Genomic DNA, 144,179 nt, shown 5'->3' on the forward strand with positions numbered 1-144,179 from the left:
TACCCAGTTTTACCTCACCTGGGTCGAGTGTGGCAAATGTAGATAAATGTCTTGCCAAAGGATATTAGTGCCGCAGCAGGACTCGAACTGCGGATCTTGTCCACGACAATAGACCATTAAGATATTGACAAGGTTACAGCAACATGTGCTAGCAACATCTGATACTAGATAGCATCTCTTCCAGACAGGCATGAACACTGCAGACAGTTCTCTCATTTCCTTACCGTTATCCACAAGAATATAGAGGTAAGAACTGTATATTTTGTCCTTAAATTACTTAACTTGTACTTTTTTTTAATGGGTTATTGTAATGGAACTGGTGTGTGAAAGTTTTTAAAGTTTAGATTTGTCACTAAAAATATAGTGACGCCTAGTTACGATCTGTATTGTACATTGTACATGTACCTTTATCATAATCAATGTTTGTGGTTTTAAAGATCGGGTGACATCCAAATATAGTTTGATTCCTGTTGATGTGCAGCCTAGAAAAATGCTCCAAATCTCATTCATCTTGTGACATCATCTGTAAATCATTAGTGAGCTAACAAGAGACAGTGGTACATGTACATCTGTATGTATAATTGCTAAACCAGAGCTGATCACCTGTTTTCAATATACCATAAAATACCAACATATGAGTTGCTATGTCAGAAGTGGTGTAGCATTACCAGGAAAAGAAAAGTAACATGGAGGTATTTGTGTGCATGTGCTGAGTTGGAGAAAGTTACATAACAATTTCTCTTGTTAGCTCACTAATGATTAACAGATAGAAGAATGAAATCTGGAGCATTTATTTAGGGTGGAGCTTAGCAGGTCTGAGCAAATTATTGTAAAATATTTAAAAATCTATGAAATATATTTATAACAAATTATGAGTTGTATGCAGCCCTGCACATAAACATAAACCAACTTATATTTGGATGTCACCTGACCCCATAAGGTTTGCCTCAGTACTGATGTTTAAATTAGACTCCTGATATACATGGGTGTACATATACATGTACAGGTCTATGGCTATGCACAGTGGTAAACCAGTAACAATGAATGGAATCCTTGTACATATTACAATTTTGAACAGATTAAAACAAGTCTGTCATTAATTAGTACTTAAAGATTTGTGTAATGTACAATAAAAGCATCCTTAGTGATGGTGCCCATATAGACTACTGAACTATTTCTTAAACAACACATGGATAAATAATAACATATTATGTAATGCACATGCAAATATGCATTCAAGATGTACTTCTAAAATAATTTTAAAAAATGATTGTTTTTAGTGTCCAAGCTCAGATATATGTATTAACATTGTTCTGTCCAGTACAAACCGCTAATTTCCTATTTTCTTCTCCAATTACAGGATCAATGTGAGCGATTATGTGGCCATATATTTTGATGCACCTTCATCTAGCAGCAGGACTACAAATGGGGTGGTTTTCATGGCTCTTGTAAGTATTACCCATGTTAGATCTCGGATTATTAAGAAAATATTTAACAGGATCAACTTTCTTTATTTGAGAAATACTTAGACAAAAAGATTTTTCTAAAATGTATATGAGCAGGTGTTGTGGTACTGAACAAAGTTAACAGGGTGAATAAAATAAAATAACGGACTGTGAGATATTTCAAGGAAGTGAAATGGATTCTGAAAGCTATTTTTTTCTGTGTTTTAATGAAAGTTTGTATTTGCTATATTCTTATTTTGCTACTAGGTAAAAGCTGTGATTGATGATAATGTCAAAGTCAAATTCATGCGCCGGAACAGCAATGGTCTGTATGAATTTACAGAGGACTGTGAAGCCCATCAGCCTAAAAAGATGTAATACAGAAGATGACTCTACTAACCATGACCCCAGCCGACATAGCTTCCCTAGCTTATAATTTTTAAGAATGAGAACTGGACATGTTGGCAGATAAATTTCTTTGAAATAAGAAGTTGAACACAATTGTGTTCTAGGACAAAAACCTGTAAATGCTTACCATGCTATTGGTTTCAAATATATGAATGTCTGGGTAAATGTTATAACACAAACCAAACAAGTTCGTGGAAGCCACTGTGCAGAAATTTAATTCTTTGCACTAAGAATAAATGATGACAAAGACGCAAGTGAAGGGTAATGATACATTGCTATGAATTAACATAAATGGTTTCTATGTGAACAATTATTTTAAGTACTTTACTTTCAGTTCAACATTTTATCAAAACTTCAAAAGTAAGTTTAAATTTTGCCTTGTATATTGCCTTTGTAGTTGACAATATAGTGTGTTAACATGTGTGAAGTCTCCGAAACACTACTTTGAACTGATCCTATACATGTATATGTTCCCTGAATGTTTCAACTTTGATATGAGAAAAGTGGTTTCCCTTGAAATTACATACTGGACAATATATTTCAGCCCAGATCAGCACAGATTTGAAATCCTCATGGATTCTATTAAGTGACTTTGCAATGTTTGCGTACTGAACAAAAAGCTCATTGTATTAAGTAAAGATAATTTGTAACATACATGTACCGTACTGTATATTAACAAGTATTTTTACTCTGTAAACAAATGTTTTAGGTGTTATATTAGTAATTTAACATATCATTAACAGTTTAAGTTGAATTTTTCTTAATATGTTACCTAAGTAATGGACAAAATTTTATGTTAACATAATTGAAGCCTCCAAAACAGGCAAGATTGTTAACCTGAAGCCTCCGAAACACACACATATGAAATTTTCAACTTCCTCATTTGAAATGCGATTTCTTTGGAATTTGCATTGTAGTTAGCCCTCACTGAATGGTATTTGTAGAATAATTTTTATTTTGCTCCCCCTCTTGGAAGATAGGTAAATTTGAAAAATTAAATGTCAAATTCATATTTTGTCTTGAATTTGACAAACGCATTGAATTTTTTTAAAGACCAAATAAGTTTGACCAAAAAAGCTTTATAAGCCTTCAAGTACATTAGAATAGCAAATGAAAAATCGCAATTGAATTATGTTTGGAGAACAAATGTTGTCATTTAAGTTGATAGAATTAAAATGTTGTTTTTGTTCAAATTTATCATATTTGTCACAGTTTTTCATTATTTGTCCAGGTTTCTCATGTAGTTTAAGCTCCAGAACCCCAAAAATCCATAATTTAGACATTTATTGTAATAATTTTAGTAAAAATGATTATGAAAACATATTTTGAAATTTTGACCCTGTTTGAGAAAAGTTACACCCTTTACCGTGAAAATGACCATATATAACATGTAGTCCAAGTGGTACCATAATAGTAATGACCCATCAGTTCTGATGCCAAGAAGATTTAAAAACAGAGCAAACTAGAAATATCACTGAAGGTGATTAATACCCCTAATCCAGTATATCCAACTCATGTGATCATAAAGAATGTAACTTGGGTTAAAAATTATTTGTGTATATGTGTTGTGTGTGTGTGTGTGTAAAAAAAACCATAGTTCTTTTTGAGTTAAGTAATTCGCTCAACAAGATTTTTACAAAAAGTTTGTGGTTACCATGACAATGCTTTGTCCGGTGCAAACGCAAAGGGCATTTTGCACAACTACACATATAGATCATCGTACACACCAAATTTGATCATAATAGCTTAAATGCTTCATGTTAATGCAAAAATATGTGTTTACCAGGACAACGCTTTATCCGAGTACAGTTTCCATGGAAATGCTTTGTCCGAAAAACAAAAAGAGTATGTCTTGCACATCTATACCCCAGTGCCGTCATGAACACTAAATGTGATTTCAATTGCTTCAATATTGTGGAAGTAGTTCGCTCAGCAAGAGTTTTGCAAAAATATCTGGTTACCATGGCAACGCTAGGTGGCGCACAGTCACAAAGGGTGTTTTTTATAACCACACTCATAGATCGTTATAGATACCAAATTTGACATTAATTGCTTAAATTCTGTGGAAGTAATTTGCACTATAAGGTTTGGTAAAATTGTGGTTACCATGGCAACGCTTTGTCCGACAAACACAAAAAAAACATGTCTCGCACATCTACCCCTCAATGTCATCACATACACCAAGTTTCATTTCTTTTTTGCTTCAAAACTATAGAAGTAGGACCACGGTTGCTTTATTTTTTGGGTTTTCCTGTGATTATGTAATGAATAAATGATGATGTCATAATGACGTCATTTTCACCACCTTTCCAGCATCAATTTTCTTGGAGCATAGCCTTTTTTAAGAAGGTACATCGTGAAGATAATTTGGTGAAAAAATCATGCTTTTGTCCACCGTGTCACGATTTTTTCACTAAGCTACCCCACTACTGGGCTTTGTGTCGACTTAGCCAACGATGGAGCAGAGGGTGGGGTACTCGGATCAGCTGAGTGCAAGCGGCCCCTCGATCTTAGGTTTGGCTTTGACATGTTGAGAATGATTACGTAATATAACAATAGAAAAATGGGATGGGCCGGCACTCACAAATTTTTGGTCAAGCTCGTAGCGACAGCGTTCGACGGGTAAACACAGCAGGAAAATGATGAAGTGGGACTATCCTAGTAGACACAGAATGAATCCTAGAAACATGAAGATATCCCGATACAAACGTCTACATTTCCGATAAGATATGAGGCACGATTTCCGGTGAGTTGAAGGAGCTGGTCACAAGCTACATTATAGTGATACACGAAATGACTTGAAAAGCGTTAAAAAGGCGTAGAAAAGCAGATAAATTGTGTACTTAGTTCATATATATATATAGCCGTTCGTGGCTTTGTTTTACTATACTTACTGTTATTGCGGAGTGCTTTCATGAGCATAGTCACAGTCGAGGTCATTAAGGTGTTTAATTTATTGTTTTTGGTTGAAAACGAAAGGTGGTTATCACGTTATTTTGGTTAGTTGGTTGATTTAGCTCAAGCTTCGAAATCGCACAACGTTGGTATTGAAATGAAATTAAGGTAATTGGTTGAATTCAATAGGTTCAAGTTCGTGTTCGCGTTTAAAACGCGTAGTGAAACGAAAGTAACCCATTAGAATTTAGGGTGAAATTACTATGTCAGTTTATATGCGTACATTACGCGATAAAAATATATACGCTCAGTGGCGGCGGGCGGTGCCCGTGTGGCGGAAATTGGCATTTTTGCCTCTTCGCATATATATATGTGTATGTGTATATATGTTAATATATACATATAAAGGTTATTATGTGTATTACACACTGCTGCAGAATACCCCATGGGAAGGTTGTGTTTTGGAGAATATGATTTGGATTATTTTAATTGGCCATTGTATCTTGCAGAGCTCAATATTTATTGGTTTCCGGTAAGGGCCCCGATGATAACAGGTATCCTGTTTATTTATAACATGTACCCGCCTGTAAAGTAGGCATCTTTTCGCCTGTTTAATGCAGTGGAACCGTGTGTCTTCTTTGTATGCAGAGGGGTGTTATACGTATAGCCCACTTTGTGGTACTCACAGTTAAATTCCATATGAGAAGGTAAACTCTGTTCGCCCTCTTTAATGAGGAAACAGTGTCGCCTTTTTACGGGCTGTGGGGGGTTGTACACAAGTTCTCGTCTGTTGACGGCCCTGATGCAGAGAGTACTTTGGATTGGACATGCCGGCTCCATCCAGTTTTTCAGAGCTCAATATTTATTGTTTTCCGGTAAGGGCCCCGATGATAACAGGTATCCTGTTTATTTATTTATAACATGTACCCGCCTGTAAAGTAGGCATCTGTTCGCCTGTTTAATGCAGTGGAACCGTGTGTCTTCTTTGTATGCAGAGGGGTGTTATACGTATAGCCCACTTTGTGGTACTCACAGTTAAATTCCATATGAGAAGGTAAACTCTGTTCGCCCTCTTTAATGAGGAAACAGTGTCGCCTTTTTACGGGCTGTGGGGGGTTGTACACAAGTTCTCGTCTGTTGACGGCCCTGATGCAGAGAGTACTATGGATTGGACATGCCGGCTCCATCCAGTTTTTCATGTGCAGATACTTGTATAAATTGATCAAAAGATTCGAAAATGATACCCGGGTCCTTCCCTGGGGCAGATTGGAGCAGTGTAACGTTTAAGTAAACGTATTTTATATTCAGTTGGGAAAGTTTGTGTCGTAGTTGTTATTATTGTCATGATGTTGATATTCAGGGTAACAAGATTCCATCCTCTATTAAATCTCAAGTACCCGCAAAAACGCATCCCGTTTCATTTGTTACTGTGAATGTAAGAAATTTTATCGAACGAAGGGCGATATAAATGGTTTACATTCATCAGTGACATCACGAGTTCGCGGCGGCTTCTCTTCTGTGATGACCCTTAGCGGCATCTTGATAGAAAACAATAACATGCCGACACCCTTTGAGTCAGCCGCGCGGCTTCTTTCATGTACGCGTATCTATAAAAGGAATGTGCGCAATGTATGTTTCGAATTTATATATGGAATTATTTTAGCCGGGATATATTGGTTCTCACGGTGTTGGCGTGAGAATCCTCATTCACCTTGCAGATTTTGTAGAGGATGGTCATAGACATTATTCGGTGGCAAATTAATTTACCCTCCACCAACCCCAACTTCATTTTCCTCCTTACGTTTTTCAAGTGTATTCGATAGTATGTTTTACTAAATATTATGTGGTCAGGAAGCGTGTCAAGTGATTAACATAACGGATTAATCATGTTTGTTTTTTCCCCTCAGTCAAGTAATCTTGATGTCGAAGCAATGCTTGGCAGGTTGGGGCTTTCCTGCATAACAATTAAAGGAGATTTTATATATAACAACGTTGTTGATATAGCCGAGTAACAATTTTGGTCTCAGCTCGTTATACCATATTTTGTCGTTGTTGTTAATTCGATTATATATATTGGCATTATTGTTTTGCAAGCAATACGAATTTGTAATAATGGTTTTGTTGGTCTAGGAGATAAGTTATGATTGACATGATATGTGTTTTGTCTCACAGATATAAATGCAATAATGCATGGAAATTGTTTTACATGCTTTAGGTCAAGCAATCGAATATATACGATACAGGGTAATCTCGATTAAAGGAGATTTCATATGTAACAATGTTGTTAATATAGCAGAATAACATTCCTGGTCCCAGCTCGTTATATTATATTTTGTTGTTACCTGTATTAGGTCCATGATTATATACAACGGCATTTCTGCTGTAGCATGGTAAATTTAACGGGACCAATTAAGAACCTCGTTATACCGATTTATCGCTGTATACAGTGGGTTTAACATTATTTAGTGAGTGTGTTCACGAATTAAAGGAGAATTGTATTCCCAAAGGACATGCAGGGTAATGCTATATCAAATTGAAAGTTTACTCGGATTTGGAGCAAATTGCTTGGTCGCACGAATATCTGCGGTTTTATAACGAATGGCTCCGCAGTCGTGGGCCGTGAGGGAATTTTGTCCCGGTCATGTTTCTCAGATCAGTGGTCTGAAGATCGGGTTTGTTTCGCCCTCACCTCATCCGAAAGGGGGTCACGGAGTGGCCTCGGGGGGGGGGGGGGATCTAAACACGCGAATTGTTGGAATTTGCGTTGTGACATGCGGAAATTGGCATTTTTGCCTCTTCGCATATATATATGTGTATGTGTATATATGTTAATATATACATATAAAGGTTATTATGTGTATTACACACTGCTGCAGAATACCCCATGGGAAGGTTGTGTTTTGGAGAATATGATTTGGATTATTTTAATTGGCCATTGTATCTTGCAGAGCTCAATATTTATTGGTTTCCGGTAAGGGCCCCGATGATAACAGGTATCCTGTTTATTTATAACATGTACCCGCCTGTAAAGTAGGCATCTTTTCGCCTGTTTAATGCAGTGGAACCGTGTGTCTTCTTTGTATGCAGAGGGGTGTTATACGTATAGCCCACTTTGTGGTACTCACAGTTAAATTCCATATGAGAAGGTAAACTCTGTTCGCCCTCTTTAATGAGGAAACAGTGTCGCCTTTTTACGGGCTGTGGGGGGTTGTACACAAGTTCTCGTCTGTTGACGGCCCTGATGCAGAGAGTACTTTGGATTGGACATGCCGGCTCCATCCAGTTTTTCAGAGCTCAATATTTATTGTTTTCCGGTAAGGGCCCCGATGATAACAGGTATCCTGTTTATTTATTTATAACATGTACCCGCCTGTAAAGTAGGCATCTGTTCGCCTGTTTAATGCAGTGGAACCGTGTGTCTTCTTTGTATGCAGAGGGGTGTTATATACGTACAGCCCACTTTGTGGTACTCACAGTTAAATTCCATATGAGAAGGTAAACTCTGTTCGCCCTCTTTAATGAGGAAACAGTGTCGCCTTTTTACGGGCTGTGGGGGGTTGTACACAAGTTCTCGTCTGTTGACGGCCCTGATGCAGAGAGTACTATGGATTGGACATGCCGGCTCCATCCAGTTTTTCATGTGCAGATACTTGTATAAATTGATCAAAAGATTCGAAAATGATACCCGGGTCCTTCCCTGGGGCAGATTGGAGCAGTGTAACGTTTAAGTAAACGTATTTTATATTCAGTTGGGAAAGTTTGTGTCGTAGTTGTTATTATTGTCATGATGTTGATATTCAGGGTAACAAGATTCCATCCTCTATTAAATCTCAAGTACCCGCAAAAACGCATCCCGTTTCATTTGTTACTGTGAATGTAAATTGAAATCTGTGTTCCCACTGAATATTTTACGTATGTTGTACACTCTTAAAATGTTGGGTAAATTTAGTTGGGTAATTGTTGGTTGGTTAAAAAAATTCGTTATTCTGGGCTATTATTACCCATTTAAGCATTTAAGTGTTTTAACCAATATTGGGCAATTATTTTTACTTAATTATTGGGCGGATATTTACCAACAGTATTGGTAAATGAGGGTTGGGAACCAGTTGCCCCGTAGTTGTGTAATTTTGCCACATTTCCTTTGCGAGTTGGGTAAATTTTGTTGGGCAACTGATGGTTGGGTAGAAATTCGCCTAGAAATTTACCAACATTATTTTGCAAATTAGGATCGAGTAATTTTTGCCTGTAGTTGTGTAATTTTGGCACATTCCCACTGCGAGTTGGGTAAATTTCGTTGGGCAACTGATGGTTGGTCGAGAAATCGTTTCCAAAGTTGGGTAATTTTTATCCCAATCTATTTCAGGGCATTATATTTACCCAATTATTATACATTTAGCAACAACATCGTTCCAAGGAGTTGAGAGCAATTTACCAAGTAGTTGGGTAATTGTTAGATGCTGAGGAATATTACTCATCACCACTTACCCAATTTGACTTTGCTCAAATTTTGTTTGCTCATATTTGGGTAATAATTGACCACCGCCTCTTACCCAATTTTACTTTGCTCAAATTTTTGTTTGCTCATATATTGGGTAATAAATGACCACCGCCTCTTACCCAATTTTACTTTGCTCAAATTTTTGTTTGCTCATATATTGGGTAATATTTGACCACCGCCTCTTACCCAATTTTTCTTTGCTCAAATTTTTGTTTGCTCATAATTATGCTGAGTAATAATTACCCATCACCACTTACCCAATTTTACTTTGCTCAAATTTTTGTTTGCTCATATATTGGGTAATAAATGACCACCGCCTCTTACCCAATTTTACTTTGCCCAAATTTTTGTTTGCTCTTATGCTGAGTAATAATTACCCATCACCACTTACCCGATTTTACTTTGCTCAAATTTTTGTTTGCTCATATATTGGGTAATAAATGACCACCGCCTCTTACCCAATTTTACTTTGCCCAAATTTTTGTTTGCTCATATGCTGAGTAATAATTACCCATCACCACTTACCCGATTTTACTTTGCTCAAATTTTTGTTTGCTCATAATTGGGTAATAATTGACCACCGCCCCTTACCCAATTTATTTTGCCCATATTTGTGTTTGCTCATATGCTGAGTAATAATTACCCATCACCACTTACCGAATTTTACTTTGCTCAATTTTTGTTTGCTCATACATTGGGTACTATTTGACCAACGCCTGTTACCCAATTTCACTTTGCGCCTTTTTTTGTTTGCTTATATAGGGTAGTAATTGACCACCGCCTTTTACCAAATATATTTAGCTCAATTTTCTTTAGCTCACAATATGCTGTGTAAATATTGCTATGAAAAATTGAAATTATCTCTCCTGTAATTGTAACCATTTACTTCTATTTTAAAATTATAATAACAGAGTGTTGAAGCGACGATGAATTTGTGCGAGTTTGATGCTGAAAGAGTCCAAGATTTATCTTTTGTGAAAACTGAGCCATCTTAACCATGTAGGCCTATAGAGTTACATAATCTACGTTAATAATATTAATGGAACGTACACGCTATCATCGTCAATTATGCGCATGCGTAAATGGCAGTGGAAACCTTCGATGGGGACTAGACTTACGTTTAACCAGACTTGGGTAAAGTTTGCCTGGTATTGGTCTTGGGGTAGCGCGCACATGGCCTGGTCGCTCGCGATCAGCATGCCATGCGCAGTACTATTTCTATTTACTCGGTATAGCCGGCGCGGCCGTCCCGGCCCGGGAGCTCGAGCTATATGATACACCAACGTAACTAGCAGCCTGTACGTACGTACGTATACGCATCATATCGGAGTCTTGCATGCTAGAGCCTGAGGGTCTAAAAATGGAGCTCGACAACTGCTGCGGAGATAGTTCAAGTGAAGATGGGTTCATAGACCCTCTCACCAAAATCGTTCAAAGGTGGGGATGTCCGTCAGTGTTAAAGATACTAGAAGGTACGTTCACATCTTATTGAGATTAGAAGTTTAGAACATGATCAACAGGTACTTGCTGTAGACTTGTTCCCATATCCATAACACATGGGCAACATGTAGACTAGTTCTATATGCCTCAGCAATGGTTAATGAATACGCTTCAATTCAATTGGTCTATTAAACTTTGCCTCAAATTTGCTCTTTTAATGCATGTGTTACTAATCCAAACTAATATTTGATTGATATAGATATCAAATTCAAATTGTACTGTTTCCATGAATTTTAGATCACAAATGAATATTTAAAAATATTTTGTTCAAGATTTTACAAAACCCAAAGGCCAAAACCCGGATTTCTGTGCTGTTTCCTGCTACAATACATACATAACACAATACCCTCCATTTTCTATGGATCATGGGCTGTATGGGGTCCAATCACAGAACTCTTAAATACGTATTTAAGAGTTCTGTGGGTCCAATACATTGGACCACATACTTGTAGGTGTGTACCCAGATAGTATTACAGTACGTGGGACTGGTGTAATTTTGAACAATTATCTCTGTTATCTGAAATTGGTATTACTATTACTAGATCTAGTCTAGGTCTAGATCTAGATCTAGGCCTACTTATATTTAATAATCAACACTGAACTGAATGATTCATCAGAAAATTGAAGTTGTCAAATAATGTACAATTTTATGAACATTATTTTGTGGAAGATCATCTTTCATTTTCCTGTAGATCTAGAAGTCTAGATTTCAAAAAGTGAGACAATTTTTCTTGCCCATTGCCATGTTAAGGATTTTGCCCTTTCATTTTCTACAGGACTTTGAAATCCAAACACTCTAAAAAAATGTTGGGCAAGTGCCCAATTTTTACCCAACATGAGGGCACTTATGTGTCCGACTAACTATTGGGTAAATTAAAGATTTTGCATGATTTACCCAGTGTTGGATGAAAAGAAAATACCCAACTTTTAACCAACAAAATTTACCCCAATAGGAAATTCACCCAATTCTCACCATAATGTGTAGTATATTCGACACTAGTTGGGCAAATTATTTCATCAGTAACTACATGGTTGGTAGAAAATAACCCAATTATTGGACAAAAATGACCAACTTTAATTTGCCCAAAAATATTACCCAATTATTTCATCGGTAACTACATGGTTGGTAGAAAATAACCCAATTGTTGGACAAAATTTGCCCAACATCAGTTTTACCAAGTAACACCTACCCAACTTATTTCTGACCTTTTATTAGGTAACTTCATACAGTAAATGGTTGGGAGAAATTATTTGACAAAAACGCGCCAAACTTTGATTTGCCCAGTAACATCTGCCTAACTTTGTTTTACAGAGCATAGACTCTACATCCTCTTGGTTTTAAATGGGGCTATTAATTATGTGCTATTGCGATATTCCTTGTCACAACTAAAAGGCAGTTGACCCACATTTTAGCCCATATTAATAGCCTAATTCAAAACCAAGAGGCTGTGGTGGTTTTCGAAATTGCAGTGACCTCGCTGTAGTACACGAATGGGCACAATTTTTAACATGGGTACATTTTTTCTCATTTAAACAAATCTTTTTCTGAAAATAATTTTTAAATATGGAAAAATTACAGATGCTTAAGCCACCAAATTATGCCCACAAAATTGTACACTATTTTACTACATGTCCAGATTTCAATGAAATCATTAGAACCGATGGACGGATTACCATCCAAACTTGGGACATGTACATGTATCTTGCAAGTTGCAAAGCCAACGAACCGATTCGATTTTGGGATGGAGGTGCACATGGAGGAAGGACATTCGTTAGTACAGGATTAACTGTCCTATTTTGCTTCATATCAGTGAAATGTTCCAGCACATGCATTTTTTTTAATGTTTCACACCACTGAACAATAAGCTGTACAAAAGAATTATTAAACACCACAAATTATCTTTTCTAGGATAAACAATTGTCAGTTGCCTCTATTCAAGGTAACACACTATAATTTATATATGGTTGTATGGTACTGTAAGTGGCCTGTGAAAGGCTTGAGTGCTAGACTTTTTGAGAAACCCTGGTCAGATATAGCTAGGTTATTTGTCATACTAAAGCTGAGAAACATGGCTACTAATGCAGACAATATCATGGCAGCCGCAAAAGGTTGAAAAAAACAATTACCGGTATGGCAGTTTAAAGTTGAAGTAATAGGCATGACAGTGCACATGGAGAAGACACATATGATTATCAATGAATTAGTAATGTTAATTAACCAATCAGCATACATTGACCTCTATGCTAACTCTCAAATCATTCTGATTCATTTGGTAAGTTGAATGACTTTCTTTGAAATCAAATTCATTGCTGATGCAACTAATCTTTATACTTTAAATAGGCCCCTACATTGTTAAAAATTAGGCACAATTTGACTAAACTAAGGTGATTACTAGTATGACTTTAGAAAAGGTTTCCATTCTTAATTTGATTGTGTGGATGTTAATAACATCACCTGAAAATAAATAGCAATTAGTTGATACAATTCGCTAGTATGATCTAAAAGTAAGTTTTCTATACGAAGACCAAATTTTCGAGAAAATCGCATTTGAAAATTCAGATTTTCATAGACCCTTGTGGAATAAGAAAACATTGATTATGCGATTTATTCAAAATGGAAGATATTTTAGCTGGAACATGAGCAAATGTTTACAGCTTATCATTATCTAAAACATATACTTTTGTTTAATTTGCGCAACCATACGTGTGTTTGTGGTATTATATGAAAACAATCAGTTTATGCTGCACTAAGCCTTATTTATCAATCTCTCCCTCTTCTTCTCCAGAAAATGAAGTTGATGTGGAAACCCTTCCCCTTCTAAGTGAAAGTATAATCACATCCTTCATACCCAAGATTGGACCTCGATTGAAGTTTCTCGCTGGGTGGCGTGCAGAGGTAGGCCCTAGATGTGGCACAATATCTCACTATGGATAGTTACAGATGCTTTCAGTGTCTTGATTTAATTAGGGGGGATATTTCTTGCCTATTCCATCATTTAAAATACACACATACAACAACCAGGGGAAAAAATGTAAGTATAACATGCATGCAAGGGGCATGTAGACTAACATTTCGTACATTATCGGGATATAGAAAACATCTCATTTCAAAGCACGCTGCACGGATAAAGACGTCAAGCACAACTACAAAAGCAGTTCCAGATCACCAAAGTGAAACCTGTTATGAAGGATCTGTTCTAGGAAAGAATAACAACACTGAAGGGAATTTGGAACAACTGCACCAGGAAAAGGCATTGTTTGTTGGAGAAAGCAGTGAGCAGGAAGATGTCTCTTTTGAAACGCAAACAGAGAGACTACCTGATATTGCAGCAAAGTTTGTAGCAGAACTCAGGGCAAGGACTAATGTGCCTGCTTCACACACCAACAAGGTCATTCAAACCGCACAAGATTTGGTTATTTCTGTGTTACAAACTGTGCAACAGGATGTGATGGATATCTTAAGTGAGCCACAATATGCAGCTAACAGTGAGCTGAGATCTGATATACAAGATGTATTCGAGAATTCAAAGAATCCATTTTCAGAGCTCATGTCAGATACTCAACAGAAAAAATATTTCTCTGAGAAAGGTGATTTCATTCAGCCTTGTGAGGTGTTGTTGGGAACTTGCTTAAAACCAAAAATTGATCAAAAGACAGGTGATCCACTGCAAAGCACACAAAAAGAAACCTTTCAATATATACCACTAGCTGACACTATTAAACAGTACTTAGAGCGACCAGGAGTAATGAACGCCATACTGTCTCAAAAAGGATCAAAAGATAATGATGTTTTGTATTCATTCAAAGATGGTCACTATTATAAAAGGCAGGAAGCTACTGCTAGACAAGACTGTGAATTCTTAGTGCCTCTGTTGTTGTACAATGATGAGTTTGAGACAGCCAATCCGCTTGGGTCAAAACGCGGCAAACACAAGGTAAGTGCCTTTTATACAAGTGCGTTATCCCTTCCCAGGAAATACCAGGCTAGGCTGGAAAATATCATGCTCACAGCTATGATCACATCTCCGCTTTTGAGTAAATATGGCATCTCAGAAGTTTTGAAGGTAATCAAGGATGATCTGCAGCAGATGTGGACTGATGGACTCACTATCAAGTGCAAAGAGTTTGAGGGTAGGGTCAAACCCTACTTATTCCAAGTTGTAGGGGACAATCTTGGCATTCATGCCATGCTGGGATGTACAACCTGTTTCCGTGCCAACTATTACTGTAGATTCTGTAGAGGCCATCGCTCGTTGCTTCAGAAACAGCCAAAAGAGGATGCCCAATATCTCCGTGATGAAATAAACTATGATACAGATCTTCAAAAGCCTTTGTCAGAATCTGGCTTGAAGCATGCAACAGTTTTGAATGAATTGCCTTACTACCATTCCACCCAAAACTTATGTCCAGATGTAATGCATGATTTTACAGAGGGAGTCTTGCCCCTGGAAATGCACCTTGTTTTGAGTAAACTTGTTCAGAAGGGTTTCATAACACTGGATGAGGTGAACAGTAGAATATCCTCATTCAATTTTGGCTTTGTGGACCGCAAAAACAGACCAAGCCCAATCAGGCAGGCATCACTGAAGAATCCATATTCTGCCAGTGGACAGACATCAGCACAGATGACGTGCCTTGCATACAACATCCCTCTCATGTTAGGAGACAAGATTGATGAGATGTGTGATGAGTGGGAACTCTTACTGTCAATCATTGACATCTTCAAAATCGTTATGAGTCCCAGTATCAGTAAGTCTGCCATCTATGTCCTGAAGGCAATGATTGATGATCACCACAGGCTCTTCATGCAGCTCTTCCCTGAAGCTAGTCTAACTCCGAAGCAGCACTTTCTTGTGCATTACCCACGTGCACTGAAACACCTTGGGCCACTGACCCAGTATTCAGCATTGCGTTTTGAAGCAATGCACAGACCTTTCAAGCAGATTGCCAGTGTATCTTGCAACTACCAAAACATTGTCAAAACATTGGCTAACAGATACCAAATGGCACGGTGCTACAGGTCAGTATCAAATCAGTCACTGGATAGCCAAGATATCAATGTGTCACAGCAAGCTGCAGCAATGCTTGGTGATCTACTTGATGATGAGGCACTTTGCAAAAAAATTAACTGTGGAAGGGGAACCGAAGTTACAGTTGCTGGGAAAGTGGACATTCATGGATATGAGTTCCGGGCAGGTGTTGATGTACTTCTATATTGGACTGATGATGATGGACCCACGTTTGGACGTGTTCAGCATATTGTAGTGGTGCAAGAAAAGTTGTATCTGCTCCTTCGGCTGTATCAGACCTTGTACTTCAACAGACATGTTGAAGCATTTGCAGTACAGGTGGGCAGAGAGGAAGCACAAGCTGCTGTTGAATGGTGTGACCTGTTTGATCACAGGCCAGTCAATGCTGTCCAGTCCTATAGTGGAAGAGGGCGCTGCTTGTATATTGTGGTGCACCATTCATTCATCTAGGAACAAGAAGGTACGTGTAGGCAACCCGTTGCAAGCAAGTGATATATTTTTACAACTAGACATTACAGGTGCACTTGCAAATTTTGTCTTAGAGAACAGAACCAAAACAAAGCAAAAGAAAGAAACTGTTATTCCAATTACAATTATATCTATGAATCAGTTCTTAGTGTATCATTCTACACATTTTGATTGAAAAAATAGCTAAGAAGCTAACCTTGATCGATCTGTACTGACTTGCTAACAAATTTTGATTATTCCAATGAAAATTTTACAGTAAATATCTGGTTTGAATTTTTTAACTCGTTATTAACTTCATTGTTTCTGTATCTGAAAATGTGTCTGTTATATTTGCATTCATTCATATTATGTTGTAATTTCTTAAATGTACCATGACTCATGCCAAGTTTTTCTAGCATATGTACTTCATTGAGGCCCCGGAAATGTGCTATTTTTTACCAATGCATGTTCCTGCCTAAAGTGAAAGTTCCTAACTGGATATTATTATATTATAGATGTACTGAAGAAGCTTCGGCTCATGAGTGACCACTTTTCAATTATGGGTTTGCTTTAAATAGGACAAGGGTACAGAAACAGTGAGAATGATTTTCCCCTTCAAGGAATAAACTTGATACTAAAGTCTAACCTGGGGCTGTTTGTGTCATTAATAATGTAAAAAATAATCAGTCATTTACATGTACATTGAAAGTTCAATTATTTTTCATTTATTTATTGTAGTATCATGCTGCAAATCAACAAAGCATGGAACAAGCATCAACGTCGACAAGAAGCCCATCAGTGTTCTCCTTAGATGACTGCTCAGATCTCTCTTGTGTAACAGGAAGTGAGTGGAGTCCCAGACAAAGCCCTTCCCAGCCCAGTTTGGATACGCCACTTTACGACTCCCCAGAATCCAAGAGTCCTGATCAACATCCTCCCCTGAAACGGGTCAAGAAAGTGCATTTCGTAAGTTTATGTATATAGTGGGCTGATACAATTGAAGAGTGGGCATGTCGAGTCACCATCATTCATCAGTTTTTATGCCTCCAACACATAAGGGTGCCGGAGGCATTATGTCTTGGAGTTATCTGTCTGTCAGTATTTCTGACAAGCAGCAGGGCTCAAAGGTGAAAGGTCAGTTCAAAGGTTATTCAAGTTTTTACTAAAAATACCATTTTATTTCTACATCTGCAGAATGGCTAGTGATATGATTTGGTAGGTACATTTTGGTATGAATGAATAAAGGAATGTTATGGAAAATGTTTGGTTGGGGTTATGGGTTTTAAGCTAGTCTAAGGTCAGTTTCAAGGTTTCATTGAAATTTTTTATCAGAACAAAGTTTGCAAGGAATGCCCAGTGAGTGATTTATGATGGGCTTATTGTAGGAGGTCGGACAGCCAGAGATATACCCACCGACTGCATGCTGTCACATTTCACTTGTTTATTCTGAATTTACTGATCTTTAAAAAAAAAATCCTTTATCTGTTGCAGAACATTGCTTGTATATTGAGAGAGACCACCATGGGAAGAGCAGCATTAAGGAACATCAATGCTACAAATCTCTGCAGCAAAAGGGACCGGCATACTGTTGTGGATATGTTGACTCAGTACCTGATACGGGAGTATGGTACCAAGCCAAGCTCATTTGTGAAGGCATCAATGGCCCATGCCATTGTGACAAGCTTTCCTTTCTTAAAAGATCCAGAATCTCCACTTGGCTATGTAAGTCCTGTCCATGAATTGCTTTCCTTAATATATGTGACCTCAGGTATGGCTCAGATCACCACTTTTTTCTGGACTGATTTATGGATTGATTCTTACCACAGCGGGCATTTATTACTTGGAGGTGCCTTAATTCTTAGGTTGTCCATCCATACCTCCATCTGTCCCTACCCCATAGACCCCATTTACAAGAAAGTGAAATTTTATGAGAAGTTTCTGTTTGAGCCAGAAGCAATAAGCTACTTTAAGGTCTAAATCAAATAAATTATGTGTTTATGCAATAACTTTTGGAATACTGGATCATATTATTTTGTGTAACTTGCTATGAAGCTTCCTCAATTTTGTTATTCTTGTATTTATTATATTGGAGATGCTCAATCAATTGCATGTTGTATCACATTATCACAAGCATTATAAGAGCATCTTTGGCAATAGTAAATTTGACAGTAGACAGGCCTGAAAAGCTTACAAATAATGAAAAGCTAATATGGCATCAATCACTAAATCGTGCAATATTTTTGTTTATTTTTACCACTTGTTTATAAGTTATATTATCCAGTAATGACACATCTCTTAATATTTAGACTTTTGTCTGCATGCCATTGAGTAATGGATATTCACAGAATTATCCATCATTCACTTTGTTTTTGCAATGACTTGATGACATTGCTGGAATATAACAGTGTGCAGTTAGAAATAGGTACTTAAGAGGACAAACCTTGTTATTGCAAACACTGACATATGTAACAAAATATGTAAATGTACAGTTTACACTGGAATTTTATTGTGCTTTTATTTGATTATTATTAATGTTTAACAAATGTTGTTGAGCATTACTGTTTTTGAAGTTGAATTATGAAGGAATTTTAATTTATTTGAGCAGGAGGCCTGGTACTGCGTGGGGGCCAAGGGACGGCCAGCAACAGGCTACCTGGAGGAGCATCTGAGGTATGTCAGAAAAAAGGAGAAGTCCCTGAGGGTACCAGTAGCTGAAGACGAGGCAGAGTCTCAAAAGCAAGGTATTCTGGCTACTTTTTCATATAGTTAAAGTTATGAGTTATTCAGATCCGTCTGATGAAGTCATGCTGTGCCATAACAAACTGGTGGGGCATGAGCAATGCCAACTAAAACCCCCCTTCCAATACAATCATCAAAAACTTGTTGATACATGCTAATTGTTGATTGTTCTGTTGCATTATATCCAGGAGATACTGATCTTGAGTCTGTGAACGATGATAACATCACGACAATGGAAGAATGGCTGCGTAACAACAAGGAGCCAGAGGACATGGTGAAGGACTACATGAAACAAACAGCAACAAAAAGACATGACTGGATCAAGAGAAGTGACTGTTGTGTGAAGAACATTCTTACCACATATCCCAGACTTCTCGATGCTGGAATGGTATGTGGACCTTGATTTTTCTTCTGCATGTGACAAGAAAGGACATTAAATTAAACTAGAGTCGCATGTTTTGAGAAGTAACTTTTTTGTTTTTTGGTTGCATGGGCAGGTTTACTTTAGCAGTCTCCTTAAAGGGATCGTTTAACAATCTGAGATACACGGTCCTACAGAAATCGTGCATCCCTATTGAACCGATAATTGTTAGTGTGTACCATTCAAATCCTTGCAAAATGGTAAAGAGAAGATGCAAATGAAAGATATCCTACCTTTCATCTGGCTTCTATAACTATCCTAACAATTACAGATTGAAGGAGATTTTGCAGAATTGTTCCCAGAGAAAGCAAACGCACTGTACCAGAAGTGGCCCACATTCTGTAACAAAGTAGTGGACTTCACCGAGAAAACTGGCAACTGGAGAAGTGCAAGAGCCGAATTCGAAAACATTCATGACCCTGGGAAACTCAGTCTTGGTATGTGGTGTCAGAATACACATTTGACAGTATTAGTGAAAATGACTTGAGAGAAAGTCAAAAGAATTTATTTCAATTACACTATATGATGTTTATTTTTGTGGCCAGGACCAAACATTGAGTCTAATATCCCCCCTGTAAGGAATTGAACTGAAATAAATAAAAGTGCTCTGAAACATATAATACATGTACAACATATGATAAAAACATGATTCCATGACAAAGGTTTAGCATACTTTTACTTGCTTGTTTTGTTTGTTTGCTTTTTGGGGTGGGGATGGTGGTTTAAAGCTCATTGGGAAGGCTATGCTGAAGTTTGTGCAATTTTGATTTCTTTACTAAGAAAGCTGAGCTCCAAATTACTGACTGACATTTACGTTGAGTGATTTTACCCATATTTGTAGAAAATAATTGTTGTATTCGACCGTTTTTTTTAAATTTGCTGTATATAACTGTACATTTTGTAAGATGTTCCATAATTGACCTGTTTGCTGTTGCACCTTTTCTTCATATGTAATTGGGACTTAATTACTTAACTCTTTCATTGTTTCCCTCTTTTTAGAGGAAAAGAGCAATCTTGGATTCTACATGCTCCCAGTCTTGTTCCGAGGAAGGAAAGATTCCAAGAGAGGAACGTACACCACTGCAGAAACATTGTCGTCCTTCATTGACGTTCAACCAGTAAGTATATGTGCTGGGGAGGTGGTAAAGTAATGACATGTAAGGCATATATTTTGGTTTGCGTTTAAAATCTTGCCATAGTAATCATATTTCATTACAAACAAATTCAATAGTTAATTTGTTAAGAGTTTCAAACCTAGGACAACTGATGAAATTGAGGTTGAAATGCAATACCTATGTTCTTACCAGATAAGGCATTGCCATAACATTTTATTTGTGTAAAACTTGAAAAGCAACCATTTTCAAGTTCCTAGTAATGGGCACGCTGGTCCCCAAGGAGGCCCTGCAGGGGCAACACTAGGCGCTTTAATCTTAATAAGTCAGTTCGTCATTATCTGTGGTACAACTACAAATGGCCTCAGATTTGTCATCACATCGCATTTCACTCATGAATGCAAGCAAGTCCTTTAACCTGCAAATGACATGTGAAAAATGCATGCTTATATTAACAGGCTGTATATGCCTTCCAGCTTAGTTGATGTAATGCTCTGAACGTGACCAGTTTGGGTACAGTTGACCTTTGCCGCAGGGATATTTAAGAATACCCAGTAATGTTTTGATGGGACAGGGATGAACATGCATAAACAAATTTGGGTGTCCTGTAGGTGATTGTGGATTCATAAGCAGAAGCATTCGACAAGCATCAAATATATATATATATCAATCCATATAATTACAAATGATTTCTTCTTGATTTCTCTTTGGACTACAGGAGGTTCTCGACATCCAGACTTATGTTGATAACATTGATGAAGCAGTCAGGTCACAGCCATTTGTTGTTGTGCGTGGGAACATTCTCACACCAATACAGACGTACGTCGTAGTAGAGAGGAGGATACTTCCTGCCGCAACACTGCTTAAAGCAGTCGACTTGTGCTTTAAGGCACTTTATGTGATGGATATCGAATATCAGCCGCAAAGCTGTTCTGTTTGGAAATTTCTCCAGATTGTGGTGTTCCAGTTTACCGATGGGGAGCATCTTACACCAAAGCTGCGGGAGGTCCGAGCCTTCATGAACATGCCATAAGCCATCATGATGTGTTCACGCCAAGGATGATTACTGGTGATATATTTCCTACAGATGAAACTGACACATCATCGTTTAGCACATTTTGGCTACTTGAACCAGTTTATTTTGGGAGAAAAAAAACTGGAAAAAAGTATTATTTTGGACAAAATAACCTTAAAGACAAACTGTTATGAGTTGGATTCAGCACATTATTTTACATAATTTATACATGTTTGTGTAAGACTGAAGATTTGAGGGTGGGGTGAGGATCGCTGAATAATATAAAAAAAAGAGTGAATTTATACACAGCAGAAGTCTTTGTGTACATTTTAAAAATGATAAAGGCCTAATTGTTTTATCCCAATCATTGCTTAACATCCCCACCTTGAAAGTTTAAGAAAACAAATGAATATATGCCAAGTATAAATACAAAACATATTATTGGCTATAAATCTTTTGCACTGGCGTATACAAATGCTTATCGTGTTTGGTTTTAATCCCAAGAGTACTGTTTCATAACTCGTACATCAAAATGATATATTTCTTCATAAAACATGAGCTATGATATTTTCTGCGTTTAAAACAGCAAGTGGGGTATATGATTGTAAATTACATATACCATTAATTTTCATGTAATGTGTATCGTCCATTGACCCTACGCTGAACTCTCTGCTGAATGGACTGCATGCATTAATTTACATCGCGCAAAGCAGAAGTAGAGAAGTCAACATTTTCATCTACATTTTGCAAAATTGTATTGATATTATTGATAATATCAATAAAATCAATCAAACTGAGTATAGCAGGTAGGGTCAATTGATTTTTGTTGTCTTTAATCTAATCAAAAAGTTATAGTAGGCAGTGTGTATCCTTGTTATTTGATCAGTACCTGTTCACCATCACAGATAGCCAAACTTTCATGTGGTACTTCTGCACATGTCAAATAATCTAGAGGGATTTGAATTTATTTCCTCTTTTGTTTTCACTTCAAAAAAATGTGTGCATGTGTAACACTCTAAGGCAGAGTATTGGTGTGTCAGGATAAATGAACACTATGCCACACCCACAAAATATATATGATGCACATATTCATGTATGAAATCAGAGTACATGGGATACATACAGTGTACATCAAAGTTGTCATGCTGCACCAAAAGGGGCTATATTTGCATTTACTTTTTTTAAAAGATTGTATTTTTTTCACCAAAAATTGTAATGTTGTAGTTGATGTTAACAAGTTTTGTTTTTACGTTTCTGATGAAAACAACAACATGTGTTTACTGTGTATGTTATTTGTGTTTCAGTTAAGCAATTATTACCCTTTAGATGAGAAAAAGAGTTGAGCAAATAGATGTTATGGAAAAAATGTTGAGCAATGATTATCCAACAGACGAATTAAAGAGTTGGGCAAATGGATATTGTGGAGAAATAGTTGAGCAATTATTACCCAATAGATGGTTGTTTTGATAGTTGGGCAAATGGATATTGTGGAGAAATAGTTGAGCAATTATTACCCAATAGATGGGTGTTTTGATAGTTGGGCAAATGGATATTGTGGAGAAATAGTTGAGCAATTATTACCCAATAGATGGGTGTTTTGAGAGTTGGGCAAATGGATATTGCGGAGAAATTGTTGAGCAATTATTATCCAATAGATGGTTGTTTTGAGAGTTGGGCAAATGGATATTGCGGAGAAATTGTTGAGCAATTATTACCCAATAGATGGGTGTTTTGAGAGTTGGGCAACTGGATATTGCGAAGAAATTGTTGAGCAATTATTACCCAATAGATGGGTGTTTTGAGAGTTGGGCAAATGGATATTGTGGAGAAATAGTTGAGCAATTATTACCCAATAGATGGGTGTTTTGATAGTTGGGCAAATGGATATTGTGGAGAAATAGTTGAGCAATTATTACCCAATAGATGGGTGTTTTGATAGTTGGGCAAATGGATATTGTGGAGAAATTGTTGAGCAATTATTACTCAATAGATGGGTGTTTTGAGAGTTGGGCAAATGGATGTTGCAGAGAAATTGTTGAGCAATTATTACCCAATAGATGGGTGTTTTGATAGTTGGGCAAACTGGGAGTTGGGTAAAAACTGGTTGGGCATTTAATTAACCAACATTAAACTTACTCAAAAGTTGGGCAAATAGAAGGTTGGGCAATATCTAACTGGGTAAAATTGGTTGGGCAAGAAATTACCCAACTGAAAATATAACCAACTGTTAGGCAATTGTAGAGTTGGGTAAAATATGATGGGTCACCAACTGATGGGCAATTTAATTTGCCCAACCACATAGCAAACTGATTACCCAACATCAGTTGGGCAGATTTTAACCAATAGTTGTGTGGACCGTATGTTGCTCAGTGTTGGTTAAAAGTTGGGCATTTTTTTGCCCAACTATTTTAAGTGTGTACGGAACTTTAATTTTGCCATATTTGCACTATGGTGTGCTATAGCTTGGGGCAACTCGTTCAAATCTCAAATGGATAAATTACTACTGGTACAGAAAAGAGTAATACGAATTGTTTGTAATACACACTATCTTGCGCATACAGATGTTCTTTTTTATAATAGTAGTGTTCTGAAAGTTGAAGATATTTATCATTTACAACTAGGAGCTCTAATGTATGAATTGAATGCAGGTCTACTGCCAGTAGCCTTGGCTAGAATATTTAAGAAAAATAACCAAGTTCATAGTTATTCCACACGTCAGGCGCAAGCATATCACTTGCCTCTTGTTAGAACGCAATTTGCCCTTACTACTGTGGGGTCCACTGGACCTAGGTTTTGGAATTCCCTTGAACCAAGAATAGCGCAATCAGTCAGTATTTATGTATTTAAGCGCAAACTGAAGTTACTATATTTGAGTCGATATCGTCTAGATTTATAGTTGTGATCAATATTTAAGAAAATTAATTACTATATAGGTCAGCATAATTCTACTCCCATCTCTCACATCTATTCATCTGTCTGTCTTGTTTTTGTCTGTGTTTCAGTCCTGTTGCTCGTTGTATTTTCCTGTTTCTTTTGTTTATAGCCATTATTTAGTAGTCAGTAGATTTTATTTTATTATACTTATTTATGTTTATATTTTATCAGTTGTTTAGTTAGTTTAGTTTGTCAGCACTTAAATGTATACATTATTCTTATCTGACGAGTTTGTTCTTTTATTCATAAGCTACTCATGAGGGACCTTAAATCCACAAGCCTTGCTTTCAACCAAGGTCACCTCATCTTTCTTTTGTAACGCCATATTCTGTAAACTTGTTATATTCATGTCATATTTGTAAAGTCTGTTATGAAAGAAGATAAATAAAACTTGAAACTTGAAACTTGAAGTGCGTATAATCCATGTACATGCAGCTGTATTACACACGACACCTCATCCTACCTAAGGCCTAAACTAAAGTCAAACTTTATCAATGGCAATGCCATAGTATTTAACCTGTTTTCCCTTCAAATCTCTACAAAAAAATCATTTCTTCACCTTCTTTCATATAGAATATGTAGGAAGGGCCATGAAACCTTCATGTAGCCTTACCTTCAAGTAACCTCCAGCTCCCCTTCTCAACTTGGCAGCTGTCCTAATGCATGATACACATTGGTCGAGCATTGAAGAACGGCCGACACTGCTGGCAGCCGCTGCCGAGCCTGGCCAGGCTGACGTGATGTGACCTCGTACTTAGGTAAATATGCAAGAACGTGTGTGTATTTTTCATGTGGAAATTCTTAAATACCAAATTGTTTTTTGCTATCAGTCTACCATGGTAAGACATGGCTGTCAACCCTCCCACATTTGGTTGGAGTCTCGCCACGGCACTGATTCTCCTGCCGTTCCAACAACGTCATGGTTGGAGACTCTCGCCACCATGCCTTTCCTCCCGCTCTCCCTCCGAGTTTAAAAAAGCCAAGCGTCCCGCTTTGTGTTAAAACCACACTTCAAACATGAACATTTTGTAGCATACTACAAATAAAGCTAAAATTGAAAAGGCTTCTTCTTTTTTGGTGCTTGTCACAAACTTTTGGAGTTATTAATATTAGTAAGCGTTGATGACCTTCTTTTTATGCTCATCAGAAAACTTTTCCCGCCAAGCCTCCTGCCAAAGATATGCGATAAGTTCACAATTGTGTCAAAGACAAAGCTTGAATAGTAATTTTTTTTAAAGTGGGTTACTGTACTAATCTACATTTAAATTTTTATTTTCTCTTAATTTATGTTGTCAGAAACTATATTAAATCTGTTGATCTATTTTTATGTTATGTTTCCTTTGAACTCTCTGATATCAAAGTTATTGAAGGTATGACTCATTACTTGACCAACACTTGCATGTATTCATATGTAATTTTCAATATTTGCTGAAAATACTTTTCCTTTCTTTCATTCAGTGTTGAAGCTGTCTGGTCATTCCCTCAGAGCAATCACAGATTCTACATCCCACCATGGCTCTGTGGAGTGTTCACCAACCCTAGTGCGCAAGCAGATTTATCTTCATGCCACTAGGTACGATGTACTGTTATGTAATATAGGCATTTGGTCATCAATAAATAATAATTGGTTCCTCTTGGTTGAAGTTTTCTATCTTTAAAAAAATGATTTGATGGTTTTATGATCACACAAAATTATAATCAGGACCTTTCTTAGTCCGGTGCTCTGCAGGGATAATGTGGCACCGGTGCTGGGTTGAGCAAACTATACTAGGACCAAGCACTAGACTTGTAATAATTTCATACATGTTAACTCTCATTATTCACTTACAATATTTTTCCTTTCTTCCATTCAGTGTTTAAGCTGTCTGGTCATTCCCTCAGAGTGATCACAGATTCTACATCCCACCATGGCTCTGTGGAGTGTTCACCAACCCTAGTGCCCAAGCAGATTTGTCTTCATGCAACTAGGTAAGATATGTACTGTTAAGTAGAGTAGGCATTTTTTCATCACCATGAAGTCATCAAAGGCAATGTTCCTTGGTGATGTCAAATCATTCTGAGAAACAACATGTACCATTTGTTTTTAAATTTCTCTCACAGTGCCTGGTGACACTAGTCTTTTTCAATCCAGTGTCTAATTATCAAGATAAATGAGAGTCTTGTTTTATTAAACATGTAAGAAGTACTCATCAGGAGCTTTAGATCTTAATATTCCTAAAGTAATTTTTTGTTCACTCTGATGAATGTGGAAACAATGATTTCCAGATCTTAATACTTTGCTTTTGCTGAACTTGACCTCATTGTACACTGAAACACCCCCAATTTTTCACGAAAAGGGTATTTTTTGGTTAAATCCTCATTGTATTTTTCAACATTACAATTCGCATTTAAATTCTTCTTCAAATATCTGCCTCTTTTTCCTTCTTAGAATTAGACAAAGAAAAATCAAATTATCTACCAAAAATTCTGTGATAGAATTATTTATTTAAAAATTAGAAAAGGTAGATTTTTTTTTCTCGCTTGCTCTTTTTTTTTTTTTTTTTTTTTTAAATCATGCACCATATCCAAAACTTTAACTCCGTTATTCCCCCTCCTATTGTTTTGGCTCATTACGCCACTGCTGAAAAACACAATGTCTTGAAGGTAATTATCATGCATGTAGACCAAATTTGACCCAATTATCATTTATGCCTAACTGAGCTGTGAGATCCATTTCAGGTATTTTTTGAAGTTCTTTCCATAATCTGGCTCTTGATCATATAATACTTTGGTAATGTCTGTTATAGAGTAGTGTATGTAAGTTATGCTGTCTAATGTTAGAGTATTATAACCATATGAATGTGAAATATAAATCATGTTAAATTTCTCTTTTTTTTTCTTTATTTGCTGTAATATAATTGAATTTCAATTCATTAATTGTTTTTCTATTTTATTGCAGAATGGCGCTCCCTTAAAGATGTCAGCATTGGCTACCAGTGTTCTTCAGTTTGGATGGTGATTTCATAGTGAAGGAGTCAGGAAGCCCGAAAGTAGTGTAAAACTAGCACTCTGGTTACAATATGGTACACACGATAGGGTTAACTTGTACTTAATACATTAATTCCTGGTGTTCCAGAGAATTGTGCTTTCAATGCTTAGACAATTTAAAGTATTTGTTTTAGAAGTTGTGAATAAGTGAAAAGTTCAGATAATTGGCAATAGACCTGTTTCCTTACATATTCAAATTTGTATGCATACTTTTTTAATTACATTTGATGTTGCATAGTACAACATTACATGTATCATTGCAAACATTACCTGCATATTTTGTGCCTATTTTCGACCTGGTTAGTCTATATCATACATGCATCTTCATCATTATTATGCAAGTTATGAACTCCATGTAGATTTTCACATTTCACTTGTTTCCAATAATGTTCATTCATGTTCACATTTGAACAATTGCGTGTTATTGGCGCATGATTGAACCAAAGATGACAGTAAACGTAAAGTAATGGCTTTCAAAACAGATTGTTTTATTATTCATTCAAAGCTTTATATTTATTGAAGAAGTATTAGATGTACAATGAAAAGTATGTGAGACATGGATATAAGTATTTATTTGAGTCTTTCGTTTTTGTATACATGTTAAGTTAAGTATACAAGTACATTTAACACACAAATATACAGTGTTATTGCATTGAAGAAAAAAAAGAAGCATTCCTGTTTTGTATGCAAGTTACATAATGGAAGTATCTTGCCTGTTGTATCTGAAGTGAAGTGGCAATTATAATATGCAGATTGAGAATCGTTTTTAAAATGAAATTGCTGTTTTGTGTTATTCATTGGTCGAGTGGTAAATGTTTTGCAGTAAATGATGAAATGATATTCAGAGATATCTATATATAATATAAAGGGTTAATGCTATTGCAATAAATGGTGGCCTACAGTTAGGTATCTATAGCTACCTATATATTTCTTGCATGGTCATTCATTGTTGGGATATTTTTCCTTGACTTCTTCCTACCCGAAGTATTATTATAACCATTATAATGAATAATAATAATAATAACAATCATTATTATAAGTACTATTACTTTTTAATTATCATTATTACCATTATTAATCTCAGCAGCAGCATCATTATAATCATGAAGTATATCTATTATTTTGATATATTACCCAGGGGTGACTATTGGGGGTGGGGGGATCTTCATTTATTTTAAATTGGATGAAGAGTGGCGAATTACGCATAATCCCCCCCCCCCCCTCTTCTGCGGGGAAATACCCTGCTATTCCCCTACAAATAATATTTTATTATTATTAGGATTGTTATTAATATCATTATTACTATTATTATTACATCTACGACTGCTACTACTTTATATACAACTACTACTATTTTAAAGTGGTATTGGTGGAGTACACCTCCTGCTCCTACGATGGACACGGGCTATAGCTAGGCATATATGGGCTCGCGGTGCACTGCTGGTGCAGACGACAATGTACGGGCAATGTACATGTTTGACGCCACGTTATTCCGTCTTATTTACAGTAAAGCTAAGAGGTCGATAATCAGTGTAATTTAGTTTTATTTCCGTAAAATACATTTGTTATTAATGTTGGAGAAATTTGGGGGTTAATTCAAACATTGCAACAATTACAATCTATGCCACGAAATCATGTTGAAAGCCGTTTTTACCAATCAACGCCAACACAAACTAGCGTGTGTGGGACTGTGCTATTGAGCATGACGTCATCACCCGCGATGTAATGTGGGGACGACTCGGTAGATCGGTGCTCGTATTGAAGGTATGAAAATGCATTATGTTGGATCATTACCAGACACATCCGGCCGAATTGGTTTATGAAATTGATATTTCACAGAAATTTTTTTTAATAGTTATTCAATAACATATTCGAATATCGTAATTGTCCACATATTAAAAATGTGTAATTTTAAGCATTATTTCGGATTCTTTTTTTTTTTTTTCATACAAAGTTTCTTGTCCTTTTGCTCCCATTTTTTCTTCGTTATTACAAAAAAAAATGTAATGTCTAGTTTAAATGATTATTCCTCTTTTCAAAAATGTAAAGATCTTTAAGATTCATTGTCATATGCCAAAGTTATGGCAGGTTTGCTGCGACACTTTCCCAGCGGTTTCACGTAAACAACGTGTTTATTCAATAGAAAAGCAAGGTCAAATCAAAACGAAATCGGGAGTTAATTGCACCCGAGCGCACCGCCAGATTATCTTTATTATTATAAACATTGGATCTTCTGTTCAGAGAAAAAAAGGGGTAACTATGTATTTTGTTTTCACGAAATTAAGATTTATTTCAAAATGGATCTAACATGGATCTTTAACTAATTTTTCTCGCGGCAGCCCGGTTGAAAAAAATCTGGCTCCTACAAAACACGTGATGGCACAATGGATGATCATTGGCCTTTAAGGGACTCTGTCGATACAGTGCACAGAAAATGGAGTTTTGGTAATTCAGTTATTGATTTAATCGTAAAGCCCTGTTCCTTAAAGAACTCCGTCGCTGCCTCCTTCCCCCAGGCCGTTCCAAGTCCTAGACTTCCAGGGGTATTACACGACACAGGTAGACAATGAAACAGACTGAAGGTATACAACTCAGAACCTCCTTGACTATCAATGTTGTTTGCTTGCTTCGAGCTTGCATTGATCTCAAGAACAGACATAAGTGCCTCTGGTTTCATTACCTCTTTGACTTCCTTCAAAACCAAATCCGGACGCGCTAAGTCGTGGATGACATTATGGAAGAACACGTAGTCGAAGGTATTGGCCCAGTCCTTAGGCAAGGTCGTTGCATCGATGCAGTGGAACTCAACGTTCGTCAGGTTCTTGACGTTGGCCAAGTCACGAGCTGATTTGACGCTATCCTCTCCGATTTCGATGCCGACGAAGCGACTGCGAGGGTAGTGCTCGGCTAAATTTAGAATACCTGCTCCGTGGCCGCACCCTACATCCAACATACTGATGCCCTTGTCTGGAGGAAACGATAAAGGAAAATAGTAAACATTTGAGCTGTTTTCTTCTGAATTGGGCTTGTTTGTAAGCACTCTAGTACATATCATCTTCTTCCTATTGCTAAAAGGACTGTTCATTTTTAAAATGCAACGTCATCAACAAAATTACTTTCACTACATGAATTTGGAAATATGAGATACGCCTAAGTCAGGATTAATCATTTCATTTTCATTTCATTTATTTCATTCTCCATAAAAACATCAAAACATACAAACATGGTATACAGATAAAAGATCGATTACAAGAAAAATACAAAGGGAAGGAGCAAACAAAATTTTATGTGAATGTGGGGTAAACAAAAAGGGCAATCAGCCTTATCAACGTCAACCCCTTAAAAAGTATACATTGTACTGTTGAGAAAAGAAAAAAGGAAAAGGAAGCCGAGAGAATCTAAACACCAATACAAAAGAAGAAAACAACAAAAGGAAGAAGGGAAGGGGAGGGGGAATACATTAAAAAGTGCATTAACTGAAACGTAACGTCATTTATTTTGAGATTGAATACAATAATAAAAGATGGGATTTATACATTCGTTTAAAAATATTCAGTGATGTAGAGTTTTTTAATATTAAATGGGATATTTTTCCACAAAACTGGCCCTTTGGAAAAAACTGTATTTTTTTAAACATTTGTACGGATTTTAGGAAAATGAAAATTACCAGCATTACGGGTTTCATAAGAATTAATGCATTTCATAATTGAAAGTAAATTTATATGACATGGACCTTGGCAATAATCCCTTAAAACACATAAACATAAATATAGCAATATTAACATTATTTATATCATAAACATTTAGAAGCTTTAATTGTTAAAAAAAAGTGGCAAAGTGTGGGCATTGAACGGGGCATCGTAAAGTAATCAAACAGCCTTCTTTTGTAATTTAAATAATTTCGTCATAAAATAATCAGAACCATTTGACCATGTAATATTACAATAATTAATGTGTGGAATTATCAAAGCATAATATAACATAATCAAAATATATCGTGGGAAGTGTCTTAATCGATAAATAATACCAACTCCCTTAGCAATTCTATTACATATGACACCAATGTGCTCATGCCATGTCAATTTATCATCGATGTAAACACCGAGAAATTTAGTGAAAGAAACACAATTTATAGCTTGTCCATTAAAATGAATAATCAAATTATCATCTTCAACTTTTCTCTTTGTAAATAACATGAATTGAGTCATATCAATATTTATAACCAATTTATTATTTAACAACCAATCATTCTATTTATGTAATTCGACAGTAAATGTATCTAATAACATGTTCAGATTACTTCCAGACATGAACACACTGGTGTCATCTGCAAAAAGAATAAATTGTAAGAGTTTAGAACAAGTAATGATATCGTTCATATAAACCAAGAAAAGTAAAGGAAAAAAATGGACCCTTGGGGCATTCCGCATCGAATTAGCTTATTTGAAGATTTATGATTATTGATAATTACAAACTGAGACCGGTCTAACAAATAACTCTTAAATAATAATAATACATTTCCACGAATTCCATAATCTTCCAATTTGCTCAACAAAATATAATGATCTAATGTATCGAAGGCTTTGCTCCAATCGAGAAACAATCCAACCATGTATTCTTTAGAATCGATACAAGCTTTGAGAATAAATTCAAGAAGCGCCATCGATGCGGAGTGTCCCGAGCGGAAACCATATTGATTATCAGACAGAATATTACATGAAAATAGAAAATCATTCAAACGTTTGTATAAGCACTTCTCAAAAATCTTTGAAAATAAAGGTAAAACAGATATTGGGCGGTAATTTTTGGCATAACTAACATCACCTGCTTTAAAAACTGGGATTACTTTTGCTAGTTCTAATTGAGTAGGGAATACACCATATGAAATACAAGAATTAAATATAGATTGCACTTCCCTAAACCCAGCCATCTAAACCCCCTACCCCTCCCCCCCCCACACACACACACACACACACACACACACACACACACCCACACACATACTCAGACAAAATAGTGTTTATTTATTGGAGTTTATGATACTCAATATAAAATTCATCTTTGGATAGTATATTAAACATTTTCGTTCTGATGCCATTAGGGACAATGGCTATAGGAAATATAGGGAATTGGTTATTACTCCCAACCCCCCAACCCCTGCCTCCCTCCCCCAAAAGCGTAGGTGTGACTGTATCGAATATTTTGTCCCCAATATTTCAGTAAAAAAAATTAAAATTCGTATGCGGCACTCCGTGGAAATATAGACATGCCACCAAATTGAATATTCTAACAAATTGACTGTACTCTATTCGAGTAACAAAATCGTTCTTTGTGGAGAGCTTTCATTAAAGTATTTAGAGGCAAACAATGATTTCCAGTATTACCTAGTTTTGTGTGAAGCGAAGGAATCGATGGGATGAACTCTTGACGAAACTCATTCTCGTACCACAGTCGTGAGAAGTCATCTTCAAACTCAGTGAAAGACTTGGCCTTGGAAAATGGAAGACCTAATAATTGAATAATTCAAATTAACAGTCTTAGTATAGGACTACTTCATTTCTATTTGAAGACAACGTGTATTTTGAGAAGTAAAAACTAAAATCCAAATCCTTTAATTTGTGGATTTGTCGACGAAGGTAAGACGCACGGGGCGCCATTCCACTGTGCTAACATGTTGTTGCATTTCAGAAGATTGCATGCCACAGTAAACGACGAACAAACTTGATGGCCCGAATTCACAAAGGAGGTTTGTCGACAAACCGAGGTTTATGTACGTCATATGACGCGTTTTGACGCGTTTTTTACAAACCTGGTTTGTAAAAAGACAAAAGGAGGTTTGTCGAAACAAAAGGAGGTTTGTCGACAAACGTAGGTTTGTCGACAAACCTCTTTTGTGAATTCGGGCCGATGAGTCGCGCCAACAGTTTTACACATACCAAATGCAAAACGCGACAAACCAAATTGTTTGCTAAAAGGCGTAATTTCAACTGCCAATGTATCTCGGCACATGAGTGCACTATAATGACTTATAAATGCAGTATCTCGGTGCAGACGCAATTGCTTGACGCAGCTTGATGGTACGTCTCGCGCATTGATTCAGATTGTTCCGAAAATCGGTGTGGAATGAACACCAGCTTAAAAAAATTACTATTATTGATAATGATTTCTGTCATTGGTTTGATTTCTCATGAACAGCCTACCATATTTAAAGCTCAATCGCATGCATGCAATCTGCATTGTACTACGTTTCTCTTGGGAAATTTGCAGTGAAAAGAAGCCTGGCGTGTACCCGGCAACCTGGCATGAATGAGCCAGTGTTCTGTCAACAACGATTTTTTTTCCCCCGGACAAAAGCCAAAATATTGCTGTCTGTGCTTCACTGTGTCTGACCAGATCAGCCGGAAAGTTAAGGGTGTTATCAGTGTAAATAAAATGATGCAAGACGTTTCGTTTTCAGCCCTAAGAGCTCCCGCATATGCTTTAATTCTGACAAATTTTTCACGAGGTTTTTGAGTCCAACAGTTGACGAGAACTTGTCGGTATCGCAGTTCTTCTGACAGAGTTGTATATGCAAGGTCTCTTGGGGGATTTTGGTCTCGTGGTTTCTTGGCCGTCGGTCTCCAGCACAACCAACGACCATGGTCGCAATGACCCATTTTTTCTTCTTCAAAAAAGTCTTTATTCATTTTTTCTCAAAGCATAAAACAATAAGGGAGTTTACAGATACAATCTGCGCATGGGCAGATAAAGGTCATTTGTACCAAAAGGTTCGTTCGTTCGTGTCTCCTTAGATCAAGATAGTAATGTAAAGTTCCTTAACTTAGAAGTAAATTAAATTAAATTAAGTTCTTCCATCGCTCGATTGCTGCAATGGCCGTTTCATTAACAAGGGACAGGTCTTCATCTGTGCAACCCGTTCCGCCGCACTGCAAGAGGTGGTCCATCGTCTGAGTCTCTCCGCAGTCGCAGAGAGTATCTCCTTCATGGGCATAGCCCCATCTTGCCATATTGACCTTACACCGTCCCATTCTCGTCCGCATTCGATTTAGGCATTGCCACTCCGGCCACTTCAGGTTAAGACCTTTGATGAGTACGGGCTTGACTGATGGTGGAGGATTCTGTTCAGGTGGTGGGACAGAATCGAGGAAGCTGTGTCGGGATATAAGTCGTTTGTGGGGTTGTAAGTATCCGTGTAGCATGTGTCTGTCATCTGTCGCCTGCTTCATCCGTTCCTTTAGGCAGGTGTTAGTGCGCCTTTGGTTAGGAGATCCAATGCCAGCGAGGTGATATATCTCCTCAACTTTTGTTGGTTTCAGACATCCTGTTATCTTTCGATATGTGTTATTGAGTGTGGTGTCAAGCTTCTTCACATGGGCTGATCTGCTCCAAACTGGGCAAGCATATTCTGCGGATGACATGCATAGAGCAACAGCTGCACTTTGTACAGTTTTGGGGTCAGCGCCATAGTGTGAAGATACTAGCTTCCCGATGATGGCATTTCGAGATTCTACTTTGCCTATTGTCTTCTCGATATGTTTCTTGAAGGATAAAGTGCGGTCAAGTTTTACACCTAAATACACTGGATGCTCGCAGTGGTTAAGTTGCACATTGTTCCACTTTAGCTTCAGTTCTCTCTTTGCCTCCCTGTTCTTCAAGTGGAAAACACACACCTGAGTCTTGGATGGGTTTGCCCGTAGGTAGTTTGCTCTGTAGTACTCCGAAAGGCTTGCGAGCGCTGTGTTGAGATGGAGTTCAACAGCTTCGAAGGTACTATGCTGGGCTGTGATGCAGGTGTCATCTGCATAGATGAAGTTTCGAGTGTTCTCTGTTGAAGGGATGTCAGCAGTGTATATGTTGTAGAGTGTTGGCGCCAGGACGCCACCCTGGGGGAGACCGTTTTTCTGTTTCCGCCATCTGCTCTTCTGCCCATCCAGTTCGACAAAGAAGCGTCTGTTCTGCATCATCTTCTGAATGAATCTGGTGAGTTTGAGGTCATTTGTGATGTCATGAAGTTTTGTCTGTAGCCTTCGGTGATTGACAGTGTCATAAGCCGCAGATAAATCCAAAAGGTAAAACCCACAGAGATGAATACTGGATATGCGCTCATGAAAGTTATGTAACATTATTCATTTATGCACCAACGGTACATTCTATGATACGCAGGTCGAAGTATTCTTTTCAAGAGGGCAAACAAAAGGTATTCATGAAGCACATCTAGGACTTTGGTAGTTATTATTCTAATATGCTAAAAGTGGAACTTCTCCATGTGTAAAAGATCTGTGGATATTTGGGGTCATTTGTACCATGTGCTATCGGTAAACTCCCTTATATAGGCAAACCTATCTTGTTGCTCATAGATTGTTTGTTCAACTTTGAATGTGTTTTTTAACAGATATATGGCGCCATACAAATGCTGTGAATCATTATCATCATCATTAACTTCATATTGATATTTCAATTTCTTTTGAAAACATGAAAATGATAAAGATCCCTTCAGACATCTAGTTGACAATAACTAATATGATGTATACATGTATACAGGGGCGTACGCAGGATTTTTTCAAGGGGGGGGGGTTTAAAATATTTTGCTCCCGAAAATTTGAAAATCGCGCCGGCCGAAAAGTCGCTCAGTTGGGGGGGGGGGGGGGGGGGTAAGCGGACACTTTTTTAATTTGACATTTTTCTTCGTTGAGGGGGGGGGGGTAAGGTCACCTTATTTAGGTTAGCCGTGGGTATAATTTATTATTTTTTTTTTTTTAATAATAAAAAATAGCAATTCAAGGAATTTATTCCTGCCAGGTATCCATTTACATCACCTGGGTTGAATGTGGCAAATGTAGATCAATGTCTTTCCAAAGGACATTAGTGCCGCGGCGGGGTTCGAACCGCGGACCTTGTGATGGTGACGTATCCACTCAACCACGAAACCTCCATGATGAACTTACCTAATGGACCTTCCTTCTTGACCACCTCCCGCATATCGTTGAAGACCTCACTGAGGAAGGGCACCGCCTTGGTAGCTAGGACGAGATGGTTCTGAGGGGTGCCTTTTTTGAAGACATCGAGGAGTTGAGCTGGGATGTGGTAACGTTCCGTTACGGGGTCGAGATGGACGATGCGTGCTCCTGCCACCGCTCCTAGCCATTCACGGACGTACCTTTAAAGTCATCAAGATCGGGCGGTGAGAGTTGAATAAGGTAAATGGAGGGGAAAATAAGAGGTAGGGAGGGAATTAAGACGGCGAAGAGGGTAAGGAGAAAAGAGTGGGGGAAGAGGGAGATGGGAGAACGTGTGAGAGGACCGAGAGAGAGAGAGAGGGAGAGAGAGAGAGAGAGGGAGAGAGAGAGAGAGAGAGAGAGAGAGAGAGGGGGATGGTGGTGGACATGGGACGAATGTAAAAAAAACGTATTTAAAATTAGAACGGCGCCCCTGGAAATAACGACAAATGGGAGCGGGACCTATTCTTGCATGAACTTGATGAACGAAACTTCTATATGGAGCTAGAAATGAAAATGTGTTTCTGATGGATAGTTCCCCGAGGTGGTATGTGTTTGTTGAACGTTCCTATAATCGAAGAGCAATACATTAACGAAAGTATCATCTTGGTAATCATATTTCATTACAATATTCTATGATTGATTGATTGATAATTGATCCGTTGACTTCTATGTCATCTTTTCAAACATATGAATTAATGTAGGATTTGTGATTGATTCATTTACATTTGATACATTTTTCCAATACAGCTTATGATTGCAGACACCAATGTACACTGATGAATGGGGAATGTTTGATTTGGGTCACAAGCGAACCCTATTAACATCTTGACATTGATGAACCTACCTTTCTTTAAAACCTCCTGCATCTGCCAATTCTTGTGATGTCATCGGTGTGTGATGGTGCTCGACGAGGATGTCGAAAAGACCTGTTTTGACCCCGAAGGCGATGGAGAGCGACGTCAATCCACCCTCTACGATTCCGGAGAGGCGATTGGAAAACTGTCCCGCAGTCTCCTCTTCTCCGAACTTTGCCATTTTTTCAAAAGAATTCCTTCATAAACAGATACACATAAATATCATGGTAAAAGCAGGCCTACAGAGAAAGATTAAAATCCAAGAATTTATGCAGAGATCTAGGAGGGCGATCATGATAGAAGGTTCCATACTCGGTACTTCACCATCTATTCGGCCAAAAGTAGGTGTCGTGGTCGAGTGGATATGTCACCGGACTGTGGATCACAAGGTCAAGTCCCGCCGCGGCACTAATGTCCTTTGGCAAGACATTGATCTACGTTTGCCACTCTCCACCCAGGTGTTGGGTACCCGGTAGGATGCGAAAGTTAATGTGGTTGGATTAGCCACATGGGGACTGGCTGGAATGCTCCCCATGGAGTGGAAAATGTGCATACATTTTGTTGCGGTTAAGCCTGAATCCGATGACCGGGGTAATAATATGTGCTGCGCCTAGAAACAAAGTATTAGGCGCATTATTAATGTGAGCTATTATTATTATTACTTTGACAAAGGAAAAGCCTCGAGGTTTCTGCATCTTCAAACAATCGCCATCTTTAAAGCAGAATTGAATGCACTTGGACCGTCTTGTGATGGTCACGGTTAAGGAAAAAGAAGAAAACAGCTATGATATGCATTATGCTACGTGTATAAACCACTATTATTATAATATCCTTCCCATTTGGCAGCTCCAACTGAATCATTAAGTGCCAACCAAAACGCCTGGTAATGTAGCAAAATAATGACCAGGCGATTACTTCTACTTCATCCTACATCAATTTTGAACGCGCCTAATTCGGTCCGTTTGAAATATGAAGCGACCGCGATTCGAACTTAAGTTCACATGTAAAAAAAAAGAAAGATGCTAGGTTTTTCTAGTTTTTTACCGACCCAGTGTGTTAAATTCTATCCTGGGGGTGGGGGGGGGGGGGGGGTACTCACATGATAATCAAACGGGGATGTGACGCTCTTACGGGTCGCTTTTTCATAGCAAAAATACCTAAATATGGGTCTCGTTTTTTTACAAAAATATCACTGAAGATGAGTCCGTTTTTCCAAATTTTCGGGTGTTTGAACGGATCCACCCGGAAGTTGTTGATTGGCCTTTATTTCGGAAAAAATCGTTAAAATGAACCCTTATAAATAAGTGGGGGTTTCGAGGCTAAGTGAGCTGCACATCCCCGTCCAATAATGAGTATGCCATTTTAGGCAACATTACCCCCCCCCCCCCCCTCTTCTCTCTCTCTCGCTCTCTTTATCTCTCTCTCTCTCTCTCTCTTTATGTCTCTCTCCCTCTGTCATGATTCACTTCTTCTGGCATTTCTCAATTACTGTCATGTGACAGCTGTACGTCTCTTGTCGATCATCAATGTGCAGTTTGGTGTCATAAGAGCGATTTATTCTTCTAGCTGAAAGATATCTGGGCCACGTTAATTGCATAAAATGACAGCGGTGCATGGCGCGTTTGTCGTCGATCACCAAAACAGGCAGTATCATGACTTATGAATCATACTATGCACTGCATACAGTCATGTACAGTATATCTACAAAGGATTTTTGAAACAGATTAGCAATTTTGTGGCCACGTTATTATCAATGGCGTACGTACAGAGTTCCGATCCAACCCGGAAAACTATGTACTAAATCATTTCAATGTGTTATATATGGTTTAGAGTGGCAGTGCGCCCTCTTGTGTTATGTACTGACTTGACAACCAGAATGAAGATTACTAGAATAAAGCACTAACCAGTTGAAGTTGTAAACTCTAAACAGACTTTATTGCCTATTATGTAGAGACAAACCAAAGCTTAAAACATGGTGTCAGAAGTGTAGTGACCATGGACTCGTTCCTGAAATCGGCGTACAGCCAGGAAGAATAATTTACAGAGTCGAACTGTTCACGTTCCGAGCAAGTTTGCAGCAACCGAGTACACGCAAGTCGTCGTACAGTGGACAGATTAGCGAATGGTTCGTAGCATAGCATCCATAAACGCGACGTCGTTGAGCAGCGGTGAATATGACTGATGAACATTGTCGCAATAGACTTGACTCGTCAGTTGATGTAATGTGAACTATCAATAATAATAACGATGTTTAGTTATTTGGTTGTTTTACGTGTGCATTGTTTGGAATGAAATGGTGTGGATTTATGGAAAGAGTGCATTAATATCAGAATTAATACTCGATAAGTCCAATCAGTCTGGTTCATTCAGTGGGTTTAGCAGTATATAGTTTACTCCGTATTAGAATTTGCTGACTTGTTACTGTAAGTATAATTGTATAGGCGGTAGAGATAACCATGTCTAACACTGAGGCAGTACAAGATCCTCCCCAGAGGGGAAGTGAAGAGTCAGAAGGAGTAAATGAAACTGGGACTAACCAGGGTCAGGTCTTGAGTGATAACAATACTGATAATGATAGTGTTAGGACCAGAAATAGGCCGGGCAGTACAAGTAGAACAAATGTGCCACTCCCAAGACCTCTTTCGGTAAAAGGGGATATGAAGAAAAACTGGGGTATTTTCACCCAGATGTGGGACAGTTATGAGGTCATAACTGGGTTAGAACACGAAAGTAATAAAATTCGTGTGGCACATTTCATAACGGCACTAGGAACTGATGCATTGGAGATTCAACAAGGCCTCCCTTTCAGAAATGAGGAGGAAAGAAAGAGTTATAAATGCATAAGAAAACTCTGGTCTGAATATTGTGTCGGGCAAACAAACATTACTTTTGAAAGATATCAGTTCAATAAGTGTGTTCAGAATACTGATGAGTCAGTTGAGAATTATTATGTGAGGTTAAGGTCTCTTGCAAGTACTTGTGAGTTTGGTACTCTAACTGATGACCTCATCAGAGATCGAATCGTTCTAGGGATTAGAGACGATAATACAAGAAAACGTCTTTTGCAAGAGCCAAATCTTACTCTGTCTAGTTGTTTGGATATCTGCAGAGCTATGGAGTCGTCCAAAGCTCAGAGCAAAGCCATGCAGGAACCAGTATCTGCCTATGCAGTGTCCCATAAACCAAAGGTTTGGAAGCATAGTGGGGGTAAGGGCAAGAAGCTAGCTCCTAAATTGATTAATTGTGGTTTCTGTGGTAAGCAGCATGAAAAAGACAAAATAATCAAAATGCCCAGCTTATGGCCAAAAGTGTAAGCTGTGCAAAAGAGAAAATCATTTCGCTGTGAAATGTAGACAGAATAAGAACAAGGCTCACAGAGTAGAGACAATTGAAGAGGATGAAGATTCTGAACAAGAGTGTGTATATGTTTCTCTGATAGGCACAGATGAAGCATTTCAGGTATCTGCTGATAGTAAGAGTCCAAATTATCAGAAAAAGATCATTGCAAAGTTTAGAATCAATGACGAAGACGAGATTGGTATGCAGGTTGATTGTGGAGCGACATGTAATGTTATCCATCTAGAAGATGTTCCATCTGGGACAGAGTTAACTAGTACAAATCAGGTTCTGATTGTGTATGGTCAAGGAACAGTACCAGTTGCAGGGAAATGCAAGTTGCATCTTAGGAATGTAAAGAATAACAAGAGGTACTTAGTTCCATTTGTTGTTGTGAAGGGCGAAGTCACAAGACCACTGTTGGGAGCTAGTACAGGCCAGCAGATGAAGTTGATCAAAGTACAGTATGAAAACATTGAAGTTGTTCATGCAGTAGCTAATGATGATATTCTGATCCCATACAAGGATGTATTTACAGGGTTGGGTAACATGCCAGGAGTAGTTCATTTGACCTTAGAGGCTGAGGCAAAGCCAGTAGTGATGCCCCCTAGAAGGGTCCCTCTTTCAATTAAAGAAGATTTGAAAGAAGAGTTGTGTAGGCTTGAAAAGCTGCAGGTGATTGAGAAGGTAGAAGATCCTAGTGATTGGGTATCTAGTCTTGTAGTAGCTAGGAAACCAAGTGGTAAATTGAGAGTATGCATCGATCCGCAACATCTTAATAGGTCGTTGAAGCGTGAGCATTACCCATTGTCAACGATTGATGATGTCCTACCACAGTTAGCGAATGTGAAAGTTTTCAGCAAGGCCGACTTGAAGGAAGGTTTTCTACAGTGTAAGTTGGACGCAGAATCATCCAAGCTTACAACATTTCAGACACCTTGGGGTAGATATAGGTTTCTTCGCTTACCCTTTGGTCTATCACCTTCGCCTGAGCTCTTCCAGAAGCGCCTAGATCAGTGCCTTGAAGGCCTACCAGGAGTATTCGTCATAGCAGATGACATTCTCATAACTGGACAGGGTGAGACACATGCAGAGGCCTGCATAGACCATGATCGTAACATGACTAGTTTCCTTCGCCGATGTCGCGAGCGAGACATCAAGCTGAATTCTAGCAAGCTTGAGTACAAATGTAAGGAGGTGCAGTTCATTGGTCACCGACTGACCAAGGAAGGTGTTCGGCCCGATCCTAGCAAAGTCGCAGCTCTCGTTGACATGCCACAGCCAGTAGATATACCTGGAATCCAGCGATTTGTGGGAATGGTTCAATACTTAGCAAAGTTCTTGCCATCATTGTCGGGGCTCAGCGAACCGTTACGTAGGTTGACCCACAAGGACACTCCCTGGAACTGGGGAGAAGAACAGTCTAGAGCGTTCATCGCGATCAAAGGACATGTTACAGAAGCACCGGTTCTCCGATACTTTGATCAGCAGTTGCCGGTAGAGGGTCAAGGTGATGCCTCACAAAAGGGCCTGGGTTTCGTGTTGACTCAGAATGACCAACCGGTGACATACTCAAGTAGAGCGTTGACTGAGGCCGAAACTAGATATTCTCAGATCGAGAAGGAACTTCTTGCGCAAGTTTTCGGACTTGAAAGAAACCATCAGTACGTGTACGGTAGAAAGGTGATCCTTTGGACAGACCACAAACCGCTAGTGACAATAACGCGTAAACCGTTGGCTTCTACACCAAAGAGACTGCAAAGATTACTATTGCGAATGCAACAGTACAATGTAGAGATCTTCTACAAGCCGGGTAGAGAAATGTACCTAGCAGACACCCTGTCGCGAGCATACTTACCGAACTCCGAGCAATCGCCGACAGAGAAAGAAGTTGAAAGCATTCATACATGCATTTCAGGCCGACAAACTAATATACAGGTATTAACTTCTTAAAGAAGGAAGGATGTTATATAATGGTTTAGAGTGGCAGTGCGCCCTCTTGTGTTATGTACTGACTTGACAACCAGAATGAAGATTACTAGAATAAAGCACTAACCAGTTGAAGTTGTAAACTTTAAACAGACTTTATTGCCTATTATGTAGAGTCAAACAAAAGCATAAAACACAATGCATTTCCTATGCGAGTACCATGCATGCAAGTATAAATTATGGAGGGAATGTATAGGCCTACATAGTTGTTGCTATGTGTGACAGCTCTGGCCAGCTTTAGAGCTGTCAAAATAAACTTCTGTTCAAGATGTATATGCATACAATTATAATGAACAACTCTATTACAAATACATTGTACATGTAGTACCAAAATACATGTAATATATAGGCCTATATATTCAATTCAAGTATTACACGCATCAAATTGTACGGTTCGCTGCTCTAGCTGGGTCATAAAGATTTTTTGGGGTGTATACGTTAAGTATTGAACATAATATAGCAATCGCTTACAAAATAAACTATTGATACTTAAAGCCATACTGATGCAAGTTTGAACGCTGAAAACGATTAGATTGATTCAATGTCATATAAGATATGTCTAGAAAAAAAGAAATCTGTAAACATACCAACTGGTTTGCCGATGGACTCATGTGGAACAGTGTTATCATAAACAAGTATACAGATTGAATGCACAGAGAACGGTGTGATACAAGCTTGCACAGAGAACGGTGTGATACAAGCTTGCACAGAGAACGGTGTGATACAAGCTTGCACATAGAACGGTGTGATACAAGCTTGTACAAAGCATGAACAAAGTTCAGACGTTTATGTTGACTATTGTACTGATGGTAAGTAGGATGCATGACGTATCATTTCGGATATATTATACATGTACAAATAAACCCCAAATATCCACGTGATAATCCTGCCTGTTTTGGGGGTGGGGGGGGGGGGGGATACTCACATGATAATCAAACGGGGATGTGACGCTCTTACGGGCCGCTTTTTCATAGCAAAAATACCTAAATATGGGTCTCGTTTTTTTACAAAAATGTCACTGAAGATGAGTCCGTTTTTCCAAATTTTCGGGTGTTTGAACGCGGATCCACCCGGAAGTTGTTGATTGGCCTTTATTTCGAGAAAAATCGTTAAAAATGCACCCTTATAAATAAGTGGGGGTTTCGAGGCTAATCCAGGGGGGGGGGGGGGGGGGGCCGGGGGGCCCCCCCCCCCCCCCTTGAGAAAAAAAATCATGGAAAATCACGCGATTTGTACCTTTTTTGGGGGTTGGCCCCCCCCCCCCCCCTGGCGCTCAAGGGGGGGGGGGTGCCAATTTTAAAATTTTCGAGGACCAAAAAAAAAATTGTGCTCACATTTCACTTTAACAAGTCAGACGATTTGGACACTATGCTCGGCCGATGCTGGGCCGATTTTAACTATTAACGGTAAAGTTGTCATAATCAAATTGGCAATATTTGACGATTTGTGTATTTTGATTCTATTCCTCCGAAACTGATTGTGGATTTAAATATGCCTATTTTGATATATAATTTTTGTTGGTTCAAGTTCAACTAAAGGTCTGTCTTAATAAATACAGCTGAAAAGGCAGGCCTGGGTGTGGTATTTACATTCCAAAGTTCAATCCCTGCATTTGGCAAGGTTATCATGGCTTTCTAAAAATAACCATGATGCACCTCAGAAATACATATCTAAATATAGGAATGACAAAATATGTCCGTTATCTTTGATATCAAAGATAAATTGTTCTCGCAAAGAAATGTTGATGCCTTGATTTACATATTCAGCTATCATAATGGTAACGTAGAACATTATATTGCTATTGAATTGCCTGCATCCTTTATCTTTAGTGTTTTAAATGCGTTTAAAAACTCTACCTTTACCATACAAGTGTATTTTCATCCCGTGTTATGCTTTTTCCTTTAAAAGATAATGCTTCATTCACTCGATGAAAATTGACTCCCTAATTTTAAAGGTATAGACGAGTTTTGGAAATGCCCCCCTCTCAAAAAATGAAATGGAAGCTGTTATTACCAATCATGAGAAAGAACATGTTTTGACTAATACGTGATGATACAAATTTAGTCGGGAAAACGCCTACTAATTGATATATTTGGTAAATTATTATATCTATCCGGACTGGATAGATATCGCGTAGACCCATGAACATTCTATCTGTGTTCAGTGCTTGTAACTTTACCAAGTCTGGGCCAAATTTCTTATCATTTTTATGATTTAAAAAAAAAAAAACCTCATCCTGCTCTCCTTTTTCCATCCTAAGTTCCTCTCTACTTCCCCCTTCCTTTCCTTCTCTTTCTGTATCTTATTCTTTCTTCTTTTCTCTCAATTCCTCTCTCCAGCTTTTCCATATCTACCTTCTCTCTTATACCTAAATTCTCTTTTTCTGCTTACTTCTGACGAGATAAATTTGAAGTTTGAAAGGCAGTGTATCCCTTCTGCCGCCAACATCACATTATGTACTGGAAATTTGCAGGAAGTATGAATATGTCATGCGTGTCCTCTTTGTGAAATGTAAACGTTTGTAGTGTCCTAATATTCAAATTATGCAAGTAAAACCCTTTTATTTTCTAGACTTCAATGTCAGACACTGACTTCTTTTTCTTCTTTGGTAATAACATACAGAAAATGAGCTAAAAAAGATACATGAGCACCAATACTGAGCCCACTAATTTGAACAAAAACTGATCCCTTAATGTGGCCTATAGATCGAGCGCCCACAACAACATGACGCGGCGAGGTTATCATGGCTTTCTAAAAAATAACCATGATGCACCTCAGAAATACATATCTAAATATAGGAATGACAAAATATGTCCGTTATCTTTGATATCAAAGATAAATTGTTCTTGCAAAGAAATGTTGATGCTGTGTATCCTGGAGTGAAATTAGATATTTTTAATTCTTGCGTGTAAAAAATGTTCGAAATGAAGTATTATGGTACAATAGCTAATATAATACTTGACAATACAACATTATATTTTAAAAATTGCTTTCAAATTATGCAAGGAAAACCCATTTATTTTCTAGACTTCAATGTCAGACACTGACTTCTTTTTCTTCTTTGGTAATAACATACAGAAAATGAGCTAAAAAAAGATACATGAGCACCAATACTGAGCCCACTAATTTGAACAAAAACTGATCCCTTAATGTGGCCTATAGATCGAGCGCCCACAACAACATGACGCGGCGAGGTTATCATGGCTTTCTAAAAATAACCATGATGCACCTCAGAAATACATATCTAAATATAGGAATGACAAAATATGTCCGTTATCTTTGATATCAAAGATAAATTGTTCTCGCAAAGAAATGTTGATGCTGTGTATCCTGGAGTGAAATTAGATATTTTTAATTCTTGCGTGTAAAAAATGTTCGAAATGAAGTATTATGGTACAATAGCTAATATAATACTTGACAATATAACATTATATTTTAAAAATTGCTTTACCAAGGGTATTTTCATTATTAACGATACTGTAAAAAATAGACTTTTTTTTATCTCGGAATTAACTTTGAACTCTACTTGGTTCGGAGGGGCGGATCTACGGGGGGGGGGGGGTGTTAGGGGGTAAATAGCATTTTATTCTTGGTATAGACTTAATTGTCCAAATACAAAATATATAAATATAGTAAGTACATACGCACAATACGCAGTATGTAAAATATACATGTTAAATTACTTTCAATGAAAAACGTACAATAGTATTTCGAGATGTCCATTTTTTATAAACGAAAATCACATTGTCTTAAATACTCTTTAACATTTTACACAGTGATTTTTTACTGAAAATAATATTTCCCCTTTTTTTCAATGTAAAGTGAATGTTTATGGATTACGAATTTAAATTCTCTTAACGTTACTGTTGCTGTTGGATGTGTTTATAAATATATATTTTATAAATCCTTTTAATGTTGTTCATGTTGTTGAACTGTGAACTTATTGAATAAAGCCCCTGTGAAGAGGAAAATAATAAAGGAAATATCACCTTGATTTACATATTCAGCAATCATAATGGTAACGTAGAACATTATATTGCTATTGAATTGCCTGCATCCTTTATCTTTAGTGTTTTAAATGCGTTCAAAAACTCTACCTATACCATACAAGTGTATTTCCATCCCGTGTTATGCTTTTTCCTTTAAAAGATAATGCTTCGTTCACTCGATGAAAATTGACTCCCTAATTTTAAAGGTATAGACGAGTTTTGGAAATGCCCCCCTCTCAAAAAATGAAATGGAAGCTGTCATTACCAATCATGAGAAAGAACATGTTTTGACTAATACGTGACGATACAAATTTAGTCGGGAAAACGTCTACTAATTGATATATTTGGTAAATTATTATATCTATCCGGACTGGATAGATATCGCGTAGACCCATGAACATCTTCTGTGTTCAGTGCTTGTAACTTTACCAAGTCTGGGCCAAATTTCTTATCATTTTTATGATTTAAAAAAAAAAAAACCTCATCCTGCTCTCCTTTTTCAATCCTAAGTTCCTCTCTACTTCCCCCTTCCTTTCCTTCTCTTTCTGTATTTTATTCTTTCTTTTCTTCTCTCAATTCCTCTCTCCAGCTTTTCCATATCTACCTTCTCTCTTATACCCCATTTCTCTTTCTCTGCTTACTTCTGATGAGATAAATTTGAAGTTTTAAAGGTAGTGTATCCCTTCTGCAGCCAACATCACATTATGTACTGGAAAGTTGCAGGAATATATCACGCGTGTCCTATTTTGTGAAATGTAAACGTTTGTAGTGTCCTAATATTCAAATTATGCAAGTAAAACCCATTTATTTTCTAGACTTCACTGTCAGACACTATTGAGTTACTGATTGACTGACTTTTCTTCTTTGGTAATAACATACATGAAAAGAGTTGTAAAGGGTACATGAACATCAATAGCCCACTTTTTGTGATGGCCAACATTAAACTGATTGAATCTTAGCGCAGCACAAAACGTACAACCATTCGGTACAAGGGTCTGAAAATCAGACTATTACTAAATGGATTGCAACCACTCTTAAAAGGAGATTCGACAACTAATGCTCGTTATTTTCAAGCCCTTTCGTTTTAAGGGAAGTTCTAAATTAGTTTTATCTTTCAAATGCCGCGCTGAAATTTAACCTTTTCATTTGTTTGGCCTGTAAATGGGACACAGTACCTTTAAAAGTTAATTGTAATAGTTGCAGATTTATTCAGTGCCATTTTGTATAATTCATGTGCTACTTTAGTTTTATTTCGACACAATAAAATATAGTCGATAATTAGTGCTTTTTTATTTCAATCTAGATTTGTGCGTTCTCTGAATACATATTTGTGTAAACTGAATATTTTTAACTCTATTGTGCTTCATGTGCGATGTTTATATAATAGTAAAACAATTCGAAACCACACACAATGACCTAGACTTTTTCTTTTCGTAATCCGGGTTCGGTTATCGATCATTTAGGAGTGCAGCTGACAGTGTGTCTGAGTAGCTAATAGCTATGTAGTAATGAACTAGGTGGCAGCATCACCAAACACTTAAGATGTGAAGATTTGATCAAGATATACCTCCATCATACAAAATTTGTAAGAAATCCTTCAATAAATGCATTTATTGAAGGATTTCTTACACATGGCAGTAAGAGCATACAAAAAGGACAAATGACCTTTGACCCTATAAAGGATGGAACCATGAGGGCAGCATCACCAAAAAGTAAAGATGTGTAGATTATTCCAAGATACACCTTCGTTCAAAATTTGAACAAAATTGATCCCTTAATAAACGTGGCGTATAGAGCGCCCACAAGAATATGACGCGGCCGCGCGCGGCGTAACGCTGCTGAATATAATATACTGCCGGAGGATACAATTATTATAATAATAATAATAATGATAATGATAATAATAATAAATTGTAATAATAATAATGAAATAATGTTGGTTTCTTTTTGACAGTTTCCTCGCTCCCGCAAGGGAAAGAGGTGTAGGCTTTTATCATTAAATATATGATTACGTATGCATTTCCGGCTCAATTTTGTGTAATTATTTGTTGTTATTCTCTCAATTCTGAATAATTTATCTCTTTTATATTCTCTTACTTCCCTCTGTTTCATTCTCTCTCTTTCCCTCTTTCTCTATTTCCTCTTCTTATAACTTATTCTTTTGTATCATGACTTCTCTTCTCCTTTCTCTATCACTCTCTCTCTCTCTCTCTCTCTCTCGTCCTCTCGCAATTCCTTGCATGTCTCAGCTCGTATACATCATTGTCACGCTGCTGCTAGGTCGAGCAATCCCCTGGTTCGTCCGACCTAGCAGCGACTGTTTTTATGATTGGTACCATGCATCATGTAAAAATCTAGTGTCAAATGTCCAGTTTATCATTTTATCATGTTCAAATGCAGTACCAACCAGGTTTGTTGACGATTTCTGGTGATGACAGCTTTAGTGTTAAGACCAAATGATCGAGCGGTCAGCGGTGAACAAAGAATTTGATTATTTTCTCAAAAGTACTAGATCAACGCTTGAAACGGATGTGGCAGTATAGGTGTAGGATTTAATAGCTCCAAACTGCAATGAACAAAATTATGCTAGGATACTATTTCTGAATTCAACAAGATAAAAAGTGTGAAATATCATTTTAGTCATACAGATTTCCTTTCTCCCACTTTTCTTCAAGAATATGTTGTGAAAACAATCCTATGATTACACTAGCTTTTTCAATATCTAGGTTTGTTACAGTATCTGTAATGCGCGCTTAATTACGCCTGTTTTAGTGCGCTTTTGGATAATCTTCAGTAAAAGTGCGTTGCCCTTTGTAGATAGTACCTCTATCTTCAGTGAAAGTGCGTTGCACTGTGTAGATAGTAGTACTATCTACACAGTGTAAAGAACTTTTTGCTTCTCCCATCAATAATGGGCGATCTATCTTTCATCACGTGATTTACATTTGACCAATCGTAGAGCAAGATTCTTAGTATGTGGAATATAATTCTAATTATATTACTCATTGCGGATATAGTATCTGAAATAATATCTCTAGTGATATTCGAAACACTTCGTCAGGTGATAAAATGTATTGTTAGCAAGCGTGTTCAAACGAATATCACTAGAGATATTATTTCAGATAAGTATTATAGTTATTTGTATTCAGTAATCTGATGTTTTTTCTTTTTACGATCAATAGGTGTCACATGAGGAAAGAGCATACCAAAAAAAAAAAACTGCAGAAATTTTTCATAAGCTGGAACAAATGCCTCCTTGAGGAAAAGAGGCGGACGTGGAATTCAATATCCACTACCAATACATTTTTTACAACTGTTACAATAAAATTTAAAAAATGACAGGTGAGCTGACTTTGCCAGGGACTATTCAAGAAAAAAATACTACTAAGTACATGTATCAAAAATAGACATTGACTGCTTTCCAGTGCACACATAGACATATGATTTCAAATATGATCAGTCAATATTCAATACATGTAGTAAAAGGTATAAAACGGTAAATGGTGCAGGTACGCATGTATTCGCATGCGCATGCCATCTTCGGCCATCCTCTGCACACCCGTACTGAAGCGAACGAAGTAGGAATGTCTACCGACGTCAGCGACTCGCGCGGAATAATGTAGGCCGAACATCTCAGATATTGTTGCGATAAACAAGCAACAAGAACAGGTATAAATAGTGTTAGACCAAGGCGATCTCAAAACGGAAAACAAAAGAATCAATAACATTTTTCCCCCATTTGTAAATACCTGAAACACAGATAAAGGGTGTTTTTAATATTCGAAAACACCCCCCCCCCCCCCCTTTTTGCCAAAGGGGTGTTTGCAGTGGCGGATCTAGGGGGGAGGCTCCCCTGGACCGCAAAACAGGTAATTGTAAACCTTTTTTTTTAGATACAAAAAAGAAGACGGGCCCCCCTACCGCCCCCCCCCCAACCCCCGGCTCGCTGACTCGCCGCTCAAAATTTTTTCACGAATTGGGCCCCTATTCACCCCAAACACACCATACGGGAATCATAACCATATGATAAGTTGTTTATATTTTCCCCGTTTATATGAACCCCATCCACACCTTTTCTTTTGCAAGCTTTGATTTACATTAATTCAGACAGGAAGTGAAGTTGTGGCATCATGGGGAGTGTGCTGACTGCTTTCACTTTGAAACCCTTTCCTTCCAGGAACTTCTTTATGCTGTCCTTGCCCCACATCGCACCTAGAGCCATGGAGCCAGGATGGTTGTTGGACATCGGCAGACAGTAAAACAAGCTGTCGGTGTAAATAAACGAGGCGTTCGGATCTCCAAGGTTATCGGCGTGTTTCGATTCAGCATACAGCTCGATCACCGACATGATTCCATCCTTCTTCATCACTCTCTTGACGTCATCAATGATCAGGTCAGGTCGGGGTGTGTCGTGGAGGAGGTTGAAGAAGAAAACGTAGTCGAAAGTCGAGGTCCAGTCGTTAGGCATCGCAGAGGCGTCGGCGCAGACGTACTCAAGGTTCTTCAGACCAAGCGTGGCTACATCCTTATAGGCCCAATCCACGTTGCACTGGTCAATGTCAAGACCGACGAAATGGCTGTTGGGAAAACTCTGGGCCAGCATTTTCATTGCAGCACCGCGACCGCACCCGACGTCAAGCATCCGAATTCCACTCTCTGAAATTATTGATGATACACATAGGACTATCAACATCGAACATCCAAATTACCTTCTAAAATTCACATTGAAATGAAAGTCAGTGTATAGATACCGCCCTTCGGCGGGTTCGGTACTGTTATGAAAACACATCGGGTTGATTGAAACCCAGAAAATTCAGCTCGTCGTCAAATACGGTCTGACCCCTCCCCCCCCCCCCCCCCCCCCCCCGTATCCACAGGATCAAGCCATAACTCACAATCATAAATCAGCGAGAACAGTTAGGAATGATCCTCTTACCCAATCTTGCCTTGATCTCGGGTTGAGATGGAATGAACTCCTGAAGGAAGTAGTGATTGAACCACGGCAGGCCATAACTATCGTTGAATTCGTGGTAATTTGGCGTCATTGAAAATGTCAAACCTGGAATAAAACATAAAACAAGAAGATGATGAGCGAAAATATCTTTCAAGTACTACATTCTGTCAGCTAGGTACGATCGCAAAGAATTTCAGGAAACCAATTTTCAAACCCCATGTTCGGATTACGTAATATTTCATTGTCGTGTTCGCACATTTGAAAAGATGAGCACTTGAAGTTGAATTTAAGTGGGGTTTCAAAGTATTGATTGCAATCGTGGTCCGTTAACTACCCCTGGGTTGAGAGAGACAGTTGTGTATGAAACACCTTGCTTGTCAAAATATGAACACCTGAAACGTTTTTAAGAACTTAGCTTAACACCAAACAGGCAAATAGACAGTGGATGTTTACGTGTGCCTAGATTTCACAATGATTGTTATAAGTGTAGCCCAATTGTTTCTTCCATATTTGAATGGAATAAGCTAAATAATTCGTTGAGAACGGCTTCCTCTGTCAATTCATTTAAGAGATTGTTTAAACAAAGTTGTAATCTGTGAATATAGCTCAGCCGAACATACACTACATGCATGTTCTGTAATATTAACATGACTTATTCACATAATTGCGACTTAATCAATATTTTCCTATTGACATTACTGTTTACTAGGCTAATGATATATGTGTATTTTGCAAATGAGTATTTTTTTTTTAACTGCTTGTATAAACGTTATAAACGATGTAAATATGTTCATGTTTATGAAGGGCCCCATGGAAGACCACTACTTGTAGGTGAATGGGCTACCCTGTCAAAAGATTAGAAATAAATAAATAAATAAATAAATAAATAAATGGGAAAAAGAATCCAGCACATTATATCGGCACCTGCATGTGGTCATGGTGGTTCACAAGAGTTACTGTTTCCGACACATTGTTATTTTAGTGACCCGACATTTTCTCACGCGGTTTACAGTATCTAAGTGCTACGTCATATTCTCTCATCGTCCAGTTTACTGGTTACAAACAACAGAGCCTGCGCGTGAGGTTCACCGCGAAATCATTGAAGCAACGGGCTGGAGCAGGGCAAATTCAGTGTTTTTTGCTGCTGTTTAGCACAAAATTGTTTCGAGCCAGCTACCTTGACAACTCGGCCAGTATGACGTTACACTTCGGTACTCTATTAATTGTTAGGGAAAGGCGTTATTTCGTCAAATATAACGTTATGGTTAGGTTTGCAATTGTGATTTGGGCTATAGATTTAGGTTTATAGTCGCCGTCGTACAACCCGAAGAAAAATCTGTTACATTATTCATCACCTCTCGGTCCATCTTTCTTGACGACTTCGAGCATCTTGTTGAAAACCTCACTAATAATGGGTATTCCTACGGAGCAGTCAGCCCCCTGACCCGCCATTGTCCCTGATCCATTGTCCCTGATCGAAAGCTGTCGACGCGATGCGTTGGTAGATCGATGGTACCTCTCTGTTACAGGGTCGAGATCGACGATGTAGGCCGTGGTCATCACGCCCAGCCATTCTCGAACATACCTGTCATGAAAGACATTATAGAAAAGGTTATACATTCAAGCCTTGCGTATAACTCCGAATGATATGAGAGAGGAACAGAGAGAGAGAGGGAGAGAGGGGGAGACATACAAGCTGGTGCGCTTGCATTGACCGACTGGCATGTTGGAGCGGTTGCCAAATGTTTATAACGTTTGTTGGAAATTACAAAATCCCAAATTTACCGTCAGGCAAAAAATATGCTTATTTAGGAGCCTTCATGTCAGGGCCTGCAGAACCCGAGTCCCCTTTTACTTTTTTGAAAAAGTATGTTAAAGAGAAGAAAAAAAGAAAGGGAGAAAGAAAAAAAGAGAGAAAGAAAGAATGAGTTACCTGCCAGTGCATTTCGCAAAACTCGCAAATGAGGTATCAAAATAATTATGCTTATCTGACTGTAATTTAATGCCTAAAAACCCTGAGCTTCCGGGGGCTCCGTCCCTGGACCCCACGCCAATTTACGCTCTACCTGATCGTTAATACTCCCAATTTGAAAAGCGTCCCGCGGGGGCTGCATTTAACATGTAAGAGTGATGGTGGCGCAGATTATTCTTCTGCCCCTAAACTTTTTTGCTCATTACGCCACTGCCCCTGAAGGTGAGCCCCCTGGAATGTTTTCCACCCCCAATCCCAAACTGTTTCTGGTGCGCCTGCCGAGGTATGACAATATTAGATCTTCAAGATAACAACGTGTGTAATTGGGTTTTTGCAGAGTGGCGTTAATGTCAATCATTTTATTTACGTCTGGGGACCGACCTTTAACGTCACCATCCGAAAGACGTTATCCAAAAAGAAGTTCATCAACTATGAATGTCTCAAACATCAGATACGAAGAAAAAATCACAACAAGAATAAATCTTCATAAAAAATCTTATCATAAGCATTTTATTGATTTGACATCTGCATTTTGCTACACAGATGTGTGACCGGTGTGTGACAGTCGACTGTTCAAGGCATAGTCCAGCTTTGGAAACGCCCCCCCCCCCCCTCTAAAAAATTAAATGGAAGCTCTTCTTTCCAATCATGTGAAAGAACATGTTTTGACTAATACGTGATGACACAAATTTTGCCGAGAAACCGCCTACTAATTGATATACTTGCTAAATTATCATATCGATCCGGCCTGAATAGATATCGCGAATGCACTTCAACATTAAATATTTGGGCATATATTTCTGTTTTTGTTTTTTTGCGAATTTAGGTTGAAGTATTGCTCTGACAACAATAACTAAACAATATTAAATGGATATTTTGCATCCAAAACCCTGGAACCGCAATTTTACTACTACCGGTCTATATCTTTAACTAGCTTAGCAAATGTTTTCAGGGTGAGATAACACAATCAGTTATTTTTACCCAAATGCACCCCTATTTAAAATGAAAAGAAAGGGGAAAGAAAGAAAAAGAAGAACAACGAGAGAGAAAAGGGATGCCCTTTTCCCCCCTGCCACTACTTTTGTAATAATTGTATGGGTTCCATCAAGTGCATGTTTACCGTCAAATTATATTTTGTTCCATGTTGTAGGACCTTAGTCACACAAGACCAACCGTATACAAGCCTCATGTTTCGTTTTAGAGTCAATATAAAGAAGTAAAGTCCATGCGTTCTACATAAATTGGTCTTTAGACCAGAAAATAAATGTATTCTTTATGATCAGAGTAGTATGTTTATTTAAAATCCTAAATGGTTGGTTATCATAGTATTTACTCTCCATTTGACCTTCCCATCATAAGGCTAAATCATGAAATTTCTTCTTACACCGAGGTTAAACATTAAATAGTATTTTATTTTCAGCAGGGGCGGCAATTCCCGGGGAATTCTAAATATTCGAAAATATTTACAATTCTTCATTATTTTAATTTCAAAGTTTAAGAATATTTTATTCGACTATAATGTGGTCTAGTGTTATTGTTCAAAAATGGAATCTGCTCAGTTGTTACATTCCCTTGCACAATATACTTGAACTTTTAACTCAAAGAAGAACTGTAGGAAATTACGAAAACAGAGATTGTGTATAGCAGATCCATGGTCTTAGAGAGACAAATATAGATTATAGTGGCTCTTTATACAACAAAAATCATGTGATCGATGATTGGGTCTCTTCTAGGAGGGTTGTTGTTGAGTTTATCCATCGATTTCGATGATTTCCGCCAGGCTTGGTGTGAGAGGGCGTCTTGCTTTCTCTTCTATACTCTACTTACGTTTCTTTGATCCTGATTTACCTGCCCGGTGTGTGAGATAAAGACTTACCTTGACCTTGTTTATTGGCGTAGTGCAATGTTATCGAGGATCAATCTATGTGCCCGTTACTCATTTGTTATTTATTTGAAGGTAATACAAAGTTATGGGCAATCATCTCAAATTTGCTGCCTACGTACCAGAGAGTGGTTGTAAGCTCAGACTGGAGCTGAAAAGTGATCTTAAATGCAAGGTCCCAAACTACTAAATATGATATACATATTTAGTTCACAGAGAGCATCTTTCGAATATATTTTAAACAACAATTTTCTTTTTTCGGGGGGGGGGGGGGGAGAAGGGGTATAGCCTTTCTGTTCCCCGAGTCATCAGATATTATTGTTTTTGTGGAGATTCAGACAATAATGGCTCAGCCCCCTCAAGAACAACACAATCACTCATTACCCTAGCTTCGCCACTGCTATGGCATATATGTAAAGGTCACAGACGTTATTATTTTGCCATGGGTTGTTAACAAATATACTTATACTTTTTTTTGTAAATAGCACTGTATTTACCTTGGTACGTATTTACATGTACATACATTATTTTGATTATACACTGCAAACATGGGTAAAGATGAAATGAGACCGAGAGCAATTACATGCACACACAATAGGCCTACATTTTCATTAACTCTTGCCCCAAAAATCGAAATGGAAGATAGCAATTAATGAGGAATTTTTATTTCAGCTACCGTTACAAACCAGGGTCAATGTCGCTATTCATAAGGACCGCTATTCATAAGGTCCACTATTCATAAGGACCGCTATTCATAAGGTCAGCTTTTCATAATTGGAGAAAAGGGTCATTATTCAAAAGGGTCATTATTCGGAAGGACCGCTATTCATAATCAAAGAAGAGGGTCGGTATTCATAATAGGAGAAGAGGGTCGCTATTCATTATACGACATAAGGGTCGCTATTCATAATACGACGTGAGGGTCGCTATTCATAGGGGTCCCTATTCATAATATTACAAAAGGGTCGGTATTCATAATACAGAAAGAGGGTCGCTATTCATAATACGAAATGAGGGTCGCTATTCATAATACGAAATGAGGGTCGCTATTCATAATGGAAAATGAGGGTCGCTATTCATAAGGGTCATTATTCATAAGGGTCATTATTCATAATCAATGAAAAGGGTCGCTATTCATAATAGGAGAAGAGGGTCGCTATTCATAATAGGAGAAGAGGGTCGCTATTCATAATACGACATTAGGGTCGCTATTCATAATAGGAGAAGAGGGTCGCTATTCATAATACGAGAAGAGGGTCGCTATTCATAATAGGAGTAGGGGGTCGCTATTCATAAAAGGAGAAGGGGGTCGGTATTCATAATACGACATGAGGGTCGCTATTCATAATAAGAGAAGAGGGTTGCTATTCATAATAGGAGAAGAGGGTTGCTATTCATAATAGGACATGAGGGTCGCTATTTATAATAGGAGAAGAGGGTCGCTATTCATAATAGGAAATGAGGGTCTCTATTCATAATACGACATGAGGGTCGCTAAATAAGGTTTTATTCATTACTTGTCAACAAGTCCGAAGACTAAAAATGCAAGTTTACATCAAAATAAAAAGCATTCAAAAACATATGTACATATATATAATGATAACATAGCAAATGAGGACAAATATATAACAATGAATACATTTTTAAATCAAAACATTAAAGTAGTAACAACAAAACAAAACAACAAAAAAAGATTTTGAAAAAAAAATAAAATGTATGAAATATTGCGTTTTGAGGTCAACCGTATAACAAACTGGTTCGCCCTGGCCTGATTTAAAAGGGTGAAAATATAGTTGTGTGTTTTAACCTTTACCACAATATTTTTTTTATTTCATTTATCATTTATTCATGGTAGGCCTACAATACAAAATATTGTAAGGACCCACACAAGACAAAATTAAGCTGCACTGCTATATATTTTAATACATCTATAAAATGGCTGCGAGCAGTCCATGAAACAATAATCGGGACTTTTAGATTTGCACGTCGACATAGTGGACTGCTACGTGTGACGTACTTTCAAGGCACAAATGGACATCACACGTAGCCAATTAAGCGCGTAGCCAGGATTTCATTTTAGGGGGCGGTAGTGAGCACGCGAAGCGTGCGAATCACGCTCCCTAGGGGGGTGGGTGCAGGGAGGGGGAGTTTTGACGTTTCATTAAATTATTAGAGAAAGAAGACGATTCGTTTGACCGTTCTCGACTCTTAATCCTTATCTAAATTCAGTTTCTGTTGACGTTTCATTAGAGAAAGAAGACGATTCGTTGTACTGTTCTCGGCTCTTAATTCATGTTTGAATCAAGTTCCCCTTCCTCCGCGCGTAGCGCGGAAGCTCTGACGTTTCATTAGATTATTAAAGAAAGAAGACGATTCGTTGTACCATTCCCGATCGACTTTATATCCTTGTCTGAATTCGGCCCCCCCCCCCTCCCGCGCGAAAGACGTTTCTTAAATTATTAGAGAAAGAAGACGATACGTTTTACCGTTCTCGACTCTAAATCCCTGTTTAAAGTCAGTTTCCCCGCTCCCGCGCGAAGCGCAGAAGCTTTGACGTTTCATAAATTATTAGAGGGAGAAGACGATTCGTTGTACCGTTCTCAACTCTTAATCCTTATCTGAATCCAGTTCCCCCCCCCCCCCCCCCCACACCCGGCGAGGCGCGGAAGCTTTGAGGATTCATTAAATTATTAGAGAAAGAAGACGATTCGTTGTACCGTTCTCGACTCTTAATCCTTTCTCTTCCTACGTCCTTTTCCTTTCTTCTTTTTCTCCCTTTTTTTTTGGGGGGGGGGCGACCGCCCCACCGCCCCTGGCTACGAGCCTGCTGGTAGCAGTCCACTATGTCGACGTGCAAATCTAAAAGTCCCTCATAACCAATCACAAGATTGTACAAGAAGTAGGTAACCAATAGAAAGTCTGAGGAAAGATAGAGTGCCATGTGCCTATAGTGTACTGGGTAGAATAGCCGGTGCTATAATGGCAGGTAATGTGCATGAGGATGAATGAATAGGGACAGGACAATAGAAGCCAATAGCTAGCAGACATGAGAGACTGAATGTAAGTGCGCTGAAGCATAACAGAGTGGAAATTAAGCAAAAGTAAAATAAACAAGTATCCATGCATTTGGCTCAGTAAAATTAAAACCTAAATCGCAGCTTTTTTAAATATTCGGTTTGTGGGCCTCTAACCCTTACAATGTTCAGAAGGTCCTAAGGAAACTCTGCACCAAAATTTGCCTTTGTACAACAACATATCAATGTTATTTCACCTTATCTAATATTTGGGGGCTCCGGGACGACGCCCACGCCCACCACACCCCTATTTGATTTTTTTTGCCGGGGGCTCCTACCCTTATATTGTTCAGTATTTCCTAAGGAAACCCTGCACCAAAATTTGCCTTTGTACAACAACAAATCAACGTTATTTCACCTTATCTATTATTTGGGGGCTCCGGGACGACGCCCCCGCCCACCACACCCTTATTTGATTTTTTGCCGGGGGCTCCTACCCTTATATCGTTCAGTATTTCCTAAGGAAGCCCTAGTGTACCAAAACGGTGCTTGTACTGACGATAATCGATAAATTTGACGCTAAGCCATATTAGCGGTTAGGCTGGAAATGGATGGCTGCCTCGTGAAAAAAAAGGGAAAAAAAGATTTAGCAACAAAACTCTCTTGGTAAATCCTAGTGATCACGTGGGTGCATTGCAATTGCTTCCTTTTCCTTTCTTCCCCGTTTTCTCTTGTCTTCCCCTTTTTTTAGAGAGAAAATAAAGAAAAGAAGAAGACAAAATGAGAAAAGTATATATATATTAACAATATTTATAAATAATAGTAATAATAATGTCATAATAGACTTGCATGGTGTTACAAAGTCAGAATATGTTAATAGTTTAAAATAGATAAAGTGACAATATAATAATATTATAGAAAATAGATATATACAAAGCACATATATTTTTGGCAAGAGAACATTAATTTTCTGTCGACTCATTGGCTTTTATGACACATTAGGCCCATTCGATAGTGAAATTATGATTGAATTCTGGAATGCATACATACACTGTCTCAGTGGCGTACGCAGGAATTTTTCAAGGGGGGGGGGGGTGAAATCGGGCCCAAAATTTCGCAACGACTCAGCCGCTCAATAAGCGGGGGGGGGAGGACACCCCCCCCCCCCCCCCCTGCGTACGCGCCTGCACTGTCTTGTACAAGACAGGCAATGTGACGTCCTTTTAAGGCACTGGCAGTGATGTCACATTGCCTTAAAAGGGCAGTCCGCGTTCTCGTCGTGCAGAATCTAAAAGTTCCTAATGTATGGTCGACGTCGTGATCTTGTAGATCCCTTGTTCACCATACATTGCGAGACAAACGAATATCACGAGCGATATTATTTTCGATAATATTTTTTTTTATTGAGAAAAGATACTAGCGGAAGAACTGCAAAAATATTGAAATATGTATATATTCTGAATCAATATCGTAAAAGATATTTGGCGCGTTTAGCACATACGATCAACTCCAGCATAAGGGATATTTGTATTTTGTATTTATTAACACTAATTTCCTTCTCAACAGTACAATATGATACATTATATACCTCACTTAAGAAATCCAGCCATCTGATTGGTCGAATTGCATTCATAAACTTCAACTGTTCCTGTAAAATTCTCGGTAACCATGCATAAAACATTTCAATATTTTTAATAACCATGGTTATTAAAAACAGTTGGTCAGCCTCCATGGTTACCCCATAGGTTTACATGTTAAAAAATGGTTTGAGCGATGGAGGATGCCGTATGTGTGCGAAGGATTGGTCGGTAATTTCAATACAATTGAATCTCGATCGATCTTACCGACAATTTTATCTTGCATTGTTGACATGAAGACGAAAATAAACTTCCAAAAACAAAAAAAACAACATCTGCCGATAGATCTTGATCTAAGTTCGTGCCAATATGCATTGCAAAAGTAAAAGAAGAGTCCGTATATGGAGCTTTTGCGAAGCATTCATCACACGCGAAGCCGGTTTCAATCCATTTTAAAGGGAAAGTCCACCCAAAAAATAAGTTTGTTTCGATAGAGGCAGAATAATAAGAAAATCAGGTGAGTGAAAGTTTGAGCAAATTCTGAATGAAAATAAGAAAGTTATGAATTATTGAAGTTGTGATCAATCAAATACAAATTGGCAACTCTGTGACTTATTATACGAGCTCTCCTTCATTTGCTTTGTGCATAATATTCCATAAAATCATGTTTTCTTCGTTATTGATGACGGAATATATATTTGTTCCTTGCAGGGGGAGTATAGAAACATATTTGCAATTATTATATTTAGGGTGCATGTATGGTTGAAATTTTTCTTGAGGAAAAATGAAAATTTTAGATTTTTTTAGTACTGAGCAAATGGAAGTTGAGCTCGCATGATACGTCATAGAGTTGCCAATTTGTGTTTGATTGATCACAACTTCAAAAATCCTAACTTCCTTATTTTTAATCGGAATTTGCTCAAACTTTCACTGACTTGTTTCTCTCATTTTTCTACTCCTATTAAAACTAACTTAATTTCAGGGTGGACTTTCCCTTTAATGTATATATTGGAGAAAACTGCCAAACATGTTAACGGCGGGCCATAGCCGAGTGGTCTAAGCGTTGGTTTTCGGTACACCTCTTGTTGTACGCAAGAGTTCGAATCCCGTCTTCGACAAAAATGACAAATATTTTTAATTTTTCATTTTTTAGTCTATTTTTTTTCGGCATATAAAAGTATTAATGACTGCTTTAATATTCGAGAAATAGTTGTTTTCATACGCTCTCGGGAAGGTTACAATTGGGCTATTGGGCTAATAGCACAATTCTAACCTTCCCTTGAGCGTAATAAAACAACTATTTCTCTCAAAGCAGTCATTAATACTATACAATGTATATTATACATGATACATGTAACAATTTGAAATTGAGTCACGTCTTTCGGATGCAAGGACGTTTAAAGGTCGGTCCCCAGACGTAAATAATCATATCTGATTGATACTCGTCTGTAAAAACCCAATATACCCAAACACACACACACACACACACACACACACACAGAAGGGGGGGTGGGGTGGGGGGGGGGGGGTTCGCGCGCCGACACCCGAACCCATAATTTGTTCGGGGGTGCAACATAACTTTGCTTTAAATTGTTCGGTGAGCCATGGTATTGCCAACTCTATTATTTTTGGCAAGAGAACATTAATTTTCTGTCGACGCATTGCCTTTTATGACACATTAGGTCCATTCGATAGTGAAATTATGACTGAATTCTGGAATGCATACATACACTGTCTTGTACAATCAAAAGCATGATTCAAACACTATACCCCCGCAGGACAAGATTTAAGGATTGAATTAAATTGAATTAAATTGTTTTTGTTTTCTCCACATTTTCATTAAAAGAAAGATTAATTAATAGAAATGATACACATAGTAATTATTCAATACAAAAGTGACATAATAGACATTTAAAAAATTCAACGAGAACTAAAGCAGAATTAATAAAGAATAAGATCAGACTACAAACAAATTAAATTCGTTGTGGGGGATTATAAAAAGTAACGAACTATATGCCATAACTCCATGCGTGTATTAATGAATATATAATATATAGTCATTAGTTAAGGTATATAGGTGCTTTCTCACAATGCCAGCCGCGTGGAAGAGTTGCGCTGCATCTAGGGCTGTCATCACAGCGTATTTTCGAATAGTACCATCGAAACAACACTAGGCCCATTATGTATAGCTAACACCTAAATTATGCATTACTTTTCCAAGTTTTGTAATTTTCTTGGAATTACCCGAGTAATATTTCTTGGGAATGTGACAAATCAGAGCTTTTATCGAAAAGTATTCAACAAAGGGCCTAATTCAACCAATCCACCTTTCGCTGTTGAGTTACAAAAGAACATTACAAGGGGTTCGAATACTTTAGTTGTTAACTGTAGAAAGCAAAGTCTCTCAGAGTATTTGAACTCCATATGTTGAGATGAAAATCTATCACTGAATAAAAAAGATAATATACGAATATCATGTGGCACATATTTATTCAACATATTTATTTAAAAACAGATTTTTTTTTTCAATACAGATCAACGGTTGTAAATTTAGAGGTACCGTGGTCGAGCGGTTTAAGCACTTGCCTTGAAATCTAAAGTCGTGGGTTCGATCCCCATCACGGCACTAATATCTTTTTGACATATACATTTGCCATTCCCAGGAGAGATATTGGGACCTGGTAATTGCCATATTCCCTCAAGGTGACCATGATTATGGTAGGAATACTCCCCAGGGAGTGGATATGCTGCACATTGTGCGTGGATGAATCCGATGACTGGGGTAATAATATAAAGCGCTTAGAATTGGTATTTCGTATTAAGCGTTATATATAAATCCAGATTATATTTATTATTATAAACATTGGATCTTCTGTTCAGAGAAAAAAAGGGGTAACTATGTATTTTGTTTTCACGAAATTAAGATTTATTTCAAAATGGATCTAACATGGATCTTTAACTAATTTTTCTCGCGGCAACCCGGTTGAAAAAAATCTGGCTCCTACAAAACACGTGATGGCACAATGGATGATCATTGGCCTTTAAGGGACTCTGTCGATACAGTGCACAGAAAATGGAGTTTTGGTGATTCAGTTATTGATTTAATCGTAAAGCCCTGTTCCTTCAAGAACTCCGTCGCTGCCTCCTTCCCCCAGGCCGTTCCAAGTCCTAGACTTCCAGGGGTATTACACGACACAGGTAGACAATGAAACAGACTGAAGGTATACAACTCAGAACCTCCTTGACTATCAATGTTGTTTGCTTGCTTCGAGCTTGCATTGATCTCAAGAACAGACATAAGTGCCTCTGATGTCATAACCCTTTGACTTCCTTCAAAACCAAATCCGGACGCGCTAAGTCGTGGATGACATCAGTGGCGTAGACAGGTTCGTACACCTGGGGGGATGACTGGGCTGCCAACGCTAGCGAGGGAGCGAAGCGACCGAGCGGGGGGAGGGTGTGGGAGGGGGGTGTCCCCCCTCCCAAATAACGATTAAACTTTGAACAATATGTCTGTTCATTATAAAGCATAATGAATACGTACATACTATGCTTTTTTTACCTCAAAGAAACAGGCATAGTATCCATAGATGGATATTGGCTGGCGGCTCATTAACATACAGATACAAAAAACATAAACAGTATCACTATGATCCATGGAGTAACAATACTGCTTTGTAAGTTTGTGAAGAAATCGGAACCATAACGGCATTGCATCGTTTCAAATTAGGACACTATTTACTTCTATTTGATCTCAGTCTTATAATAATAATAATAATAATAATAATAATAATAATAATAATAATAATAATAATAATAATAATAATAATAATAATAATAATAATACAAATAAAAAATAATACTAATACAAATAATAATGCTAATACTAATAGGTTCCTTTTATCTCGCATTTCAAGACAGGGTAAATTCACACTGCGCTTTACATGAAACAAACTTCTTTAAACATTTCGAACTTATGTCTTCATGCATCAATCAACATATTTTAAATGAATACAAAACAAAGTGCATCTTAAATAAAACAAAAATAAATAAAAAGTTAACAATACAGAAAAGATGTAGCTGCTGCAAGCTTAACAACAAACTAATGTATACCAGTCAGTCCTGATATCAGTATTAGTGTAACAATAGTCATATAGTGGGAGCATGAAGTTGAACAATTCATGATTATACATAATTATATATGTTTGTTTGAATAATACTTGTTATAAAGATAGTAGTATGGTACTCTCTGTCACGAATTATTATGTATACTGTTGTATCACATTCATTTTCTATTCTGTTTTAGAACTGGCTTTCACCGTGTGAATGCGGCTAACAATAAACACAATTACAATAATGATGAGGATTATTATTATCATCATCATCATAATTATTATTATTATTAATATTATAATTGTTATCATTATTATTATTACTATTATCATCATCATATGACTTATTAAGTAAGCAAATATCATCCCCAAAAACCTGGGGGGATGATTGTACATGCCCCCCCCCCCCCTCCCCACCTTGTGAGGTGGGGGGATGCATCCCCCTCATCCCCCCCCCCCCCCGTTGTCTACGCCCCTGGATGACATTATAGAAGAACACGTAGTCGAAGGTATTGGCCCAATCCTTAGGCAAGGTCGTTGCATCGATGCAGTGGAACTCAACGTTCGTCAGGTTCTTGACGTTGGCCAAGTCACGAGCTGATTTGACGCTATCCTCTCCGATTTCGATGCCGACGAAGCGATTGCAAGGGTAGTGCTCGGCTAACTTTAGAATACCTGCTCCGTGGCCGCACCCTACATCCAACATACTGATGCCCTTGTCTGGAGGAAACGATAAAGGAAAAATAGTAAACATTTGAGCTGTTTTCTTCTGAATTGGGCTTGTTTGTAAGCACTCTAGTACATATCATCTTCTTCCTATTGCTAAAAGGACTGTTCATTTTTAAAATGTAACTTCATCAACAAAATTACTTTCACTACATGAATTTGGAAATATGAGATACGCCTAAGTCAGGATTAATCATTTCATTTTCATTTCATTTATTTCATTCTCCATAAAAACATCAAAACATACAAACATGGTATACAGATAAAAGATCGATTACAAGAAAAATACAAAGGGAAGGAGCAAACAAAATTTTATGTGAATGTGGGGTAAACAAAAAGGGCAATTAGCCTTATCAACGTCAACCCCTTAAAAAGTATACATTGTACTGTTGAGAAAAGAAAAAAGGAAAAGGAAGCCGAGAGAATCTAAACACCAATACAAAAGAAGAAAACAACAAAAGGAAGAAGGGAAGGGGAGGGGGAATACATTAAAAAGTGCATTAACTGAAACGTAACGTCATTTATTTTGAGATTGAATACAATAATAAAAGATGGGATTTATACATTCGTTTAAAAATATTCAGTGAAGTAGAGTTTTTTTTTATATTAAATGGGATATTTTTCCACAAAACTGGCCCTTTGGAAAAAACTGTATTTTTTTAAACATTTGTACGGATTTTAGGAAAATGAAAATTACCAGCATTACGGGTTTCATAAGAATGTATTTCATAATTGAAAGTAAATTTACATGACATGGACCTTGGCAATAATCCCTTAAAACACATAAACATAAATATAGCAATATTAACATTATTTATATCATAAACATTTAGAAGCTTTAATTGTTAAAAAAGTGGCAAAGTGTGGCCATTGAACGGGGCATCGTAAAGTAATCGAACAGCCTTCTTTTGTAATTTAAATAATTTCGTCATAAAATAATCAGAACTATTTGACCATGTAATATTACAATAATTAATGTGTGGAATTATCAAAGCATAATATAACATAATCAAAATATATCGTGGGAAGTGTCTTAATCGATAAATAATACTAACTCCCTTAGCAACTCTATTACATATGACACCAATGTGCTCATGCCATGTCAATTTATCATCGATGTAAACACCGAGAAATTAAATGAAAGAAACACAATTTATAGCTTGTCCACTAAAATGAATAATCAAATTATCATCTTCAACTTTTCTCTTTGTAAATAACATAAATTGAGTCTTATCAATATTTATAACCAATTTATTATTTAACAACCAATCATTCTATTTATGTAATTCGACAGTAAATGTATCTAATAACATGTTCAGATTACTTCCAGACATGAACACACTGGTGTCATCTGCAAAAAGAATAAATTGTAAGAGTTTAGAACAAGTAATGATATCGTTCATATAAACCAAGAAAAGTAAAGGAAAAAAATGGACCCTTGGGGCATTCCGCATCGAATTAGCTTATTTGAAGATTTATGATTATTGATAACTACAAACTGAGACCGGTCTAACAAATAACTCTTAAACAATAATAATACATTTCCACGAATTCCATAATCTTCCAATTTGCTCAACAAAATATAATGATCTAATGTATCGAAGGCTTTGCTCAAATCGAGAAACAATCCAACCATGTATTCTTTAGAATCGATAGCTTTACAAGCTTTGTGAATAAATTCAAGAACGCGCCATCGATGCGGAGTGTCCCGAGCGGAAACCATATTGATTATCAGACAGAATCTTACATGAAAATAGAAAATCATTCAAACGTTTGTATAAGCACTTCTCAAAAATCTTTGAAAATAAAGGTAAAACAGATATTGGGCGGTAATTTTTGGCATAACTAACATCACCTGCTTTAAAAACTGGGATTACTTTTGCTAGTTCTAATTGAGTAGGGAATACACCATATAAAATACAAGAATTAAATATAGATTGCACTTCCCTAAACCCAGCCATCTAAACCCCCTACCCCCCCCCCCACACACACACACACACACACACACACATACTCAGACAAAATAGTGTTTATTTATTGGAGTTTATGATACTCAGTATAAAATTCATCTTTGGATAGTATATTAAACATTTTTGTTCTGATGCCATTAGGGACAATGGCAATAGGAAATATAGGGAATTGGTTATTACTCCCAACCCCCCAACCCCTCCCTCCCTCCCCCGAAAGCGTAGGTGTGACTGTATCGAATATTTTGTCCCCAATATTTCAGTAAAAAAAAATTAAAATTCGTATGCGGCACTCCGTGGAAATATAGACATGCCACCAAATTGAATATTCTAACAAATTGACTGTACTCTATTCGAGTAACAAAATCGTTCTTTGTGGAGAGCTTTCATTAAAGTATTTAGAGGCAAACAATGATTTCCAGTATTACCTAGTTTTGTGTGAAGCGAAGGAATCGATGGGATGAACTCTTGACGAAACTCATTCTCGTACCACAGTCGTGAGAAGTCATCTTCAAACTCAGTGAAAGACTTGGCCTTGGAAAATGGAAGACCTAATAATTGAATAATTCAAATTAACAGTCTTAGCATAGGACTACTTCATTTCTATTTAAAGACAACGTGTATTTTGAGAAGTAAAAACTAAAATCCAAATCCTTAAATTTGTGGATTTGCCGACGAAGGTAAGACGCACTGTGCTAACATGTTGTTGCATTTCAGAAGATTGCATGCCACAGTAAACGACGAACAAACTTGATGGCCCGAATTCACAAAGGAGGTTTGTCGACAAACCGAGGTTTATGTACGTCATATGACGCGTTTTGACGCGTTTTTTTACAAACCTGGTTTGTAAAAAAACAAAAGGAGGTTTGTCGACAAACCTCCTTTGTGAATTCGGGCCGATGAGTCCCGCCAACAGTTTTACACATACCAAATGCAAAACTCGACGAACCAAATACTTCAGAGATTTAATTGTTTGCTAAAAAGGCGTAATTTCAATTGCCAATGTATCTCGGCACATGAGTGCACTATTTAATGACTTATAAATGCAGTATCTCGGTGCAGACGCAATTGCTTGACGCAGGGTTGGATGGTTTAGCGCATTGATTCAGATTGTTCCGAAAATCGGTGTGGAATGAACACCAGCTTAAAAAATTACTATTATTGATAATGATTTCTGTCATTGGTTTGATTTCTCATGAACAGCCTACCATATTTAAAGCTCAATCGCATGCATGCAATCTGCATTGTACTACGTTTCTCTTGGGAAATTTGCAGTGAAAAAAAGCCTGGCGTGTACCCAGCAATCCGGCATGAATGAGCAAGTGTTCTGTCAACAACGATTTTTTTTCCCCGGACAAAAGCCAAAATATTGCTGTCTGCAGGCGCGGATCCAGGATTTCTTAGGGGAGGGGGCCCAACTTTTTTTTTTTTTTTGCTCCCGAAAATTTGAAAACGCGCCGGCCAAAAATTTGCTCAGTGGGGGGGGGGGGGGGGGGGGGGGGGGGGGGTAGTGAGCACAATTTTTTTAATTTTTGATCCTCAAAAAAATTTCAATTTGCACCCCCCCCCAAAAAAAGGTAAAAATCACGTGATTTTACATGGTTTTTTCTCAAGGGGGGGGGCCGGCCCCCCCCCCCCCCCCCCTGGATCCGCCACTGGCTGTCTGTGCTTCACTGTGTCTGACCAGATCAGCCGGAAAGTTAAGGGTGTTATCAGTGTAAATAAAATGATGCAAGACGTTTCGTTTTTAGCCCTAAGAGCTCCCGCATATGCTGTAATTCTGACAAATTTTTCACGAGGTTTTTGAGTCCAACAGTTGACGAGAACTTGTCGGTCTCGCAGTTCTTCTGACAGAGTTGTATATGCAAGGTCTCTTGGGGGATTTTGGTCTCGTGGTTTCTCGGCTGTCGGTCTCCAGCACAACCAACGACCATGGTCGCAATGACCCATTTTTTCTTCTTCAAAAAAAGTCTTTATTCAATTTTTCTCAAAGCATAAAACAATAAGGGAGTTTACAGATACAATCTGCGCATGGGCAGATAAAGGTCATTTGTACCAAAAGGTAAAACCCACAGAGATGAATACTGGATATGCGCTCATGAAAGTTATGTAACATTATTCATTTATGCACCAACGGTACATTCTATGATACGTAGGTCGAAGTATTCTTTTCAAGATGGCAAACAAAAGGTATTCATGAAGCACATCTAGGACTTTGGCAGTTATTATTCAAATATGCTCAAAGTGGAACTTCTCCATGTGTAAAAGATCTGTGGATATTTGGGTCATTTGTACCATGTGCTATCTGTAAACTCCCTTATATAGGCAAACCTATCTTGTTGCTCATAGAAAGTTTGTTTAACTTTGAATGTGTTTTTAACAGATATATGGCACCATACAAATGCTGTGAATCATTATCATCATCATTAACTTCATATTGATATTTCAATTTCTTTTGAAAACATGAAAATGATAAAGATCCCTTCAGACATCTAGTTGACAATAACTAATATGATGTATACATGTATACAGGGGCGTACGCAGGATTTTTTATGCGCCATCGATCTAGTAAACTATTCTGAGGCGGAGATCGAGGGAGAATATTAACCTAGCTTTAGCACGGCTGCCATTACGGCGCGCTAGCAATTCAAGGAATTTATTCCTGCCAGGTATCCATTACATCACCTGGGTTGAATGTGGCAAATGTAGATCAATGTCTTTCCAAAGGACATTAGTGCCGCGGCGGGGTTCGAACCGCGGACCTTGTGATGGTGACGTATCCACTCGACCACGAAACCTCCATGATGAACACTTACCTAATGGACCTTCCTTCTTGACCACCTCCAGCATATCGTTGAAGACCTCACTGAGGAAGGGCACCGCCTTGGTAGCTAGGACGAGCTGGTTCTGAGGGGTGCCTTTCTTGAAGACATCGAGGAGTTGAGCTGGGATGTGGTAGCGTTCCGTTACGGGGTCGAGATGGACGATGCGTGCTCCTGCCACCGTTCCTAGCCATTCACGGACGTACCTTTAAAGTCATCAAGATCGGGCGGTGAGAGTTGAATAAGGTAAATGGAGGGGAAAATAAGAAGTAGGGAGGGAATTAAGACGGCGAAGAGGGTAAGGAGAAAAGAGTGGGGGCAGAGGAGATGGGAGAACGAGTGGGAGGACCGAGAGAGAGAGAGAGAGAGGAGGGATGGATGGTGGGACATGGGACGAATGTAAAAAAAAACGTATTCAAAATTAGAACGGCGCCCCTGGAAATAACGACAAATGGGAGCGAGACCTATTCTTGCATAAACTTGATGAACGAAACTTCTATATGGAGCTATAAAATGAAAATGTGTTTCTGATGGATAGTTCCCCGAGGTGATATGTGTTTGTTGAACGTCCCTATAATCGAAGAGCAATACATTAACAAAAGTATCATCTTGGTAATCATATTTCATTACAATATTCTATGATTGATCGATTGATAATTGATCCGTTGACTTCTATGTCATCTTTTCAAACGTATGAATTAATGTAGGATTTGTGATTGATTCATTTACATTTGATACATTTTTCCAATACAGCTTATGATTGCAGACACCAATGTACACTGATGAATGGGGAACTACATGATTTGGGTCACAAGCGAACCCTATTAACATCTTGACATTGATGAACCTACCTTTCTTTAAAACCTCCTGCATCTGCCAATTCTTGTGATGTCATCGGTGTGTGATGGTGCTCGACGAGGACGTCGAAAAGACCTGTTTTGACCCCGAAGGCGATGGAGAGCGACGTCAATCCACCCTCTACGATTCCGTAGAGGCGATTGGAAAACTGTCCCGCAGTCTCCTCTTCTCCGAACTTTGCCATTTTTTCAAAATAATTCCTTCATAAACAGATAAACATAAATATCATGGTAAAAGCAGGCCTACAGAGAAAGATTAAAATCCAAGAATTTATGCAGAGATCTAGGAGGGCGATCATAATAGAAGGTTCCATACTCGGTACTTCACCATCTATTCGGCCAAAAGTAGGTGTCGTGGTCGAGTGGATATGTAACCGAACTGTGGATCACAAGGTCAAGTCCCGCCGCGGCACTAATGTCCTTTGGCAAGACATTAATCTACGTTTGCTTCTCTCCACCCAGGTGTTGGGTACCCGGTAGGATGCGAAAGTTAATGTGGTTGGATTAGCCACATGGTGACTGGCTGGAATGCTCCCCATGGAGTGGAAAATGTGCATACATTTCGTTGCGGTTAAGCCTGAATCCGATGACTGGTGTAATAATATGTGCTGCGCCTAGAAACAAAGTATTAGGCGCATTATTAATGTGAGCTATTATTATTATTATTACTTTGACAAAGGAAAAGCCTCGAGGTTTCTGCATCTTCAAACAATCGCCATCTTTAAAGCAGAATTGAATGCACTTGGACCGTCTTGTGATGGTCACGGTTAAGGAAAAAGAAGAAAACAGCTATGATATGCATTATGCTACGTGTATAAACCACTATTATTATAATATCCTTCCCATTTGGCAGCTCCAACTGAATCATTAAGTGCCAACCAAAACGCCTGGTAATGTAGCGAAATAATGACCAGGCGATTACTTCTACTTCATCCTACATCAATTTTGAACGCGCCTATTCGGTCCGTTTGAAATATAAAGCGACCGCGATTCGAACTTAAGTTCACATGTAAAAAAAAGAAAGATGCTAGGTTTTTCTAGTTTTTTACCGACCCAGTGTGTTAAATTCTATCCTGGGGGTGGGGGGGGGGGGGGGGTACTCACATGATAATCAAACGGGGATGTGACGCTCTTACGGGTCGCTTTTTCATAGCAAAAATACCTAAATATGGGTCTCGTTTTTTTACAAAAATATCACTGAGTCCGTTTTTCCAAATTTTCGGGTGTTTGAACGGCGATCCATCCGGAAGTTGTTGATTTGCCTTTATTTCGAGAAAAATCGTTAAAAATGAACCCTTATAAATAGGTGGGGGTTTCGAGGCTAAGTGAGCTGCACATCCCCGTCCAATAATGAGTATGCCAATTTTGGCAACATTACCACCCCCCCCCCCCCCTCTTCTCGATCTCTCGCTCTCTTATCTCTCTCTCTCTCTCTCTCTCTCTCTCTCTTTATGTCTCTCTCCCTCTGTCATGATTCACTTCTTCTGGCTTTTCTCAATTACTGTCATATGAGAGCTGTACGTCTCCTGTCGATCATCAATGTGCAGTTTGGTGTCATAAGAGCGATTTATTCTTCTAGCTGAAAGATATCTGGGCCACGTTAATTGCATAAAATGACAGCGGTGCGTGGCGCGTTTGTCGTCGATCACCAAAACAGGCAGTATCATGACTTATGAATCATACTATGCACTGCATACAGTCATGTACAGTATATCTACAAAGGATTTTTGAAACAGATTAGCAATTTTATGGTCACGTTATTATCAATGGCGTACGTACAGAGTTCCGATCCAACCCGGAAAACTATGTACTAAATCATTTCAATGCATTTCCTATGCGAGTACCATGCATGCAAGTATACATTATGGAGGGAATGTATAGGCCTACATAGTTGTTGCTATGTGTGACAGCTCTGGCCAGCTTTAGAGCTGTCAAAATAAACTTCTGTTCAAGAGGTATATGCATACAATTAATGAACAACTCTATTGCAAATACATTGTACATGTAGTACTAAAATGCATGTAATATATAGGCCTATAATATTCAATTCAAGTATTACACGCATCAAATTGTACGGTTCGCTGCTCTATACTATATAGCTGGGTCATAAAGGTTGTTTGGGGTGTATACGTTCTAGTATTGAACATAATATAGCAATCGCTTTAATACAAAATAAACTATTGATACTTAAAGCCATACAGATGCAAGTTTGAACGCTGGAAACGATTAGATTGATTCAATGTCATATAAGATATGTCTAGAAAAAAAAGAAATCTGTAAACATACCAACTGGTTTGCCGATGGGCTCATGTGGAGCAGTGTTATCATAAACAAGTATACAGATTGAATGCACAGAGAACGGTGTGATACAAGCTTGCACAAAGCATGAACAAAGTTCAGACGTTTGTGTTGACTATTGTACTGATGGTAAAGTAGGGGGAATTAATGCATGACGTATCATTTCGGATATATTATACATGTACAAATAAACCCCAAATATCCACGTAATACATGGAGAAGTCAATATATGCATTTAAGAATAATCAGTGCCAAAGAAATGCAGGTGGTGGGTGAATACCTACATTATAATTTGTCGTCTTGAAAAAGATACTTCCACCTGCATAGAATCTACCGTCGGTGCAAATAAATGAATGATAATTACCTATAACTTTTAATGAACACGACCTGTTCATATACCCAGCATTTTTCTTGATGAGTCTTACATAGTTTGGTACAAATAACCTTTGTCCATGCATGTCTCCCATGTGATTTATCCGCCGGAAGTATATCTAGACCATACCAGAGACAGAGAGAGAGATAGTAAAATGGTTTATACAGTTTTGTTTTCATCACAGCGCAGTTTGTAGTATATTAAGTATAGCTGCGCTATATAGATTGATATAATTATTATTATTATTACTAAATATCAAACTTCAGTGCGGCAAAGCCGAATTGTGATGATTTTGCAATGACAGCTAGATTGCATATACAACAAAGATGTAATCAGCATTGACAAAAATAACAATTAACAAATTATAATCAACATTGATAGAGTTCATACAAATTAGGTAATTACATTGACAAATAATTAATCAAAAAATTACATTTTTATTATGTTATCTCAATTTATTTTTTGTATACACTGACATGACATTTAATTCGATATTATAAACGACAATTACTCTAAATATAAAATACAATTTAAATGCAAGAGTGGATATTGTTTATTCTTCGATATGTTATAGGTTGGTCAAAGATAAAAGTCTAGAAAAAACTAGGCCCCCATTTCATAAACTTGCTATCATATAAATAGCAAGTGTCACATTTCTACAACAAATTTACTCTAAGTCAATCAAATGCAACAATTTCAGTAGCGTATCACAGTTATTGCAACTTTTTATTGAAATCAAGTTTTATGAAACATGGCCCAGATACTCTTTAGGTTTCACTGACTGATGGGGGGGGGGGGGGTAGCGGGCGGCATATTTTGCTCATTTCGCCACTGCTGATATGCCCATAATCCCTGTTCGGAGCAAGGTCGCAACGACTTTCGAGAAATCCTACTAAGGGCCATCTTAACAGCCCAATCTCATTGTTATGCGAACCGATAACACATTACATAATCCGACGTTTCATTAAATTTTTAGAGAATGAAGACGATTCGTTGTTCCGCTCTCAAAAATAATTAAGTTTCCCCCACCCGCGCGAAGCTCGGAAGCTTTTACTTTTCATTAAATCATTAGAGAAATAGGAAGATTCGTCGTACCGTTCTCGACTCTTAATCCTTGTCTAAATCAATTCCCCCCCCCCCCCCCCTTTCGCGCGAAGCGCGGAAGCTTCGACGTTTCATTAAATTATTATAGAAAGAAGACGATTCGTTGTACCGTTCCCGAAAATTATCCTCGTCTGAATTAAGTACCCCCTGCCCCCCCCCCCCCCCCCCCCCCCCCCCCCCCCCGCGCGTAGCGCGGAAGCTTTGACGTTTCATTAATTCATTAGAGAAAAAAAGACGATTCGTTGTACCTTTCTCGACTCTTAATCCTTGACTGAATTTCAAATATGTTCTTTGTCTATTCCCTTTTCCTCCTACGTCCTCTTCCTTTACACTCCTCTCTTTTTTGGCCGGCGTTTATTGGGGGACCACCCCACCGCCCTCCTGGCTACGCGCCTGCTGTCAGATGAACATATGTTGATACCTTGTCCGCCCCGATGGCTCAGGGGTTTAAGGTTTTAATTTAAGGTCAGATTAGCATTCAGGGGTCCGCCTTAGCGCCCTAGACGGGGTCCAGGGGGGAAAGCCCCGGAAGTTCAGGAGTTTTAGGCATTTAATTACGGTCAGATGAGCATTATTTTGATACCTAATTGTTACAATGGCAGGTCAATATTGGCTTGGGGTTCAGGGGGCGGAATCCCGGAATCTCAAGGGTTTTAGGCACTCAATTACGGTCATATGAGTATCGAGGGGCCCGCCTAAGGGCTCTTGGTTGGGTCCAGGGGGCAGAGCCCCCAGAAGCTCAGGGGTTTTAGGCGTTTAATTACGGTCAGATGAGCATTTTTTGATACATTATTATTTGTGACACTAGCAGGACACTATTTGGCGTGGGGTCCAGGGGGCAGAGCCCCCAGAAATCAGGGGTTTTAGGCATTAAATGACCGTCATATGAGCATCTTAGGGCCCGCCTTAGGGCCCTAGGATTTTAGGTATTAATTTTAATCATGGTCAGATGAGCATATTTTGATACCCCATTATAATGTGACACTGGCAGTTATTTTTTCTTTCTCGCTCTATTTCTCTTTAATATACTTTTTCAAAGAAAGTGTGGGGGGGGGGGGCTCGAGGATCCCGATCCCCGCCGTTCCGCGGGCCCTGATATGTAGGCATCTCAAGAAGCATTTTCTTGCCTGGCTGTAAATTTAGGAATTTGTCATTTTCCAACAAACGCATGAAGTGAGGAAAATTATCTCATTTCAGCATTATTTGTAAACCACCGTTATGGAATTATAAATAAACCACGTTTGAATTATATTTCTCCAAAGCCCCCCCCCCCCTCCCCTATCAGTACGCCAGTGGCCCCCCTTTTCTTTCCCTTTCTCTCCTCTTTCACTTTCCCTTCCCTTCCTTATCTCTCTTTTAGGTTTGCTGGGGGGGGGGGGGAAGGGCACGGTCATCTTGGTCCCCAACCCGCTCCACACATTGTTGGCGGGATTAACCGCAACTGATCTCTGCTTCTTTTCTCCCTTTTCTTTTTTTCTTCCTCTTTTTTGTTCCCTTTTAGCTCTCCTCTTTTCCTTTTCCTTCCTTCTCTCTTTTTTTTTAGCGGGGACGGGGGGGGGGAGGCCAGGGTCTTTTGCCCCCCCCCCGATCCACAACTTGTTGGCGGGAAAATTGCAACTGATATCCCCCTAATTTTCTTCTTTCTATTTTGTCCTTCCCTTTATCTCCTCTTTATCTTTTTTCTTTCCCTTTCCTTCCTTCTCTTTTATTTTTTTATTGGGGGGGGGGGGGGAATGGGGAGGCAAGTCCTTCCCTTCCCCCCCCCCCCCCCCCCCCCGATCTCCTTATTCCCTCTTTTCTTTTCTTCTTCCTCTTTTTTTTTTCCTTTCTCTCCTTTTTCCCTTCTTTTCCTTCTCTCTCTCTCCTTTTTTTTTCTTTTTTTTGCGGGGGGGGGGGGCCAAGGCACGCTCGCCCCCCCCTGGATCCGCGCCTGGTCATGGTCATTATATACGCGGAGTATAGAGTATAATTTATATTTATGGTTAATTGACTTCAGTTCACAAATCTAATAAATCACATCACATCATAAACAGAAGTCTAGAATGGAATTCGTTATTTGACTCAATCCGAAAATCTATTATGAGTTGAATCAACATGAGACTGGTCATTGTTTAGACTGTGAGACGAAACAGAAACACTTAACCATTTCTTATGCAAGTGCCCGCTCTTTCTTATAGAGAGAGCCATGCTTATTACAGAATCTGGCATAGAAAACGAAAAAACTATCCCAATACTCCTGAAATCCACAGACATTAACCACCAGCAGGCTCTGGTCAACTTCGTAGTTAGAAGTAAAAGGGTACACCTGTACACCTACTAACCACCCTGCGCCGCACATAATTATTCGAGCCCAAGATGTTAGAGCGTGATACATGAAGAAGAAGAAGAGTGAACAAAAAAAGTAAAGAGAACTGTCTATATTAACGTTTAGAATCTTCATTGTATATGATCTGTTTTTTAATGACTTTCGGACAACATTTTGAAGAAACGCGGTGGAGACGACTAAACTTATTGGTGGACGTCGGAGGGCCTAGGCTCAGCATTAGGCTGAGTTGGGAAGCTTGTCACAACGTACCGTGTCTGAGCTGGTCCTTAGACGTCCCCTGTTCAGACCTGCCCCTGTTGGTGGGAACCATGCAGAAGTGCCTCTGCCAAATATCACTGATGGGCAAATACATGGATGGCAGATGAGATACAATGCAGACAAATGTTGAGTCCCGCATTTTGGAACCCACAACCCACACTACACGATGGGCAACTCCCAGCTGAAAGAAAGTACAGAAGAAAAAGTTATAGGGGTTCTACTTCACAAGTCCTTGAATGTTGCCTCCCTATGGTGGCCCTGAAGGGACATCGCGAATAGACTAAATCGTGAAAAATATGCGATAAAATTCACGATATCGTCAATTTTATCGCATATTTTTCACGAAGAAATTCACGAAATTGACGATATCGTGAACTTTATCGTGAACTTTTCACGATGAAATTGACGATATCGTGAATTTTATCGTGAAAAGTTCACGATATAAAGTTCACGATATCGTCAATTTTATCGTGTACTCTATCGTGTACTCTCCTGACGGGCGCTTCGTAAACAAAACCAGCCCTAGCTGGGGGAGACAGAGAGAAGGAAAAAAGGGTAAGGGAAAGAGAAGATAAAAGGAAAGAAAGAATAATAAGAAGAAAAGAGGGAAACGGGGGAGGGGCGAAGGGCTCTTGCCTCCTCCTCACTCCCCCCCCCCCCCCCGCCAAAAAATAAATAAGGAGAGAGAGAAGGGAAAGGGAAAGGGAAAGAAAATATAAAAGAAAGAAAGAAGAGGAAGAAGGAAAGAGGGAAACGGGGGAAGGGCGAAAGGCTCTTACCTCCCCCCCCCCCCGCCAAAAAAATAAATAAGAGAGAGAGAGAGAGAGAGAAGGGAAATGGAAAGAAAGAAGAGGAATAAGAGGGAAACAGGGGAAGGGCGAAGGGCTCTTGCCTCCTCCCCCTCCCCCGCCAAAAATAAATAAGAGAGAGAAGGGAAAGGGAAAGAAAATATAAAATGAAAGAAAGAAGAAGAAGACGGAAAGAGGGAAACGGGGGAAGGGCGAAAGGCTCTTACCTTTACATCCAGGAGTAACGAAGTGTACAAATCACTCGTCAGATCCCCCCAGTGGTGGATCCAGGGGGAGGGCCCTCCGCCCCCCCCCCCCCTCCCTTGAGAAAAAAATCATGTAAAAACACGTAATTTTTACGTTTTGGGGGTTGGGCCCCTCCCCCCTGGCGCTCTAGGGGAGGGGGGGGGGTGCAATTTTTTTTTAATTTTCGAGGACCAAAACAAATAAAAATGTGCTCACTACCCCCCCCCCCCCTCCCCTAAGAAATCCTAGATCCGCGCCTGGACCCCCCCCCCCCCCCTAAATTACGCCACGCATGTCTGGTGTCCCTACCTGGTTAAAGACAAAAAGCAGTTGGAAAAAGTTCAAGCAAGAGCCACAAAACTCATTCCAAGTATTCAACATCTACCATATTTTGTGAAGAGAGATAAGCAAAAACTACTTTGGAGAAAAGAAAATGAGGAGACCTATTGCAAACCTACAAGATAATGACACAAATCGACAAATCCAAACCCGAGAATTATTTTCAGTTTGCTAACTATGATAGAACAAGAGGTCATTCCATGAAGCTAGCCGAAACAAGAAGCCGCCTTGACATTAGGAAATATTTCTATAGCCATAGAGTTTCAAACGAATGGAACAAGCTGCCACAAACTGCGATTGATGCTCCCACACTCATCAGCTTCAAACGACAACTATCCAACCTGGGTTTTTAAATGGGTCCCATGGGACCCCCTTAACCCTGCCACACCGCACTGTCTACGGGATCTTCATCACCACGATGGCGAGGTGTGGCCAAATATTCCCCTAGGCTGGTGCTGCCCTCTATGGCTAAATACCGTACGTAGTTGCGATAGCGAGAATTAATTAACGAACTCAAACCAAGTTACTTGGATATCGATGGAATTAATCCAGATTCTCATGCATTGCGCACAGTGGCGTAGACAGGTTCGTACACCTGGGGGGGGGGGATGACTCAGGGGCGGATCTAGCTTTTTGCTAAGGGGGGGCCGGGGGTGACCAATAATGACGATGCGGAGCCGCGAAGCGGCGAGCCGATTTTTTTTTTTGGGTGTTTATTTGAACCCCGTAAGTGATGTTTTCCTGGCATCTATTAACACAATGGAGACCATAACAAGCAGTGCATGATAACGTCTTTTTAAATCAAGTAACAGTTAAATACACAGTTATATCCAGAGTTATCATGTGTTTGGTTAAGTTACCAGATGAGTTGAATATCTTCTCACAATATTTGCACTTGAAAGGGTTTCTCTCCAGCGTGCGTTCTTTTTTCTTTCTTTTTTTCTTTTTCTTTTCTTTTTTTTTTCCTTTATTTTTTTTTGTATTTTGGGCCGCCCAAGGGGGGGGGGGGGTTAAACCCCCTAACCCCCCCCCCCCCGTAGATCCGCGCCTGTTTTATCTTGTGGTTATCTTGTGGTTTCCAAACCACAAGATAACCTCTATGGCTATCTATGCCCTCTATGGCTAAATACCGTACGTAGTTGCGATAGCGAGAATTAATTAACGAACTCAAACCAAGTTACTTGGATATCGATGGAATTAATCCAGATTCTCATGCATTGCGCACAGTGGCGTAGACAGGTTCGTACACCTGGGGGGGATGACTCAGGGGCGGATCTAGCTTTTTGCTAAGGGGGGGCCGGGGGTGACCAATAATGACGATGCGGAGCCGCGAAGCGGCGAGCCGATTTTTTTTTTTGGGTGTTTATTTGAACCCCGTAAGTGATGTTTTCCTGGCATCTATTAACACAATGGAGACCATAACAAGCAGTGCATGATAACGTCTTTTTAAATCAAGTAACAGTTAAATACACAGTTATATCCAGAGTTATCATGTGTTTGGTTAAGTTACCAGATGAGTTGAATATCTTCTCACAATATTTGCACTTGAAAGGGTTTCTCTCCAGCGTGCGTTCTTTTTTCTTTCTTTTTTTCTTTTTCTTTTCTTTTTTTTTTCCTTTATTTTTTTTTTTGTATTTTGGGCCGCCCAAGGGGGGGGGGGTTAAACCCCCTAACCCCCCCCCCCCCCCCGTAGATCCGCGCCTGTTTTATCTTGTGGTTATCTTGTGGTTTCCAAACCACAAGATAACCACAAAATACTTGTAAGATTTTCTTTTTTTACCGTCTGAATTGGCTTTCACCGTGTGAATGCGGCTAATAACAATAAACACAATTACATATAATGATGAGGATTATTATTATCATCATCATAATTATTATTATTATTAATATTATAATAGTTATCATTATTATTATTACTATTATTATCATCATTATGACTTATTAAGTAAGCAAATATCATTCCCCAAAACCTGGGGGGATGATTGTACATGCCATCCCCCCACCTTGTGAGGTGGGGGGATGCATCCCCCTCATCCCCTCCGTTGTCTACGCCCCTGATTGCGCATGCTCTCATTCGCTAATTTGCATATTATGACCTCTGGCCGAAATTACCATATCCCCGCGCATTAATATCTTTATTAATAATTTCCACCTGTATTTCAATGTTGTGAGCAAACATGTCACAAACCGTCATAATAGAGGGAGGGGCTTTCGTGGCTGCCATGTTGAGATATAATCTTTCATACTAACAGGCGGTGAAGAGCGAAGTGCCAAATGTTTAATTGGATCAGTTTTGCATCATAATTGTTTGGACATTTCTGAAAATGGACGACGGATTTAACATGCAACTGAAATAACCATGACGTCTGAAAAATTGAGTCAACCGCCTGCAAACGCAAGGAGACTTCAGTTTTCCAAAGTGTATCTCGTACTAATCATTTTTTCAATTTTCTTGATGACGGCGGTTTGCATTTACGGTGTAGAAGATAAATTCGTTGTATACCAAAGGGGTCAGTATATTCAAGTTCAAGTTCATTCTTTATTCGTTTTTCAGTTTAAAAACATACAACCATGTTTAAAAATCATTTCGAGGTAAGATACACCGTACATCAAATGAATTAATTTACAATACAAAGAATAAAAGGGCCATTAAATGAATTTAAAAACGGGATTTTTCTTGACGAGTTGGGCAAGAAATTCCATACAACGCTTCCAAAATGGAAAATTTATTTGTTTACATGCATTGTATTGTATTTATTGAACTTCATGATGTACGTCAATAATCTTTGTAAAAACATATAAATCAATTTACAATGCAATTTATTAACAAATCAATATTCTGTTTGTAAACATATAAATCATATAAATCATATAAATCAATTGCAGTGTAGCATACCAGAAGGAGAATTTTATACAGTAATAACATGACACATGGTGCACAAAGTAAATAATACACTGTACCATAATACATCCGAAGATTAGATATATAAAACCTACTATATCTATTTCTAAATAAATTATAACTAATGCTAAAGAAAATAGGCAAATGAGGTACATGGAATGCAATATACAGTGCGTCCCAGAAAAAACGAAACCGAGAGTTATCGATGTTTTATCATAACTTAATCACAATTATAATTAATAAATGACACGTATTTAGAAAGCTCAGATCCTCGTCTTTCATTTGATGCAAAACATATGATTCATATCTCACGCATAAGTGATTAAAAGCAATTTTAAGAGAGGAAACCAAAAAGTCATTTGGCGGACGGTATCTGAATTTCAAGGAGGAAATCATATTTCTAGAAAGTTCAATTTCTTTTCTTTCATATAACACCTCAATAAGGTAAAATGAGCCAGGAATAACAACGTTCTGTTTGTTTAAAGTAATGCTTGCATTGAAAATGAGTTCGTTTTCACTGGCTGCCTGCCGTAGCAACTAACAGAGTTGACAAAAGACTTAACTCCATTTCGTTGAAGATCAGCCATGCATCAGGTCTTTCGTTTTCTTTGTGCATGGCTTATCGCACTGTGTAATCGTTTCGCCTAAAATAAATGAAGTAATGGTACCTATAAATAAATGTATATGTGACCTACTGTAAAAATAAACCCAAAACATAACATTGTAAATGTTTTGCATATTACATATTTGCAAAGCTTAGATCCTCCTCTTACAAATATGTGTCATTAATTAATTATAATTGTGATTAAGTTATTATAAAACATCGATAATTCTCGGTTTCGTTTTTTCTAGGTCGCACTGTATGTGTATTCGACCTAATGTATTGAACGACAATGACCCCTCCTCAAGGCAAAACATTTACAATGTTATGTTTTGGGTTTAATTTTACAGTAGGTCACATATATATTGATGTATAGGTACCATTACTTCATTTATTTTAGGCGAAACGATTATATATTGCATTCCATGTACCTCAATTTCAATTTTTCAATTTATTTTCCTTCTTTAAACAAAGAATAAATATAACATAGTATTGACACATTGTATTAAAATAACAATATAAACATAAACATGGAGGGATACCCTTAATAAGCAGGTTGCTTGTATACAGGGCCCCGGTATACAATATAAAATTTATAACTTTGTTACAGAAATATCTAAACATTTGAGAAAATTATAAAACAGCAAATTGAATATAAATTAGGAAATTGTGATCATCTTAACAGCTACTATAAAAAGACAGATACAGGTACACGTCCACACACAGACATACAAATACCCTAGCATGCACACATTAGCATACACACACAATAAGATAGATGAGATAGAGTAAAATATCATAGGGAAGGAATACATAGAGAAGGAGAAAGAGAAAGAGAAAGAGAGAGAGAGAAAGAGAGGGGAGGGGGAGTCAGAATTAGAATGAGTAGGCATGGTGAAAAGAAAAGAGAAAGAGAAGTTGTAGGAGTGGAGAGAGCTCATGAAATAGGAGAAGAAAATTAGAATTAATTAATACATTTTATATATCTACTTAGCACGTATTAATATTGGTGAGATACAGTCTTTTTATAAAAAAAATTGAATTTTGACAGAGTTGAGCTTTGTTGAATACTGTGATCAAGGCTGTTCCACAATTTAATATATTTTACACGGAATGAGTTTGAGGCCATGGAGGTGGAAATCTTAGGTTGATGAAATAGTTTACATTGACGAGTGTTTTAATTATGTACAGACGAATTAAGGGTGAACATATTTTCAAATATTTTTGGTAAAAATCCAGACTGGTATTTATACATAAGAATAAGAGAGTTCATAGAAATTAATTCAGAGATTGGTAAAATATTCCTTTTCTTAAATAATGGCATACTCGGACAGTAATATGGGGATGATGTAATAAGTCTAATTGCTTTTTTCTGAAGTATTATAAATCTAGAAAGATGGCTTTTGAAAGTATGACCCCATACAGAATTACAGTATGTTAGGTGAGGCAAGATTAAACTATAATATAAAGTGACGAGTATGTTTTGTGGTAATATAAATTTGAGCCTTGATATGATTCCTATACATCTTGATACTTTAGTACAGATACTACTAATATGCGGTTTCCATGAGAGAAATTCGTTGACTGTAATACCTAAAAATTGAACATTATCCACACGTGATATATCATGACCACCAATAGTAAAATTATTAAGATCATTCGGGACCCTCCTGCTCCTCGTTCTGAAAATCATAAACTTTGTTTTGTCAAAATTCAATGAGAGTTTGTTGCAACAGAACCAATCATATAAATGATTAACTTCTTTAATAGTAATGGACATTAAATCATAGATATTCTTGTGAGAAGTTAAGATGCACGTGTCATCAGCAAATAATGAATAGCGAAAAAAATTGGAAGATTGTGTTATATCATTTATTTAAACAAGGAACAAGAGGGACCCGAGTACAGAGCCTTGCGGAATTCCATATTGAGTATATTTACGTTGAGATTGGACACCATTGACCACAACATACTGATACCTATTACTCAAATAATTTTTAAACCAATCTAAAGCTAGCCCTCTAACACCATATGCATTTAGTTTACGTATGAGTATGTTGTGGTCAATGGTGTCAAAGGCTTTTGACAGATCCATAAATAATCCAATACAGTAATTGCCTTCGTCAATTTGTTGTGATATAAAATTTGCAATATTTAATAGACCCATAGAAGTTGAAAAATTTTCACGGAAACCAAATTGTTCAGGTATGAGAATGTCATTAATTTGAAGGTGGGAATACAATCTTTTATGAACAACCTTTTCTAGAAGTTTGGAAAAAATGGTAACAATGATATAGGTCTGTAGTTTTCCAAATTTTGAGGGTTTTTCTTTTTGTACACAGGTATAATCTTGGAAACTTTGAGTCTGTCAGGTATAATCCCTTGTGATAGAGATTTATTAAATATTATACAAAGCTAATCAACAAGTAAATGAATAGAGTCCTTAAGCACTTTGGGGCCATATCATCAGACCCACTTGCTTTAGATGATTTCATAGAAGAAACAGTTTTTTTTAGAATTTCATATACAGATGTAGGTTTTAGGAATAGAGAAGAGTAGCTCTTATCAACAGGCATGAAGTCATGAAATAAATGAGGAGAGGTAGGTATATCCTGAGAATGTTTTTCAGCAATATTTACAAAATAATGTTTAAAGGAATTTGAGATAACATGAGGTGAGGACAGATGAACAATTTCATGATACATTTTCGCAGGAATATTTTGACGCCTTTTCCCTAAAAGTCCATTGATATTACTCCAAGTTTTTTTCATGTCACCTTTTATCTTATGAAACATATTATAAAAATATTTCTTTTTAGAAGATCTTATAGTAGCAGTAAGTGAGTTTTTATATTTAACATATTTTCTCTTACTTACAGATTTTTTCAAGTATTTATGATATAATTTCTGTTTGACTTGAATTGATTTTAATATACCAGTTGTAATCCATGGTCTTTTACACTTCAATTTAGAGTTACGCCTCTGAACAATAGGGAAACATTCATTATACAAATTGGATAATATATTAATAAATAAGTCATATGATTTGTTTGCATCTATAGTATTTTGAACTGGAGTCCAATCAACATTCAAGAGTTTGTATTTAAATTGTAAAAGTTGATTATTATCAATAATTCTACCATTGGGGGTGGTGTTGACACTTGCATATTCAATAATCTGTTAATTGTTCACACATCATACTGGGAAGTGGTCTGATATATCAGAATAAATTAGACCACTCTGTAAGTCGCTGTGTAAGCAATTAGTAAAAATATTATCGATAAATGTAGCTGTATTTGGGGTAATACGTGATGGTTTTGTGATCAGAGGAAACATGTAGTGTGAATACATTGTATTTAAGAAATCATACGTTTTGGTATCACTAGAATAATTTAGGAGATTTATATTAAAGTCCCCAAGTAAGTAAATTTCTTTATTTTCATTACACAACTTGTGCAAATAATAGTCAATTGTCTCAGTAAATTCAGTATTATCAGTGTTGGGGGACCGATACACACAGCCTATAACAATCGCTTTCTTTTTTTCTTGTGGTAATTCAATAAATACAGTTTCGCAGTATGATGTACTTTTGCAAAGTTCTGATCGAATTGCAAATTCAAAAGAATTATTAATATAAATGGCAACACCACCACCATATTTTCCAGATCTGTCAGTATTGACAAGCGAATAACCATCCAATGCAAACATATTAGCAACAGTATTTTCTCTGAACCAGGTTTCAGATATTCCTATAGCTGTAAATGCATGATTCAAACTTTTCAATAACAACTGTAACTCATCAAAATTTCTCGGGAGGCTTCGAGCATTTATATTTAAAATTGAAAAACTTTTGTTTGAGTTCTGAAACTTTGATTTAAAGTCATCTGAGAACAAGTATTTACAGTTACGTTCTGGAAAATAGTCATCAGATTCAGATTGAAAGGTAGTATCAACTAAGATATTGTCAGAATTAGCGAGATCATTGTTCATTTCAAAAGGGTTTACTGATAGACATTGTAGTCTTTCAATATCTATATTTTGATTCAGTTCAAAGTAACTATATAGATTCCAGAGAAATTTATTGTCTGATATACAGTTGTTCAATGGGAATATCTCAGCATTACACTGGGTACAGAAAGATGCATGTGTAGATTTATGAAAACATGAGTTGAAGTGAGCTTTACATAGCTTGCAATAATTAACTATTTCACAATGTAAGAAAAAAGACAAAAGAAAAGTATAACAACAATATCAAAATCACACACGAGCAGTGGCAATCACACACAGTCACACACAAAACACACAAAACACACAAAACACACAATAACTGTTAATAGTTTGTATGTATATTAAAAGTTTCAAAAAGTTCAAAAAGTTCCAAGGAAAGATGCATGTGGAATACCAGGAAAAGCATCTTCACATCATGGTGCATGCAGTAAATTAATATCCAAGGTACTTAATCTTGGATTGATTTTGTTTAAAGTCGACTGTGCAAAATTCAGAGAGAGTTCAGTTGATCAAGTGAGCTTATCAACTTCTTCATTGGTTTACTTCCTGTTGTCTTGACTGCTGCAAACACTTTTCCATCTATTGTCCATGCAGTCTCTACTTGCTTTGATCTGCGAGTATCCATTAGTAATTGAAAGTTCCTTTTTGTGAGATCTTCCACAATCATAAATCCTGACTCTTTGAGTTGTGACTTCTTACTCATTATGATCTGCTTATTGCCTATTTTCTATAGCATTAGTTATAATTTATTTAGAAAATAAATATAGTAGGTACAGTAGATATAGAGGAGGATCTAAGCTTTACAAATATGTGTCATTTATTAATTATAATTGTGATTAAGTTATGATAAAATATCGATAATTCTCGGTTTCGTTTTTTTTTTTTTTTTTTTTTTTTTTTTTTTTTTTGTTGGGGGGAGGGGGGGGTCGCACTGTATATAGAAAATAATAGGATTGTATACTTATCTTTTAGACCGGTTTCTTATCTTTGACAGGGTAGCCCATTCACCAATAAGTACTGGTCTTCCATGGAGCCCTGAATAAACATGAACATATTGAAATCAAAAAGCATAATGTTTAAACAGAACAGTTAAAAAATAATACTCGTTTGCTAAATAAACATATATCATTAACCTAGTTCTGTAGTTCAACAGTAATGTCAATTTGGAAAGTATTGATTAAATTGCAATTATGTGAATAAGTCATGGTAATATTACAGAACATGTACGTAGTGTATTTAATTAGGTTAATAAGTTTGTTCATTTCCATTCGTAAATATCATTATGCTATATGAACCTCATATTCAAGAAAACTTGTTCAATAAAGGAGGCTGTTAAAGAAACAATCAAAAGTCCGAGCACACTTTAATTGGTATAAAGTTCAACACCGTCCAACATAATGGCCCGAATTCACAAAGGAGGTTTGTCAACAAACCGAGGTTTATGTGCGTCATATACGACGCATTTCGACACGTTGTTACAAACCTTGGTTTGTAAAAAAAACAAAAGGAGGTTTGTCGAAACAAAAGGAGGTTTGTCTACAAACCGAGGTTGGTCGACAAACCTCCTTTGTGAATTCGGGCCAATGGTTTTGTCACAAGCGCTATATAAATTTGTCGTATTATTAAATGTGGAGTCCCAATATCTGACTATGAGCGAGACATTGATTGGACTTGTAATAAATGTATATTTCAAGAACTACCGTTCCATGATCATTGTGAACCGGAAACATTAATACCACAACTAGAAGACATAGATGATATTCCTGCTATATCTCGTGACTTGGACGAAGTCCGGTTAAATAATACATGCAATCCCTGTTCTATTATGTGAAAAACCTGTAAAGAGAAATCAGAAAGCAGTGTTGTGTACTAATTGTTCAAAATGGGTTCATATTAAATGTGCAAATGTTCGACGTGCTAATTGTAATGATCCTAGCGAGAAATTTGTCAATTGGCAGTGTACAAGATGTTTATTTTCCCAATTACCTTTTCTATATGATACAGACTACGAACAAGAGACAAACGAAGATTTGTCTGGTAGTAATGTTAACATGTCAAATCAAGATGTGGGTGAGTTGAACCATGCTGATTTTACATTTCCCAGTGAAAAGGGGCTTAAAGTTGCTCATTTAAATGTAAGAAGCCTTCGTAATAAAACGGCTGACATTAACTGTTTTGTAAAACGCTATCATTACGATTTGAAATCCTTATCTGAAACGAGACTATTGGTAGTAATACATGTTGTATAGAAGGTTATAACCTGGAGAGAAAAGACAGAGACTATTTAGGAGCAGGTGTTTGTTGTTACATTATAAATAGTGTACCCTACATAAGGAGGCAAGATTTAGAATGTGAAGGCTTAGAATTACTGTGGATTGAATTAAAGCCCAGAAATGAAGCTTGTTTGTACGTGGGCATTATATATCGTAAACCAAATTCTTCCGTATCCTTTTTCGAAGAATTAGAGGAAAATCTAGAACAAGTCTTTCGCTTTTCTCTACTGGATCATGTTGTTTGTAGCAAAGAAAACAAAATAAGTAAAAGTGATGTCATTGATCTAGGTATTAACGACCATTCTTTTACCTTCTGTACACGGAAAAAAATATTAGACTGGCTATGGGTCAACACAGGACTAATGATATCAGATCCATGAAAAAATATACAGAAGAGACTTTCAATCTTCAATTCAATTCATTTTTTCAATTCAAGGTATTTTATTCACTCATTGTAGCCAAAGGCTAAATTACAAATGAATTTACAAAATTCAAAACGTTAAAAACATCATACAAATTAAAAGGAATCATACACAATATTGTAAAAATAAATATTAAAGCAAATGAAAGTAACTATACATGTATAATGCTAACATTATAAAAAATATTGCTTACAAACAAAGACAATTTTGGAATTTAAAATTTAAATATAAATATTATTATCCACTTTCCATCAAAATTTAAAGCTTTGTGTAAAGTGACTTGAGTGGTATCTGATGGTAAAAATGATTAAAAAATGATTATTTTTCATTAAGTTTAATTAAAGGAGTTATGAGTTTTCTATTAAATATAAAAGTAAAGGTATAATCAAAAGGAACAAACATGAAAAATCAATACAAATTCACAAGTGATTAAATAGCTATAAGTTCTGAATTATAAGAAGTAGACTGGCAAGTGGTCAATAAAGTATGCTTGGGTTGTATCAAATAATTAATTGATTAAAAAGGGTATTATTTAAAACTTAAAAAACACTAAATTAAATGAGTGTAAACAAATGTTCGGCGTTTCTATTGAAAATATAATAAATGTTTAATATACAGTCATAGCTAGTGAAATTTAATATGTACGAATGTAAATTATACTATTAATCTAATCTAAGCCAGATTCATAAATAGGGTAAAAACAAGTTTGTGATAATCAAGGATCATTTCTGGTTTAAAAGTCTCACAAGAAATGGGAGAGCACTTTTCCGATAGCGCTCTGTTCTACATTTCACAGGCCTGTACTGGTCACTGAAACGTAGTGCACGGAGTTCAGATTGCTTAGGGGGCAACCATTGGGGAAAGTTTTTCTCAAGTGATTTGGCAAACTTGACACACAGTTTGACACGTCTTTCCGACAAAGTGGTAAGTTTTGTAGTTATTAGTGCATTCTCATACGTTTGGTACTCTCTGCCTAGAATGATGCGAAGGGCCCTTTTCTGTATACTTTCTATCTGGTTGGAGTCCGCTAAGGTCAGGGAAGAATGCCAAACTGGGGCGCAATATTCGGTAATGGGTCTGATGTACGACTGGAACACGGTAAGTAAATCTTCTGCGGGAAGTCCAAACTTTTTGAGGGTTCTGAGCATGTACAGTTTTTTACTTGACCTTGAAACAACGTCGCAGACATGCTTGTTCCATTTCAGGTCATTCTGGATGGTAACGCCTAGCAATTTTACATGGACGCACTCTGGGATTGGTTGATTTGAAATGGTGATGGGTTCGGGATTAGGGGGTCGTCTGCTAAATGATATCTGAAAGAACTGACATTTAGCTGGGTTTAGCTTCATGCGCGTGGATTCACACCATATTTCCAACTCCTGGACAGCTTGCGATATGTTACTTCTTGTTGTAGATTTTCGGCTTTCAGCTATCGTCAAGTCATCAACGTATTTCCACCTGGAGGTTGTTGATTCGTCTAATGCATCATTTACTAGGGCAAGGAAAAGTACTGGTCCCAAGCGTGTTCCCTGTGGAACACCTGCATTTGTCACCACTGGTTCCGAAAGTTTGCCACGGTATCTCACTTGCTGCGTCCGCTCCGAGAGGAAGCTGGACAACCATGGTATCAGTTGTGGTCTGGCACCCAGTGTGTAGATCTTCTCAATGGCAATATTGTGGTCAACCAAGTCAAACGCCTTGGAAAAATCTGTCATCACTACTGTTGATGTGTATCCCGACTTGTCAGCATGTGAATACAGATACTCCAGGAGATCTACTAGGTAATGAGAGGTTGACATGCCCGGCCGATTTCCATACTGATGGGGATCAATGTTCCCACTGATATCAGCGAGCAGCATCTTGCAAACAAAGAGTTCGGCAAGTTTCGCGAAATGACTGGTGAGTGCAATGGGTCTCAGCTTGTCAATTGAAGGCGGTGTTGTTTTAGGTAATGGAACTATGGTGGACATTTTCCATTGATGAGGAACGATTCCTTGGTCAAGAGAAGCATTGATTATATCACAAATTGGAGACGTAAGTTCAAGTGCGAATTCACGAACCAAGCGACTGGAAATGCCATCAGGCCCGCAGCTCTTGCCAACTCTGGTCTTCCGAAGTTCCTGGTAGACCTGCCAAAGATGCACCTTCGGAGCACTGGTTTCTTTTAGTGGTAAGTATGCAGGGAGACTTGACTGGCTCAGAGGTGGTATATCTTCCGCCACCTTCACAAGATGAGTGTTGATCGCATTGGCAACTTCGATGTGGTCATCCTCATCAACCCCTGGGACATCTATGAGCAATTCGTTGGATTTGTTTGAGGTCATTAGTTTGATATACCGGTACCATGAACTTGGATTCTCTTGTTTTAATCGATGGACGCGATTGTGATAAAAGTCAATTTTGGCCTTTTGAATTTCTCTTTGGATCTGATTTCGGATATTTGTCCAATCTGGAGATCTCGAGTTAAACAGTTGTTGGCGTTGGCGAATCAAGCATTTTATTTTGGTGGTCATCCATGGTTTGTCATCTTCGTGGAGTCGAACCGACTTAATCGGGAAATGGCTGTCAATCGCTGGGTTCAACTCGCTATAGAAACGGTCACATTTCTCGTTGACATCATGCACATTTGATACTGAAGACCAGTCATGGTGCGTGATCCAGTTGCCGAAGCTGCGTATGCTAGATTCTCTCATGGGTCTAGCCTGCTTCATCTTGGTCTTGTTCTGGCGGGGCGGTAGGATCTTTGGTTTCAGGAGGATGCCATTGTGGTCGCTTTGCCCGATCGGAGCTATCATTTCGACCGGATGGTAAAACTGTTTTAAATTGGTAACAATTTTATCCAGAATGATGTTGTGTCGTGTAGGCTTGTCCACCACCTGTTTCATGCTGTGGGCAATAATAAGTGATAACAAGTTCAAACGGTTCATATCACCACTGATGATGACTCCTGCCCCTGGATGATTTCTGAAGATGTCGTCAGCAGCTTCAGTCAGGTAGGTTACGAGAGTATTGTCATTGTTCATGTTTGGCGGTGAATATACAGTTGCTACGAATATAGAGGACACTGTTCGTGGCAGTCGCTTTGGTCGAATCTGCACCCAAACAACTTCAAGGTCGCGTGGTACTGGGATCTCAAAAGACTTTGGGTTCATGGCGTATTTTACGTATGTCGCAACCCCTCCCCCACGTCTGCCTTCCCGTCCCTTGGAAAAGACTTGGTACTCTGGAATATGGTAGGTGTGTACAGGATCTGAACCTTGGAACCAGGTTTCACTGACAGAGATGATGTCCGGCTGGAGTTCATGAGATACTGCGTAGAATTCGTCGAATTTGTTGTTGAGGGATTGCGGGTTGACAACATATACTGAGGGGAGTAAGTTGGCCACTTTCTCAACTGATGAAAGAACCAATTTCACAGGTAAAAGATTTTGCCTGCAGAGGGTTCGTGTTTGTTCTGTTGTCTTTTTTCTTTGTTTGATGATAACTGGAATCGGTAAGACTTGCCTGTCTCGCCTTAGTCGCCCACATCCTTTAGTTCCTCGATGTGTTTTACGTTTCCTAGATATGCCCAGCTGATGAATTTTGTTCCAAACGTCATTATTCAGCCGGGGGGTATTCAGGCCCAGGTTATTCAGTTTTGCAGCACCGATGGTTCTCGTAAAATTGTCAGTCAGTCTTATTTGAGGATCATTTTTAATATTATGGTACTGCTTTTCACATTCAGAATGGGGTCCGGGGTTAGGACTGACATCTTCGCAAATGGTGAGAGATATCTGGAACGTTGATGTAGAGTTACTATAGTATAACACACGGTTACCAAGAAACTTTAGAGTTTTGGTTCTGTGCATAGTATGGGGTCCATGTAGTTTGGAACTAGTGTAGCACACAGGGGTATTGCAGCTACTTTTTTTCCATTCATTGCAGAAAAGAAGGATAAGTAGATTAATGGAGATTATCCTGATCCAATCCATTGTGAGGTTCAAGTTTTGAGTCTTTGACAATATAGACTGCTCGTGGATGAATAGGACTCCTTCTATTCACTCTGAAGAGTAATACACTGCAGTAGCTAGACACTGATGGCATGTGGAGTCAATATGGTTGCTGTATATACTTCACCTACTGGGACTGCCAGAAAAATATATCGTCCAAAGTTCTTGAAAATCACGATAATAATAGAACACAAAATCATTCAAGTTGTTCCTTGGTGTCCACTATAATATCTTGTGCAAACTAAAATGAAGTGCAGTGCGATGAAAACTGAAATAATGTTCACTTTTACAGAGCTAGTCAGAGGGGCAACCTTCATAGGTGCACACACAATATCTCTCTGCCTACTGAATACTGCTGTTGATTGGCCAGGAATAACTGAGTGTGCAGATGTCAAGGAGGAATGGTCAATATTTCAATTACATGTTTTTATCTCAAATTTGAATATGATAGCGCCACTGAAACGTATAAGAATAAGATAAAGATAAAGATCAGAAACTTGGGTGACTAAAGATATTTTTCCCTAATTCAAGAAAGAAATATAGTATGCAAAAATGAGGAAAAGAGCAAAAGATGAGACGCTCTATGAATTAGATACAGATTATTAAGAAATCGGCTAAACTCGATTACTTACAAAACAAGATAGAAGAAAACAAGCAGGATTCGAAAAGGCTATAGCAGAATCTAAAAAGCTTAGGTTTAAAAAATAAGAAGCGTAAAGAACAAGAATCTGTCATTACAATTGATGGGGAATTGTGTCATGATAAGATGGTCATCGCTAATGAATTCAATTCTCATTTCACAAATGTGGCTAACAAATTAGTAAATAACCCCCCCCCCCCCCTTTCAAAGACCTTTTCAGCGCAGACAATGATTGTATTCGTGAGTTTAACGAAAGAAAAGGTGTACGTGAAAACAGCTTCGAGTTATTACAAATCAGTGAACAATTTGTTTTCAAAGAGTTACGTAAATTGAATGTATCAAAAAGTACTGGGTTAGACATGATTCCAGCTAAATTTCTAAAAGATGGTGCGAAGGTTTTATAAAAGCCTTTAAGTTACTTAATGAACCTATTTATCTTGACGAGTAATTTTCCAGAGGATATGAAAATAGCGAAAGTGACTCCACTTTATAAAAAGAAAGATGAGACTGATGTTAGCAAATATAGACCTATTCGTGTTTTAAGCGTAGCATCAAAGATTCTAGAAAAATCTGTCTGTGTTCAAATTGAAAAATACGTCAAAGAAAAAGATAATAATTATGAATTTCAATCTGGTTTTCGAAATGACTTTTCGACTAAAACATGTCTAATTCATTTGACTGCTTATTTGAGGACGGAAACTTCCCAAGGTCGCTTTGTTGGAATAGTGCTCTTTGATCTGCAAAAAGCTTTTGATACAGTTAATCATTGCGTCTTATTGAAGAAGTTACAACTAATGGGTTTTAATAAGGCAACTTTAGATTGGTTCAGACCCTACTTATCTAATCGACACCAAGTAGTGGCCATTCATGATATTCGTTCCAAACTAATGCCTATAACATGCGGTGTTCCACAGGGAAGCATTTTAGGCCCATTCTATGGTTAAATCAATGATATGTGTATTTGTATAAAAGACACTAAACTACTATTGTACGCAGATGACAGCGTACTACTCTATTCAAATCCTGATCCGAAATATATTTAGGAAAGCTCAGTGAACAGCTGTCTACGTGTGTCGATTGGATGACTGATAAAAAGCTTTCTTTACACTTGGGAAAACCAGAAACCATTTTGTTTTGTGCTAAAAGTAGTTCTAAAAAGTCATTTGAATTCAATGTGACACACAATATTCAAGTAATCAAGAAAAAAGAATCAGTGAGGTATTTAGGCAATGAGTTGGCTAGCGCAAATTCATTTTTATGTTTAGTAGAATCAGTTGTAAAAAAGCAGATTCTCGTCTGAAATTTGTGTACAGATATCACAGTTGTATGGATCTAAAAGCAAGACGTGAACTCTGTTTTGCTCTTATTCAATGTTTATTTGACTATGTTATCCCTGCATGGTATAGTAACATAAACAAGTCAGATCAAAAGAAGTTGAAGATTATACAGAACAAAATGGTGAGATTCATCAACTGTTCTGGTCCAAGAACTCATGTTAGTACAGCGGATTAGCTCCCCATATAACGAGAATTGTGCACTTTTTGATAAAAGCATGAAACTTCTAGCATAGTTAGTTTAGACCATAAGATTCATTTTTAGATGTGGAGGGAAGTCAGATTTGACCTCTGATGACCCTGAGAGGTCAAATTCAAAATGGCCGCCAGTCCGCATGGTCTAATGTACAAACACGCTTAACTTTTGAACCAAATAGTCCAGAAAAACATTTAAGGTGTCGTTTCCAACTAAATTGAGGATGCCAATGCATTTGGTAATACTTTTGAGATCGCCAGATTTCGGGGTTTGGCATTTAGGTCAAGGTTAAGGTCAAAATTGACTAAAAATAGCAAGTTTTCAATGTTTACAACGAAACAAATCCCATTTATTTGTCATTTGTTCGCTCCTATGTTCTCAAATTTCTTTAAGAGTGGTTCCCCTGCAGACCATGAGATTCATTTTCAGAATGTAGAGCGAAATCAGATTTGACCTCTGATGACCCTGAGAGGTCAAATAAAAAATGGCTGCCAGTCCGCCGCATAGTCTAATAATTGTCCAAACACGCTTAACTCTTGAACTAAATAGTCCAGAAAAACGTTTAAGGTGTCATTTCCAACTAAGTTGGGGATACCAATTCATTTGGTAATACTTTTGGGTACGCCAGAACTCTGGGCTTTGCATGAAGTCAAGGTCAAGGTCAAAATTGACTGAAAAAATAGCAAGTTTTGAATGTTTACAAAAAGTTTTCCCATTTATTTGTCCCCCTATGTTCTCACATTTCTTTAGGAGTGGTTCCCCTGCATAGTCTCCATCGTAATCCCTGTCAGTTAGTTTATTTCACTAATTATAGCACCAAACCAGTAGTTGTCTTGTAAATGACCATATGCATATAGCATGGTCAGTGGGCAGCTAGACAGTATACGGTACAAACCTCAATTCAAGTCAGGGAAACTGCTCCTTTCCGTTACTGCTCAATAATACTGGTAAGATGTTCTTTAAGTTACTTTGTGTTTTATTTGGTTTAAGTAATTTAAATAATCACTACAGAGTTTGAGGAACATGCCATAAAGCAAACTAACGTTTCCGCTAACACTATACAATCATCACCTTGACTAGCAACCTGGAGTGCAGGCAGCATTCTTGAGGGATGGGAACTTCTGACAGTACTGAAAGAGATGGGAAATCCATCTCTAGAACAAAGTCAAGACATACTAGTCATTGGCAAAAGCGACATATCATGGACATCCAATTGGCTGAAACGGGGAGAAGGATTGAGACCCTAGGTGAGCAGTACACAAAGTTTGTGACAGAAAGGCTAGAGCAGTGTACGACACCTAGCTGTCACACAAACACTTCATACGAACAAGTTGCCATTTTTCAGTTGGCAGCCGGCGAAGGTTATATATATATATGTTAAAACAGAAGGCACAGCTTGCAGCACTTAAGAGTGACTGTGGTCTCTTTTTGAGGATTTACATCTCGTGTCAGTCAAGGGATGGAGATATGGACAATTTCTTCTCTCATGAGAACCAGGCAGTCCCGCCAGCTTTGTTAACTGGAGGTAAATGCGGTTTGGAGTTAAAGCAGATCTACTTCGCTGCCTGGAATCAAATCTGCTCGAAAACAATAGTGCACCTGTGGCCCAAGCAATAATTATTGATGGTGAAGCTGTGGTTCAAATGCTCAACCCTGGAACATCAAGAACATTTCAAGAGTATGGAGGGAAAGTGTTTGCCCCATACATCTTTGCTCAACTCGAGAAAAGCATCCGCATCGACGTTGGCTATGGTGTATACTTACCTGCTAGCCTGAAAGCCTCAATAGGGCAGGAAAAGGGAAAGGGCACCAGGAAAAGGGTGGCTCCTTCTATTTTGCTGCCAGAACGCTGGAAGGACTTCCTTCGATTCAATGAGAACAAAACCGAATTGTTTGATTTCATGTCATGCGAAGCCGTTTACCTTCCTCTACCACAGGGCAAGGAACTGTATAATATGCAACAGATGGAAGTGGAGTACTCTGCTCTCCTGCTGAGTCACACTTGGCAGGCCTTGTCCCATGGGTGTAAAAGGGTACCCATACGTAGTGTTGGTACTGATGCGGTTGAACTGGCCGTGGCTTCATTCGGCAAGACAGCTCCTGATGCTGGGGATCGCTTTTGGTTTCAGATCAAGCTTACGGTACAAGGCTTTTCATAAAATCATGATAGTTGCCACCATGAGTCTGACACAATGTATGACTCTTCCAATCTTTCATGCGTTCACCGGGTGTCACACTGTTTCTACATTCACAGGAAAAACTTAGAAGTCTTTCCCAGAGGTGAATGATTCCTTCAATGAACTCCTGTGCATGCCTAGGGAGGTCAGTGAAGGATCAATGTTACTGCCAGAGCGATTTGTGGTGCTAATATGACCGAACCAGTGAGAGCATGATAGTGAATGATGCCAGGAAACAGCTCTTCGCACAGAAGTCTAGAAACCTGGAGAACTTTCCTCCATCCCAGGCAGCACTCAAGCAGCACCTCAAGCGCACTTGCTACCAGGCCAACTGTTGAAACCAGATATTGGCCAAGAATCCAGAGATGCAGAGCCATCTGACTTGGGCTGGACAAACGAAACAACTGGGTGGCAGCCTCTTTGGACCACTCTCCCGGAAGCATAAAAATTGTGGCATGAATAATCCACTGTCGCTGCAAGAAAGGATGCACTGAACTGTGATCTTGTTCTGGAGACTGTTAGATTTTGATCGTTACCATCATTAGGATATGCATAAGTTGTGGACAGTGCTAAATTCATGTAGATATCTATAGCTGTGGTTATGAACAGGTTTTAGGTCGTATTTGGAATAGCTTTTTTTGTCTTCTGGGCCCAATTTCATAAAGCTGCTAACCGGTAAGCAAATTTTCGTGCTATAACTGTAGCAGACAAATTTGTACCTTGTACGTTCACAATGAGTTGCATTGTTACAAAATTCATTTTCGTCCAGTAAGCAGCGTAAGGTTAATGCATTTTCGTGTGCTTACGGTTAGCAGTGCTTTGAAGTAGAAACTAATACGTAAGCACAGAACCAGCTGATAAGCCGCTCTATGAAATTTGGCCCTGGATAGTCAAAGTGGTGGTACACAGGTCTTTTTATTAATTTTTAAAATAATGAAACCTGAAGTGTCAAAAGAAAACAGCACTTTTTTTAGCCTAATATGACCTTTAACTTGACCTTATTGCAAATCCCTGAGTTCTGGCGATCTCAATGTATTACGTAATGAATTGGCATCCCCAAGTTAGTTGGAAATGACACCTCAAACGTTTTTCTACACTTTTTGGTTCAAAAGTTACCACGTTTGTACATTAGACCATGCGGACTGGCGGCTATTTTGGATTTGACCTCTTAGGGTCATCAGAGGTCACATCAAACTGTTGAAAAGGATTAAGGTGGAGAACTCTGCAGGGGAACCATTCCTTAATAAATTTGAGAACATAGCTAGGGAGAACAAATGACAAATAATGGGGATTTAACCTTCTGTAACCATTCAAAACTTGCTATTTTTAGTCAATTTTGACCTCGACCTTGACATAAATGCCACACCCTGAGTTCTGGCGATCTCAAATGTACTACCAGATGAACTGGCATCCCCAATTTAGTTGGAAATGACACCTTAAATGTCTTTCTGGATTATTTGGTTCAAAAGTTACTGCGTTTATACATTAGCCCTTGCGGACTGGCGGCCATTTTGGATTTGACCTCTCAGGGTCATCAGAGGTCAAATCAAACTGAAATAGACTACCTGAAAAGGATTAAGGTGGAGGACTATTCAGGGGAACCATTCCTAAAGAAATTTGAGAACAAATGACAAATAAACGAGATTTAACCATTTGTAACCATTCAAAACTTGCTATTTTTAGTCAATTTTGACCTTGACCTTGACCTAAATGCAAAACCCTGAGTTCAGGCGATCTCAAAAGTATTACCAAATGAATTGGCATCCCCAACTTAGTTGGAAATGACACCTTAAACGTTTCTCTGGACTATTTGGTTCAAAAGTTAAGCATGTTTGTACATTAGACCATGCGGCCTGGCGGCCATTTTGGATTTGACCTCTCAGGGTCATCAGAGGTCAAATCTGACTTCCCTCCACACCTGAAAATAAATCTTATGGTGAAAGCAAACTATGCTAGAAGTTTCATGCTTTTATCAAAAAGTGCACAATTTTCTTGCTAAGCCGCTGCACTATGTTGGCTACAGCGAACTTTCTAAAGCTGGTTTTCTTGAAGTCAACCAAAGATCAAAACAACTCGTATTGCATCACGTGCATACAATATATCATACAGGTCGAATCATTGTATTCGATCCAACTTCCATCTTGTTACTGACTTACATGATTATACTACAAAAAATAGCCGATTCAACTTTAACTTACCAGAAAAAGTAGGTAGTATTGTAAATTCGTTATTACAATGACATAAAACATTGGAATTCCCTTCCCAATGGTATTAAGGAAAAGGAAAACTATGCTCATATTAAGAGTAAATTAAAGGAATACCTAATGCTTGACAGTCAGAGAAGAGAAGTGAATGTTATACGATTGAAATTTGTATTTTTCTGCCGGTTCATACTTTTTCATTTTGTATATACTTATGTTTATGTACGTTATAGAAATTCTAGAAATTCATCATTATTTTCCTCCTCCTATTTTTCTTTTTATCCTTTTTCTTTTTCTCTTGTACTTATCATCATTTGTATCATCAGCTAACGTTGTAATTATTATTATCTTTAATAATTTTTTTCTTATCTGTCTGTAAATATTACTATTAACGTATTAATGTTGTACATGTCTGTAGAGAACCCCATTAGAAATAATCTCTCGAGCTTTCGTGGGTTATCCTGTTCAAGCTGACTTAATTTTGATCTATTATTCTTGTATATTGTTGTATGTTGGAAGCTTGGCAAATAAAAATCAATCAATCAATCAACAAATTTTCTCGTTTTTTGTTATATCTCCTTTTACATAAGTATATCTTCCAAAACCCTTGACGAAAATCTTTGGTTACGGCGACAAATTCAACGAGAGTGCTGTTCAGGAAATCCAGTAAGTTTTTCCGTCCATTTTAACACCTTTCTAACATACGATTTCATGCTTAACCTTCCTAATATTTTACATGGCATAGTCAATTTCGTCCTTGCCATTTTCAAACTTTATTCAATCGATTTTATCATTTTGCAATTAGTTTCGTAAAACTCAAAACAGCTTCGTCATCCACGGCTGCCAACTGACTATTGTTAATAAATGTCGTCATATTGAAATCGATTTTGTCAAAAAATGTCATTCAAATTCATCATTGGGGAGGTTCGTTTTTTTGTGTGTGTCTTTTCATTTTTTCCTGAAACTTGTTTCTGTACGTGTATTTAAAAAACTAACAGTGTAGGCCTTTTAATATTCATATTTATATCACCATCAGAATCATTTAATCAAATTATGTAAATCTCTTTGTTTCAAATCTTTCATTTTGACTATGCTATGATTGTAACAGGTTTGATCAAGTTGATAGTAAGAATGATCAGTAGTACATACTAAGCCACCAATTAAGAGACTCGTGTTGATTGTATGAATGATCAGTAGTACATACTAAGCCACCAATTAAGAGACTCGTGTTGATTGTATGAATGATCAGTAGTACATACTAAGCCACCAATTAAGAGACTTTATATTTGTACAATATATATCAGTTTCATGCTAGGACTAAAATGGTTTATGGGGGAAAAAATCAATACTCCAAATAGAATGATCAACTACATATGCCCCCGTGTCCTGCATTTCATACGATTTATCGTCTTGAAATTTGACATAAAGTTTCATAAAAGAAAAACCGACTGTCTGTACACCTGTCAAATAAAGTTTTATATGTAGGGTCTTCCGGTCAATTTCGAAGCTTCTTTGATCCATTATCATGTCCATTTAATTGAGAGTTACGGGCAAAGGAGTTTGCACTTTCTTCATTAAAATTCATTCCGTCGAATTCTCAAATGGACAGCCAGTTTCGTATGTTTGTATGGGAAATGATGTGTATAGGATTTCCCGTCCATTTTAATACATTAGGGATTTTTCGTTTTACACGACGAGAACGTGGACCGCCACGTGTCCTTTTAAGGCACTGCCGGGCACGGCCCAGTGCCTTAACACAATGGCACCCGCGGCAGTCCACGCTCTCGTCGTGTAAAACGAAAAGTCCCTATTATTCATTCAAATTCATCAATGTGAAAATTTCGTCCTGAGAATATGTCAACGTGCAAAGGTCAAAGTAAATTTAGCGATTTGTCATTCACGTTGGTCAATGGTCAAAGAATGTCAACACCTTTCCATTCAATTTTGTCAGAATTCATTCAATTTTGTCTCACATGACCATCTGCAGAATGTATGTATCGAGTTCGTCTTTGTGCAATCTATTTTAAAATAATATTCGTCGCAAAGACAAGACCTTTTATCGAACGAATGTCGAATTTTCATGACGCTTTGACACAGAAGCGTCACTCCCTGGGAGCAGGGGTGGGGCAGGAGGGATACAGTGCCCCCACCTTTTCATTTACCCCCAAAAGGTGCCCCCTTTTACGTAGGATGGTGCCTTTTCTGTCTGATAAGTCCCCTTCCCCTTTCTCATGATTTTTGCACCTTTTAACCCTATTCTAATCTGATGGACCTCCATTTTACTTTGACAAGTGCCATTTTTCCTTTGTAGTAAATGCCCCTTTTGCCACCTTTTAAATGTCCATTTTTATCTCAGATAATTAAGTGTCGTTAATACTTTTAAATGTGCCTCTTTCCCTTTTTAACGATTGCCCACATTTCTTCTGATAAGTGCCCATTACCATCATGTAATTTATTAGTGCCCCCTCCCCTCTCTCATAATCTTTTTTCACCTCTGACAATTGCCCCTATGCAGTTCTAACAGGTGCCCCTTTTCCTTTGTAATTAGTACATTTTGCCTTTCTGAGCAGTGCCTCTTGTTATCTCAGATGAGTGCCACTTTTCACCTCTGATACACACACCAATCAAAATAAGAAAGGTACCCCTTTTACTTCGAAAAATGCTCCTTTTACTTTGTACTAAGAGCACTTTTCCGTTCTTAGAAGTACCTCTTTTCACCTCTGATAAAATAAGGTTAAGACAGACACTTCTTTCTTAATTCATGTATACCTCCTTAAAATTAAATAAGATATATGAAGAACAAAAATAGGCCTAAATATCTTTAATTGGCATGTGTACTATTTATCTTATGAAAAATCTCGAGACGAGGAATTTAAGAAATATTCTAACAGACATTATTTTCCACAAAGAAGAATGAAAAAATATGGACATTTGTCCACAAGCCCCTTTTTTTCCAAGAATGAAGTATACAATATTGTATTTGCTTTGAAAAGTATAGACATTCCTTGGATTGGTGGCTTGGTGCCCACATTACATGTCATTGGTGTACATAAATTGATTTACATATGAGTTTATTCGTATGATCAACATGATCATGATCAAAGCATTGCGCAATCATTTCCAAGGCATGCATAGTCGAAATTAAGATTGTAAAACAAGGAACTACAGAATTCAGCTGAATGATTCGGTATGATAATTAAGATAAATCAGGATCTAAACACTGTAAGTTTCTTTGATAATCATATCAAATTTTTACCGAAATCAGTTTTATTGGCCTGGATTGATTTTTTTTGTATAAAATTTATTCAATACCTTTGTATGTCAAGCTCCCTTTATTTCTTCCCCTTGACAGGCGGAGGGTTTCTGCTTATATAAGCCCATGGCAAGCCGTACAAATCATTCATCCAGACGTGCCGAGGGAAAAGATTATCTATTCAAGCAACCAAGCGAGGCTGACAGCTCTCCACCAATCAGAGACCATCTCAGGACATAATCAATGCGCGCTGATCGGTAACGCAGGCATTCTATTGGAAAGTGGATGTGGTGACGTCATTGACAAGTTCGAATTCGTCATCCGAATGAACCTCGCTCCTTCCGGAGGTGAATTCAAGCGTGACGTTGGGTCGAAGGTCAATTTAGTTACCCTCAACGCCGAGCAAATTGGGAGGCTTATATCTTGCACGAACTCCAGCTATCCTCCTGAATGGAAGTGCAAAAGTGAAGACGAAGACTGTCTGCAGAAGCGCGAAAGGAAATATCCGCCCCTCCGAGCCCCTACCAATTGTGATTCCCTCTTGCGGAGAATGAAGCGATTCAATGGAACCACTTTGTGGTATTTCAAATCTATAGGCCGAATTTTCGACGCTACAAAGAGGATGCTAGGAATACTCAAACCAAAATACAACATAGACATCAATTTTGCTTATAGCACTACCAGCCTTATGTCGCCTTCTCACAAGTAAGGTGTACACGTTGTTCAAACGATAAACATATAAACTCTGTCACCGCGTAGTTATGTGCACACAATGAAACATAATAGATTTAACTCAATGTGAGAATTTTTATTGGCAAAGTTTATATAGCGTTATATAAAATAATACTAACTATTGTGTACCAGCTCAATTAGTAATCAAGAATGTAGAAACAGTGGAAACGAGACATAACCCAAGGTAGAAACTCAGTGAGAGGTTTGGTCTTTGAAGACAAAAAATCCACCCTCAACTCATTTTACACGCCTATGTTACAAGCTCATTTAATAATCAAGGATGTATAAACAGTAGAAATGATTATGCTGACTATTGCTCGGTCCAACCCTGTTATCTTTAACTTAATTAAAGGAGTAGGCGAACAAACAACATTTATTGTACGACCAATGGGTACAGCGGGAAAACTTTTACATTTTTGACATGTAAAAATGTATGTATTCAATTTGATCTTATAGAGTGATAAGCACTTTATACCCAAATGGTGCGTGTAGACATCCCCTCACACGCTTTCTTTAGATGCACTAATTTCGTGTGATCACCAACTGATAAATTCTACTGGGGTGTTTCACAAACTTAACTCTAAGTTGGACTTAAAAAATATGGAAGGCCATTTGTAGCCTTGAAATAAATATATTCAAAAGCGAAATTCAACTGTAACAGTTTTAGACTTTTTATAAATTCCATATCAAGAACATGACATCTCCTTGATAACAAAAAATATGAATGGTATGAATAAACATTTTATGCCTTTTAAATAACTTTCACAAAATAATTTCATAGAATGCTAACGGCTTTTCATAATTGTTAACTCCAACTGAGAGATAAGTTCACTTTCGGATCTTTGTGAAACACCCCCTGAAATGAATCTCTTCTCCGTCCTTTCCATCCATCCAGGGCATGGAATGTCGGATTCCCCTCATCCGGTATGGCAATCTTGACGGCTGCTACGCAATTCTGCCAGCAGATAACCATGTTCGGGTTCTACCCTTTCTCTCAAGATTCGAGAAACCGAACTCTACGGCATCACTACTACGAAGAGGGCACGATGAATTACACTTCGAATCAACACCACATGCCAAACGAATATCGAATCTTCCTCGAGTTAAACCGAACCGGAGCAATTAATCTTGTCAACGAATGTAGATGATTGCTAGGTTTTTTTTTTATATTTCTTCTTCAAATTACAATAAGCCAGTTCACGGTTGCAGTCTGAGCATGAGCAGATAAAGGTCATTGCAGAACAAATTTTGAAACACACGGAGACGAAATACTGGATACGTGCTCATGAAAGTTATGTAATCATTATTTATTCATGCACATTCAGTGCACTCCATGATACACAGGTAGAAGTATTCTTTGAAAAGAGGAAACAATGGCTTTTATATAGCACCTCCATCGCTGTAGGAGTGATTATTTCAGAATGTACAAAGTGGGACCTCTTCATGTTTTGAAGATCTGTGGATATTTGGGGTCATTGCAGTAATGTGCTAACCGTGAACTGGTCTATTCTGATCGTTAAAAGTTAAAACTCTGATCAGATAGAAGTTTTCACAACGTAAAGTTTAAGGATTGAACAAATGTATATCTGGAGTACGTATCTAGTTGTCGTAATGTACTGTTGTTGATTCATTTCACTTTAGGGTTAGGGTAAGTTATAGTGTTTGGTCTAGGGTTATAAAGTTAGTGTAGGAAATTAACGAGGAGCAACTGTCGCACAATCAAGGATCGTACAATCGAAATTCCAGAGCACGTTTTAACCCGGATAGGACATACATTACATATTCATAATTCCTGTAAAGTTCTACAGAATTTGATGTTGGCTGATAGATTAAAACACTTGAGCAATTTCCTGAACCACTCAACCTATTTATAACCTTAAATATACTATGAAAGTATATTTAAGGTATATGGTATGTCCGACTATGCCGTATGCTTAAACATAGTTCGAGTGGTTCGGGAAATTGATCAAGCGTTTTTATCTATCTGAAGGTTGGGGGGGGGGGGGGTATCATGTTTTCATTTAGGCAGCAATACCCTTGGCGTCAATTGTCACCAAATATATTTTAATGTCTTGACTATTGGCTGATAACTAATGTACTTTGGTATTATGTGCAAAACAAATATAATAAACCGCTAAGGACGTAATTTCATGGCATTTGAAAGCTAATAAAGTTGTTTTCTTCATCGCTCGCAACCTTTAAAAGCATGAAGATTTATGGCAAAGAAGTGCACGAACACTTCCTTATTTGAGGAACCAGGAGCCGGAATAGCCTTCTATTCAATACGTGCCCGAATATGTATTATATTCTTTAATTATATCGAATAACATTTTTACCTTGTTGGTTCCCTTCGTTTGCTTCCAACATTTAGAAACAGGAACACTTTGAGCAAAGAGAATGCTCACATTCGTGCATCGTAGTGACCGCACATAATTGTGTTTGTATTCATGTATTCAGCAGCGAGGTGCCCACAAACTTAAGTTTTATATTTTATCTATAGTGTTTTGATTTAAAGTAATAATTGTATCATATGAAAAGTGTCATAATTTTTTTTGCTCACTCGCTTCACTCACTTGCTAAATTAAGAAACAAATCTACTCATGCATACGTGGTGCGTGACGAGTATTACAGAGATGCAAAAAAGAATCTTCTGTAAATTAATTTGTGTTTGAATTGACTTGAAACTTTTTATTTCTTAAAAAGGGTGCCTTAACTAAAAAAAAAGGGTTGAAATACGCTGCTCTAAAAAAACAGATGTCTGAAATAGATAAGTATTTGGCCACAATTAAGCTTCTTTCTTTGACAGAAGATGAAGCGTTGTTTTGTGAAGGACTGATTACTGAACAAGAATGTCGGCAAGATATTTTTGTGAAAAATAACAATTCATCCGTTATAGATGGTCTATCTGTTAAATTAAAAAAAATGTTTTTTGGGAAGAAATTTAAACATTGGTAATAGAATGTTCATTGAAGGTTTTAAAAAAATAAAAATAAAAGAAACCTAAAGATTAGCTGTTTCTATGTGGTTATATAAGAAAGGGGATAAATACAGAACACCGATAACAAATTCTAGTGAATGTGTTATGTAAAAGACTGAATTATATCTGTCTCTTTTGATCAGTCTGGTTATTTAAAACAACATTCCGCTATGCAAAATTTTCGTTTAGTCCAAAATGTTGTTGAGTATTGTGAATTTGGTAATTTTCCTGGTATTTTTGTTTTTTCTTGATTTAAAAAAAGCTTTTGATTTGGTTAATTGTGATTTTTGTTTGTTTCAATTACTATGTAAATTATTTTCAGAATCATGAATTGGCTGGATCATGGAAATTTATACGTATGCGGTGGGAATTGTTTATTTCTCATAAATAATGGTTGGATGTCTACAAAAAAAAAGACAAATTAGGCGGAGAATTAGACAAAGCTATCCGCTTTCTGCTCTTTTGAAAATCAGGCAAAATAATTATTTATGGTATTACTGTCATTTATCTAAATACCGATACTTTGACTGGTTTTTAAAGATATCACAATTATCTCACGATGCTGTCCTTTTTATTGATTGCATTGCAAACGCAAAACATTTCACTTTAACAAGTCAGACGATTTGGACACTATGCTCGGCCGATGCTGGGCCGATTTTAAATATTATGACAACAAAAGCAATAACAATGTCAACTTAATTAAAATTCATAAAAGATTAAAAAATGGATTGATGATCCAGTCAAGTATCTGGGCATATACCTCACCAAATAAAAAGTCGGACCGATCGAACTGGGCTATGAAACTTGAAAAAAATGATACCAATCCTTAAATTTTGGAAAATGAAAATTCAACTATTGACGGTAAAGTTGTCATAATCAAATTGGCAATATTTGACGATTTGTGTATTTTGCTTCGATTTTAATTCCTCCGAAACTGATTGTGGATTTAAATATGCCTATTTTGATATATAATTTTTGTTGGTTCAAGTTCAACTAAAGGTCTGTCTTAATAAATACAGCTGAAAAGGCAGGCCTGGGTGTGGTATTTACATTCCAAAGTTCAATCCCTGCATTTGGCAAGGTTATCATGGCTTTCTAAAAATAACCATGATGCACCTCAGAAAACATATCTAAATATAGGAATGACAATATATGTCCGTTATCTTTGATATCAAAGATAAATTGTTCTCGCAAAGAAATGTTGATGCTGTGTATCCTGAAGTGAAATTAGATATTTTTAATTCTTGCGTGTAAAAAATGTTCGAAATGAAGTATTATGGTACAATAGCTAATATAACACTTGACAATACAACATTATATTTTAAAAATTGCTTTACCAAGGGTATTTTCATTATTAACGATACTGTAAAAAATAGACTTTTTTTTTATCTCGGAATTAACTTTGAACTGTACTTGGTTCGAACTGAGGGGCGGATCTACAGGGGGGGGGGGGGGGTTAGGGGTAATTAGCATTTTATTCTTGGTATAGACTTAATTGTCCAAATACAAAATATATAAATATAGTAAGTACATACGCACAATACGCAGTATGTAAAATATACATGTTAAATTACTTTCAATGGAAAAGTACAATAGTCTTTCGACATGTCCAGTTTTTAAAAAAGAAAATCATATTGTCTTAAATACTCTTTAACATTTTACACAGTGATTTTTTACTGAAAATAATATTTCCCCTTTTTTTTCAATGTAAAGTGAATGTTTATGGATTACGAATTTAAATCCTCTTAACGTTACTGTTGCTGTTGGATGTGTTTATAAATATATATTTTATAAATCCTTTTAATGTTGTTCATGTTGTTGAACTGTGAACTTATTGAATAAAGCCCCTGTGAAGAGGAAAATAATAAAGGAAATATCACCTTGATTTACATATTCAGCTATCATAATGGCAACGTAGAACATTATATTGCTTTTGAATTGCCTGCATCCTTTATCTTTAGTGTTTTAAATGCGTTTAAAAACTCTACCTATACCATACAAGTGTATTTCCATCCCATGTTATGCTTTTTCCTTTAAAAGATAATCCTTCGTTCACTCGATCAAAATTGACTCCCTAATTTTAAAGGTATAGACGAGTTTTGGAAATGCCCCCCTCTCAAAAAATGAAATGGAAGCTGTCATTACCAATCATGAGAAAGAACATGTTTTGACTAATACGTGATGATACAAATTTAGTCGGGAAAACGCCTACTAATTGATATATTTGGTAAATTATTATATCTATCCGGACTGGATAGATATCGCGTAGACCCATGAACATCTTTCTGTGTACAGTGCTTGTAACTTTACCAAAACTGGGCCAGATTTCTTATCATTTCGATGATTCTTTTTAAAACCTCATCTTGCTCTCCTTTTTCCATTCTAAGTTCCTCTCTACTTCCCCCTTCCTTTCCTTCTCTTTCTGTATTTTATTCTTTCTTCTCTTCTCTCAATTCCTCTCTCCAGCTTGTCCATATCTACCTTCTCTCTTATACCCCATTTCTCTTTTTCTGCTTACTTCTGATGAGATAAATTTGAAGTTTTAAAGGTAGTGTATCCCTTCTGCCGCCAACATCACATTATGTACTGAAAAGTTGCAGGAAGTATGAATATGTCACGCGTGTCCTCTTTGTGAAATGTAAACGTTTGTAGTGTCCTAAAAAGTATTCAAATTATGCAAGTAAAACCCATTTATTTTCTAGACTTCACTGTCAGACACTTTTGAGTTACTGACTGACCGACTTTTCTTCTTTGGTAATAACATACATGAAAAGAGTTGTAAAGGGTACATGAGCATCAATAGCCCACTTTTTGTGATGGCAAACATTAAATTGATTGAATCTTAGCGCAGCACAAAACGTACAACCATTCGGTACAAGGGTCTGAAAATCAGACTATTACTAAATGGAGTGCAACCACTCTTAAAAGGAGATTCGACAATTAATGCTCGTTATTTTCAAGCCCTTTCGTTTTAAGGGAAGTTCTAAATTAGTTTTATCTTTCAAATGCCGCGCTGGAATTTAACCTTTTCATTTTTTTGGGCCTGTAAATGGGACACAGTACCTTTAAAAGTTAATTGTAATAATGAGTTGCAGATTTATTCAGTGCCATTTTGTATAATTCATATGCTACTTTAGTTTTATTTCGACACAATAAAATTTAGTCGATAATTAGTGCTTTTTGATTTCAATCTAGATTTGTGCGTTCTCTGAATACATATTTGTGTAAACTGAATATTTTTAACTCTATTGTGCTTCATGTGCGATGTTTATATAATAGTAAAACAATTCGAAACCACACACAATGACCTAGACTTTTTCTTTTCGTAATCCGGGTGCGGTTATCGATCATTTAGGAGTGCAGCTGACAGTGTGTCTGAGTAGCTATGTAGTAATGAACTAGGTGGCAGCATCACCAAACACTTAAGATGTGAAGATTTGATCAAGATATACCTCCATCATACAAAATTTGTAAGAAATCCTTCAATAAATGCATTTATTGAAGGATTTCTTACACATGGCAGTAAGAGCATACAAAAAGGACAAATGACCTTTGACCCTATAAAGGATGGAACCATGAGGGCAGCATCACCAAAAAGTAAAGATGTGTAGATTATTCCAAGATACACCTTCGTTCAAAATTTGAACAAAATTGATCCCTTAATAAACGTGGCGTATAGAGCGCCCACAAGAATATGACGCGGCCACGCGCGGCGTAACGCTGCTGAATATAATATACTGCCGGAGGATACAATTATTATAATAATAATAATAATGATAATGATAATAATAATAAATTGTAATAATAATAATGAAATAATGTTGGTTTCTTTTTGACAGTTTCCTCGCTCCCGCAAGGGAAAGAGGTGTAGGCTTTTATCATTAAATATATGATTACGTATGCATTTCCGGCTCAATTTTGTGAAATTATTTGTTGTTATTCTCTCAATTCTGAATAATTTATCTCTTTTATATTCTCTTACTTCCCTCTGTTTCATTCTCTCTCTTTCCCTCTTTCTCTATTTCCTCTTCTTATAACTTATTCTTTTGTATCATGACTTCTCTTCTCCTTTCTCTATCACTCTCTCTCTCTCGTCCTCTCGCAATTCCTTGCATGTCTCAGCTCGTATACATCATTGTCACGCTGCTGCTAGGTCGAGCAATCCCCTGGTTCGTCCGACCTAGCAGCGACTGTTTTTATGATTGGTACTATGCATCATGTAAAAATCTAGTGTCAAATGTCCAGTTTATCATTTTATCATGTTCAAATGCAGTACCAACCAAGTTTGTTGACGATTTCTGGTGATGACAGCTTTAGTGTTAAGACCAAATGATCGAGCGGTCAGAGGTGAACAAAGAATTTGATTATTTTCTCAACAGTACTAGATCAACGCTTGAAACGGATGTGGCAGTATAGGTGTAGGATTTAATAGCTCCAAACTGCAATGAACAAAATTATGCTAGGATACTATTTCTGAATTCAACAAGATACAAAGTGTGAAATATCATTTTAGTCATACAGATTTCCTTTCTCCCACTTTTCTTCAAGAATATGTTGTGAAAACAATCCTATGATTACACTGGCTTTTTCAATATCTTGGTTTGTTACAGTATCTGTAATGCGCGCTTAATTACGTCTCTTTTAGTGCGCTTTTGGATAATCTTCAGTAAAAGTGCGTTACCCTTTGTAGATAGTACCTCTATCTTCAGTAAAAGTGCGTTGCACTGTGTAGATAGTAGTACTATCTACACAGTGTAAAGAACTTTTTGCTTCTCCCATCAATAATGGGCGATCTATCTTTCATCACGTGACTTACTTTTGACCAATCGTAGAGCAAGATTCTTAGTATGTGGAATATAATTCTAATTATATTACTCATTGCGGATACAGTATCTGAAATAATATCTCTAGTGATATTCGTTTGTCTCGCAATTATGTATGGTCAACAAGGGATCTAAAAATCACGACGTTTCGTGCGCCGCTGAAAACACTTCCGTCAGGTGATAAAATGTATTGTTAGCAAGCGTGTTCAAACGAATATCACTAGAGATATTATTTCAGATAAGTATTATAGTTATTTGTATTCAGTAATCTGATGTTTTTTTCTTTTTACGATCAATAGGTGTCACATGAGGAAAGAGCACACCAAAAAAAACTGCAGAAATTTTTCATAAGCTGGAACAAATGCCTCCTTGAGGAAAAGAGGCGGACGTGGAATTCAATATCCCCTACCAATACATTTTTTACAACTGTTACAATAAAATTTAAAAAAATGACAGGTGAGCTGACTCCGCCAGGGACTATTCAAGAAAAAAATACTACTAAGTACATGTATCAAAAATAGACATTGACTGCTTTCCAGTGCACACATAGACATATGATTTCAAATATGATCAGTCAATATTCAATACATGTAGTATAAGGTATAAAACGGTAAACGGTGCAGGTGCGCATGTATTCGCATGCGCATGCCATCTTCGGCCATCCTCTGCACACTCGTACTAAAGCGAACGAAGTAGGAATGTCTACCGACGTCAGCGACTCGCGCGGAATAATGTAGGCCGAACATCTCAGATATTGTCGCGATAAACAAGCAACAAGAACAGGTATAAATAGTGTTAGACCAAGGCGACCTCAAAACGGAAACAAAAGAATCAATAACATTCCCCCCCCCCCCCATTTGTAAATACCTGAAACACAGATAAGGGTGTTTTTAATATTCGAAACCACCCCCCCCCCCTTTTTTTTTTGCCAAGGGGGTGTTTGCAGTGGCGGATCTAAAAGGGGGGGTTAAACCCCCCTTTTGTATTTTTATGTGTGTAATCCCCCCTAAAACCCCTCCCCCCCCCCCCCCCCCACTGAGCGACTTTTCGGCTGGCTGAGTCGTTGCGATTTTTTTTGGATTCCCCCCCCCCCCCAAAAAAAAGTGTCCGCTTACACCCCCCCCCCCCCCCCCCCCCCCCCCCCCCCCACTGAGCGACTTTTTGGCCGGCTGAGTCGTTGCGATTTTTTTTGGACTCCCCCCCCCCCCCCCCCCCCCCCCCCACTGAGCGACTTTTTGACCGGCGCGATTTTCAAATTTTCCTGAGTCGTTGCGAAATTTTGGACCCGATTTTAAACCCCCCCCCCCCCCCCTTGAAAAAATCCTGCGTACGCCACTGACCCCGTTTATATGAACCCCATCCACACCTTTTCTTTTGCAAGCTTTGATTTACATTAATTCAGACAGGAAGTGAAGTTGTGGCATCATGGGGAGCGTGCTGACTGCTTTCACTTTGAAACCCTTCCCTTCCAGGAACTTCTTTATGCTGTCCTTGCCCCACATCGCACCTAGAGCCATGGAGCCAGGATGGTTGTTGGACATCGCAGACAGTAAAACAAGCTGTCGGTGTAATTAAACGAGGCGTTCGGATCTCCAAGGTTATCGGCGTGTTTCGATTCAGCATACAGCTCGATCACCGACATGATTCCATCCTTCTTCATCACTCTCTTGACGTCATCAATGATCAGGTCAGGTCGGGGTGTGTCGTGGAGGAGGTTGAAGAAGAAAACGTAGTCGAAAGTCGAGGTCCAGTCGTTAGGCATCGCAGAGGCGTCGGCGCAGACGTACTCAAGGTTCTTCAGACCAAGCGTGGCTACATCCTTATAGGCCCAATCCACGTTGCACTGGTCAATGTCAAGACCGACGAAATGACTGTTGGGAAAACTCTGGGCCAGCATTTTCATTGCAGCACCGCGACCACACCCGACGTCAAGCATCCGAATTCCTCTCTCTGAAATTATTGATGATACACATAGGACTATCAACATCGAACATCCAAATTACCTTCTAAAATTCACATTGAAATGAAAGTCAGTGTATAGATACCGTCCTTCGGCGGGTTAGGTACTGTTATGAAAACACATCGGGTTGATTGAAACCCAAACAATTCAGCTCGTCGTCAAATACGGTCTGACCCCTCCCCACCCCCCCCCCCCCCCCGTATCCATAGGATCAAGCCATAACTCACAATCATAAATCAGCGAGAACAGTTAGGAATGATCCTCTTACCCAATCTTGCCTTGATCTCGGGTTGAGATGGAATGAACTCCTGAACGAAGCAGTGGTTGAACCACGGCAGGCCATAACTATCGTTGAATTCGTGTAATTTGGCGTCATTGAAAATGTCAAACCTGGAATAAAACATAAAACAAGAAGATGATGAGCGAAAGTATCTATCAAGTAATACATTCTGTCAGCTAGGTACGATCGCAAAGAATTTCAGGAAATCAATTTTCAACCCCATGTTCGGACTCTATGTTACGTAATATTTCATTGTCGTGTTCGCACATTTGAAAAGATGAGCACTTGAAGTTGAATTTAAGTGGGGTTTTTAAGTATTGATTGCAATCGTGGTCCGTTAAATACCCCTGGGTTGAGAGAGACAGTTGTGTATGAAACACCTTGCTTGGCAAAATATAAGCACCTGAAACATTTTTAAGAACTTAGCTTAACACCAACAGGCAAATAGACAGTGGATGTTTACGTGTGCCTAGATTTCACAGTGATTGTTATAAGTGTAGCCCAATTGTTTCTTCCATATTTGAATGGAATAAGCTAAATAATTCGTTGAGAACGGCTTCCTCTGTCAATTCATTTAAGAGATTGTTTAAACAAAGTTGTAATCTGTGAATAGCTCAGCCGAACATACACTACATGCATGTTCTGTAATATTAACATGACTTATTCACATAATTGCGACTTAATCAATATTTTCCTATTGACATTACTGTTTACTAGGCTAATGATATATGTGTATTTTGCAAATGAGTATTTTTTTTTTAACTGCTTGTATAAACGTTATAAACGATGTAAATATGTTCATGTTTATGAAGGGCCCCATGGAAGACCACTACTTGTAGGTGAATGGGCTACCCTGTCAAAAGATTAATAAATAAATAAATAAATAAATAAATAAATGGGAAAAAGAATCCAGCACATTATATCGGCACCTGCATGTGGTCATGGTGGTTCACAAGAGTTACTGTTTCCGACACATTGTTATTTTAGTGACCCGACATTTTCTCACGCGGTTTACAGTATCTAAGTGCTACGTCATATTCTCTCATCGTCCAGTTTACTGGTTACAAACAACAGAGCCTGCGCGTGAGGTTCACCGCGAAATCATTGAAGCAACGGGCTGGAGCAGGGCAAATTCAGTGTTTTTTGCTGCTGTTTAGCACAAAATTGTTTCGAGCCAGCTACCTTGACAACTCGGCCAGTATGACGTTACACTTCGGTACTGTATTAATTGTTAGGAAAGGCTTTATTTCGTCAAATGTAACGTTATGGTTGGGTTAGCAATTGTGTTTTGGGCTAGATTTAGGTTAATAGTCGCCGTTGTAAAACCCGAGGAAAAATCTGTTGCATTACTCATCACCTCTTGGTCCGTCTTTCTTGACGACTTCGAGCATCTTGTTGAAAACCTCACTAATGATGGGTATTCCTATGGAGCAGTCAGCCCCCTGACCCGCCATCGTCCCTGATCGAAAGCTGTCGACGCGATGCGTTGGTAGATGGTACCTCTCTGTTACAGGGTCGAGATCGACGATGAAGGCCGTGGTCATCACGCCCAGCCATTCTCGAACATACCTGTCATGAAAGAAATTATAGAAAAGGTTGTACATTTCAACAACAAGCAAGCCTTGCGTACCACTCCGAATGTTATGAGAGAGAGAGAGAGAGAGAGAGGGGGTGGGGGAGGGGGAAGAAAGACATGCAAGCTGGTGCGTATGCATTGACCGACTGGCATGTTGGAGCGGTTGCCAAATTGTTATAACGTTTGTTGGAAATTACAAATTCCCAAATTTACAGTTAGGCAAAAAATATGCTTATTTAGGAGCCTTCATGTCAGGGCCTGCAGAACTCGAGTCCCCTTTCAGTTTTTTGAACAAGTATGTTAAAGAGAAAAAGAAAGAAAGAGAGAAAGAAAGAAAGAAGAGAGAAAAAAGGAATGAGTTACCTGCCAGTGCATGTCGCAAATGAGGTATCAAAATATGCTTATCTGACCGTAATTTAATGCCTAAAAACCCTGAGCTCCCGGGGACTCCGTCTCTGGACCCCACGCAAATTTAGGCTCTACCTGATCGTTAATACTCCCATTTTGATAAGCGTTTCGCGGGGGCTGCATATAACATGAAAGAGTGATGGTGGTGCAGATATTTCTTCTGCTCCCTAAACGTTTTTGCTCATTACGCCACTGCCCCTGAAAGGTGAGCCCCCTGGAATGTTTGCCCCCCCCCCCCCCCCCCCCCCCATCCCAAACTGCTTCCGGTGCGCCTGCCGAGGTATGACAATAGATCTTCTTGATAACAACGTGTGTAATTGGGTTTTTTGCAGAGTGGCGTTAATGTCAATCATTTTATGTACGTCTGGGGACCGACCTTTAACGTCACCATCCGAAAGACGTTATCCAAAAAGAAGTTCGTCAACTATGAATGTCTTAATCATCAGATACGAAGAAAAAATCACAACAAGAATAAATCTTCATGAAAAATCTTATCATAAGCATTTTATTGATTTGACATCTGCATTTTGCTACACAGATGTGTGACCGGTGTGTGACTATCGACTGTTCAAGGCATAGTCCAGCTTTGGAAACGCCCCCCCCCCCCCCCCCCCTCTAAAAAATAAATGGAAGCTCTTATTACCCGTCATGTGAAATAATATGTTTTGACTAAACGTGATGACACAGATTTTGCCGGAAAGCCGCCTACTAATTGATATATCTATCACCGTTTTGGAAACAGAAGCCAACAAAATAAGTCACTTTTGCCATTTTTGCGAATCTGCAGATTATGAAAAAGTTGGGAAAATAACTAAGTCCGCCTAATTAATATGCGCATATGTAATCAAATCAAAACCGAACATGATACATCAGTGAAACCTATGTATATCAGACAGGTATGGAAATATATTTTATTTGAAATTTAAAAAATCACGAATATTCATCAAATATGCAAATTAGGTCATTTCAGCTAATTATATATTCGCTCACTCATTATGCAAATTAGGAAAGTCAAAATGTTTATTTTGGGCGCATTTTTTAAATCATATATATTCATAGATCATATTTACACAAAGTATTAACCTTAAATTCCAAATATTTTTGCAATGCCAATGAAATATGGCGATGGAAATTACTTGGATCACCGTTACAGCTATTTCCTCATGTGTTTCACAAATTATTTAGAAAAACCGATCATATGATAAGAATCTGCAGGCTTTCAGCTACAATCACAGTATATTTTTCTTTTTAAAAGATGTCAGATTTGAGAATTTATGACGTTTTTTCCAAGAAACCATTCAACAGGCCATAACATTCCACTTCAACATCAGGCCATAACATTCTACAGGGACTGAATTTCAGAGTAAAAACAAGTTTGGTGACGCCAGTATAGTTGTGGCTACCTTGAGTGCAAATAACAAATTGATTCAATGAGTGAAGCACATGAGGATATTGCATTTTTGTAAGGGAGTTTTATAAATTGAGGTGCATTTTCAGCACGCAGAATAACAACAGTGCAAGTCAATGGGCGATCAGCGGGCCACATGGCTGAACAGACAATATTCTAATTAATAATTTAACATATTTCCCACATGCCTATAACAATGAAACTACACAGAATTGTATTTAAAGGTATGCTTGAAATATGTGTGAAATAAAAAATTTAAAATATTGTTTAGTTTTTTTTTAAATAAATTTACAAAAATTGCTATTTCTACCAACTGACTGCTGTTGTGTGTGTGTGTTCGCGGGGCAGACTGTGTGCACAGGCATTGTGATCACCCCAGTCTAAGTAAATAATGTACAGGTTCATTTCTGCGTGTGCAATCGGCATCACCGTTCATTCACTCATCATACCGCAAGCCGCCATTGACCATGACTTACCTTTCTTTCAACCCAGCTGCATCAGCAAGCTCTTGCGAAGTCAATGGTTTGTCATGGTGATCGACGAGGACGGCGAAAAGACCACTCTTGACGCCTAATGCGATCGAAAGTCCAGTAAATCCTCCACTAATGAAGCCAAAGAGTCGGGAAGAAAAATCTTCCGCTGTTTCGTTGGCGTATTTATCTGCCATTGTTGTTATTCCTAGATATATTCAAAGCTGAATTGCGTATATATGTGGCCTACTGACAACACGTTACTCCAATCTATCTCAAGCCAAGGTCACAGAGCAAAGTTCCAGTGTAAATTGTTTGCGTTCAAGTTCAAGTTCAAATAAGGTTGTATTCATTACTTGTCAACAAGTCCGAAGACTAAAAATGCAAGTTTACATCAAAATAAAAAGCATTCAAAAACATATGTACATATATATAATGATAACATAGCAAATGAGGACAAATATATAACAATGAATACATTTTTAAATCAAACATTAAAGTAGTAACAAGAAACAAAACAACAACAACAATTTAAAAAAAAATAAAATGTAAGAAATATTGCGTTTTGAGGTCAACCGTTTAACAAACTGGTTCGCCCTGGCCTGATTTAAAAGGGTGAAAATAAAGTTGTGTTTTTAACCTTTACCACAATATTTTTTTTATTTCATTTATCATTTATTCATGGTAGGCCTACAATACAAATATTGTAAAGACCCATACAAAACAAAACTAGTCTTACATGTTTGATGACTTGAGCTGCACTGCTATATGTTTTAATACATCTATAAAATGGCTGCGAGCAGTCCATGAAACAATATTAGGGACTTTTAGATTTGCACGTCGACATAGTGGACTGCTACGTGTGACGTACTTTCAAGGCACAAATGGACATCACACGTAGCCAGGGGCGTACGCAGGATTTTTTCAAGGGGGGGGGGGGGGGGGGGGGGGGGGGGTAAGCGGACACTTTATAAAAAAAAAAAAAAAAAAAAAAAAAAGGGGGGGTTTAGTTTTTTTTAGGGGGGTTTACACACATAAAAATACCAAAGGAGGGGTTTGAACCCCCAACCCCCCCCCCCCCCCTGCGTACGCCCCTGCACGTAGCCAATTAAGCGCGTAGCCAGGATTTCATTTTAGGGGACGGTAGTGAGCGCGCAAGGCGTGCGAATCACGCTCCCTAGGGGGGGGGGGGGGGGTGCAGGAGGGGGAGTTTTTGACGTTTCATTAAATTATTAGAGAAAGAAGAGGATTCGTTTGACCGTTCTCGACTCTTAATCCTTATCTAAATTCAGTTTCTGTTGACGTTTCATTAGAGAAGAAGACGATTCGTTGTACCGTCCTCGACTCTTAATCCTTGTTTGAATCAATTAGTTCCCCTTCCTCCGCGCGTAGCGCGGAAACTCTGACGTTTCATTAGATTATTAAAGAAAGAAGACGATTCGTTGTACCATTCCCGATCGACTCTAAATCCTTGTCTGAATTCGGGTCCCCCCCCCCCCCCCCCTCCCGCGCGAAAGACGTTTCTTAAATTATTAGAGAAAGAAGACGATACGTTTTACCGTTCTCGACTCGAAATCCTTGTTTAAAGTCAGTTTCCCCGCTCCCGCGCGAAGCGCAGAAGCTTTAACGTTTCATAAATTATTAGAGAGAGAAGACGATTCGTTGTACCGTTCTCAACTCTTAATCCTTATCTGAATCCAGTCCCCCCCCCCCCCCCCCCACACCCGCGCGAGGCGCGGAAGCTTTGAGGATTCATTAAATTATTAGAGAAAGAAGACGATTCGTTGTACCGTTCTCGACTCTTAATCCTTTTTCTTCCTACGTCCTCTTCCTTTCTTCTTTTTCTCCCTTTTTTTGGGGGGCGTTTTTTTTTTTTGGGGGGGGCGACCGCCCCACCGCCCCTGGCTACGAGCCTGCTGGTAGCAGTCCACTATGTCGACGTGCAAATCTAAAAGTCCCTAATAACCAATCACAACATTGGACAAGAAGTAGGTAACCAATAGAAAGTCTGAGGAAAGATAGAGTGCCATGTGCCTATAGTGTGCTGGGTAGAATAGCCAAGAGATAGGAAGAGTGTGTGTGTGTGTGGTGCTATAGCAGGTAATGTGCATGAGGATGAATGAATAGGGACAGGACAATAGAAGCCAATAGCTAGCAGACATGAGAGACTGAATGTTAGTGCGCTGAAAGCATAACAGAGTTGAAATTAAGCTAAAGTAAAATAAACAAGTATCCATTTGGCTCAGTAAAATTAAAACCTAAATCGCAGCTTTATAAATATTCGGTTTGTGGGCCTCTAACCCTTACAATGTTCAGAAGGTCCTAAAGAAACCCTGCACCAAAATTTGCCTTTGTACAACAACATTTCAATGTTATTTCACCTTATCTATTATTTGGGGGCTCCGGGACGACGCCCCCGCCCACCACACCCCTATTTGATTTTTTTTGCCGGGGGCTCCTACCCTTATATTGTTCAGTATTTCCTAAGGAAGCCCTAGTGTACCAAAATGGTGCTTGTACTGACGATAATCGATAAATTTGACGCTAAGCCATATTAGCGGTTAGGCTGGAAATGGATGGCTGCCTCGTGAAAAAAAAAGGGAAAAAAAGATTTAGCAACAAAACTCTCTTGGTAAATCCTAGTGATCACGTGGGTGCATTGCAATTGCTTCCTTTTCCTTTCTTCCCCGTTTTCTCTTGTCTTCCCCCTTTTTTTAGAGAGAAAATAAAGAAAAGAAGAAGACAAAATGAGAAAAGTATATATATATTAACAATATTTATAAATAATAGTAATAATAATGTCATAGTAGACTTGCATGGTGTTACAAAGTCAGAATATATTAATAGTTTAAAATAGATAAAGTGACAATATAATAATATTATAGAAAATAGATATATACAAACAGTATACAGTAGTAAGATAAACAGGAATGTAAACGATTAAGTTAAGAAAATAACAAACAAGACTTGAACTTTAAATTATTATTTTTTTATATTGAATTGAAATTATTTACCAAATACATATCAATGCAAAACATCCAAAAGAAAATAGAATACAAAACACAAAGCATAGGCAAAGCAAATATGTGGTCAAGACCACAAAAAAGGCAACGATAGCTTATAAGATAGGGCCCACCATAAATAAAAGTAAATCAAATATATTTAATTCACCATACCCATATACATTCCGCTTGACATGCATACGAACAACTGGATTAGATGCCAACATAATATCTTTCTAAGCTAACGCGTTTTTTCATTTCTTTCTTTTTTAGGCCGCCAAAGTAAAAGTTGCTCTCTTCAATATGAATATAGGGCACTTATCAGAGTTGACTGAAAACGCACTTACATGAAGGATAAATGGGCCCTTATTAGAAATAGACGGGGGCATTGAAGGTCTTATTTTGGTGGTAAAACAAAGAGTAGGATAACATTTAGTATGCTGCTTGCAAACAGGGGCGTCGCTAGACCTTTTTCAGTGGGGGGGGGGGGGGGTGGGTGTAGAGGCCAACGATTACCGACAAAACTAGCCACCAATTACCAACAAAAATATACGAATTATTTAGTAAACTTAGTCAGCATCATAGCTATATATTTTAATGCAGTGATCTTATTTTAGGGAGGGGCGGTAGTGAGCAAGCGAATCATTAGGGAAGTGGGTGATAGGCCTCCCGCGTGAAGCGCGGAAGCTTAGACGTTTCCTTGATTTATTATAAAAAGAAGACGATTTGCTGTACCGTTCTCGACTGTTAAACGTTATCTGAATTCAGTTTCTCCCCTCCCGCGCAAAGCGCGAAAGCTTTGACGTTTCATTAAATTATGAGAAAAAGCAGACGATTCGGTGTACTGTTCTCGACTCTTAATCCTTATCTGAATTCAGTTCTCCCCCTCCCGCGCAAAGCGCGGAAGTTTTGGCATTTCATTAAATTATTAGAGAAAGTAGACGATTCGTTGAACCCTGCTCGCGGCTCTTAATCCTTGTCTGAATTTAGTTTCTCCCCTCCCGCGCGGAGCGCGGAAGTTTTGGCGTTTCATTAAATTATGAGAAAAAGCAGACAGTTCTTTGTACTGTTCTCGACTCTTAATCCTTATCTGAATTCACTTCTCCCCCTCCCACGCGAAGCGGAAGTTTTGACGGTTTAATAAATTATTAGAGAAAAAAGGCGATTCGTTGTATCGTTTTTTACTCTTAATAAGCCCTAATTGTCTGAATTCAGTTTCCCCCATTAGCGAAGCGCGGAAGGTTTGACGTTTCCTAAAATTATTAGAGAAAGCAGACGATTCGTTGTACCGTTTTCGACTCTTAATCCTTGTCTGAATTCAGTTTCCCCCTTCCCGCGAGAAAAGCTTAGACGTTTGATTTAATATTATAAAAAGAAGACGAATCGTTGCACCGTTTTCGACTCTTATTAAGCCCTACTTATTTATCTGAATTTAGTTTCCCCCTCTCGCGCGAAGCTTTAACATTTCCTTAAATTATTGGAGAAAGAAGACGATTCGTAATACCGTTTTCGACTCTTAATAAGCCCTATTTGCCTGAATTCAGTTCCCCCTCTCGCGCGAAGCGCAGAGGCTTCGACGTTTCGCTAAACTATTAGAGAAAACAGACGATTCGTTGTACCGTTCGCGACTCTTAACCCTAATTTGTCTGAATCCTCCTGCGCAAAGCGCGGAAGCCTTGAAGTTTCCTTAAAGGTAATACAAAGTTTTGGGAAATTTTGAAAATTGGGTGGATAGTGATTTTTTTTTACAATTTTGATTTATTTGGATGCCCCTGTGGATGTTTTATAAGCACTAGAAAATTTAGCCCTTAAAACACTTCTGTTTTCGAGAAAAATTGAATATAAAAATTTACCGGTGCTCCCGGCCGGTAAATGTTGATAAATTCGTCCTTGTTTTCACGAAGTGACGGTAGTGAGGAAAATCGTAATGCAAAGTGAATGCAATTTGGAGGCGCCCCTGCTTATAAAGCAGAAGAAAGCCAGGGACATAATAATGCCCTTTGGGCCTACGTGTATAAGGAACTAGCATTCTTGCAAACTAAATCAACCTTGCTGAAAATCCTGGATGGAAAGTCTATTTTGCTGATCTATTTTTGCCCATGATCGATCACATTTTGTCTGCTTGCACTGTGGCCGCACGAACATGAGTGTGATCCTGATCTTGGATTGCAATTGAGAGGTACAATTTTTATTGAGTATTTATTTATTAATCACGTCCAGTTAGTTTTGTAGACAATTGGTTGTAGAATTGATGAATAAGTATTTTTCAAACTACTGCATCGAAATTTCGCATTAGATCCTTTGGTCTCTGCTCGCTGCCCCTCGCTGCATGCCCCATCTCGGCAAAAACAAGGAGGGAGGCGCAGAGGCATATGGCTCTTTGATCTTCGCCAGAGCTGGCGGGGTAGTCAGCTCCTCATGCTCGGTCAAGTCATTCGTACAGTACGTACCTGTACTATCTGTAGATCTACTAGTCTGTACGCGAATATCTCACTGTTAAAGGTACTATGTCCCTTTTGCAGCCAACCTCAAATGCTGTAGAACTTTGCAGGAATTATAAATATGTCATGTATGTCCTATCTGTGGAATTTAAACGTTAGCAGTGTCCTTATATTCAAATTAGACTTAGAGTCTATGCAAGGAAACCCGTTTACTTGCTAGACTTCACTGTCAGACACTATTGAGTGACTGACTGGCTTTTTTCTTCTTTGGTAATACATACATGAAAAGAGTTGTAAAGGGTACATGAGCATTTGTCTACATCAATAACCCACTTCTTGTGATGGCCAAGATTAAACTGATTGAATCTTTGCGCAGCATAAAACGTATGACCATTCGGTACAATTGTCTGAAAATCAAGACTATTACTTTTGGGCTCTAGAATCTATAGCCCTAAAGTCGATTTGACAACTGATAGTCGTTATTTTCCCACTTGAAGACATTTTCAAGCCCCACCTTTTTTAGGGAAGTTCTAAATTAGTATTATCTTTCAATAGGGAGGCCAATGCCCAAATCTAACTTTTTAATTACTAATTTGTTTATACTAAAACTAAGATTAAAAGAAAGCATTTACTTTCACTAAGAAAATCCACCCATCTGCCGACTCCATAGGTTCCATCAAATAGGAGATATCCAGCTGGTTTGTAGCCATTTCCTTCTACGCCTTTCCGTACGTAAGAGCCTTGAAACAATTATATTTCATGTCGCAAAGTTACGTTCATAATTAGACAGGCCCGAGGGACAAAGTTCATGATGAAGTTTAAAACTTCGCGCGAAAGTGCAATCACTCAACAGCGGCTAGCCTTGAATCGGTCGCACACGTACACACCTTCTTCTTCTTGATCCCTCCACCGACACAGGCAAGCCCCGATGCAGGCTGAAGTCCAGCCATCAATGTGCGAACGATTACATCTTCTACTACTACGAGCCGAAGACGATGGTTCAAAAAAGGAAAGAAATATATATAATTCATTGATATTTACCTTAGATGTGTATTCCAATACTTTGATTTCCTCATGAGTATTCCTTATTATCAACGATCGAGAAGTTACGAGGTCCAATTAAAATCCATCTTGCAGCGAACACAATCATAGCGCACATCCATGCATGCAACGTACGTGTACTAATATTTCTCTCACTCTCTCTCTCTCTCTCTCCCTTTCGCTATACGTAACATACACACTCACTAACCATGTATCATACAACACACACACCTTCAAATCATGGCTTTCATTTCAATTCTCAATTGGAGTATAGACTGCTCACGTAGACTTTTTTTTTTACTGAAATATCTTTTTTAACACTTCTCATACATTACTGCACGACACTCGTATCTAGTGCTGTGAGAATAAGGTACTAGGGTCTATAAATAAGACTACGCTTTGCGCACGATCTGACCGGAGCTCAGATTATGTCGCAATTCCCTTTATTTTTGGCGCGAACAATGACGTCACTGTTCACTGTTTTCCTTCTCATTTTGAGATGGATGTAGCTTTAGGGCTCAAACCAACGCAAGATTGACAGAAACATCGTACTCTATCTACTTTCGAATGTTCAGTTTGTAAAATCTGTATTTAAAAAGATATAATCTTTTTTCTTTATATTTTCTAGTTGTTAGAAGTGGCAATTGTGAACATCTGAAATGTTGATCTCTATCAAAAGTTCTTTACTCAAAACGGATCCCATATTTTTAGGGTCTACCTTCTGCCAATGAGAAGGTTTTTAGTGAGCAAACCTCTACGCCCTCTAGGATTTTCTTAGTCGGTGGTGCGAGTGCGTCAAGGTCGTCTGCAACCACAATTATTGGATAAAAAACGTCAAAATCTGCAAGATTGTCAACAAATGGTGAAAGACTGTTACAGATCCGTGATTATAGGTATGTTGTGAAATGTATAATTGTATTTTCTTTTCATATTTTCTTCAATTTTTATTTTTACATCATTTTTTTCCCTTTGCTAATTTTTTGAAGTGGGCGACGAGCGCACAAATCGTAGGTGTAGAAGCCTTACGCCCGGGCATTGGCCTCCCTACTTTCAAATGCAGTTGGAATTAAACTTTTTCATTTTTTTCGCCTGCAAATGGGACATAGTACCTTTAAAGACTTTATCCTATGAAAATGCGACTATGAATCAATGAAAAGCTGAGCGGACTAAGAGTACAAATAATAGAGATGAAATAATATTTTCCTTTCATTAAATGTAGATCTAGCATGTCTAGGGTGTCTGATCGCACACTCGTTTTGTCTGCCAAAACCCTTCCCAGGGCCATAGATAGACATTACACGCATCCCCAATTCGGGAAGCTCCGACGCCGATGCCGATGCCGAAGGCGTCGGAGCTTCGGGTGGTGCATCGAAAAACATTCTAACAGCGGGTTGGGCGACATTATCTTAAAATATGCAAAGGGAGTATTTACAACTTTGACTTACTTACTAGGTTGCTCGACTCCTCTCGGCATCTATCCATCATCTTGAAATTATAATTTGAAGAAGTCTTTGATGGAAAAAGGGTGATTCTTTGTCCTACCCTGACGATTCTTCCATGTTCTTTTGTCGATTCAACCGGCGAAGAGAAAGTACGCACTAAGTACGCATGCGTGGTAGTGCATACTTTCTCTTCGCCGGTTGAATCGACGAAACAATGTATTTCTCTTTAATACAGATTTGAATAAAAAGAACAGTTAGAAGATGGCCTTTGCACAAGTAGTGATTGGTCCTCCAGGATCGGGCAAGACCACTTACTGCAAAGGGATGAAAGAATTCCTCTCTCAGACTGGACGCAAGGTCACCATCGTTAACCTGGACCCGGCCAACGATTTCCTCCCTTACGACGTCGGAGTGGACATCTCAGACCTGGTCACCCTCTCGGACGTCATGGAGAAGCTCCGTCTGGGGCCCAACGGAGGCCTGGTCTATTGTATGGAGTACTTGGAGAAGAACCTGGACTGGTTGAAAGGCCAGCTCGATAAATTCAAGGACCATTACTTTCTCTTTGACTGCCCCGGTCAGGTTGAGCTCTACACGCATCACAACTCTGTGAGGAACATCGTTACCCAGCTCCAGAAATTGAACTTTAAGGTGCAAATTTTTTCAGTTTAGAAAGAATGCAAATGATGTATCAATCCTTTTTCAATGTTGTGTTAAAGTTTAAAGTATTACTGAAGTAGGCATTTTAATGATTTTATTCATGATTTAGATTTAAGATTGTTGGTGACTGTGTACAGCTTTGTAACAGTATAATGCCATCGGACATTTGATCAGTTCCAGGCAACCAGCTGGATTTATATTATTTTGTTGAAATGATTGAAATGATTGGAATACATCATAAATAATCAGATTAGCTTGCTTCAAGATATGAGTTGCTGTCTGTCTTAGGTATGGATTTATGTCATAATAGCTATGAAAGCCTGTCGAAAGGTACTAATGGATTCTATAATCTAGCTTTTGTCCAAGAATGTAAAAAAAAAGTCAAAAATAAATAAGGCTCTGCTACATGTAGTATACAGGTATTCTCTAGATAGAAAGACTTGAGATTTGAGGGTATTTGCTCTTTGACACAGTGTTGAATCCTAGTTCCTACCTATCAATGAATTTTAGGTAACATTTTTCTTTCTTACATGCCATTTTCATTCATTTACATTTTTTTCTCAAATGAAGTAGTTTATTGTGTTATATCTGACTGAGCATCATCTCCATCCCAATCTTTTTTACTCACAGTTGGTTTCCGTCCATCTGGTAGACGCCCACTACTGCAGCGATCCGGCCAAGTTCATCGGCGTTCTCCTAACGTCTCTCTCCACCATGCTTCAGATGGAGCTTCCTCATGTCAATCTCCTCTCTAAGATAGACCTTGTGGAACAGTACGGAAGATTAGGTAAGGTCTCTAGCTTTCATCAACTGATATTCCCTGGTAGGATGGATCCCTTGTATGCACTGAGCGCTACAGTTATCAGAGCAGCAATATCCAAATTCCCTTGGAAGCGCTTAGAGACAACGTTTTATCCTAATGTGCACTACAAGAGGTGTTGTGGTCTAGTGGACAAGTCGTTGGACTGTGGATCACAGGGTCCGCGGTTTGAGTCCCACCACGGCACTAATGTCCTTTGGCAAGATATTAATCTACATTTGACAATCTCCACCCAAGTGATAAATGGGTACCAGTCCGGTAGGAAGGAATTCCTTGAATGCTGTGAGCACCAAAATTGGCTGCCTAGCAGAGCCGGTGTAACAGTTGGAGAGCCTTGAGCACCATGCATCGTGGATATGTGCGCTATATACATGTAGATATCCAATATTATTGTACAAGAAAGGCATATTTACGGTTTCATTTTCCTCCATTTCACCTCATTTCTATCTTTTCCTGAGAGCTCATGTGTAATTTAAGCAAGTCCCTAGAATACTTTTGTCATATTTCTTTATTTTACATTTTATTGTACATTTATAACACTTCAACCCTCCCCCCCCCCCCCCGAAAGGACCTGTCAGCGGAGTCCACATGCACATAGACCCTATAAATCCCCCCCCCCTGGACCCCTGTAAGAAAGCAAGAGCTCTAGCATTAGGCTTAATTATAATTTTGTTTGTCTTTGCCTGTGGTGCCACCATTTGCAAGTTATGTGCCAGAACGTCACAGTTTATCAAATGATTAATCATACATAGTGTCACAAAAGTTCTACAGTCCAGTGTGCTTTAGCAACCATCTGTATACGTCGCCAGGTAAAAATGTCAGAGTTGGCAGAGGTAAAAATGCAGGTGGTATAAATGTCATTGTAACTCGTAGTAAGGGCACCTTTACCTCGAGCCCACCTGCTCTTGTTGTTTCTCATTTGGTGATCTTTATAATTATAGAGGTTCCACTGTATTATCATTTATTGGTATCACATGGTATCATTTTTATTTGTTTCAGCCTTCAACCTGGACTACTTTACCGAGGTCCTAGACCTGGGCCATCTCCTGTCACATCTAGAAGAAGACCCATTCCTCAAGAAATTCAAGAAGCTGAATGAGGCCCTCATTGGTCTGGTGGAAGACTACAGTCTTGTTTCTTTCATCCCCCTCAACATTCAAGTAAGTACCGGTACCCGATTGGCTGTTTCATAATGTGACAGTTATTGGGAATCCTATATTAAAAGCTTGTTCTCATGTCATTGGGCTTTACCATATTTTATTTTAAAGCATATTGAAGTGTACTAAACTTCACAATTCATATTTGTCCTTAACTTGTACTTGCAGAAAGCAATTAATGTTTAATGCAAATTCAATTTTTAAAAATCTGTATGAAAGTGCAACAAGAAATACAAAAGTGAAAATTCTCTATGAGATGAATATTTGAAAAGGAAATGTTGTTAAAATCAATTAATCAATTGCTGAGTCTTCTAGCTGTCTTTCCCTTTCAAGCACTTCCTTTACTTTTGCTTTAAAGTTGTTCAAACGTGGGTATATAGAGGGCAGCACACGGACGTATGCACTGGAGCGTAATACCCATAGGCTCAGTGTTATGTAGTGATCGCCAAGTTGCCTACTTCACGAATGACTATATACCCCACGCATGAACATCTTTAACATTCACCATCATTGTTAGGTTAGGATAATGATTTGAGACATAATGAATTCTTTGCTATTTATTTCCCATGGTTGACAGGACAAGGACAGTGTATTGACCGCCGTCAAGACAATAGACAAAGCCAATGGCTATGCCTTTGGGGATCTTGAAGAGAGGAATCTCAAGACCTTGATGTCATGTGCAGTGGGTGCGGACTTTGAATTCTTCAAGTATCCTTTATTTTCACACATCGCGAGGTAGCTGATACCCCAGTTACACCAACAAGACCGACGTTACCCTAATTGGCCCCAAAATCAGTGCGTCTGGAGTCGGTATGATTGAATGGATTGATAATGGTTTTATTGAGAATAAAAGATTAACAATGCGTCACGGCCTAAACGGCCAAATTGGGCAATGTTTTACAAATGTACAATACAATTATAAAAACGTTCATAACAGTTGACATAAAAATTAATGAACTGAACGTGAACGAGAAAATTGTATAAAATAATATTTTACTTTAAAATTCTTATTTCTTATTTGATCTCCCTAAGTCATTTTGTAAAAAAGAGATAAAGAAAAGTGAAGAAGAATATGATGATGGTGTAAAGTTAAGAAAGAAAAGAAAAGAGGATGGTAAGATGGTAAGATTAAAAAGAAGATGAAGAGGAAGAAGAAGTGGAAAAAGTAGAAAAGAAGGAGGAAGAAGAAAAAGCTTCAAGTGGGGATAGTAAGAGAATAGACGGAGGGGAGGTCCAAATAGTAACACTATCATGAGGTATCAATATCCATCCGTGACTGAAACAGGGTTTGCCTCGTTTCCTATACAACAATGATGTAGTTTAAATGATAATGATTCTGTGTTGGGAGTATACCATGTTTCCTTAACCCGCATATCACCTTCAGAACGGCTAGTGTCCAGGAGAAGTACATGCAGGAGGACTCCAAACCCCTGGGTGAAGCCGCCGCAGCACCTGAAGACATGGACACATGACCTAGAGATGGATGTTACGCTCTCCATGATGAAGAAGAGAAAGACTGGTTCACAAGTACAAACGAACAGCTTGTGTTCATGAGTTCATACTCTAAACCTATGAAGAAAGTTAAGGTTATGCCTGAAGGTGTGGATGTGTGAGGGAGAGGTACTCTTACATCCTAAGTGCCATGCAAGAAGAACGCTCCTCGGAAGTCAAAGCGGATAGATAGTGCCAAAGATTGAACTGCCAGCTGTGTGTGGACGCCAAGGTAGAGCGGTTGAAGATATTGATATGTGGCCAAGATACATCTTTAGCACTCTCCATGCCACAGAAGAGCAGTGCTTACAAAAGTGAACAGCTGGACCTGAAGACAAATATGTGTGTAGAGTGAAGATTAGTCAAAGAAATAACCTTACCGTGGACTTACATCACACATGTTGTAGACAGGAGCGGTGCTTGAGAAAGAACAACTCAGGTCAAAGATAAATCTGCAAATATGTGTCAAAGTGAGTGAAGGCTTGGATGCATGATGAAGAAATCTTCCTACATCATGCATGGGTGTAGAATGGGAATCAGAGGTTGACTGATGAAATTGGACTGCAAATGTTTAAGGGAGATACAGTATGATGAGGGAGGGTCATAATCATTACCATTATCATCATCATCATCATTATTATCATTATTATCTATGGCCATCATCATCATCATCATCATTGGCAGTGTCGTGGTCGAGTGGTTTAAGGCGCTTGACTGGAGATGCGAAGGTCGAGGGTTCGAATCCCGACACGGCACTAGTATCCTTTGGCAAGATATTAACCTGCACTTGCTACTCTCCACCCAGGTGTCAAATGGGTACCCGGTAGGATGCGGCTGTCATTTTTGGTCAAACAGCTTGTGAGTGTCAAGTAACGCCTGGCTGGAATGCTCCCCAGGGAGTGGAGATTGTGCACACAGTGTGTGCGGGCAAGCACTGAATCCAATGACCTGGGTAATAGTCTATTTGTAAAGTGCTTAGAGACATTTGTATTAAGCGCTATATAAAAATTAAATATTATTATTATTATTATTGTCATCATCATCACCATCATCATCATCACCATCATCATCACCACCATCATCATCATCACCATCATCATCATCATCATCATCATCAATATCATCCCCATAACCATCATCAACATCATCATCATCATCATCATCATCATCATCATCATCATCATCATCATCATGTTTCTTGATATGAGCTTTAATGTTTTGGATAATTGTTATTGATGTACTTACATGGCCTGCACTTAATTGTGACTTCATGTCAAATGAATCATCATATGTGCAGGTTTAGTTTTTGCTTACATTGCCCCTCTATACAGAGGTTAAAAGGCAGTCATGATAACTCTATTAATCCAGACTATACAGTACATCTGTTTCTTGTAAAGGACTATTATGGTAATCAATTTTGTGTTGAAACATTGAAGTAATGCCCACACATGCAATAGTCATGCAATTTTTATTTCACATCCTTTTCTAATGCTTTTCTCCTTTTTTGATTCTTAAATAGAAGTTTTAAATGCAAACTTACCCATTTCTCGTCTTGATTAGCTCAATGACAACCCTTTTAATATTGGTATAGATTAATATTGCACTGGAAACATTAAAATAACCATGAAGCCTATATATCTACCCCATGATGAATACAATGTGGCCCTGGGAAATTATTAGTACGGCTTTTAATTCTTTTTAAAGTCAAACAGATCATCTCTAGTTGTTAAATTGTTCAAAAATATCTTTAGACTGACTTTGAATCATTTCTTGAATAATCATGTAGTAAAACATTGCCTTCAAGTACCATATGATGTAGATTTTTATTTCTGCAATGTAATTGCATTTTGTTGAATTAAATTTGTAAGAAAAGTGTTTCTCCATAGTATCCATGACCTACTTTTTCTCACTTTGTTTCATCGTATGAACATTTACAAATATATAAACGAGTGGCACAAATCGACCAGATAGACAGTATGCAGGGTACTTTTGTTCAGTTGCAAAACTTTCCGGCCTGAACAGCCTCATTTAGTAGTTCTCTGTATTACAGCCAAGTTAATGAGTAGAAGAAAAAAATATTAGTAATATTGAATTTTGCTTTAATGAACATAATAAAGCCTGTCAAACGAGTTAAAATTGTCTTAGTAACCACCTCTGTATAAAGGCCACCTGTCTATAGTGGTCATGTATTTGGCCTCCAGACAAAATGAGTGTTGCAGATATAGAAATAGAAACTGTCCAGCTATAAAGACCACTTGTCTACATATAATGGTCATGTTCTCTCTTTCCCTTGGGTGACCTTTCTTGACGGGTTTTGGCTGTACTAGAAAAATCCTTTGGGGGCTGAAAGGGTGACTTTGCAAGAGTGCCCTGCATCATTTCACTGATTGCCCTACCTATCTTATTAATGATATGCTCACGGCCTCACTGAATTTGACATTGAAATTAAAAGTAAATTACCTTCACCATCAGATATCAGCTTTATACAATAATTCATTGATGTTTTTATTTTCGGGTTTGGTTTAATTTCAATTACTTTTTTCCCTTTCTTTACGTATTATTATTATGTTATTATTATTTTATTTGCTGTTGTTGTGGGGGGAGGGGCTGAGAAATTACATTGTGTCCTGTTGTGCATAGAAGTTAATAGTGTGAGTTAACTGTGAATTTGTATATTTTGTATGGGTTAGTATAATTTGAGAGGGAGAGAGCGAGTTAAAGGGAAAGTCCACCCCTTAAATAAGTTTGTTTCGATAGAGGCAGAATAATAAGAAAATCAGGTGAGTGAAAGTTTGAGCAAATTCTGAATGAAAATAAGAAAGTTATGAATTATTGAAGTTGTGATCAATCAAATACAAATTGGCAACTCTGTGACTTATTATACGAGCTCTCCTTCATTTGCTTTGTGCATAATATTCCATAAAATCATGTTTTCTTTGTTATTGATGACGGAATATATATTTGTTCCTTGCAGGGGGAGTATAGAAACATATTTGCAATTATTATATTTAGGGTGCATGTATGGTTGAAATTTTTCTTGAGGGAAAATGAAAATTTTAGATTTTTTTAGTACTGAGCAAATGGAAGTTGAGCTCGCATGATACGTCATAGAGTTGCCAATTTGTGTTTGATTGATCACAACTTAAAAAATCCTAACTTCCTTATTTTTAATCGGAATTTGCTCAAACTTTCACTGACTTGTTTCTCTCATTTTTCTACTCCTATTAAAACTAACTTAATTTCAGGGTGGACTTCCCCTTTAAAGTAAAAAGGAGAGAGAGAGAGAGAGAGATGAGAAATAACCTGGCTGCAATTCTGTAGGCCTACAATGGGTAATCCTCCTTAATTCATAGTACGGAAAAGTTGAATTCAGTGAATCACATAGGTAAAAATTCTTGGTGGGTTTGGAGGGGTGGCACCCAAAAATAATTGCATGACGAAGCGACAAAAACAGATGTTTCATCACATTTTAGGTGCCCTTTTTTCACTTCAAAATTTTCTGGTAATATTAAATGAAGAAGAAAAATGGGAATATAAAAATAGGTAAATGAAAATAGACATATTGGCACAGTTAGGGACACTTTCTTTTTTTACCTCTCAAGATATTTTCTGAAGACCTAGTACAATGTTTCCATTCCCCCGGGATACCCCCCCCCCCCTCCATTTCACCCCCCCCCCCCCCCCCCCCCCCCCCCCCCCAAAAAAAAAAAAAAAAAAAAAGCAGTGTAAATTTTATTGAGTTTCTGCTACCTAGCAGCTATGCTGGTGCTACTTAATCGCATATTTGGGCATTTTTAGATAATGACGCCTGTTATTGATTTACAATGTGTTGCACAGCAGAATTTGGCTGTGCGCGATTTCCTTCAGTCATTTGGCTTCTTTTGTCCAGATTTGCCAGCACACGTGTGACTGAGGGAAAAAAGAGCGATCGAGCCATCTCTGTTTCGAAACAATCTTAACAGCTGGTTGGAAAGAAGTAGACTTCTATCATCTTTGGTTGTTTGATCATATTGTCAAAAATATGTCATCTTTTAAGAAGGCCCAAAAGGCGGCGCAGAAAAGCCACCGAGAAAGATCTCAAGTAAGTTTAGAATTTGGGACCTTTAAAGATTTGTAAACTTCGGTCCCATTAATATATTTTTGTGTTTGTGGTGAGTGATTTGTAGAGCCGAAGCTTGCATGACTGTTGAATTGAGTGTTGTGTTGGTGTTGACTGTTCTTAAAATTTAGCCTTTTTAGGAGATGTAGCAGTCAGACTTATCTTCAAATTCTAATTGCAAAAACATTATTTATGTAGTGCCTAGATCTACGCTAGTCTAGATCTAGGTAGGGACAAGGGTCTAGTCTACGTAAACAGATATGATTAATATGAAATTAAATGAATACACCCGACGGTGCATGGCCTGTACTTTTAGTGAAGAAGAAGAAAAAATGAAAACCAAAATCAAAATGAAAACCAAATAGAAACTAGAAATTTAATTCGTCACGAAGACGAATAAGGTGGTCTGTCTAAGTCTTATGATAGATTTAAGAATGGGAGAAGTTATATAGATCTAGACATGTAAACAATGCAATGATGATCATGATGAACATGGTGATGATCATGATAGTAAAGGTGATGATGATCATGATAATGATAATGTTATATGATGGTAAAAACGATAATGTTACTGATGATGATGATAATGATCATGATCATGGTGATGTTGATGATCATCATCTTTAGACCATGATGATGATGATGATGGTGACATTGATGATGATGATGATGATATTGATGATGATGATGACGATGAGTATGAGCATGATCCTGACATCTGATTGAAAAAATGGGGAAATATTTAGATAGCATATAGTCTCAGCTACAACATATTAAGATTTGGTTGAAAACTGTTTTGAATAACAACCGAGACACTGGTCAAAACACATTGTCATGCAGATTCATGTTTTGAAAAAAGTGACCTCCCTTAGACATAACACGCAAATATGACAAATTATGCATTGTCGCCTTTAATCGAATATTTTACTATGATGACGTCATCCAAATGAAATATAAATGGCATATTTCTGGTAGAAAATTAGCTCAGCTACAACATATCGAAATCTGGGAGAAGATCGATGACCGATAAGTGAGATAATCTCAATTAAATAAAGACAAAAATGACGTCATCAACAAAATACATTTTGTTGAGTTTAGATGTCAATATGTTGACTTTGTTACACTTTGTACGAGTCAGGGTGGTATGAAATCATATCTCCAACTCATGCTTTCTCCAACCATGATATAAAAATCGGGGGTCGATGGACTATCTGAAGAGCTATTTCGATTTTTAAAATGGCATGTTTTTGATCAAATTTGCATTATATTGCCCATAGCAGCACGCGCGGATTTTGAACTTTGACGCACGCTCACGGCCTTATTAAAGGTCAAGAGTGACTGAAATTAATGTAAATTGTCAATTACGTTGAGAGGAATCCAAATCATGTAAACATTTTGAACTTGACGTTTTCCGCGCGCTGTGAGCGTGCGGGGACACGTACATGTACGGACGGAAAATGTTGAAATGCTTAAAATGACCTGATTCGTACTCTCCTTTAATAGTTAAGTGATTTTGAGCTTTTTAAAATTTTGACGCACACATACACGCGCGTCATGACCTTTGTGTGACCTTTGATGACATGACCTGTTGACCCTTGACCTAAAGTATATGTGATATGAATATGAATGACCTTTGCTGATGCATCATGAAGATATGATGGATAATGTGATTTCACAAAATGGCGCCTGGATGACGTCACGATGATTTGATGACCTTGAAAATGTTCATGTCACGTCTCATGACAATGACCTATGAATGTGCTAAAATTTAATGAAATTAACTAAACCAAACTTGAGTTATCCGGGGCACAAAAAACAGGAAGAAATAAAAAATAAAGAATAATAATAAATAAAGAAAATTCTGACGAAATCAATAGGTGGTCTGTTGATAACAGACCACCTAATGAAAATGCGGCTAAGACAAAAATCAAATGATCTTCTTCTTTGCTTGGGCAAGGCTTGGCTTCCTCCAGTTTGGAGAACTGCAGTTGGTGCAGGTGCAGTGTTGGTAGTCCACATATACAAAGGATAGGCAGGTTTACAGTGGCAGTACCGGTACATGTAGTGGAATGTTTGTATGAAACTGATCATGATCATGAATATGATCAGAAATTCAGATGATTCAAATTTCAGTTTCTGAAAATAATTTGAAATAATTTAGGGAGGAGGGGTCTACATACTGAGTATATTTAATTATTTGATCCAAGATGGTGATATTTCTTTCTTTGATATAGACTATTGATAATCATTGAGTTGACAAACAATCACACAGACCTTGTTTACGGTAGACGTTATAACTTAAAATTTATCAGCTACTCAGATTTAATATCTCGGGTAAAGGGGAGATTATTCTCTGATGACCTGTCTTCCATACCAGACCTTGGAACTCAACAAGGAATATTGATAGCAAAAATGTAGATCTAAGTTTAGTAGACATTACTGCAAGGCGTTAGATTTATCCAGAATTTCCCTCATGATTGTAACCCTCAAATATGATGTATTTCACGAGTCATGACTCAACATTTAAAAATATGTACGGTATGTCATATTCTGTGTGTCAATACTAGTGTCAATAGGGGGGAAATCTATTAACCATCACTTTTTCATTTTATTTTATTTTTTATTTTTTGAGGCCGCCATCCTTGTCAAGCTTTGCTTATGATTGCGGTCTCCTGCACTTTTCCAACAGAATAGTTCTGATAATACTTTAAATTTATGATTATATGTAATGGAAATATTAGGTTTCGTTATTAGTTTTAAAAAAAAAAATTGACATGAAGAAATTATTATTTGTTTATGTTGTATTATACCTTACATTTATATGTTCTTTGTTATTCAGTTATATTTTATATATGGACAAAATGCAGAAATAAAATAAAATAAAATAAAATATGTAAAAAAAAAAAAAAGAGTTTAATTAGCCCTTCCTTACCTTTTTTGCGTCTATTAAAATCACATATAAAGATCACCTTGCTACAAGCATTATTAGATGTTTTTCCTTTTTCTTTTCTTCTTTTTACATCATTGTAGCCTTCTAGTCGGGCCAGATTTGGGCTTCTAGAAAAGAAGAAAGATTATCAACTGCGAGCAAGGTACGTTATTTTCTTTGATTTTTTTTTCACTTGAATGCATTCCATTGCCTAATACTATAGCTATCTTATGTCCCCAAAATGAATATCATTTTAATTGTCAAGTGAAAACTTTCATATTTCTGCCTGCTTAAATGTAGTCTGTGTACTTTTGACATAAGATAACAAGAATTCATCTTCTATGGCTACTTTACTTGCCCCCCCCCCACACACACACACACACATGCACCACAAATAGTTATGCACCACAAATAGTTTGTCTGTACAGTCAAACCTGCTATAGTTGCGACCTGTAAAGGAAGATCGTCTTTATCTTCTCGCTATCAATATCTACATTTTGGGTTTTCCTTCAAGATCATTTCTCCTGTAAAAACTTTACTTTAATTCAATTCAAATTTACTTCTGGTAATAAAAACCCATAGTCTGCGTACAATACTTTTTTTTTAAAGTTTCTATTAAGCAGACATTATTTACAGGTTTACTGACTTTTCATCCATGTTATGTTTCTCTTTTCCCAGAGATTATCACAAGAAACAGGATGCACTCAAGTTGTTACGTCAGAAAGCACAGGACAGGAATCCAGATGAGTTTTACTACAAGATGATCAGCACAAGAATGATTGTAATTAATTCTCATTGTTTCTTAAAGCCTCACTGCACTACATATAGCTACTTGCGCCCTCTATATAGCAAACAATGCCTAAGCGGTACCCGTTGGTCCCCCATGGTCCCCTTTTTCTTATGTTAATTGAGCACTGATTCGATGAGATAAACACCTGTCACTGACCTTGCAGAAGGTCTTATCCCTCCTGGCCAAACTTGTACAGATAGTCTTGCAATTCACGATATATAATTTGACCTGGGCCCTGTCTTATGAACAATTGCAATTTACGCAACTTATTTGCTATTGATATTAATGGCATCTACATGTATGTACATAAGGGATAGGAGACTGCAAACTTGAAATTGATTAGAGGACTTGCCATTGATTTGAATAGATCTAAGACGGGGCCCCAATCTTCAAGAAAGCAAAATAAAAATTTTAATGCGATTAAAAAAAAAACTGTTCCTAGACGTAAAGGGAACGAATCGCAAGGACAGAACACCCCACCCCACAGATTAAAGTTCCGGTGAGTGTGATGCCCAAGGGCCAGGATTCAGGTTAACGTTTGCTTGCATACAAGGGTATTCTGAAGATAAAAATATCCCCCCAAAATGATATGTTAACATATGGATTTTTTGTGTTTTTTCTCCCGTCAAAATAACTTAATCATTCTTGGGACCATCAGCCTCAATAGGTCAAGCCTCAATACTCAAGGGGCTTTTAATGATGGCCCTTTTTTTCCTTCTTAGTATATGAATTCATTTAATCATATATGTACGTTGTATGTTACTTTCAAATGCCTTGTATATATGTTTAGCATGTTTTTTAAACTGAAGAACGTATAAAGAATGAACTTTAATAAAAGGATTCAAGACTTTCATCCTAACTAGAGACTCTAGAGTACCACTTTAAAATACATTCCATTTTCTTATCACTAACCACACAATCTTCTTGCCAACATCTAGATTTTTGAACTTTTCATTTATGTATTTATAAAAGGTAAATGGTAGTTTTTTAAAGCAATGAAGTCCGTTCATTCTGTGATTTCCGTTGTTGTATTTCTGATAGGAAGGAGTTCATACAAGACTGAAGAAAGACGAACCAACGACCGAAGAGCAAGTTAAGATGATGGATACTCAGGATCTAAGATATGTCAACCACAAGATGACTGTGGAATCAAAAGTAGGTTTAGTTCAACCCTTTCACGACAATCATTCCACACATTTTGTTCCTTGGCTCTATAAATTTTGATCCCAGAGCCATACAAAAATATGCCAGTTACTTAAAGGTAATACAAAGTTTTGGGATGGGGTCATGAATTTGGTCCAAATGAACATATTGGAAGCATATGCGATCCTACAATATTCAGTGATCGTTGTCGCGGTGAAATCAAGTCTAAAGTTATGAAATTGTAAATATTAAACTTGTTATGTTATATAGCTCCCTCTTAAGGTCAAGATATTAATTAGGCTATAAAACAATGTTTCTTGACAATAATCGACCGATTAGATATATTCCCGTTTGAAAATTATATATCACTACTACATATTCTGAGATTTTCATGGTCGCAGCTACCATCGTACAGTCGTAGGCACTATTTGAAATTCATCAAAATTTACCAGGAGCACCGGTAAATTTTGATGTTCAATTTTTCTTGAAAGCTGAAGTGTTTTAGGGGCTAAATTTTCTAGTGCTTATAATACATCCACAGGGGCATCCAAATTACCCAAAATTGTAAATAATCACTATCCACCCAATTTTCAAAATTTCCCAAAACTTTGTATTACCTTAAAGTAGAAAGAGCAAAAACTCCTGCACACACTGCATCCATTTTTATGTAATAACTATAGTATGTTTGATTCCAGGAAATTTAAGAAGGAAAATAACCTTTAAAATCATCAAATGGCAACACATTGTGGAATTCAAAATCATTGTTTTTCAATCAAATTTGTCTATACTTTCAGTTTTTCTACAACATTCTTGCCCATGTATATTATTTTCAGAGACATAATATTTTATTCCAACATTGCCACAATGAAAGAAAAATGTTACTGTTGCCAATTTGAAGAACAATATGTGATTAATTTAATTCAACTCTGAAAATAAGTGTTCTTTTCATTATCATTTGGAAAATATCATAGTACATGTACTTAGCAATGTCAAATGAAACAGCTTCCTCTTGAACTGTTCTGAAATTCAAACTGTGACTAAAAACAGTTAAATTTGGATGCTATATGTTTGTGAGTGTCATAGGAACCTTAATATATCTTATGATTAATAACTCACAATCTTTATCAGTGTTTGTGGGCAGCATTTTCCAGCATTTTTGTATTAAATCAAGATGAATGGTATTAATTCTCACATTTGTCTTTTACTCATAGCAAAGCGCAATTTTTAGATTAATAAGAAACTTATAACTTACATGTAAATATACACAATACTTGACTTGTTCAATTTAATATATTTGTTAATGTATTATCAATGCAATGTTATGCCATCTACTTTTTACTCTGTTAGCTGAACAATTTCAGCTTATAGCTGTACGTTTAATGATTTCAATAAACCAATACAATACAATATAATACAATACAATGTTCATATCTGTGTTCAGTGCTTTACACTCGGCTATTTTCAGTAAGATTGAGGTGATATCTTATCATTTGTTTCAGAACCTCACTCTTACTTCATTGTTTGTTTCCATGTAGAAAATTGAGAAGCTGAAATCCAGTCTTCATATGCTTGAAGATACGGAGGAGAAGCCAAAGAACAAACATACATTCTTTGTGGACACAGTCAGAGAAGGTACTGGTACATCCATATTAATTCTCTGTCATGGAGACCAAAAGACCGGTTAACTAAAATATCCAAAGTTTTATGCATAATTAGTAACAGAGGTTGTTTTGTGACATCCTGAAAGCTTGCTTGGCCCGACAAAGCAACAATTAATAATATGTCCAGACTGGATACCTGGTATGGTAGTTCATTTATCAATAACAAGTTAACCCTTACTGTACTGGGCTATTTTGAGCACCTTGTGACTGGGGGGGGGGGGGGGGGGGGGGCCATATGATCTCGGCCGTCGAAAGTCCGATGAACACAAACATTTTCATGTTTGAAGATATTTACGTTAGGAACAAGATGGTATTATCAGCTTTTTCCTAATATGCAAATTTTTGTTGTTATAGCCTGATTAATTATGCAAAATGCTAATTTTATGGATTTTACAGAAAACTCTACATATTTTTCTGTAGACTTGTGAAAAATGTTGAAAATATATTGAATAAATGTTTCCTTTATCTCAAATTCATGAGGTTGCATTATTTTTATGATATTTGAAAAAGCATAGGTTACTTTGCATAAATTATGAATACGCATTCATGAATATCAAATCTGGAAATATACAGGGAACTAGAATCATTACAAAAATTGTCAGACTCCACTTTTTGAATGTTAATTGAAACTCATTATTCATATAAAACTTCTTTTCTAACACAAAATAGTTATTTTGATGGAATTAATAATGATGTTTTATGCAAATTTGATGCGATTTTTAAATATTTATTTTCTTTTGTATTTTATTGTTTTTTATTTCTTATTATATTTATGGTTATTATGGTATCAAAATGTGCGTAAGACTTGAGGGAAAAAAGTCATGAAACGACAATTCAAAATTCCAAGCGTTTGCGGCGCAATCTCCAAAAATGTTGAGGCCCCCCCAGTACAGTAAGGATTAATGGAATAACTTGTCACTAGGGCCCAAGGAAAGAAACATCCACAAGTTTGAATATGTTTGTAAACCGGTATATTGATGAATGTTGGATTCTTATAGGACTTGTTTCACTATTGGCACCCCAGTCTTACCCTAACTTTTAGTCTGGTTTCTCTGATGGTGGTCTGACCCATTCAGGAGGGTTGTCCATATTGTTTTTGTTTTTTCCTTCTTTCTCCAATAGTATTTTATTCAAACCCCTGAACATATGAAAGGTGCATTTATACAGAAATTTAAAAAGACATTTATATTAACATATAATATCCATATCTTACTCAATGTTTTCAAAGGTTGAAAGGTTGTAACATACATTAAAGGTGTAGACCAGTTCTGGTCATGCAATTGCACTGTGAAAGAAACGTTGTGGAATCGATCAGCATATAAGTATTGGTGTGTACTGCAAGGTTCTGGAATCATCAAAATGATAAGAAATTTGGCCCAGTCTTGGTAAAGTTACAAGCACTGAACATAGAAAGATATATATGGGACTACGCAATATATATCCAGGCCGGAAAGATATGATAATTTACCACATATATCAATTAGTAGGCGATTTCCCGGCAAAATTTGTATCATCACGTATTAGTTAAAACATTTTCTTTCACATGATTGGTAAGAAGAACTTCCATTTCATCTTTGAGAGGAGGGCGTTTCCAAAACTGGTCTATACCTTTAAGCTATTCCTTTGATTGTTTTGACTGACATTTTTTTTACCAGTGCCATGATCAGCCCTTACCCCAAATTTCATTCTGTAATGTCCGCTACAGTAAAAAATCTTTCATTTTCATTGTAAACATACCAGTAATTAGAAGTTTGTATGTTTTTTGACCTTGTAGCAAATGAATTTGACCCAGCCAAGCATCTCAACACGCATCCTGCCTTGCTTCACCGAACACACAATCGTCCCACTCTATCCATGTTATCTGATCCATCAATGCTGAAGGCCATAGCTGGGGGCAGTGCAGAAGAAGGGACTTCTTCAGGCATACTGGTAAGCCTCAAAAGAATTGTTTTGTTCGTTTGCTTGCTTGTTTGATTATTTCTTCTTTTTTTTCCCTTCTTTTTAAAAATATTTTTTTCTTTATTTATTTTAGCTACTTGTGGTTATTTCAAAAGCGTAGCCAATGGTCTGGGGCAGAATGTCAAGTTTTAATTTAACAAATTTTTACAATGCATTTCTTTCACTCTGTCACTATATACTTCCTCACAAAATGTTAAATATTTGTTTTATTATCACTGCATAAATGTTCCTTATACTTGTCGTACTTGTTTGGCAGTTGGTTAGGTGGGTGTTTTTTCCAAATCTTCTTTTGCTTTAAATTCTTCTTCTCATAAAGCTTTATTCATGTCTTGACAAATCTGTGTATAGTGTGGCCATGCTCTCCTTTTATTATCATGAGCTGCAGTCTTGTTTTCTGACTGTGTAATTTGGAACTGTTTGCAAAATTATAGTGATTTAGTTGTTTTGAGCGTTAAATACCCCTTTTGGAGGGTAAAACTAATTTAGTTCTTAAACTCTTCAAATGTCTGGAAAACTATGATGGTCAAAGTTGTATAAAAAAAAATGAAAATGCTCATTGAGTTTTGCATTATACCAGAATGATGTTGTCCAGGTGGCTTGTAACCAATGTTTGTACTTTTCTCCTTTATAGGCCGTTGGGAAAGAGAAAAAGAAGCGTTACCATGAGCTGAGCCAGAGGATAGAACGAGAGAAACAGCTCAACATCATAGCACAGAAAATGGAAGCAAAGAAACATTTCAAGGTATTTTCCTTGCTATGTATGATTATGGATTTATTGTTGAGTGTTGGTTGAAACGGCATTGGGACAAATTTTTGGGGTCAAATTCTGAGCTGTTGAGTTTTGATTAGAGATGTAATAATATCACTGTTGCTAAAGAAGAAATGTGCTTGCTCACACAGAGTGAAATAATGGTGATGCAGTTCTCCTAAAGAAACATAAGCATGGGTTCTGTTGGGGAATCTGGCATTGTTCAAGACTGGAAGCAAGTTCTGGTAGTTTCTTGGTGGGCTATAAGTTTCCCTACCCCCTGTGTGGGACATTTTACACTCTTTAATGGGTATTTCCAAGTCCAGTTTAAAGGAATTATGACACAATACACATACAAACTGCCGACAATATGCTTTTTAATACATTTTCCATTTTGTTTTCTCTTTCTCTCTGTCACTTTCTTTTTTTTTTCTTCTTATCCCTGTCATATTCTGTTCATCTTTCTCTCTTTCTCTCTCTCTCTCTCTCTCCTTCTCTGTTCCTCGTGCTCCAGGATAAAACTCGTAAGAGGCTGGTGAAGGAAGAGACACAAGAGTCAGCACCAGTCTTCAAATTCCACATGCAACGGAAGAGATGACACCTGCCCATCAACAAACTTACATTACTACACTGTATTATCCATCTTCCATGAATATCAGAAGAATATTCCTTTGCAGAGGGACCAATGTCATTTCTCTCTATGGATATGTATAGTCACTCTTTGTCTGCTAGAGAGTAGAGACTGATGTCCTAAATGGCCACATTTTTTGTAGCATATTTTACATGTATATATTGTATGTATGACAAAAGTTGACTGTAGCAGTCCCATGTTTCTCCCATTGGTAGATTAAGGAGGTCAGTGCCTGTCATTAAAGAGGCAGTTTTTAGCTGCGTTTAACTTGTTGAAATGGATGTTCCCAAACTCAACTTTCACGCCGAGTGCTAATAGTATTCGAAGAGAAACCTACCAAAAGTGATCATGAATGTTTTATCATGCAGGTTATTTGCCATTTGTTGTTTGGACCTGCAAAATATAAACAAACAAAAGTCTGCTGGAAAGCCTTCATGTATAATTGACACAATGGTATTGATGTGTGGTGGGGATGGCAAGCTTTATGTTCTTATGTCTATTGTCGTTGTAATCCTGAGCATCAACAGAAAAGTTTGGTATTTCTTTCACAAAGTCATTTAAACAGAAGAACACATTTATTTAATCAACACTGTTTTTTCATTGATACGGTATCACGTAACCTGTGGGATGCATGCACAAGAGGTAGTCACACCATTGCTTATGCATGCACAAGAGGTAGTCACACCATTGCTTATGCATGCCTGTTATGGAAAATAGGTTAAGGGCCCTGTTTTATAAAACTTGTTATATACCTCATTTTAAGATTCTTTACTAATCCTGTCTTCTGATTGGTTGAAAATGCAGTCATGTTCTTAACCATGCCCGCTAATTGAAATTCATAGTCATTTTTCCCGGCTCTACCGGTTTATATCCATTTTTCATAGCACTTTTTCCATGGCTGTGAAACGTGACGTCATTTTGCTGCGATCCCCAACCATGCCCGCTAATTGAAATTCATAGTCATTTTCCCCGGCTCTACCGGTTTATATCCATTTTTCATCGCACTTTTTCCATGGCTGTGAAACGTGACGTCATTTTGCTGCGATCCCCATTTTGGTTTACGTGTTACCGTATAAGTTCCTTTTGTGCGATGAGATGGAAACCTAAATGGGTGAGTCAACATTTTCCTTTTTTTCGGTATATAAAATATATATTGACTGCTTTTAATATTCGAGGCATAGTGGTTTCTATAGGGTCTCGGGAAACTCACAACCTGCTATGACCCCGCGGCGCAAGCGCCTTGGGGTCATAGCAGGTTGTGAGTTTCCCTTGACCCTATAGAA

At 37.8% G+C, this 144,179-nt stretch overlaps 9 protein-coding genes and 2 long non-coding RNA genes across 13 annotated transcripts; 6 read left to right on the forward strand and 5 right to left on the reverse strand.

Moving 5' to 3' along the window:
- The first annotated feature begins 270 nt into the window (after positions 1-270).
- Positions 271-3,050, forward strand: LOC115928109. The gene is made up of 2 exons (XR_004065881.1): positions 271-1,448; positions 1,713-3,050. It is a non-coding gene; the product is annotated as an uncharacterized LOC115928109 (long non-coding RNA).
- Positions 3,051-9,902: 6,852 nt separating this feature from the next.
- On the forward strand, positions 9,903-22,780 carry LOC105447396. Of its 2 annotated transcripts, XM_030994865.1 has the most exons (9): positions 9,903-10,718; positions 13,533-13,642; positions 16,962-17,189; positions 17,715-17,945; positions 18,829-18,964; positions 19,151-19,350; positions 19,655-19,820; positions 20,383-20,501; positions 21,214-22,780. In XM_030994865.1, exons 1-9 carry the CDS (start codon positions 10,583-10,585, stop codon positions 21,526-21,528), a joined length of 1,641 nt encoding a protein of 546 aa, XP_030850725.1. In that variant the 5' UTR covers positions 9,903-10,582; the 3' UTR covers positions 21,529-22,780. The 2 variants fall into 2 exon arrangements, with proteins under 2 accessions (XP_030850725.1, XP_030850726.1); XM_030994866.1 differs by lacking the exons at positions 9,903-10,718; positions 13,533-13,642 and adding an exon at positions 15,080-16,236.
- Positions 22,781-25,000: 2,220 nt separating this feature from the next.
- Positions 25,001-28,137, forward strand: LOC105447616. Of its 2 annotated transcripts, XR_974152.2 has the most exons (4): positions 25,001-25,202; positions 25,903-26,017; positions 26,298-26,412; positions 27,383-28,137. It is a non-coding gene; the product is annotated as an uncharacterized LOC105447616 (long non-coding RNA). The 2 variants fall into 2 exon arrangements; XR_974153.2 differs by lacking the exon at positions 25,903-26,017 and having other exon boundaries at positions 25,018-25,202.
- Positions 28,138-29,508: 1,371 nt separating this feature from the next.
- Positions 29,509-43,455, reverse strand: LOC586122. The gene is made up of 5 exons (XM_030994867.1): positions 43,237-43,455; positions 37,315-37,521; positions 36,417-36,628; positions 32,856-32,978; positions 29,509-30,438 (listed from the first exon to the last, which is right to left on the reverse strand). The coding sequence occupies exons 2-5, from the start codon at positions 37,503-37,505 to the stop codon at positions 29,864-29,866; spliced, it is 1,101 nt and encodes a 366-aa protein (XP_030850727.1). The 5' UTR covers positions 37,506-37,521; positions 43,237-43,455; the 3' UTR covers positions 29,509-29,863.
- A 7,123-nt stretch (positions 43,456-50,578) lies between these two features.
- LOC594132 (sterol 24-C-methyltransferase) lies at positions 50,579-53,152 on the reverse strand. Its single transcript, XM_793581.4, has 3 exons — positions 52,948-53,152; positions 51,575-51,697; positions 50,579-51,294 (listed from the first exon to the last, which is right to left on the reverse strand). The coding sequence occupies exons 1-3, from the start codon at positions 53,150-53,152 to the stop codon at positions 50,732-50,734; spliced, it is 891 nt and encodes a 296-aa protein (XP_798674.4). The 3' UTR covers positions 50,579-50,731.
- Positions 53,152-69,885, reverse strand: LOC115927983 (uncharacterized protein RP028-like). Its single transcript, XM_030994416.1, has 4 exons — positions 69,659-69,885; positions 67,271-67,393; positions 64,621-64,869; positions 53,152-53,177 (listed from the first exon to the last, which is right to left on the reverse strand). The coding sequence occupies exons 1-4, from the start codon at positions 69,690-69,692 to the stop codon at positions 53,152-53,154; spliced, it is 432 nt and encodes a 143-aa protein (XP_030850276.1). The 5' UTR covers positions 69,693-69,885.
- Positions 69,886-80,339: 10,454 nt separating this feature from the next.
- Positions 80,340-104,163, forward strand: LOC105437771 (alpha-2,8-sialyltransferase 8B-like). Its single transcript, XM_030994868.1, has 4 exons — positions 80,340-80,763; positions 99,586-99,661; positions 102,348-102,953; positions 103,876-104,163. The coding sequence occupies exons 1-4, from the start codon at positions 80,613-80,615 to the stop codon at positions 104,126-104,128; spliced, it is 1,086 nt and encodes a 361-aa protein (XP_030850728.1). The 5' UTR covers positions 80,340-80,612; the 3' UTR covers positions 104,129-104,163.
- Positions 104,164-112,287: 8,124 nt separating this feature from the next.
- Positions 112,288-112,677, reverse strand: LOC115927984 (uncharacterized protein RP789-like). Its single transcript, XM_030994417.1, has one exon. It carries the CDS (start codon positions 112,675-112,677, stop codon positions 112,288-112,290), a length of 390 nt encoding a protein of 129 aa, XP_030850277.1.
- LOC587983 lies at positions 112,326-117,187 on the reverse strand. The gene is made up of 4 exons (XM_787686.4): positions 116,889-117,187; positions 114,378-114,589; positions 113,009-113,130; positions 112,326-112,730 (listed from the first exon to the last, which is right to left on the reverse strand). Exons 1-4 carry the CDS (start codon positions 117,077-117,079, stop codon positions 112,680-112,682), a joined length of 576 nt encoding a protein of 191 aa, XP_792779.2. The 5' UTR covers positions 117,080-117,187; the 3' UTR covers positions 112,326-112,679.
- A 4,857-nt stretch (positions 117,188-122,044) lies between these two features.
- Positions 122,045-129,624, forward strand: LOC589687 (GPN-loop GTPase 2). The gene is made up of 6 exons (XM_789322.5): positions 122,045-122,063; positions 125,044-125,459; positions 126,099-126,255; positions 127,288-127,448; positions 128,023-128,153; positions 128,830-129,624. Exons 2-6 carry the CDS (start codon positions 125,070-125,072, stop codon positions 128,915-128,917), a joined length of 927 nt encoding a protein of 308 aa, XP_794415.1. The 5' UTR covers positions 122,045-122,063; positions 125,044-125,069; the 3' UTR covers positions 128,918-129,624.
- A 3,198-nt stretch (positions 129,625-132,822) lies between these two features.
- Positions 132,823-143,324, forward strand: LOC583163 (probable U3 small nucleolar RNA-associated protein 11). The gene is made up of 8 exons (XM_030994869.1): positions 132,823-133,017; positions 136,066-136,127; positions 136,643-136,745; positions 137,796-137,909; positions 139,433-139,529; positions 141,333-141,487; positions 142,149-142,259; positions 142,780-143,324. The coding sequence occupies exons 1-8, from the start codon at positions 132,958-132,960 to the stop codon at positions 142,861-142,863; spliced, it is 786 nt and encodes a 261-aa protein (XP_030850729.1). The 5' UTR covers positions 132,823-132,957; the 3' UTR covers positions 142,864-143,324.
- Positions 143,325-144,179: the final 855 nt, after the last annotated feature.

Source organism: Strongylocentrotus purpuratus, unplaced genomic scaffold, assembly GCF_000002235.5.
Source record: "Strongylocentrotus purpuratus isolate Spur 01 unplaced genomic scaffold, Spur_5.0 spur5_scaffold_21, whole genome shotgun sequence".
In the NCBI taxonomy this organism is placed as follows: Eukaryota; Metazoa; Echinodermata; class Echinoidea; order Camarodonta; family Strongylocentrotidae; genus Strongylocentrotus; species Strongylocentrotus purpuratus.

Excerpts from the sequence above, each read along its gene's own strand:
- LOC105447396 (XM_030994865.1), top strand. The coding sequence starts at position 10,583 with ATGCTAGAGCCTGAGGGTCTAAAAATGGAGCTCGACAACTGCTGCGGA. Across the intron at positions 18,965-19,150 it reads GGCAGAGTCTCAAAAGCAAG|GAGATACTGATCTTGAGTCT; the intron begins GTATTCTGGCTA and ends CATTATATCCAG. Across the intron at positions 19,351-19,654 it reads GACTTCTCGATGCTGGAATG|ATTGAAGGAGATTTTGCAGA; the intron begins GTATGTGGACCT and ends TAACAATTACAG.
- LOC589687 (XM_789322.5), top strand. The coding sequence starts at position 125,070 with ATGGCCTTTGCACAAGTAGTGATTGGTCCTCCAGGATCGGGCAAGACC. Across the intron at positions 125,460-126,098 it reads TCCAGAAATTGAACTTTAAG|TTGGTTTCCGTCCATCTGGT; the intron begins GTGCAAATTTTT and ends TTTTACTCACAG. Across the intron at positions 126,256-127,287 it reads GGAACAGTACGGAAGATTAG|CCTTCAACCTGGACTACTTT; the intron begins GTAAGGTCTCTA and ends TATTTGTTTCAG.
- LOC105437771 (XM_030994868.1), top strand. The coding sequence starts at position 80,613 with ATGACGTCTGAAAAATTGAGTCAACCGCCTGCAAACGCAAGGAGACTT. Across the intron at positions 80,764-99,585 it reads ATTCGTTGTATACCAAAGGG|TATATCTTCCAAAACCCTTG; the intron begins GTCAGTATATTC and ends CTTTTACATAAG. Across the intron at positions 102,954-103,875 it reads CTTATGTCGCCTTCTCACAA|GGCATGGAATGTCGGATTCC; the intron begins GTAAGGTGTACA and ends CCATCCATCCAG.
- LOC594132 (XM_793581.4), bottom strand. The coding sequence starts at position 53,152 with ATGACCACGGCCTACATCGTCGATCTCGACCCTGTAACAGAGAGGTAC. Across the intron at positions 51,698-52,947 it reads CAAGAAAGATGGACCGAGAG|GTTTGACATTTTCAATGACG; the intron begins GTGATGAATAAT and ends GTTTTATTCCAG. Across the intron at positions 51,295-51,574 it reads CGAGATCAAGGCAAGATTGG|AGAGTGGAATTCGGATGCTT; the intron begins GTAAGAGGATCA and ends CAATAATTTCAG.
- LOC587983 (XM_787686.4), bottom strand. The coding sequence starts at position 117,079 with ATGGCAGATAAATACGCCAACGAAACAGCGGAAGATTTTTCTTCCCGA. Across the intron at positions 114,590-116,888 it reads GCAGCTGGGTTGAAAGAAAG|GTATGTTCGAGAATGGCTGG; the intron begins GTAAGTCATGGT and ends CTTTCATGACAG. Across the intron at positions 113,131-114,377 it reads CAAGAAAGACGGACCAAGAG|GTTTGACATTTTCAATGACG; the intron begins GTGATGAGTAAT and ends GTTTTATTCCAG.
- LOC586122 (XM_030994867.1), bottom strand. The coding sequence starts at position 37,505 with ATGGCAAAGTTCGGAGAAGAGGAGACTGCGGGACAGTTTTCCAATCGC. Across the intron at positions 36,629-37,314 it reads GCAGGAGGTTTTAAAGAAAG|GTACGTCCGTGAATGGCTAG; the intron begins GTAGGTTCATCA and ends ATGACTTTAAAG. Across the intron at positions 32,979-36,416 it reads CAAGAAGGAAGGTCCATTAG|GTCTTCCATTTTCCAAGGCC; the intron begins GTAAGTTCATCA and ends TTCAATTATTAG.
- LOC583163 (XM_030994869.1), top strand. The coding sequence starts at position 132,958 with ATGTCATCTTTTAAGAAGGCCCAAAAGGCGGCGCAGAAAAGCCACCGA. Across the intron at positions 136,746-137,795 it reads TGATCAGCACAAGAATGATT|GAAGGAGTTCATACAAGACT; the intron begins GTAATTAATTCT and ends TATTTCTGATAG. Across the intron at positions 137,910-139,432 it reads AGATGACTGTGGAATCAAAA|AAAATTGAGAAGCTGAAATC; the intron begins GTAGGTTTAGTT and ends GTTTCCATGTAG.
- LOC115927984 (XM_030994417.1), bottom strand. The coding sequence starts at position 112,677 with ATGCTGGCCCAGAGTTTTCCCAACAGTCATTTCGTCGGTCTTGACATT.
- LOC115927983 (XM_030994416.1), bottom strand. The coding sequence starts at position 69,692 with ATGCTGGAGGTGGTCAAGAAGGAAGGTCCATTAG. Across the intron at positions 67,394-69,658 it reads CAAGAAGGAAGGTCCATTAG|GTCTTCCATTTTCCAAGGCC; the intron begins GTAAGTGTTCAT and ends TTCAATTATTAG. Across the intron at positions 64,870-67,270 it reads TTCGCTTCACACAAAACTAG|ACAAGGGCATCAGTATGTTG; the intron begins GTAATACTGGAA and ends CGTTTCCTCCAG.